Below are 144,179 nucleotides of genomic sequence, written 5' to 3' on the forward strand. Positions count from 1 at the left end.
CATCACAACATTACAATATCCCAAATCCCAGATGACATTTAGTCTCATATAACAATGGATGTGATATCGACATATTGCCCAGCCCAATGTGAATGACTCACACCTAATTCCACTGACTCACAATAACAATGCTACTGACAGGTGATGAGTCATGTGAGTGAGATCAGATTATTTGGAGAGGAGTGGTGTAAAGTAACTAAGTACATTTACTCAAGTACTGTACTTCAGTAGAATTTTGAGGTACTTTTACTTTACTTTTACTTTACGCGTGGCATCGCGACAACGTGTCGCGATGCCACGCGTTGTGAGCTTGTAGATCTGCTATTTTCAAACATTTTAGTACTTTTTACTGGGTACTAGTATATTTTGATGCCAATACTTTTGTACTTTTACTCAAGTAACATTTTGAACATTTAACTTGTAACTCAAGTAAAAAGATTGAGTACTTTTTCCACCACTGGTGGAGAGGAGAGGAGAGGAGAGGAGAGGAGAGGAGAGGAGAGGAGAGGAGAGGAGAGGAGAGGAGAGGGGAGGGGAGGGGAGGGGAGGGGAGGGGAGAGGTGGGGTCCCCAGCCTGCAGACAGTTGAACTGAGTTAAGCCCTGATGATGTCATTATACAGGAAACCCAGGGGACCAATCACAATCCTCACAGCAGCAGGCCGGGGTTCTCAGAATGACTCCACATACAAACAGCCTTTTTAACTCAACCTCATCCTTTCATCCCTTTCATCCTATCTCCCTTTCACACTTTCACACTTTCAGCACACTAAATCAGTCTACTGTACCTACATTATCCTCCTGCCAGCTATTGATTTCTGTGGCACTAGTAGAGATCTTTCAAATTCAAAGGGTAATATAACATGAATACAGCCTTTACTAAAAGCAAAAAAAAGGTACCATGACTTATCTTTATAGATTCTGCTTTGTTTGCATTAGTTTGTGTGCTAAAAAGTCTCATGTTTCTCCATACAATAAGTGAAAGGAAAAAAACAATTTGCGGTTTCTCTATCACAGAGCACACAAGTGACAGATAAAGATGATTTACAATAGTTTTGTTTATTATACTTGACTTATTATACCCAGATAGTTCAACATAGCTTTAACTCGTTTGATTGCTTCTGATCTTTATGTATGCTTATCTTTATAACTATAGACTTAAGCCCTACGTACGTTGTTGTACAATGAATAGCGAAAAACGCCTATCTACAAGCTCACAATGCGACACGATGCATTGTGAGCTTACTAACTATTATCGCCTATAATTGATTGATTGATTGAATACTTTATTAACAGTTTGCAAGGCAAAGACACGGTGGCACAGATTTATACAAACTAATGCTAAAAGGATAACCCAAATAAGCCCAGGGCTTGATTCCATCAAGGTCCTGTGTATTCAATTCATCGAGACATTTAAAGACAAACAACAATATACAGTAATATGCTAAAATCATCATATATACACGAGTAGTAATAAAAAAGAAAGATGTGTGCAGTAAAGTTGGGGGGTGGGGGGGGGGGGGGGGGGTCATTTCTGGTGATGAGCTTAGACTTTTTACTTTTTACAGGGGCCAGTTACAAATTGCAGCCACCATAGGTGCTCTTTTAGAGCGGTTTTGAAGGAGGGTAAGGAGTCACACTTTTTTATGCCTGTTGGTAGAGCATTCCACATTCTGGCGGCATAGCAGTAGAACGAATTTCACCCCATTTTTGTGCCGAAACTGGGTTCAGTGAGATCAATGGGGCTCCTTCTGGTGTTGTGCCTGCGTGTCTTTTATGCGATTGAAGTAGTCTGACAGGTACATGGCTATCCCTGTTTTCGCGCGTATCTTGACGACCAGGCCCAATGACAGTTGCTTAACTCTGTCCTCTACCCTGAGCCATCCCACCCTATAGCATAATGAGCAGGGGTTAGGTGAGTTCTGGGTGTGAGGCCTAGTCGTAACCTGACCAGTTTGTTTTGAGAGGTCTGCACTTTTGTTTTCAATGCCTTTGAGGTGCTAAAGTACCACGAGGTGCATGCATAGTCGAAATGACATTGGATGAGTGCTCCTGCTGCTAAGTGTCCTCAGTGTGTTCCTACTGACCACCGAGGAGATCCTGAATTGTTCTTAGGTTGACTTTTCTGATTACTTTTGTTGCTATTTTTTCACTTGAGACATTGCCCTCTAATGATATGCCTAAAATAAGGACACCAGCCTGAAAGTGGTTAATATATAAGTAAGTAGCACATGCGGCAGTTGGCCCAGTTTTTGTACTGTAGCATGACCCTGGACATGACGCCAGTATGTCACATAACGTGTTGGCTAACGTTACTTACTAACTCGTAACTCGTTACGTTACAGGATTACTGCCATTAAAAAGTATTCCGTTAGGTTACAGGATTACATTTTGAGAAAAGTAACTTGTTTGATTATTTTTGCGGTGCCGACGATTAAAACACACCTGCGAGGAAGATTGGTATAAACATAAAATCAAGAGTGCAGCTGCAGCTAGGACCGCATTGGAAAGTTTTTCATTACGCTTTAATGTGCTATCCCATGGGTAAAAATTATATTGCAATTGTACTTGTATATGCTTGACCAAATCAAACGCAAGACTACCGGAGTGACCAATGAATCCCAAAATACTAGTGTGAATACTTCCACGACTGTACTAACGGGCAACCTCTCTGTCTTCTCTCAATCTCTGCCATGTTGCACAGGTGCGACATATTGATGTAATAAAACAAGACCGGTAATACCGTCAGCCGGGTGTCACACCCAAAGTGGTGTCCCATTGAATAGAATGATTACGCAATCACCACAGACTGCAAGGCAGCGGCCACCGATTTGTGTGTAACATCTGTGCACGTCTCCGTGGACAGAGACAAGCTTGTTCATTCAGGAAACGGCGCAAATGCGTCGGATGGATTTTCCCTTTCCTTTGTGGCAACAGAAAGAACAGGGAAATATAGTTCTGAAATGTAACGCCATTATTTCGGCATACTCTAATTGCAAAACTAACGCGTTAGGTTACTCCGTTACCCCAAAAAGTATTCCGTTACAGTAACGGCGTTACTTGCAACGGCGATACCCCCAATACTGGTCACATGACGTACAAGCTCACCCCCTGAGCATGAGGCTAGCATGTCACATGACGTACAAGCACACCCCCTGAGCATGAGGCTAGCATGTCACATGACGTACAAGCACACCCCCTGAGCATGAGGCTAGCATGTCACATGACGTACAAGCACACCCCCTGAGCATGAGGCTAGCATGTCACATGACGTACAATCACACCCCCTGCACGCTAGCCTGTCGCAGGGACTTACACCCAATCCAACCCTTGATGCTGAATGCCAAGCAGGAAGGCATTGGGTCCCATTTGTATCGTCCTCGGTATGACCTGGCCGGAGAATCGAACCCCGACCTCCCAAACGCAGGGCGGACACTCTAACCACAAGGCCACTGAGCATTTCAGAAGTGACGTATTCACATTGAGATCTCAGTTTTGCCGAAATGCACTTGTTTTCCCTACTCTGGCCCTGACTGATTAAATAAAAAGTACTTTTCTCTGAGTGCTGGGGAGTCTCTTCTGAACCGTGCAGCCGGTAAAGCGATTACTAGAAGAAATTTGAGTTGGTGCGCGCTTGCAGGTTTTTTGCTTCTGCCCCGGCCAGGCGGATAAGACGCAGACTAAGCGGAGTTCCCCTCTTTTGACCTGTCTGCTCCGACATTTCATTATAGATACCAGTCAGTATGACGTCATGTGACTCGCTCTGTGGTCCGAATGGAGAAAATAACCTTGTCAAGCGGATAGGAGGAGATTCTGATCTACTGAGTCAGTTCTGACATTTCCATTTTGACCGCGGAGAGATTCAAAGTATTGTTTTTCCAAATGATGCCATTCGGAATTGGCCCTACATGGCTAAAGCTTTTGGTATGGATTCCAAAATGGTTTTGGATGAATAGCATCATCAATTTGTCCTATGTTGGCTTGTATATGTTTTTACAGTGTAAGAGATATTTATGCTTTTAGAGCAATAACAATACAATTTCTAGATGGCTTGCATTCTTGATCAAACCACACTTCCCTCAGATTTGTTCTAATGTGTTTATAGTAGTAGAGTATGTGCTATAAAACACTCAACTCTATAAACGTATTTGACCGGAGTCCCACAAGGCTCTATACTAGGCGCCTTCCTGCTATTTCCGCCGAATGTTTCGCTTAGGGACAAAAGTATTGAGAGTTCAAATCTCTCATAGGATTAGGGTTAAGTTTATAATATAGATGTGTACATGGGGCTTTGGTAAATGTCAAGTTGTGTTTCGATTTGGGGGGGTTGAAAATGTGCTCTCTAATAACCATTTCTATCCACTCTCTCTCTCTCTCTCTCTCTCTCTCTCTCTCTCTCTCTCTCTCTCTCTCTCTCTCTCTCTCTCTCTCTCTCTCTCTCTCTCTCTCTCTCTCTCTCTCTCTCTCTCTCTCTCTCTCTCTCTCTCTCTCTCTCTCTCTCTCTCTCTCTCTCTCTCTCTGTTTGCCTCTGACTCTTTCTCCCTGTGTCTCACTCTCCATCTCTCTCTGTCTGTCTATATCTGTCTCTCTGTGTGCGTGTGTGTGTGTGTGTGTGTGTGTGTGTGTGTGTGTGTGTGTGTGTGTGTGTGTGTGTGTGTGTGTGTGTGTGTGTGTGTGTGTGTGTGTGTGTGTGTGTGTGTGTGTGTGTGTGTGTGTGTGTGTGTGTGTGTGTGTGTGTGTCTGTGTGTGTGTGTGTGTGTGTGTGTGTGTGTGTGTGTGTGTGTGTGTGTGTGTGTGTGTGTGTCTCTCTCTCTCTCTTAGTGCAGACCACACAGTAAAAGTGAGCTACAACATGTTAATCACAAACATATTTCCTCTCATACCCCTCCCTTCTTTTTTCCTTTTCTCCAAAAACTCCCTCCATTCAACGTTCCGACCCTCTTCCTCCCCCCTCCCCCCTCCTCCTCCTCCTCCTCCTCTCTTGGTAACACAGATCTTTAGGAGAAAGGGTAAAACTTATTTTTGGAAGGGAGGCAGGGTGAATTCCTTGGCTTCCTCTCTGCAGTGAAGGAAAGCTTTTCATTGACCTCCATTGTAAATGTTCTTTTAATGTGAGCTGGAACACACCCACCGTCTGCCTGTCTGTCTGTCTGCCGGTCTTTCTGCCTGCCTGTCTGTCTGTCTGTCTGCCGGTCTTTCTGTCTGTCTGACGGTCTTTCTGTCTGTCTGCCTGCCTGCCTGTCTGTCTGTCTGCCTGTCCTCGTGGTAGCTCTGCATACAGACATTACTCAAATCAAGCCAACATGTGTTCCTCTCAACGCCTGCTGTTATGTAAGAGCAGGGAAACCACCCCCCAAAAAAAGAAAATAATAATAATAACGATAATACACAATTAAAGCTTTTTTTAAATAATAAAATGTAATTGTGTCCAATCTGTATGGTAGAGTATGTTAAAACAATATAACTTATACAATTGGGGTTTTGTCTCCCTGCTCTTCTATTGAGACATTTGGATCGTGTCAAAGGTCATCTTTTGACCCGATGGTCGAGATTCAATTCATCCCCTGAGCAAGCAGGCCGGCTCTATTCAGCTCAATGGTAAAACATTTCAGCACTTGCGCAGGAAAACAGGTTAAAATCCAGGGTAAGAGGACAGTTACATACATGGTGCAGCTTTAAGTGAACCAGTTGGCTTTACAGTGTGAGGAGGAAGACGTGAAAACACACAGAATCAGATAACGAGGTAGCAACTGTGAACCAGATGATATGAGACTAATGTCTCACATCCTGCATCCACCTGGACGACATACACACTCATTCTGCTGCCGCACACTGACCCACATACACACACACACACACACACACACACACACACACACACACACACACACACACACACACACACACACACACACACACACACCCACGCACTCACTCATACTGGGGGGTTTGTGAGGAGCAATATGAGTCAGAAGAGTTACCGTAAAAACACACACACAAACACACACACACACACACACACACACACACGCACGCACGCACGCACGCACACACACGCGCGCGCGCGCACACACACGAGCACGTCTCAGTGTCAAATGCACAATGTTACAATCGACAGCCCTAAAGACAGCTCTGCTTTTCCTCTGACAGGCTAAACGAAGGCTGAAATGATTCATTGAGTAACCGATTAGCCGATCGACAGAAAATAATTAAAGCTGTACTGTACTGTACTGTACTGTAGTCATTTAACAATGGGTTTAGTGCTGTGAGCTCTAACGCTTCTTATAATGTCCTATTTCTATCTTCAAAATGTAAACATGTAAAGTTTCTGTGTTTGTCTGCGCTGGGTGAACATGTTAACATGATTTCAAGATGTCTGTCTGGGTTCAGATGATTTGTGATTAACATCTATTGACTGATGTCACTGCAATTGTATGGTTTTAAATTCATAGATGAAAGAACAGAACACAAATCAATAGAACCTCAACTTTAACCACTTGAACGCCGGCATCCAGCTATTCTGGGGGGAACGTTAGCCAAAAATAGCCAATCTACATAAAGCCAAACGACCTCTTATTGGTCTTTTGGCGAAGAGATTTGTTGTAAACGTTAAAAAAAAAGTACTCTAGACAGTTGCACCTTCCGTCTGACCTCACGTACATACCTGACGCTTGTTATGCTATGTGTATATATGTAGATATTGTACTCCCTTGCTCTCTGTCTCTCTGTCCCCCCTTTTTTCTTTGCTGAAAACAATGAATGATGGTTGGATCATGCACAAAAACACATTTTCACCCACGTCTTTACACCTGTAAACCTGTGATGTGACAGTGAAGTTGACTCTTCATTCTTGAGTAAAGTAAGAATAGAACCAAACTCTGTAACTATATAGTAGGGTTGGGACTATTAACCACTTTTACTATTAACTATTAATCGTAGAGCTCAGCATAATCCTAATTACAGAATTATACTGTTATAATAATTCTCTACTCGGGTCCAGAAGAAATGTAGAACCGAACATATTATTTTGGAATACAGTTGCAGAGGCTCGCTAACAGAGGGCCTTCATGATGTTTATGTGGCTTTTATTTACTTCCTAAGAGATTTAGAGGATAAAGAGGTTTATTTGTATTCACTATTTTGTATGTATTATTTGGCTACTGCAATTATTTGTCTTTGGAATGGCAGCAACTGGTTGTGGGGAAAATATACTAGAATCTGTCATTTACAAATGCTTTGTGGAATAAATGAATGTGTAATAATCGTGATAATCGTGAAACCGTGGTTATTTCTCTCACTATAATCGTACCATCAAAATCCATAATCGTCCCACCCCTACTCTATAGTACAGTTACAATAGAACCAAACTCTGTAGCTACTGTATATAGTAAAGTTACAATAGAACCAAACTCTGTAGCTATATAGTAAAGTTACAATAGAACCAAACTCTGTAGCTATATAGTAAAGTTACAATAGAACCAAACTCTGTAGCTACTGTATATAGTAAAGTTACAATAGAACCAAACTCTGTAGCTATATAGTAAAGTTGCAATAGAACCTAACTCTGTAACTCTATAGTAAAGTTACAATAGAACCTCAACTTTGCCTCTATAACCGGCAATAGAACATCCAACTGTAATCCTATAACTCTAAATCAAAGTGACAATGAACATGGCCTTCCTCTGCCAACAGCAGGCGTTTAAAAGCTAAAAGGACCCACCCACCCAGCTCCTATCAGTAAAAAGCACAACGCTAATAACCCTGGTACAGTACCTCTAAAACCATAACTCAATATTATACCAGCATTACCAGCAGATATTACTCCCCTGCTGGCAGAGATGATGACTCGTCATGTCTGTCGAGGTGGATTTCACAGCATAAAGCAAAAGGATCAAATCACGGTAATAGTTTCTCTCGTTTCCATACTATCCAGCCATAACCAATGTCCGTCTCGGCCGGGTCAGCTGTAATGCGATGTTATAATGATTATGTCATGTAATGTAATGCACAGTAATGTTGGTGTTATATGTTGTTGTTAATCTTACAGTATACTGTACATAGTGTTGCTGTAGGGCAGAAACCTTGTAACTATTGGTGTTTTTTTTGTAATTTAGATGATATGTTTGCTATACGTTATGTTACATTGCGGTTTTATGCTGTGTTATTCAGAATCAGACGCTATTGTCAAATCACAGGTTTAAAGGTGTAAAACAGTGGGTGAACGTTTATTCGTGCAAGCTCAATCGTTTTTGTTGTTTCCAGAAAGAAGGAAAGAAGAGAGAGAGGGAGGGGGACAGGGGGGGGCAAGGAGGAAAAGAAAGAATCGAAAACAAAGTAGTACATTCACACACAAGCATATCCATCCATATACATGAGGTTATACGTAAGCTGCATGAGCATAGCAACTGGTATATACTGATCCTGGTATAGACACTAAGGCGTAATTGTGATATATATTATTCTAAGCTATGTTGTAATAAGATGACGTGAAATATGATGATGATATTATATGATGCGAGGATGGTGTATGATGCAATGGCAAGGCAAGGCCTTTGCTTGCTTTGGCCATTGCTTGCTTTGAAACAGCGCCTCTAAAAATATTGACCCACTGCTACTTTTTTGGCATCCTTGTGGCTTCACATTATGCACACACCTGTTTCTAAAAGAACATGCACACACACCTGCATAGGATGCTAATGTTTCTAAAAGCACATGTACACACACCTGCATAGGATGCTAATGTTTCTATAAGAACATGCACACACACCTGTATATGATGCTAATGTTTCTAAAAGCACATGTACACACCTGCATAGGATGCTAATGTTTCTAAAAGAACATGTACACACACCTGCATAGGATGCTAATGTTTCTAAAAGCACATATATACACACCTGCATAGGATGCTAATGCTAAGTACTGTACTTAAATACAATTTTGAGGTACTTTTACTATACTGGAGTATTTCCAATTGTCCATACTTTTACTTCTACTCCACTACATCTCAGAGGCAAAATTCTGTACTTTTAATCCACTACAATTATTTGAAAACTTTAGTTATTACTAGTTACTTTGCAGATATTAATGATTACATTATAAAACATACATCAACCACTTTAGCCTTATTTTATGTCTAGGCTATTTTCAAACACTTTAGTACTTTTACTTTTGGTACTTTAAGTACATTTTGATACCAATACTTTTGTACTTTTTCTCAAGTTGTTTTTTATTCCGGACTTCTACGTTGCAGTATTGATACTTTTACTTAAGTAAAACATTTGAGTACTTTTCCACCACTGCCTGCATATGATGCTAATGTTTCTAAAAGAACATGTACACACCTGCATATGATGCTGTTTCTAAAAGAACATGTACACACCTGCATAGGATGCTAATGTTTCTAAAAGAACATGTATACACACCTGCATAGGATGCTAATGTTTCTAAAACAACATATACACACCTGATGCTAATGGTCTAAATATCATGAATGGCCAGCTTTTAAATACAGTACGCTATCAATCTGTATCTTACTATCTTTATTTGTTCTATTTACCCTGTTTTCTATCTCTTTCACTTTACTCTCACTCTACCCTCTCTCTTCTAAACGGAACACAACAAAACGATGGAGCACACGAAAAAAAAGCATTACACCCACTGCGTTACACCTGTAAACTGTGATGTGACAAATAAAACTGATTCTGATTCTGAGGGCAAGGCAAATGTGTCTGCACAGCACATTTCAACAACAAGGCAATTCAAATGTGCTTTACGTAAAACATTAAGCAAAAATAATAATAAGGTTATAACAGGACAATTGAATTCAGAAAGCAATTAAGAAAGTTAAACACCTATCTCCTTAATAGGAAACACCTATTCAGGACACAGCAACTGATGATCTGTGAGTCACTACCTCACCTTGATAGGTGTCTGCACATGTATCCTACACACTGTGTTTTAATGTATTGTCCTATGCCTGTATGTATGCAGCTTACATCGTTGCTGTCGGGCAGAAATCTCCATATTCTAACTTTTTGTGTGTTTTCGTAAATGGACGCCCTACTTGATCACACTACAACGTCACACAAGAATAGCAGATCTACAAGCTCGAAACACGGCGCAAAGCAACGCATTTTGAGCTTGTTGATCTGCTACTCTTGCTATTTTTTAAATTTGAATCCTGAAAAGTAACAGTTTTGGACATATGAGGTTCCCACCCGACAGAGACGATAATAGTATATCACTCCGAGACACAATTCTCCCACGGGAGGCAAATAAAGTGAACCTTAACTGATCAAAATGCCATGATGCGATGCATTATGATACAACGCTGTGATGTGATGATGTGGTATGATGCAATGAATAATGCGATGATGCAATCATGTGATATGATGAAGATGATGTCAGGTGATGTGATGTTTGGGATGGCTCCTCTGAACACTGACTGTGTGATCTCCACATGGTACAAGGGTGGAAGTTTCTCACATAAGCATCTTGCTCTCTCATTCCACAGACAGACAGACAGACAGGCAGGCAGGCAGACAGACAGACAGACAAACAGACAGACACACACATACTCCCTCCTATAGCCAGGGTTAATGCATGAACTGGCTGGTCGTACATTGTGTACTCAGGTCACGGCTTTGACAGAGCTACTGTAGATACAGTATAATGGGTAGTGCATGTGTGTGTGTGTGTGTGTGTGTGTGTGTGTGTGTGTGTGTGTGTGTGTGTGTGTGTGTGTGTGTGTGTGTGTTTCTCAGAGCGGCCAATCAGTGATCCAGCCTGGCAAAGGCATGCACGTCAACAACCCGGAGCTCTCCCTTCTCCTTAATGACTTTGCGCACCTTTCAGAAAATAACGACTGCAAAGCATTACAAGACTGTTCGCATGACGCCCTGCCTGCGCACTTTGAAAACGGCCACGCACGCACACGCACGCACACACACACACACACACACACACACACACACACACACACACACACACACACACACACACACACACACACACACACACACACACACACACACACACACGTGCTGCTGTTGTTGTCATTCATTTATCCGTCATAAAAATACATGCTCCCCGTTTAGTTTGTCATGAAACAGGCAGCAACTATACAGCATGGAAGATGAAGGTGAAGATTATAGTTCAGAATCAGAATCTATTTTGAGTTTTTTTGGGGGGGGGTGAAGGTGAGCCGCTCTCCTCTCCCCCTCAATTTCTCTCCTCTCCTCTTCTTTCCTCTATTTCTCTCCTTTCCTTTCCTCTATTTCTCTCCTCTCCTCTCCTCTTCATTCCTCTATTTGTCTCCTCTCCTTTCCTCTATTTCTCTCCTCTCCTCTTCTTTCCTCTATTTCTCTCCTTTCCTCTATTTCTCTCCTCTCCTCTTCTTTCCTCTATTTCTCTCCTCTCCTCTTCTTTCCTCTATTTCTCTCCTCTCCTCTTCTTTCCTCTATTTCTCTCCTCTCCTCTCCTCTTCATTCCTCTATTTGTCTCCTCTCCTTTCCTCTATTTCTCTCCTCTCCTCTTCTTTCCTCTATTTCTCTCCTTTCCTCTATTTCTCTCCTCTCCTCTCCTTTCCTCTATTTCTCTCCTCTCCTCTTCTTTCCTCTATTTCTCTCCTTTCCTCTATTTCTCTCCTCTCCTCTTCTTTCCTCTATTTCTCTCCTCTCCTCTTCTTTCCTCTATTTCTCTCCTCTCCTTTCCTCTATTTCTCTCCTCTCCTCTCCTTTCCTCTATTTCTCTCCTCTTCTCTCCCCTATTTCTCTCCTCTCATCTCCTCTATTTCTCTCCTCTCCTCTATTTCTCTCATCTGGTCTCCCCTGCTCTATTTCTCTCCTCTCCTCTCCTGTATTTCTTTCCTCTCCTCTCCTCTCTCCAATCTGTCCTCTGCCACCGCTTAATGCTGCTGTCAGCAACATTTCCAAATCATAAATATTCCTCCATGCTTCTTCCCCCACAGAACGAACAGCGACACACGGGGAGAGAGAGAGAGAGAGAGAGAGAGAGAGAGAGAGAGAGAGAGAGAGAGAGAGAGAGAGAGAGAGAGAGAGAGAGCATAGAAGGAGAACCGTTTTCGAGGGAGAGAGAGACGCGGGGCTCTCCATTTCCTGACCACCGTCCGCCACCGTACCGTACCGTGCTGCTGGTGATGTCAGGGGCCTTGCAAAAAAAAACATTAATACCACTCTGATCTGCCATGACATTCTGTAATAAGGGCTACGTATAGCAGGCTACTTACCCCGAGAGAGGGCGAGAGACACCGACACACACTTGGAGAGAGAGAGAGAGAGCGAGAGAGGACCGAGAGCGCGAGCGCGTCCCACCGCAACAAACCCCAAAGTGCGTTGTTGTAGGCTCTTTTTGACATCTATGTCACGCGTTCTTGTTTTTTGGGAAACGCAAGAACGCTGCGTTTTTCACTGACTGTCCCGCTCCGGATCCCGCTTCCTTTCACGCTGATCCCCCCCCCTTGTTTAGTTTTTTTGGAGGTGATTACATAAGTGTGTAAGAACATCCACCTCCTGGAGATCCACACCACCACCACCACCACCACCACGCACGCACTCCTCCTCCTGCTCGTCGTCAGCCGGGGTCGCGCAACAACATTGGCGCGGCTATGTTTTCATAAGCGGGGGAGAGCGAGCATTATAACTCGATGGGAGAGAGAGACTGGAGTGTGGAGGCTCTCGCTCCAGCGTTGCCAGGTTTTGCGAGAGAAACAAGCAACCAGGTCTAGACTAGGAAAACAAGCCCAAAGGAAGCGACTAGGCCACGTCTGTTTCCCAAACAGTGGGTCTGGACCTAGCCCTGGTCCAGAGCGCTAGTGAGTTCACTAACTCTCTGGACCAGGGCTAGTCTGGACCCATGTTTAAAAAATATATATATATTTCAAAAGATTTAAAAAAAATCTTTCAACGAAGAAAATCACAACTTTTCATCAAATAAAAACAATTCCATTTTTTTTTTCAAAAGCAGTAAGTAAATGAAATTAAAAAGTCTAATAATTTCCATAAATACATTTTAAAAATCTTTAAGAAGTAGTGCAAATATCCAATCCATAAGCTTGCAATGCGAAGCCATGCGTTGTGAGCTTGTGGATCTGCTATTTTCACTAGTTTTGGTCCTGGGCAAATGTCAAATTTCTCTTTTGGGTCTTGAGCTTAAAAGTTTTGGAACCACTGGACTAGGCTATGGTGGCTATTTGAAAATAGAGTTGTGAGCTTGAAGATCTGCTTTCAACAAAGAAAAATGGGGATAAACCTTGGGGAGGAAAAAAGGTAATGAAAATGTTTGAGAAGGGAACCACATACATGGTTTAAACAACATTAGGAAACAAGCCCAAATAAAGGAACTATACACTTTAGAAACAAGCCCAAATAAAGCAACTACACTTCACAAACAAGCCCAAATAGCAACTACACTTTAGAAACAAGCCCATATAGCAACTATACTTTAGAAACAAGCCCATAGCAACTATACTTTAGAAACAAGCCCATATAGCAACTACACTTTAGAAACAAGCCCATATAGCAACTATACTTTAGAAACAAGCCCAAATAGCAACTACACTTTAGAAACAAGCCCATATAGAAACTATACTTAGAAACAAGCCCATATAGCAACTACACTTTAGAAACAAGCCCATATAGCAACTATACTTTAGAAGCAAGCCCATATAGCAACTTAGAAACAAGCCCATATCAACTATACTTTAGAAACAAGCCCATATAGCAACTACACTTTAGAAACAAGCCCATATAGCAACTATACTTTAGAAACAAGCCCATATAGCAACTACACTTTAGAAACAAGCCCATATAGCAACTATACTTTAGAAACAAGCCCATATAGCAACTATACTTTTGAAACAAGCCCAAATAAGTAACTACCCTTTAGAAACAAACAAGCCCAATAAGTAACTATACCCCTTAGAAACAACCCAAATAGTAACTAGCCTTTAGAAACAAGCCCAAATAAGTAACTAGCCTTTAGAAACAAGTCCAAATAAACAACTACATTTTAGAAACAAGCCCAAATAAACAACTACACTTTATAGAAACACGCCCAAATAAACAACAAACAAGCCCAAATAAACAACTACACTGTAGAAACAAGCCCAAATAAACAACAAACAAGCCCAAATAAACAACTACACTGTAGAAACAAGCCAAAATAAACAACTACACTTTAGAAACAAGGCAAAAAAACAAAAACAATATTTACAAGCAACTTTATAGAAAGACAAGCACAAGGTGCTTATAATAAGCAGACATGGCAACCCTGCTCTATTTGGGCGCTGCTACAGCTAGGTGGCGGAGTTGGTACAGTGAGGAGGAGGAGGAGGAGGAGGAGGAGGTCGTGGAGGAGGAATGAGGGGGAGGCGGACGGGTTTTGGGGAAACTGATGCTTTTTGTACACTATTTTTTTATTGCCATTGACACATTGCTGCTGTTTGTCCCAAAAAGTTGTATGCATACCAATTAAGTGACTGCAAAATCCTGAAAAACTGCTGCAATTTCTTTCAAAAAGCTTTACACCAAGCTACCCTAGCCTAAATAGAAAATGGATAATGGTAATAATAACAATAATAATAATGATGATGATGATGATGATAATAATAATAATGAAATAGATAGATAAATAAATAGACAGACAGACAGACAGACAGACAGACAGACAGACAGACAGACAGACAGACAGACAGCTATTTATAACAGCAAATGAACATTTGTGGTTTTAGAAGCCAGTTTTTCCCAAGTTGCAATGTGACATAAACACATTGCTGTATTCCCTTCAATTGTACCCTACATGCTTCTCTTAGTTTTTACTTGTTTTATATTTTGACACTTTGCTTTGGCAATGTAAACGTATGTTTTTCTCATGCCAATAAAGGTCCTTTGAATTGAATTTGGAGGAGGTGGAGGAGGTGTTATTTTGCTGCCTGCTGCTGCTCGCTACCAGTGTTGCCATGTCCGCTTATTATAAGTGACTTTGGGCTTGTTTTATGTAAATTTGCTTGAAAATAATTGGTAGTTGCGGGTTGCGTTTTTTTTGGGGGGTGTAGTTGCTAAAGTGTAGTTGCTTTATTTGGGCTTGTTTCCTAATGTTGTTTAAAACAGTGGTTCTCAAATATTTTCATGTCATGGACCCCCATATTAATACGTATTTGTTCATTCACATCGCAACAAGTTGTGAGTTTGTAGATAGGCTATTTTCAATGTATAGAGGTTTAAAGTGCTCATAATGGCCTAGTGCTTCTTTTGGGCTTGTTATCCTAGACCTGGTTGTTTTGCTTGTTTCTCTCGCAAAACCTGGCAACACTGGGTGAAAGTTATGTCGTCGTAGCCTCTCCGTGCGTGATGCGTCTTATTAATATGTCTCTCAAGTCGACCCACATGTCGTATGATACGATATTATGTATAATAATAATGATAACTCTTATTTATAATGATGTCTATGGTGAGTGCGCGTGTGTTAAACAGTGTGACATGCATATAAGGCTACAGAGAGGGGACAGGAGTTCATGTGCAGGAATGTTGTCTTTCTCCGTCGTGGCCATTTTTTTCCTCATGTTCCACAAACACACTACCAGTGTTGCCATATTTTGTGAGAGAAACCAGGTCTAGGAAAACAAGCCCAAAATTAGGGACCTGGCTACGGCGGTTTGAAAATATCCGATCTACAAGCTCACAACGTGTTGCGAAAAAATCTTGAAGATTTTAAAAAAAAATATGGATTATTCTTAAAACATTTTAACACAAATCTTGTAAGGGGGTCCCTTGGCATAAAATACTTTCTCAGATGGGTGTCTGCAGACAAACACATTAATTTGGGGGTCCTTGACATGAAAATGTTTGAGAACACTGGTTTAAACAACAGTAGGATTAGGAAACAAGCCAAAATAAGGAACTACACTTTAGAAACAAGCCCCAAAAAAACTGCAACCCGCAAATACCAATATTTACAAGTAACTTCACAGAAAGTCACTTATAATAAGCGGACATGGCAACACTGACTGCACACACTACCGCTTAAATTTATGCTCGGTCGCCGGACGGTGTCGCGCGGCAAAAAAGAGCGCAGTACTGGTTCTGTTTATGTTCTGGACTGGTTACATATAAAAATATTGTCAAAACTCACAGCAATTGATGTATTAGTTATTTATTAGCCTATTATTATTAGGCCTATTATTATTATGATTAGGCCTATTATTATTATTAGGCCTATTATTATTATTATTAGGCCTATTATTATTATTATTATTATTATTATTATTATTGTTGTTGTTACTACTACTACTTCTACTACTAGCCTACTACTACTACTACTATCTAGCAGTGCTACTACTTTATTACTTCTATTACTGTTACTGCAGCAGTAGCATAGCAATAATAAAGTAGAAGTAATGAAGTAATAAATTAGTAGTGCAGAAGAATAGAGGAAACACACATTTAAGACCTAATATGATGTAATTACAGGGATTATTACAGTTATTTAGGATCAACAGGACAATCTAATAGTCCTGTTATATTATATATTATTATTATTGTGCAACTATCTTCTCTTCAGTGCTTTAAAAGACACATTTCTCCCTGAATCAGCATATTACACTTTAAGCTTCATTCAAATGCTATAGTAATAACAATGTTATAGATATTATGCACATGGACAGGTGTACTGTGAACCATAGGTATTTCATTTGTATTGTAATAGGCTCTATGCACAGAAGCCATATTGGACAGAAATTGGGCCCCTTCCTTGCTTCCTTCACAGGTGTTACCAATGATACTAATGAAGGCTCCGTTCCATTTAGTGTAGCACAGTGGTTCTCAAACCTTTTTGATTTCAATGACCCCCATAACTCTCAGAGTTACACCCCCTCAAGGTACCACGAGGGTCCCTGGACCACACTTTGAGACCCACTAGTGTTCCCAATGAGCCAACATGCAATGTTTGACCAGAATGGAACAGAGCCTTCATTAGTATTATTGGCAACACCTGTGAAGGATGTAAGAAAGGGGCCCAATTCATTCCCAATATGGCTGTTGTGCATAGAGCCTATTTGTGACTAATCCAAAGTGTAGGCCATGCTTGAAAGAAAGCACTATTTTAGCAGGCTACAGTATGTTTTCCTTGGCCTGGGGTTCTGACTTAAATGTGTCAATGGAAAAGTAGACCACCTCCAATCAGTGGTGGAAAAATGACTCACATCTTTCTTGTAAAAGTATCAATACTGCAATGTAGAAATACTCCGTTACAAGTAAAAGTCCGGAATTCAAAATTTACTTGAGTAAAAAAAAATATTGGTATCAAAATGTACTCAAAGTACCAAAAGTAGAAAGTACTCATTATGCAGAAATCTTTTGAAAATAGCAGATCTTCAAGCTTAAGTACAGTACTTGAGTAAATGTACTTAGTTACTTTACACCACTGCCTCCAATCTACAGATGTACTAATTATATTGTAGTAACACAGCCATACACATACAGATTGGTTTAAATAACTTTTTATAAATTAAATTAAAATGAGTACTGATTTGCATCTTATAACAAATTGAACTGTGCATGGTGTTGCTACACAGAAACCAAAGAGTACATTGAAGAAGGAGATGTGAATATAATTCTAGATGGCACCGGCCGGAGGATGCTTTAATTCTTGCGAGCTTTGTCAAATAAATGGCCCAGGGAAATAAAATAAGTCATCCCCCCGATCTATTATTATTATTATTATTAATAATAATAATGATAATAATAATAATAATTATTATTATTATTGTTGTTTTGTTATTGTCGTTTTTATTGTTATTATCATTATTAATATTATTATTATTATTATTATTATTATTAATGAAATGTATGGTATTTATTTTTTATGGAACCTCTCCTTCTTCGACATACTCCTTGACACGGACAGACCTGGAAGTAAACACCACGTGACGTAACCCCTTCTTGATGTTGTTCGATAGATCCAAGATGGCGACCCCCATGGTGTCTGCTCCTCACTGACACTGTGTGACTTTCTGCCGTCCCTAGATCCACTGACACTGACAGCACCACTGATCACGCAAGGTGAGCACAACGACGCTGTCGCTTGCCGAAAATAGCCGATCTACAAGCTCATGACGATAGATTGGCTATTTTCGGGAGGTTGCCACCTTCAAATATGGAGAAATAAAGGGGACCCCCTCTCTCCTGTCGATTATATTGATTGATAGGGTTACATTTATTAATATCTGTTTTAGATTGTACTGTCAGTGTCTTAACCTTCAGCCCACAATCTGAAGGAATGGATGGAATATCAGCATGATCAATTTGCACGGATTGTTATTATAGGCTCTATGCACAGCAGCCATATTATCACTTCCTTCCCAGGTGTTACCAATGATACTAACGAAGGCTCTGTTCCATTTAGTGTAGCACAGTGGTTTCCACGAGCCCCATAACTCTGAGAGTGTACAAATGGAACCAAATGGACCCGTAATTTGTACACTCTCAGAGTTACACACATGTAAGGGGCCATTTGGAAGCCCATGAGGGTCCCTGGACCCCAACTGTAGACCCACTGGTGTAACAGAGTGTTTCCAGTGAGCCAACATGCACAATATCAGCACCCTGACTATGTTTGACCAGAATGGAACAGAGCCTTCATTAGTATCATTGGTAACTCCTGTGAATGTCTTCATAATATGGCTGCTGTGAATAGAGCCTATTGCCTATAGCCAGTGGTGGAAAAAGTACTCACATTTTTTTGCTTATGTAAAAGTATCAATGCTGCAATGTAGAAATACTCTGTTTCAAGTAAAAGTCCGGGATTCAACATTGACTTAAAAAAAAAAGTACAAAAGTATTGGCGTCAAAATGTACTTAAAGTACCAAAAGTAAGCCCACAATGCCTTGCGATGCAACACATTGTGAGCTTGTAGATTGGCTATTTTGAAATGGCCGAAATATAGGGCTGAAGTGCTTAATGTATGTTTTGTAATAATAATCAAAATCTACAAATTAACTAAAGTTTTCAAATAATTGTAGTTGTGTAAAAGTACAATATTTGCCTCTGAGATGTAGTGTAGTAGAAGTAACATACAATTGGAAATACTCCAGTAAAGTAAAATGCGAGAGCTGGCGAAAAGTTCTGGGAACTCAGATTAGCTCTTTAGCTGCTCAGACAATACACAGAAATCTCCACAAATATTTTTAAATATGAGATTTCTTTTTTTCTTCCCTGAACTATTAATTGCGCTATTAATCGAGTTGTATCGATGCATGCAAAATGCATTGTTTTCCACTTCACATGGGGACTATGTTTATTGTGTGTATTTTATTTTATTCAACTTAGGAAAAAAAAAAATCTAATAAACAAATCACATCATCATAGTGCATAGTACCTACATCAGGGGGCCAGGGGCCAAGATTGATAGGGCAGGTGGCAAGAATTGACATCTCTGCTAGTAAATACATACATCAGACAGGGATAAAGAAAGGCCTACCTGTGACACTGCTGCTTGGGTCAGGGTGTTCTTTGTTGTGACAATACAGGAAATGTTGCTCTCCTGAGGCATGCTGTGTGATGTCTGACAGGCCACTAGTCGCAAGCAACTCTTAAGATCCTATTTTGAATATCTGGAATCTAGAGTTGCAATACCAACCCTTGACAGCCCATACATCCAAATGGAAAAGTCCCATTTGATTGTATTAAACAACGTTAAACTCGCCAACATTGCAGCTGTACGGAAAGCTTGGATTATGCTCTTTGTACCTGTCAAGTTTTTGTTTAATAAAAATCCACCGTAGTATGAGCTTTCTGTCAATACATTCTGTGTAGGTGGTTATTTTTCTAAGTGGTGGAGTTTGGAAGCACTCGTTGGAAATCACTCTACGGTCCTGCGTAGTGCGTACCACCTGTTTCAAAATCGCACATAATGTAGGAGGCAGCATGACGTTGCGTTATTGAAAACCTTTTCTAAAACGTGTTTCTAAACACGAACACTTCGAAGAATAATCACCTGCACGGAATGTATTGACAGAAAGTAGCTCATGTATTCGCTTCCAATACATAACATGTCTACGGTGGATTTTCATGAAACAAAAACTTGACAGATACGTACAAAGAGGATAATCCCAGCTTTCCTTACAGCTGCAATATTGGTGAGTTTAACGTAGTTCAATCCAATCAGATAGGACTTCTCTGTTTCGATGAATGGGCTGTCAAGGGTTGGTATTGCAACTCTAGATGCCAGATCGCATCTGAGTTGATTGCGGGCTAGGGTGTTCTGTGTTGTGACAATACAGGAATCTTGCTCTCCTGAGGCATGCTGCTGTGTGATGTCTGACAGGCCACCATGCACCATGCGCCACAGAAAACATTCGCCAACATACCTTGCAGTTTCGCGCGTTATATTCATTCCCACTGAATTGTTTGATTCTTCCCAGTTCTCAATCACACCTGTACTTGTGCATGAGTTTTCTCTTCAGTTGTGGATGTGTGTCGGGGCCAGGTAGCAATGCCGGAGTCCGCAACTAGGGGCCTGAACACCTGACATTACAAGGGCAGGCACAGACAGGATTTGGCACAGAGATGTATGCACAGGAGCTCCTACCAGTGGGTCCGATGACAAATTTGCTGGCCTTTCTAATTAATTTTCTTGTGTTTTACAATTACTAAATAGTACAGCTCTCGTCGACAAGATTTAACAACAATACGTTGTTAGTTTGTAGATCACTTCTTGTTGGAGAGCGACAACAAAGCATAGCAGAGTATGAATTGAGCCTCAGAAGACAAGCTGTAGCCTGGTTATTCATTTATTGATAATATCAGATATGCCTTTATAGATTACATGATCCATAATAACTGATGATTGATGATCTGTGTTCCAGAACATGGCGTTACAGAAACTATTCTTCAGACTGAGACCAACGGTGAGTTAAAATACACCCCAGAACCATCTAATATCGATCGATTCATTGATTGTTGTTTTTATTGACAAAATGTTTCTCTTTTTTTTAATTTATTGGTGAAATGACATAACAAGACACAAGTGACATACTGTAGCCTCGATCTCCAGGCTTTTATTGTTTAGTTTTGCTAAAAAATAAAAGCCTGGACCAGCGCGTCGGTGTACCCGGTATAGGAAGTGTTTCATTTCCCCAACCAACCAGAGTGCAGTGGGCGTCGCTCGTAATGTTGTGTTGACGGGGCGGGGGCTGACGGACAGATCGCTGAACCAATGGGATCAGGCGCATTCTCTCCGCGCTGATTTTAAACCCGCCCCTCTATACACGAAAGCAGGAAGGCTAGTGCAGCCTACAAGTGACATAAATGACAATAAGAGGAAAAAAAATAGATAATACATACATTTTCAAAATCATACAGTAAGGAAAATCACTGGGTCATGAAATTACGATAATTTAGAAATCCGGACCAGATGGGGAGGGAATCTATCGTGTTAAGTGTCCAGAGATATGTGGTCTGTTATTAGGTTTTTCCAGTGAGCAATGTTTATATGTTTCCCTTTGATTTCCAGTTCATGAGGATAGTTTTTCTTGGTCACAGGTAGACAACTTTCTCAGATACATGATGTTTGTTGTGTTCTTGTATGTGCAGGCAGCACAGGTCCGGCTCATACACACCGGTCTGTGTGAGCAGCAAGGGGTTCTGGCTGTGGCGTCTGAGCACACACAGGAACCTCTGTCCGTATTCAGGACCCAGGAGTCTGACCCGGTAAGTAGTACAGCGTCCAGAGGCTCTGGTTCAGTGGACCCGCACTACTGAAGCCCCGATAGGGGGGTTCAGCACAAGCAGTGGTGGAAAGAAACTAAGTACATTTACTTAAGTACTGTACAAGTAAAATGTTGAGGTATTTGTACTGTACTTGAGTATTTCCAATTTCCAATACTTTTACGTCTACTCCACTGCATCTCAGAGGCAAATATTGTACTTTTTCTCCACGACAATTATTTGAAAACTTTAGTTACTTTTCAGATATAAATTATGATATTATAAAACATACATTAACCACTTTAGCCCTATTTTATACATACATATACACTATTTGAAAATAGCCGAGCTTGTAGATCTGCTATTTTCAAACATTTTAGTACTTTTACTTTTGGTACTTTAAGTATATTTTGATGCCAATACTTTTGTACTTTTACTCAAGTAAAGTTTGAATTCTGGACTTTTACTTGTAACGGAGTATTTCTATATTGCAGTATTGATACTTTTACTTAAGTTAAGAATTTGAGTACTTTTTCCACCACTGAGCACAAGTGACCAGAGGGGATTGTGAGATGCAAATCAGACAGAGTGTCCAACTAGAAAAATGGATCATGGACAATCTTGTGAACATTTTTTAAATAGGCTAAAATGTAGGTTTCTCTAGTGTTCTTTGGTGTCCTTGTATTTTAGGTCAAAACTAGGCCATTTTTATCATTAATGTTTTATTCTGTTTTGTTGATGGTTTTCTGTATGGAGACTACGGATTGAAACTAGCATTCTTGCTAAATTTGGTGTATTTACACTACATTCGCATGCAATGTTCATCAATATGCGCTGTCCCGTCCGAATGTATACATAACAAATATGATAAATGATGCACTTATTTAAAAGGACTGACTGACCATCAGGTCCCTGGTTCGAATCCTTGCGTTACCTTGAGCAAGGCATTACCTTAACCTGTACCTTAATCAGCTCGGTGTGAACTGTAGAAGACTTTGGGCATAAATATGTGACCGTGTGAATGTTAAAGACTCAAGAGCATGTGTAGTATGAAGTATGCACGTTTGAAATGAGATAGTTGATTAGTGATATTAGTCAAATGCACAGAAAAAATGCAACAGAGCAGCCATCCACTGCGTGACCTGTCCTTACATTTTAAATATGTAAATCCACACCAAGCACTACAACTATAACTACATCGTTCACCACTGTAGTCGTTACAATAGTGTGAGTTCCACTTGAGTTAGAATCTTTATAGTGATAGTTTTTTTTTTACTGTACAGTAAACTAAAGAAATGAATGAATGCTGTTGCAGCATAAGGGCCTGTGTCCACAAAAACGTGTTCAAAGTGTTCCCCATGCACATGAATATTTAAAATGTCTGTCAAACCATGTATTTGTGTGTTGGTCTTCTCAGGCGTGTCACTCAGAGAAACATGCAGGACAATACTACAGGTTGCCCCCCGCGCACCTCAAGACCCTGTTCCCCCACGGCCTGCCGCCTCGCTACCAACAGCAGGTGAGAGAGAGAGAGAAAAAAAGGGGGGTGAAAATCAGTTTGGCCTGTTTTGAGACCAATTTACAGAAAACCCCAGATATGCTGTGAAAGCCTGAGTGTTCAAACTGGGGTATTTTTTGGGATAGAAGAGAGGTAGGGGAGACCAAAAACACACAAAAAAGAAGGACAAGTAAAAATTCATGGTGTAGTCCCTTTAAGCTATATATAGCACCATAAGTTTTTCTGAAAGTTCTTTTTTTTTTTAGAAGGCATTTTTAGAATCGGCCTCAGGTCTAAATGGTTTAAGGTCTTTACGCAGTGGGGGCGTGGCAAGTAATAATACAAAAATGTGTCGCTTTATCGCTTGTGTTGTGTGTGGAGGTACTGATCATGACACAAACAAAAGTTCGGGAAAAAGTTTTTAACTAAAAAGTAATCATATTTGAACTTGGGACCCCACAGATAAATATTGTGAAAATAGCCCATCTACAAGCTCATAACACATCTCGTTGCAAGGCGTTGTGAGCTTGTAGATGTCTATTTTCAAAGAAATTGCCTCTTTCTTATATTATTTAGTCAGTGTTTGACCAGTTTTTATAGTATAGTTTGTTGATGACCTTTGATGCAGTAATGGTCTTTTCTTAGGTATTAAAAAGGTCTTAAAAGTCTTAAACTGCCATTCTTGGGGGACCCCACAGGTTGAGAACCACTGGTATAAAGGACCTGTCTCAATTGGGTTTACAGGTTAAAAGAGGAACCTGATTTACGCGAGTCACAATTGAACCACATTCCTAGTTGGTTTGAAATGCGAGTAAAATCTCATTTCTAAAGATGGCTCTCAGTCTGGACAGGACACTCACACACACTGAAGCCTGATTTATACTTTAGACTATTCTTCCGATGGTGTCGCTTGCACCGAGTGCCGCGCCATGAGCTTGTAGATCAGCCATTTTTGAAAAGAAAATTGTGAAAATGTGTGCAAATCTTTGAATATCCGGGGGGTCCGCGGACAAATGCATATCATTTTGGGGGTCCTTGACATGAAAGAAGTTTGAGAACCACTGATATTATAGCAACAGAAGTTTTTATTTTATTTTTTAAACCGTTTAGAAGACCCTAACCCCAGAAGCAAAGATTTGAAAGCAAATTTTCACGATTTTTCAAAAATTGCAGATGTACAAGCTTGTAGATCTGCTATTTTTGAATATCCCAAAAGAAATCTGAAAATGACACAGATGCGTTCCTGGTCTTAAAGGGTTTAGAAACAAGTCGTGCCGTGCCGGCCAAAGCTTAAGATTTAGCCATCAAATGTGTTCCTGTGTGTTTGTGTGCAGGTGAAGACATTCAATGAAGCCTGTGTGATGGTCAGACCGCCTGCCCTAGAGGTCATCTCCTACCTGAAGAGAGCCGACTACAGCAAACCTGCCCTCCGATACCTGCTGTGTATCCTTTGAATGCCATTATGACCCCTCAAGATCCTCATTTTAGCTAGTTCTGAGTAGTAGCTAGGCAATTAACCGAAAATGTATCGAAACCGATATTTAGAACCAACGACCGAATAATCGAGAAGCAAGGTGTTTTATTTTCTTGTATATGGACGAATACATAAAAATCGACATAAAGAAAATATTTTGTAGAATAGATTAACCAGTCTGATTGACCCTGTATTATACTTTGTTGTACAGTGCTGGCGTACAATAAAAAAAAATATCAGATCTACAAGCTCACAACATGAGCAAAATAATTCATTAATCGTAAATGAGGCAAAACTTTGAAATAATCGTGTCATAGTCTTAACAATGCATGCCTTTTTATACGTTATTACAAGTACTTACGGATGCAGTTTTGTATTTATTTTGGTATGAGTAAGGACATAGCATGTCCCCCACATTTAATTCAGATTTTTTGGTAATGTTTAGGTCATTAAGCCACGGTATGCATCGTTAAGCAACATTAAGTCAAATTAAGCAACATTAAGCAACATTAAGCCAAAGTAAACCTCATTAAAGCCACTTTCAGACATGCACTGTGTTATGGAAGTTTTCCAGAGTTCAAATGGAGGGGCAGTATGTATGAACGCAACATTCCCGTTGCATCAGTAGGATCGGACATACAACATATTTTATGCAGGCAGGACCCTTAACTTAAATCCGGGTAATGTCCGGTTTGGCTCAAGCTGCTTTATGTCTGAATGCACCCGGTGACAGTCTGGTGAATTTACATTCAGCGATTCATGTGTTGATGACGTCGACGAGTGGAGCCCCCCCCCTCCTCCTGGGGTGTTTGGAGAGAGATACAGTAGTTAACTGAAACCCAGTTTCATTCTGCTTTTTATTAGCGTTTGAGTTGGAAATATTCACCGATCGAACTTCCATGAAATGGCTCATAAGCTAAACAAAACATGAAAGTCTCTTTAGTAATTGTAGACGAGAGCTACACGTGCACTTGTTGTCTGTACATAAAGATCAGTGCCGTTTTTCCAGCTCGAAGGACGGACGGCTCGTTTTGATGAAAAGTAGTTTGTAGCGTAGCTCCGAGCTCGTTGTCTACGTTAGGCCTACCATGGTAGGAAAGATGTTTCGTAAGTAAAAAAAAAAAAGCATTTGATTTCTCGCATCAACCCCACGCTGTTATATTTAAGTGGGAGTAGCTAATGTGTGTCTACTACAGACACCACCCCTCACCTTATCAAACGGAGTATTTACGTTAATGTGTGAATGCATATGAAGTAAGTAAGTAAGTAAAAAAAATGTATAAAGCACATTTCAAAACAAGGTTACAAAGTGCTGTACAATGGAGCATGATTAAACAAAATTAACAAGATGATAACAAAGTATAAAGGTATATAAATAGAGTAATAACACAATACAACAAGGCTTAAAACAAAGCAAATTTGTCCATGAAAGTCAGGTAGAACTTCATGGGTAAAAATGCTTACGGAACAAATATGTTTTTAACATCCTCTTAAAACCTTCAACAGACTCTTTGTTTTGAGTTTGGACTTAGGTATTTTAAGAAGGCCTTTGTCAGAAGACCTGAGGGATCTCACATTGTCCTTAGGGGGTAGTAGGTCCGAAATATGAGGTGGGGCCAGCCCGTGTAATGCTTTATAAGTAGTTAAAATAATTTTAAAATCTATTCTGGACCTAATTGGTAGCCAGTGCAGTGCGGCTAACACCGGACTTATGTGTGCTCTGCGGTTGGTGTTTGTGAGGATTCTGGCTGCCGTATTCTGAACTAGTTGAAGTCGTGATAATGATGAACGGCTCAGGGTGGTATAGAGTCCGTTGCAATAGTCGAGACGGGAGGAGACAAAAGCGTGCATGATTTTTTCCAGGTCTTGAGAAGTGAGCATTGATTTTATTTTTGTAATATTGCGTAGATGGTAGAAGCATGACTGGGTAACCTTTTTAATATGGAACTCAAAGTTCATTTGATTGTCAAAGAAGACACCTAGGTTCTTTGCAGACTGTTTGACATTAGTTGCCGGGGGACCAAGGGACAGACGAATTGCATTTGAGCTAATCTCAGGGCCTATGATGAGGATTTCGGTTTTATCAGGGTTGAGTTGTAAAAAGTTTTGTGCCATCCAATTGTTGATACCGGTTAAACATTCATGCAAGACTGTGAGTTTAGTGAAACGGACATTCTCCGGCCAACACCGGACAATGTCCCGACCTGATTCTTCGGACATTTTCCAGTGTTTATGTCTGAAGGTGGCTTAAGCAACATGAATTAATGGTTGAAGTAAGATATCTATTTAGGGTTTTTTGACGTTAAGCCATATTTAGCCCTCATTACGTATATTTTGGCTTTTTTGAATTTCTAAAAATAATGTCTTTCTTGTACTTTTGACTGTTGTGAAGGCTGGTGTTGAATCAGTGGTTTAATTGTCAGATAGTTTCAAACCTCATTAAGCCTTTCCTGTTCTCCCAGAGTATTTATAGAGTGTGACCTTTGACCGCAGTTGTTTGTATCAGATGGATTGAAGGGCTCTGGAAAGACGATGTCCCTTTGTCACACTGTCCAATACTGTTCCACACAAGGATGGCTGGTACTACACATACCTGACGGTACGCACGCACGCGCACGCACACACACACACACACACACACACACACACACACACACACACACACACACACACACACACACACACACACACACACACACACACACATGGGCTTGGAATTTGTTACCATCTCACATTCATCTTATACAAAATAAATTATCCTTCAAAATGGCGTTAAAGACACACTTGTTGCAGCAGACCACATGACCGAAATCTTAATCTTGTGTTGTATTTAATTTTTGTATAATGTAATGTAATGTAATTATGTATTTTCCATGTTTTATTTTTGTATGCATCTTATATGGACCCCAGGAAGACTAGCTGTCGCTTTGGCGTCATCTAATGGGGATCCATTCAATAAACAATAAACACACACACTCTTCCTGAAAAGAAACAGTTTCCACCTGACAGCGACAGTGTTCATATGCACTGCAGTATATAGAAAATAGAAACATTTATGTTTACACTTCACTGCCCTGTTCAAGTCAATCAATGGCAATAATCAACAGCAGTCTAAAATCTGAAACAAAGTACCATTATAAAGCCTATTTTAGAAGGAAGAAGGAAAGACCTGAGGCCGATTCTACAAATGCTTTCTAAATCAGTAATTCTCACACTTTCAAGGTTTTTCAAAACATTTTCAAAAACAGATGTGCAAGCTTGTATATCTGCTATTTCTGAATATCCAACCCTAAAATCTAAAATGACACGGATGCTTTCACGATTTTAACCCATTCAATCCGGGAACTCATATACTGTGTCATTTTAGATGTTTAAAACCATTATTTAATACTTTGGGCTATCATCATCCAATAATTAAACAATGCTCTGTGCGTCTGTCTGTGCGTGCGTGTGTGCGTCCCCAAAATCTCTTCTGCCCGATTCTCCTCAGTGGCTGGAGCAATTGATCTGCATTTGCACACAGCCATTGACCATTATCATGTGCACGGAACACCTACGCCCGTTTTTCCACTTTCCCCAAATGTCAGCTGTTAATTAGCGTTTCCGAACCTCTGTTTAACTCTACGGCCGGAGTTTTCGACGTTACTGCGCATGCGTGGCCAAGTGCGCAATGCATGCATGCGCAACCACGTACGTGCGCATGCACGTTTGTGGTCGCTGACCGGGTCATACTTTGGGTGCTCTTATCCCTCGACGGGTATGGTCTAGTTAAAAAACAATTCTTCAACTCAACAAATCTTTGGCTATGTATAACATTTTTAACTCAAATCTTCGCTTCTACAAATGTCTTATAAATCCTAATAGTTTTTTTTTTCTTTTTTTTTAAGGACCACCCTAAATAATAATTTAGGAAGCCGGAAGCAAAGATTTGATTTAAAAATGTATGTATATACATAGGCGGCGGGTGAGCTTGACAATTGGGAAGGCTGGGGATCGGCCGCGCGCGGGCGCCGAAATCCGTGCGCGTTTCTGATTGGATTCTGTTAGTGTCTGTTGGGTTTTTGGTTACTTTATTTCGGTTATAGGGTTAGGGTTAGGGTTAGATTAGGGTTAGTTTTTTTTATTCATATTTTTGCCTGATTTTACTGATTTGTTATTAATTCCCAGAATTTCCCAGCATAACATTTGGGCAGGCTTAGCCTACCCTAGCCTTCATTACCCACCCATATATATACACCCATGTGTGTATATATATATATATATATATATATCAAAGATTTGCACACATTTTCACGTTTTAAAAAAATGTAAAAATAGCAGATCTACAAGCTCATAGCGCGGCACTCGGTGCCGCGCTATGAGCTTGTATATCTGCTATTTTTGAATAGCCCAAAGAAATCTAAAAATGACACGGATGCGTTCCCGGCTTAAATGGGGGTTAATGGTGGCAGTGGAGAGTTCATCTTGCTTCCTCTTGACTCTGCAGCTCACCTGTGGGTGAAGAACTGCAAGGAGCTGCTGGCGTCATCCTTCAACTTGTCACGCTTTGACCAGCCGCTGGAGGCCTCCACCTGGCTACGCAACTTCAAAACCACCAACGACCACTTCCTGTCCAAGGTAACCGTGGATACCAACCATTATCCAATCAAGGAGAGAGAACTCATGCAGCATACAAAAGATGAACAAGTGCAGTAATGACACTTAAGAAATGAGCTGACAAGATTGAAACTGGAACACTATCACATCGAAGCTGGTAAATGGCTTCTCTCTCCTATGACTGGCTGAAATTGGCAACCCCACCTGAAAATGTGTCTTCTGTTGATTAAAGAGAGCTGGAGAGATGGGAAGACCCCTGTTACTGAACAAGTACTCTATAGCAATAGAACGTTAGCTTTTTAAAGGAGAATTCCGGACTAGCCTTTTCCTTACCTTTCTATGATGTTATATCCTAGGATGAGTGGTACGGTAGAAACATTTCATAACTCTTAACTTTTCTATCGTAAACACTACGGCGGCCCATTTGGGACAAAAACACTGTGGCAGTGTTTCTCTCATTATGAACGTAAGATATAAAAAAAAAAAGGAAAAAGATTTGCGTGATAAAAATACGCGATCTAGCACATGGACCGTCCACTCTGGTTTTTAGCTGCGGTGGACTCGGGATGGAGTTATGAAAATGTACTGTACCACTCATCCTAGCATATAATAACATCATAGAAGTGTAAGGAAAAGGCTAGTCCGGAATTCTCCTTTAACAAAGCAAAACAAAACACGTTTTGTTTTTACCCCAAAATATCACTTACCCTACCTAAGACATGGAGTGAGCTTCACACGGTTCACGACTGTTTCCTCTTTGAGTAAAGTAATGAATTGTAGCATCAGCTTGTATATCGTCTCTTTTTCATGCGCAACACTGGCTTGTAACTAATTAACTCAGGCTTTAAGATTTCGGTTCAAAATGGGAATAAAAAAAAAATGGCATTCATAAAATTGCTGTCCAAAATGTTTTATGTCCTCACAAGTATAGTACTACAAACGTGTGTGTGTGTGTGTGTGTGTGTGTTTCTCTACATTGATGATACCTGCCTCTTCCTCAGCTGAAGACGACACATCGGTACGTGTGGACGAAGAGGGAGTTCACTGAAGAGGGACGCCCACTAGGGGAGCTGGTGGACCAGGTGAGTCCAGGTGGCTCTTTCTCCATACAAGGCACTGCTACATCACCTCTCTCACCCCAACAGTAAACCATCTGGTAGAAGAGAAAAGCACCAGAAGTCTTGGACACCCAAGAGACCACAGATGATACACTACTTATTGGGTCTACACCCCAAATTCCCCAAATGTTCACCTCTCCCACTTTTTTGCGTGCCCTTCACTGACTTCAGGTTGCTCCCCGCACCCCAGTACAAAACACTGGTGATGGCCCTACAAGGCAACCAAGGGCATGGTACCCCCATTCATTAAATATATGATCCAACACCACAACCCTTTACCACTCACTTAGATCACTGGTTCGCAAACCTTTTTGTGCCAAGGACCCCCAAATTGATATGTATTTGGCCACAAATTTATTTTGTGCCAGGGACCCCCAGAACAGAAGATTTATGTAAACATAATTTGCTTCAAAAATATGTATACTAACCCAATTTCCACCACGGTTTAAACTCACCTCTTCAGACTCCACCTCACCCTCTAGCACTCCTCTCTCCTTTAATCACTTCTTGTCTCCTTTATGTCGATGCATGGTAGTGTACTATGCAGCTATACTGTATTGTTGGCTATTTTGTTTGTTGTTTTGCTTGACCACAAACGTTAAGAATGTTATTTAGATAACCTTTTTTCTTCCAGGGTATATGTTATTGTTTATTAGCAGTAATGATGTATATATTAAATGTTTTCAGGGTATATCTCGTGTGAAGAGCAGTAATGATGTATATATCATATGTTTTCAGGGTATATCTCGTGTGAAGAGCAGTAATGATGTATATATCATATGTTTTCAGGGTATATCTCGTGTGAAGAGCAGTAGTGATGTCGTGGGAGCGTTGATGAAGGAACTCAGGCTGCAGAGCGGACAGCCGGACGCGGGCTTCCGATTGGCTGTTGCTGTGGACGGGGTCAACGCCCTCTGGGGTCGGACCAGCATCAAGAAAGAGGATAAGAGTGCTGTGAGAGACACACACACACACACACACACACACACACACACACACACACACACACACACACACACACACACACACACACTTCCATTAATTCTCTCCTCACCCCTCTCTTATCTTGAAGGCCATGATGATAATGATGATGATAATAGTATTAGGAAGAACAATATACACATTTGTGTTGCACCAACCAAAGCTCTCTCTCTCTCACTCTCTGTCTCTGTCTCTCGCTCTCTCTCAGGTATCTCCAGATGAGCTGACTCTGGTTCATAACCTCAGAAAACTGATGAATAATGACTGGGTAAAGGTTCATTAAAACTACTGCTAATATTATGTTAATGTAATTATTTCTTTTCATAATAATAACGTGAGTATTTTGTCTGTCTCTTCAGTGCGGGGGGGCTGTCATAGCCTCTCTCTCCCAGACGGGGTCTCTCTACAAGCCCAACACCGCCTACCTGCCCCAGGAGCTGCTGGGGGAGGTCAGTACGGTTGTTACCATCATTGACAATACATTTTCATTCAATTGTGATTAACGAATTAAGTGTGTTTTTGGCCTTGAACATCGGAACATATAAAAAAAAGCCTTTTAGGCTTTTTAAACAAAAAAATGCACAGTGTAGAATAAACAAATAACTTAAAAATACAAAGAAGTGACTGGTAGGTACCAATAATCAAAATAAATAATGTACTATGGCCAGAATAAGCCTAATTATTGTATAATAATGTTTTTGGAAATAGCTGATCTACAAGCTCACAACACGTGACATTGTGAGCTTGTAAATCTGCGTTCTCCAAAAGAAATGAAAATGATATGAACATTTCAACATGGAAACAATTATGGCGATTATACCAAATAATTGTGATGATCTCAAATAATTGCAATTAGCCGATTATTTAATAATTGTGACAGGTCTATCAGGGTTCATCTCTATTAAATGCATTTTTAAAAACGGCATTCATAAAATTGCCGTTATGAAATGTTGATGTACTCACAAGTATATTAATACTGTACGTGTTTGTCTCTCTCTTTCAGGAGGGTTTTGACTACATGGATCCCTTCATCCCGGTGTCTGTTTCGAACTACAGTGAGAAGGAGTTTGAGAGCTGTTACCTGTACTATGTGGACCGCTGCTGGCTACAGCACGCTCACAGTGAGTCACAATGACATCATCGCATGACATCACCAGCATCGTTATCACGTTGGATATATTTCACTGTTTTTCAATGTTGGGTCCGTGGACCACCAGAGTTCTATATTAACAAAATATTAGATTTGAAGAAATGCCAAAAATAGCAGATCTTCAGTACGAATAAATAAAATAGTGTTAAGGGATTCATCAGACAGATTTGGCTTTATAAAAAAATAAAATGGAATTGTTACATTGATATATGAAGAATTTATATGAAGAAACTTATATATAAAGAATCTCCGTAATTTGATTAAGTGTGTAGTGTTTGTGTGTGGACACATGTGTATGTAGATGTTTTTAGTCACGCTGAAACATTTTGTGTGTGTGTGTTTTTCAGGTCGAACAGAAGAAGGGAAGAAGGAACTCATCTTTCTGAGCAACAGAAACCCAGCTGCTCTGGAGAGACTGAGTGCATTTATCTGAACACACACACACACACACACACACACACACACACACACACACACACACACACACACACACACACACACTGTGTGAATGTGTCCTTCAAACGTAACTTATGATGGTTAATGATTATTGTCTCTTTCATAATAAAATGTCCTACAAAAGAATAATGTTTTCTGTTTTATTTAAATAATTAAGTTTATGAATGGATTACCATGTTAAAACAAATATTGCTTAGTTATTAGTGTACTGACTCACTGTAAGGTTCAATGATGTTCGTAGGATAAGCCTACAGTCCGATATTTACAATAAAACTCATTTCCACAGGAAGTTTTACTGTTATGTTTCTATTTTGATGCTATGGGCCTGTTCTGAGCTAAGCCCTTCAAGTTCAATACATTATTAATACGTACCTTGCTTTAATGTTATTTCAGTGTGTTTCACAGACACAAAACAACAGCAACATGCAAGTGGAAATAGAACCACATCAAATAAATAAAAATCCAAATCTAGTATAAAGATGGCAAAACAATCAAGTGAGTTAAACTAATTACAAACTTTAAGCAATAAGCTTTTATTCTTTTGTATCTTGTCCAACTGAGTAAATAACAGACTGCCAATTAATATTTGTGGTCCGGGTGTGTCATCATGCAAGGCTTACGGAGCCGGAGGCCTCGGTTGTCCCAGGTTTGATTCCAGGCCAGGCCAGCAATGTGTCGACGTGTCCCTGAGCAAGACCTTTATGAGCATAAATTCATGAAATTAGTAAACCGACACCAAGAAGGAGGTTTGAAGATCTGACTTGTACGCGAGTGGCCTCATATACACACCCTGGTGATGTCACTGATGTATCATCATCACTATGACTCACTCATCGATGTCAGAAGCTCATGGGGGTTGGGACTGTAACCATTGGCAAATAAATTAGAAATACCTTAAAACATACTCTGTTACAAATGAAAGGCCTGTATTAAATGTTTTAATTGAGTAAAAGTACACAAGTATTGGTATCAAACTTAAACTTTGAGCACCAAAGTACTTTAAAAATCTGTCAAACCTTTTTTTTTAATGCCGATCTACAAACCTACAGGGTGTGACTAAGTGACGCGTTATGAACTTGTGAGCTTGTACATCGGCTATTTTCGAATAGTATAAAATAGGGCTTAAGTGATTAACAATGTTTTGTAGAAGGGTCTGCCCTTGTGCAGCACTAATCTTCTGCCTGAACTGCAGAGTTTATTTTGACATTGTCATAACAATTTCTCTGTGCTTTATTTTAATATTTCTATATATTTATTATATTTGATATTGAGGCATTCTTTTATGAATTGATGTTGATTTTATACATTGTGTTGATCCACTGTCATTGTACATATTGTACTGAGTTACTTGATGTGTATTAACTGATTGTATACAGCATTGGTTCTCAAAGTGGGGTCTGGGGACCCCCAGGGGTCCTTGAGGGAGTTCCAGGGTGTCCCCAGCTAAATGATAAGATAGTTAGGAACCAAATGGACCCTTATGGGTCTGTAACTTTGAGAGTGTATAAATGGAACCAAATGGACCCGTTAGGGTCCATTTGGTTCCATTTATACACTCTCTGAGTTAAATGAACATTGATTTTACAATATAAATTGGGGTCCCAGAGATAGAAATGCCATTAAATGGGGGTCCGTAGCTTACTGCATGTCAAACTGGGGGTCCTTGAAATTAAAATGGTTGAGAATCACTGCTAGAGCCGTACAAATCTTCTCTTATGCGGGTCCTTGGCATATCTTTTCAAATGGGGGTCTGCGGGCTAATAAGTGTCAATTTGGGGGTCCTTGACATGAAAAAGTTTGAGAACCACTGTTATACAGACCACTTATTCAAATGGGATCACCATGGTGTATTATATATTTTGCATTACTACTACTGGTCAGAACTTTGTACAGACGGTAAAAGGCCAGGGGCTCAAGCTCCTCTGTATATCATGTATGCACGTGCCTGCCTGTAAGGGTCCATTTGGAACCCCTCAAGGAACCCTGAGGGTCCCTGGACCCCACTTTGAGAAACACTGTATATTTGAACATCTTCAATAAAGTTGTTCATAAAAAAGGGCGTTATGCAGTGGTGTAAAGTAACTAAGTACATTTACTCAAGTACTGTACCTCAGTACAATTGTGAGGTATGTTTTACTTTACTGGAGTATCTCAAATTTTCACTTCTACTCAACTATACATCTTAGAGGCAAATATTGTACTTTCACTCCACTACAATTATTTGAAAACTTGAGTTACTAGTTACTTTTTAGATTTTGATTATTATTACAAAACATACATTACCCACTTCAGCCCTATATACATTTTGCCATCTACAAGCTTTTACTCACTTACATTTTTAATTCCTGACTTTTACTTGTAACTGAGTATTTCTACATTGCAGTATCGATACTTTCACTCAAGTAAAAAAAAATGAGTACTTTTTCCACCACTGATATTGGAACATCTTCAATAAAGTTGTTCATAAAAAAGGGCATTAAATGTCCATGCCACATTATGCTACAGAGCTGCTGTTCCCTTCCTCCTGGCGCCATCTAGTGGCTAATGACACACTGCATGTTCATGTGACCTCCACACGCCTGCCCCCCTGCATGCTGGTCACGTGACCTCGACCTTCCACCCATATGCTGTTCACGTGGCCAGGTCACATGACCACAACACGTGACCACCATCCAGGTCACATGACATGACTGACTTGCAGCACAGCTGCTTCCTCTAAACTCAGCTCATAGAACTTTCCATCTAGAATATAACATTATAACTCTATGCTTTACAATACAAAACACATCAACTTATAACCATGTAAACCTGTGAATCTACTGCACATGACGACGTCATTGACAGAAGCTCATAAGGTAACGTTCTCACCCTGTTTTGTATTTTTTGTAAATGTGTCTGTCAGCAGAAGTGATGGACCTGTGTGTGTGTGTGTGTGTGTGTGTGTGTGTGTGTGTGTGTGTGTGTGTGTGCGCGCGCGCGTGCAGTGGTGTAAAGTAACTAAGTACATTTACTCAAGTGCTGTTGTACTTAAGTACAATTTGAAGGTATTTTTTACTTAATTCAGTGCTTCCAATTTTCAATACTTTTACTACTTCTCCACTACATCTCAGAGACAAATATTGTACTTTTACTCCACTGCAATCATTTGACAACTTTAGTTACTAGTTACTTTGCAGATTTAGATTATTGTTCCAAAAAATATATTAACCCCTTCTTCAGCCCTGTATAGATTTTGGCTATTTTTATATATTTCATATTTTTATATTTATATATATATTGATAACAATACTTTTACTCAAGTGTGTGTGTGTGTGTGTGTGTGTGTGTGTGTGTGTGTGTGTGTGTGTGTGTGTGTGTGTGTGTGTGTGTGTGTGTGTGTGTGTGTGTGTGTGTGTGTGGACAGGTCATTATTATTATTAATGTGGGTCATTATTCAAGTCAATCATCTTTATTGTGTGATATTTATTCACGTGAATCATTATTATTCATGTAATCATTGTTAATGTGGGGCATTAATTGATTCGTGCGAATCATCATTATTATTGTGTATCTGTATCCTTGTTGATGTGCATAATTTATTATTCATTTTGATCATCATTCATGTGAATAATATCAATGTAAATCATTCTAAATCTTGATCATTAATAATGTTGATTTATTCATGGGAATCATCATTGATCATGTCATCATTATCAGACAGAGGCTTTGTTGGAACTTTGCTGTAATGTTTAAAGGGTTATTTCACTTAATAACATTTTTGGGGTCATTTTAACGTCTACTTAGACTTTTGTGAGCACCCAAGACAGTTTTTAAGTTGCTTCATTCAATATTTAGATAGGCTATTTGAAATTATATTATATAGGGATAGTTCACCTCAGTCGCCATAACCAGGGACGTGTGTTTTCAATGAGTCTAAAATGGTTTTATGAATATAAATGTAAATACTGAATCAAGCAACTTAAAAGCTGTCTGGGGTGCACACAAAAGCCAGAGTAGACGTTAAAATGACCCCTGAAGTGTTTTAAAGTGAAATGCCCCTTTAAGACCAGGAATTAAGACTAAATGATTTTTATGAAAAATATGGCCAAAACCACAATCTCAGATGTTATATTACTATTAGACTTCAGTATACAGGTAGGGCTTTACTCATGAGTTCTTACTGCCCCCTGTAGAGAACATGATGTCATTACAAGCAGCAATCGTCTTGATCACTTTAACAACTGGACTGACCACAGGTAACCTACCAACATCACACACACACACGCACACGCACGCGCGCACACACACACACACACACACACACACACACACACACACACACACACACACACACACACACACACACACACACACACACACACACACACACACACACACACACACACACACACATTTCTCTATACTCACTCAGGCTCAGCATCTCATTGGTGGGATGTGGGTTGTCGCTACAGTAATAGCTTTGACATGGAAGCCATAGTTCTTGCATTAATAATAAAAATAGAGAAAGAAAATAAAGAAATGTATGTCACTGCAGGCAGGTTTCTGAACTGTCCACAGCCCTCCTCTGAGACACAGAGGAGGGCTGTGTACCAATATGTAATTAGTAGATGAGGTTGAGAAATGGGTGAAGTGCTCTGTTTAAAGTTAACAATGGAGAGAATTGACTCAAGGCTTGCAGTTAACCCATTCCACATACCTGCTGCAGAGTCTAAAAATGAGTCCTTTCCCATACAGCTTTTGAATCTGCATGGTACAAAGTCTGTGGAGCATCGCTAACCTTAGAAAAGTCATTTCAAGATAATCAACCTGTGTGTGCGTGTTTGTGTGTGTGTGTGTGTGTGTCCCTCAGATGCCCAGAAGTGTGTGCCTCTTGACTTCGGCCATGGTTCGGTGGTGTGCGAGTGTAACGGGACGTACTGCGACAGCGTCGGCTCGGTGCGTCTGCCCGCGGTGGGTCACTTCATGTCCTTCCTGACCAGTAAGGCTGGCCGCCGTCTGGAGGCGGAGCAACGCCCTGTCGACAGGAACGCCACCGGGGACAGTGAGTTCAAAACGACAACATCGTGTTAAAGGGGGCGTACGCAATATTTTTGGTTAACCCGTTTAAAATGATTATAAAACTGTCTTCTAAATCTGGCCCCATCTCAAAATATTTTGTTCCCGGGACCCCCCAGAAGCAAAGATTTGAGTTTAAAGGTTAAAAAAAATATTTATTGTCACTGCACGTAATCGTACGGGCTGGGGGCGGCACCTGTCAGTAGGGGGTGTTGGGCGGGAGGAGCAGGACGAAGGCTCTACATCCTCTCTGTGGGGGGTCCTCACTACTAGTCAGTAGAATACGACAGCAGTGACACAGAAACACAGAAATGTGTGTGGGGAGGAATCAATTGGCAAAAACGACAAAATTTGGGAGAAAAAAAGAGAGTTAAATTACTGTGTGTGTGTTCCAGAGTTGAGGTTGACAATAGTCCGGTACCAGAAGTACCAGAGGATCATGGGGTTCGGAGGAGCCATGACAGATGCAGCAGCAATGAACATCCTGTCTCTGTCTGCCGCAACCCAGAACCAGCTGCTCAAACAGTACTTCTCCTCTGAAGGTGAGTGTGTGTGTGTGTGTGTGTGTGTGTGTGCGATCCCAACCCTGACCCCAACCTCTTTTCAGGGGGCCAAGCCCGATCATATTTCGCATTTCTGGCGTAACCAACCAGTCAATTTTTACAAACCTTTGCGGAATAGTAGAGGGTCATGCCAAACGGGTGAGAAATCAATCTTACTCCGAATGGCCAAAGAGGAGTTATTCGATTGCTATAGCAATTGAAAACGCACATTTTGAACAGGCATAACTTATGCCCCGTTTGACCTGCAGTCGTCATGAAACTTCATTACACATAATGCGTCTCCTCATGAGGAACACATTTGTGTGTGTGTGTGTGTTTCAGGTATAGGCTACAGTGTGGTTCGTGTTCCCATGGCGAGCTGTGACTTCTCCACCCGTCTGTATACCTACGCCGACACACCAGAGGACTATGACCTCCACAACTTCACTCTGACCCCCGAGGACACACACATGAAGGTTGCGCACACACACACACACACACACACACACACACACACAGGATGGCTGCTGTGGTGTCTCCAGGGCAGGGGTGCACTGGTCGCTTCGCATGACTGCACAGCACTTTGGCAGGATCACGCACAAGCACGGATGTGCACGCACGTGCACGCTAGAACGCGTTCCCGGCGATTCATGAGCCAAGTACCCAAATGGCTACTTTGCATAACAGGTTGTGCAAATGCATCCTCGCATACACGCTATAAAAGCAACACAGCATTTTGGTTACAGTACTGCTGCTGCCAGTATATCTACACGCAACCGTCGAAGAAGAGAAAGGTACTAGTTCAAAGCAGAGCTTTTAGTTTTTGCTACTGCGATGTGCAGTGCGACGTGTGCGTTTGCACGACGTGTGCGTGACGTCATTAAAATAGCGTTCCGCCCGTAAATAAAATCACCATTACACCCCTGCTCCAGGGACGGTAGTTTGTTTAGTTATTTATGTTCAGTCTGTGTTTATATCGTTGCTGTCGGGCAGAAACCTCTTATCTCCATATTGTAACTTTTTGTGTTTTTTTGTAAATTAACGCCCTACTTGATCATAACCAAACAGCGTCACACAAATGCATCAAAAGTAGCAGATCCACAAGCTCTTGTGGATCTGCTACTTTTGCTATTTTTTTATTTGAATCCTGAAAAGTAACCGTTTTGGACATACTATGAGGTTTCCAACCGACAGAGACGGATATACAGTTATATGGAGTGCAAGCATATCGTACAGCCGACATGCCCTAATAGACTTCGGACAGAAAATCTGCAACCATGATTTGAAGGCAATGAACTTGTGGAAATGAATTGGACACTGAGCTGTTTATCAATTTATTGGACTGTTAACTGACTGCTGGTGTGGAGTGGAACTGCTGCAATATGGCCTGCACAGTGCACACTATTTATTTTATTTATTGTGTTGTGTAATCTCTTCACTAAAGAAATAGACGATCTACAAGCTCACAACGGCACTGCGAGCTTGTAGATCGGTTGGTTTCGCAAAAATGTTCACCTAGCCCAGACAGAATAGGGACGCTAGGGTTCATGTGGTGAATGAATGTAAATGTAATTGTGTCCAATCTGTATGGTAGAGTATGTTAATACAATATAACTTATACAATGGGGGTCTTGTCTCCCTGCTCTTCTATTGAGACATTTTGATCGTGTCAAAGTGTCTCACCTAGACACAGGATCTGACACGAATTATGACCTGAAAGTCAAGATTAGAATATTAAAGGAGGATAATTATAGAAGAAACTCTCAATGTTTGATTCTCCACTCTCTCTGTTTCTGTCTCTCTCGCTCTCTCTCTCAGATTCCTCTGTTACAGCGTATCCAGGCTCTGTCCCCTGGTCCTGTGTCTCTGCTGGCCAGTGCGTGGAGCGCCCCCGGCTGGCTGAAGACCAACGGTGCGCTGATAGGAAAGGGCTCTCTGAAGGGACAACCAGGGGGCAAGGAACACAAAACCTGGGCTCATTACTACATCAGGTCACACTTTAAACACTACAAACTCAGATAAACATACATTTTAGCAGTGTTATTATTATTTTTTAAGAATGATTAATTATAACTAAACTAAAACTGAGCTACAGTAAAGTACATAATATGTTTCTATTGTTTTATTGTTATATAATGTGATGATTCATTAGGGTTGGGATCCGTTTTAACGATTCCTGTTCCTTAGCGATTACCTCTCAATGGTCCGATTCCTTAATGGTTCCCTTTAACGATTCCTATAGGGGGTTCCAAAAGGAACCATAGAGGTCTGTAACTCTGAGAGTGTTCAAAGGGAACCAAATGGACCCTTACGGTTACGGGTCCATTTGGTTCCATTTGTACACTCTCAGAGTTAAGATGGTCTTTGAACTTTGAGAACCACCAGACCAGTATTGTAATTGTATATCAGACATGAAGTCCACATACCAGCTCTGACAGTGTGATTAAAAAAAGGTTCCGGAAACGGTTCCAAATGTGATGGAACCCATTCTGGTTTCCAGATCCCAACCCTAGTATTCATGTGATGTCAGGTTTTTAGATGAATACGCCAAACACAACCTGACCTTCTGGGCGCTGACCACAGGAAATGAGCCCTCTGCTGGACGCATGACTAACTACAGGTCAGAACTCGAACAGTAAAGGTGGGCTCACACTACAACATGATCTTTTGGGTGTCGGGGGAAGGCCCCATTCTAGCAATTATCTGGCAAGATCATCCTCTTGAGGTGTTCAAAGAGACAATTTTAAACCTCCCGACTTGCGTGGGTTGGCGCCCCAATAACTTTCAAACATGTTTAATATTTATCTGTTTGGTTTGTTTTAATCCATTAACTCATTCAGTGCCTGACTTATTTCTGGCAGTTTGGCTCTGAGTGCCAGAGCCAAAATTCATTGTAAAAAAAAAGTGCTTAAGAGCCGAGATACAGCCTTTTTCAGTAAGAAGTTAAACAAGAAGTGAACATTTTTTTAAAAATATTTTGGGGTCCTTGACATGAAAAGGTTTGAGAACCACTGATATAGCAACATACGCTTTTGTTTTTTTAAACTGTTTTTAAACGGTCTTAATGGATTAAGGAGTAGCGATAGAGTTATGCCTGATCTACAAGCTCAACAACGCGTGAGCTTGTATATCTGCTATTTTTCGGCTTTAGGCTTACAGTAAAAAATGGCAATAAATTGTAAATATGGCATTCATAAAATCGGAGTCCTAAATTCTTGATGTCCTCACAAGTATGGTAATACAAACGTGTGTGTGTGTAGTTTCCAGGCGCTGGGGTTCACCCCAGAGGAGCAGAGGGACTGGGTGGCTCTGGACCTGGGTCCGGCCCTCCACGCCTCCTCTCACCCCCGCACACACCTCCTCATCCTGGACGACAACCGGCTGCTCCTCCCACACTGGGCCAAAGTGGTGAGTGGTGACGGATTAGACTAGAGGGATGCATACATACACTGTAGATCACCACAGTATAGTTTCCCCAAACAGTGGGTTGGGTTGACTCATTTTTATGGGTCCCGAGTAAAATAGCCCCTTTTTTTGTTTCCTACATTTAAATATATATTATATTTAATATATCGTCGGTGTCCAGCCAGGACCAGCTAACTCCATTTTCTGTTTTTTTTTTTCATAAATCAAGGCTATTGAACACCCTTTAGGTCTGTGTAAAATATCAAAACATTTGAACCAAGGAAAAGTATTAAAAAGCGCCTCTGACGAAAACTCCCAACTCCATTGGATCCTCAAACTGTCCGTCAAAAACAAACAACTCCCCCCTCTCCTCTACAGCGCTGCTTTTCAACAGCATGAGTAGAGCGCGTTGCGCAGTGAACGAGGAGGAGGACCACGTAAACAAGCTCCCCGTAGTCTGTTAAAACTATGCAGTGTACCTGTTTATCAAACTTAGCACTGACGCTAATGTTATGAAAACAAGTAATTATATTTCTAAAATCTATTAAGTGTTTAATGAGGAGAGCAATGTGACAAGAAGAAAGGCGTTCATAGCATTTCTGTTGCGCTATTCAACTACCTCTTTGCAGAAGTTATTGTAATATTTAAAGTCCTGTTTATTATTGTAGGCCTATATAATAAGTGGCATGAAGCATCAGGGCATTAATTCACACGTTGTTGTGATGCATTGTGAGCTTGGAGATCCATTGTTAGCTTTTGAGAATTTGTACCCTTTTGAAACCTCTCCCTCAGCAGCGAGTGGAGCTACTGTTGTTTGGACACCTAACTCCACTTCAGCTTGATTTCTGCTCGTCTGAAACTGCTAACTCCACTTGCGCTGGGTAAAGTGTTGATTTACCCGCGATTTGGTTAAAGTGTTGATAATATAATGACACATGCAAGTATCTGACAATATATAAAGTCACTATACCAACTTTGATGAGGCAGTATTGCTTTGTTTTAAAAATATAAGGTTTTCTTCATTTCCTGAAAAACGTTTATTTTGTTTTTGCGTTTCCTGAACAATGAGCGTTTTGGAGTTAGCAGTTTCTGGCTGGACAGCAGAGATATATTAAAAAATGTGAATAAAAAAAATCATCAATTAAAAACTTTTTTTCCCCAAAAGTATTAATAAATCAGTAGTAATAAAAAGTATTAAAAAGTAGTAATAAATCCAATTTCCATTATTTTATTTTTTCTACGTTTAACTCATTCACTGCCTGAATTATTTCTGGCCGCGTTTGCCCACTGCCAAGATTTTTCATTGAAAAAAAAAGTACTCAGGAGCCGAGATACAGAATTTTTAGGTTTTAAGTTAACAAGGAAGTGAATGGGAGTTTAGATCTTCGAAAAATCATATCTCCTTGGTCTTTGGGTCAAATAAAATAAAATAAAAAGTTAAAAAATAAAAAAAAGTCGTTCTAGGCAGGCATGGCTTATGGGACAGAAGTCGTTTTAGTCGTTCTAGGCAGGAAATGAGTTAAGAAGTAGTGAAAATAGCAGATTTACAAGCTCACAATGCGGTGTGAAGCGATGCGCTGTGATCTTGTAAATCTGCTATTTTCACTAGTTTGAGTCCCGGGCAAACACAGCGAAGATAGATACACTAAATCAGTCATTCTCAAACAATTTCATGTCAAGAACCCCCAAGTCAATATGTATTTGGCAACGGTACCTCCCCCCATCTGAAAAATGTTCACAATTTAAAAACATGTTTCGAAATTGGTCGATCTGTAAGCGACACGCTGTGAGCTTGTAGATCGGCTATTTTGAAACAGCGGAAGTAAAAAATGGTGTTCTAGTGTTTAAGCCGTTCCGTTTTCAGACCAAGGACCCCTTAGTTGAGAGAGATGGTGATAGAGAGGGATCGAGAGAAAGACAGAGAGAGATAGAGCAATCCAGTCTCTGGTTGGACATGGCCTTTGACACAATCCTGTTACTGGCTTGGAAAACTAATTTGAATCAATTCCTCTGGTGCAAGCAGACAGGCTCTATTAGCTCAGTGGTATAAAAAAAACCTGTCAGCACTTGCGCAGGAGACCTGGGTTTCGAATCCAGGGTAAGCAAATTCAATTCAAAGAAGCTTTATTGGCATGAGAAAACATACGTTTACATTGCCGAAGCAAGTGACAAAACATAATAAAAACAATTTAAGGAAAAAATGGGAAAGCATGTACAGCTGCAGGGGTTACATTATTGTGTCCTTATAAAGATAGTCTAAAGCCTGAGGGCATAGTGGCGCAGTCGGTAGCGCTGTCGCCTCACAGCTAGAAGGTCCTGGGTTCGATTCCCGCCGGGGGCGCTGGGGGCGCATCTTCTCCTCCGCGTCATCAGCGCCCATACCCTAGGTGGGGTTGGCGAAAGGGCCCACTCTGTGTGGAGTTTTTATGTTCTCCCCGTGTCCCCTAGGGTAGTTAATACCCTCACAAAAACATGTAGTAATCCTGGTCACTATAACGCCTCCCCCATGACAGCCGGGGCGCCTGATGGAGGGGAAGGGAACTGGTTGGAATAACGTGTTCCTTCCACGCGCTACGTCCTACCGGGGGAAACTCCCCCCTGTCAGGTGACAAGAAGGTCAGTTGGCTCTCATGCATTGAAGGAGGCATGAGCTCGGCCCTGGCCTCCCTAGGCTGGTGAGGGGAGTGTAGTGCCCAGGATCACTTAGAAAATTGGCACCGGGTGAAAAATAAGGGCTACAAAATCGTGGGATAAAAAAATATATAGAAAAAGATAGTCTAAAGCAGGGGTCGGCAATAGGCGGCCCGCGGGCCGAAATTGGCCCCCCAGAAATCATATCTGGCCCGTGAGATAATTTTGAGAATTTAATTTTTTTGAATTTTTTTGAATTTTTTTTTTTGAAAAATATTTTTTGATTTTTTTGGGGGCGAGGGATTTTATTTGTATACAGTATCAGACCGATAGTCTCACATATAGGCCGCTATTATATCTATTATATCCAAATACAGAAACTATCCCCACCTAAATAATGACTATTACTCCATGTTGAGAGTGGGTACATCCACACATGTCCGTAAGCTAGCGTGCAACGGTACGCTGGCTACGCGACGGTAGCCCCGTCCACTCCCATGTTAAAAAAAAAACGGAACGGTACTTCCGGTTTTAAACTTAACATCAGTGATGTTGCTAGGTTTTCAATGTAATGGGTCCTGGGATGCAAGGGTGGTCTTTTAGATGGGTCCCAGGGACATTTTATGGGTCCCACAAAAATGCACAGCGTTTAACTCGTGTTTCATCTTATATGGTTATATTCATGTAGAACATGTATCTGAAAGAAAAGTACACAATTCCAAATCCGACAACTAGTACTTGTAGTACTTGTAGTACTTGATTTTTTTTTTACATTAACCACTTGAATCCTAGTATCCCTTTTCTGAGGAGAACTTTAGCCAAAAATAGCAGATCTACAAGCTCACACTTGTGAGCTTGTAGAGCGGCTATTTTTGGAGTTATAGGTGTGTAAAGGGAAAAAAGAGCAGCAAAAGCTTATCTGAAACACAATTTTATACAATATAGAGGGGGTCCCTGCTTCATCTCTCTCTCAAATAGGGGGTCCTTGGCCTGAAAACACTGAAGACCCCTGCTCTACAGGGAATTATTTGCTATCTGGCTGCACGGAAAGACACAAGAATCACAGCTGCCATTAATTAGTGGTGTTCAGTGTTGATTGCCTAGTGGTCAAATTGGGGCCAACGAGCCATGTTAACTTGCTTTGAAGTTGGGCTGTAAGTTGCGCAGCACTCTCACTCTCTCTCCCTCTAGCAGCAGCTCGCACTGCCCTGAGACAGAGAGAGAATACTTCTCCATACGGCGGTGTTTTACCGAGATTTTTCTTGTTTTCTGCACTATGCCTTGTAATCCGCGGACGGCTTTGAAATCCACGGATGGCCTTCAAATCCACGGTAATTTCCGCGATCGCGGAATCACGGATTCCTGGGGGGACTAAATTGTAGTGCGTCCCATGGACGCAACCACGGTGCCATGAATGCGTCCTTTTTCAATATGGTGCGTCAGAGACGCAGGACGCAGGCCTATGAGCATCTCTGTAACATGGGAGTGGATGGGACTTCCGGCGTCCGTACGGTAACTTGACGGAGATATGTGGATGCACCCAGAGAATGACAGCGGGGTATAACGTGGGCGGCGCTCGCTCAATGACATGAAAAAAAGTCAGTGGACACTGGACAGCACTTGGTGCTGAAATAGCAAACAAGCAGTAGTATGGTATGAAATAAAAACACAGTTCAGTAAATCATTCAAACTGTATCTTTACTAATAGAAACATAAATGTTGTTGTTTGTATCTCGCTCACTAGCAGCAGCTGAAATGTTTTCTGCAATCAAGCGACAGACTGAACAAATAACAGCGAGCGCCCCCCTATGTATTTTTTATTTAGTTAGTAAATGGCGCATTGTAATTATAACTAATGTAGCGCTCGTTTCAAGAGACTCTGAAATCAAGCACTCCATGATCAAATGGATTCATCTTTTATCTTGGTCTGATTTTAATTCGGTTTAATTATGTTAATGTTCACATTGTTGGTGCCATCAGTCACATATTAGTAAAGATACAGTATGAATGATTTACTGAAAAGTGTTATAAAAAAAGTATTAAAAATTAATGTTAAAATAATTATAAATACTTATTTCATAGAACCTGAACCCACTTTTGAAATCATGCACTCATAAACACGATGCATTTTAAAGGATTTATAACATTTTATAGCTAGATTAGAGGAAAATGGAGAAGAAAAAAAAAATCACCAGAAAAATCGCCTGTGCTGATATTTAAACCGGAAAAAATGTTGATTTATATTGGTCAAACAGAACCGAATTAGACCCAAATTAGACCCGAATTAGACCGAGTTAGACCCGAATTAGACCCGAAAAATTTTGCGCGGGCGCGTGTTGTGCACGCAGGGAGGGGGTGTGTGTTCGCGGGGAGGCCAAACAAATAGCAGCAAGTCACTTTTGGGACAATTAGCAGCATTTTCCCCCAAACTATTTAAATAGTATAAAAGCCTCAGATTTTAAATGTGTTTAAAGGTAAGCAGCTCCGTTTTATATGTGCAGTAGGTCTATTCGGTACAGATACAATGCAGGAAACACAATGTCACATAGTGCGTCTTTAACTACAATAATCCTGGTTCCTGTGTTCTCTCAGGTCCTCAGTGACGTGGAGGCGGGCCGCTACATCCACGGCGTGGCGGTCCACTGGTACCTGGACGGCCTGGTGCCGGCGGAGCTCAGCCTGGGGACCACCCACCACCTGTACCCCGAGTACTACCTGTTTGGCACGGAGGCCTGCGCCGGCTGGCAGCCCGGAGACCGAGGGGTGAAGCTGGGCAGCTGGGAGAGGGCCGAGCAGTACGCCCACGACATCATAACGGTACCTAGGCCTGTCACAATGATTACATAATCGCTTAATCACAATTATTATCATCATAATCATTTCCATGTTTTGAAAAATACTGCAAATAGTGGAAATAGCCCATCTATGAGCTCAAGCTATTTCCAACTTTTGTTTTAACCAAAACAATCACGTATCCTACCTTTTTTAAATGTGATTTCCTGAGGCCTTAACGTGTTTCTGTAATCCTGGTGTCCCTTACAGGACCTGAACCACTACGTGGTTGGCTGGACGGACTGGAACCTGGCTTTGGACCAGGGAGGAGGTCCCAACTGGGTCCGGAACTTCGTGGACAGTCCTGTCATAGTGGACGCCAAGAGAGACGTCTTCTACAAGCAGCCCACCTTCTACAGCATGGCACACTTTAGGTACAACGCTGGTCTAAATGGCTGTTCACACAAAGCACTATAACGATAACTATAACTATCGTTCACTAGCCTGGAATCCAGACTGATTCACAGGTGAATTTTTTTCTCTCACTTCGCTACTCAGTCTGGCCAGGGTTCTATTTGACTCGTATTTCTGAACGTCAACAATTACGTAGACAGGTCAGGAAGTGACTCGAGTTTTACGTTGGAAAACACTGGTCCCCCCCAGACCAATCAGAAGCCGTGGGCCGTTTTCTCCTGTTTGTGCACGTCCCGACCCTTGACAATAGGAGGCTTACCAGACTGAGTAGCGAAGTGAGAAAAAAGAAATCAGCGGAACTTAGTGAATCAGTCTGGACTCCAGGCTAATCGTTCATCACTGTCGTCTTTATAGATGTGGTGAGGACTCTGCCATCCTCTTGTGTTAAAACAATTTTTAACACAATATCATTATAGTCAGGGTTCGATTTGTATTAACCACAGAGGGGACATTTTCTTAACCGACTATATACTTCATCGTACAACATCAAATACATTTTGTTTTTCAGTAAGTTCTTGTGGGAGGGGTCTCGGAGAGTGGGCGTGTCCATGAGTCAGGAAACCTCTCTAGAAGTCTCCGCCTTCATCAGACCAGATGACTCAGTGGCACTCATCATACTCAACAGGTACTGTAGTGTGTGTGCGTGTGTGTGTGTGTGTGTGTGTGCGTGCATGAGTGCGCTTCTGAACTTCCTAGTGAGAACCAAGACTATGTAAAAAAATAAAGGACACGTTCGGCACTTTATTGGTCCGGCAATTCCAACTGGCAGCTTCAATGCACTGGGAGATACGGAGCTGAACGTTCGATGGAATGCATTGAAGTCAATGAGAGCCGCAAGGATAACACTGTGGTCCTATGTATTCAATGGGCTCTATGCACAGCAGCCATATTGGAAATAAACTGGGCCTCTTCTTACTTCCTTCTCAGGTGTTCCCAATGATACTAATGAAGGCTCTGTTCCATTCTGGTCAAACAGAGTCAGGGTGCTGATATTATGCATGTTGGCTCACTGGAAACACTCTCAGGGTTCCTTGAGGGGTTTCCAAATGGCCCCTTATGGGTGTGTAACCAACGGGTCCATTTGGTTCCATTTGTACACTCTCAGAGTTATCGGGGTCCTTGAAATTAAGTTTTGAGAACCACTAAATGGAACGGAGCCTTCATTAGTACCATTGGTAAAACCTGTGAAGGAACTAAGGAAGGGGCCCAATTTCTATCCAATATGGCTGCTGTGCATAGAGCCTATTCATCAACATAGCATAAAAAATTAACACAATAATTCATGTCATCAACAAAAACGAACACTATGTACAAAGGAGAAAAATGAAAAACGGCGACAGTGAAGGACACCTCCTTTCGATGGGAATTTACATTTACCTCCCCTTGTGGTCTCCTTTTTTCAGACCAATTTAGAAAGAAACCAGTGATACACATCCTTTAATGGATGGTGTCAGGGGATTCCACATTTTGGTGGCAGAGTAGTAGAATGAGAATTTCCCCATGTTTGTTCTAAATTTGGGTGGTAGCAGAAGTAGTTAGACAGGTATGAGGGTATTGAGGGCACTGTCCCTTTGACTATCCCAGCGTATATATGTCTATTTCTTTTAATGAGTGCAACTTTTATGAAAATAATTGGTTGGAAAAAAAGGAAGACATTGCATACAATATTGTTTCCTGCTGTCTTGTTTATTATTGTACAGACTATAATTTGTATTGAGCTATCTAAAAAGCCCAGAGTACGTTTCTGACTTACTGCTGTCTTCACAAGATTGTCAGTTAGTGACAGCCTGTCGACCTGAACCGATTAATCTGACAAAGGCCGCAATCATTAAAAACAATTAATTCATAAGCTTGTCCACCTGACTCTCTTTGACTTCCATGTAATTCCATCAAGCTACCGGCAACTGTTTGCCTCCCAGGTACGTCAATGGTGCATACCACGACGCAACGTTTCCTTTGCTTCTTTTCATCATTGGTTCTCAGAGCGACCCGCCAGGCGACCGGCAGGGGTCCCAGGGTAACTCTGAGTGTACAAATGAAACGGGCAGAAAGGGAAATTTGAACTAGGCGATGATGATGACGATGATGAGAATCCTGCAAACTGAGAACATTTGTGGTTCAAGTGTTCCAAGTGCCTGTTAATTAAGTAATATGTATGTGTGGGTGTGTGTGTTAAATGTGTGCACGCGGGTGTGTGTTGTGTTGCAGGTCTTCGTCAGAGGTGCAGTTTGAGGTGTGGGATCCCGCTGTGGGCTACATCCCCTCTACAGCTCCACCTCATTCCCTGATCACACTGGCATGGAACACACACTGACGCACACGCGCACGCATGCACACACACACACGCACACATAAAATACCAGCAGGATTTCAATCTGAATACACATTTCCAGGGACCACAGACGGGAAACTATGACATCACTGTGTGATGTCATCACTGTCTGATGGACCCCCCACTGAGTTCTCATTCCGTTATTAACTACTAGATGCATTTATGATGGAAACTCCAGTTGAAAATTAAGTGCACCGAGCTTTAATCAAATTGATCAGTTTCATTGATTCATTCATTTGATTTCAGCTGTAACCATGCAGCCATATTGTTTCATTAAAAAAAAAGTGTGATTAAATGTGCTGCTTGTTAAGTGACCTCATCAACACTCCGTTAAAGAAATGTCAGTCTTGTCAACTAATAATGTACAGAATAATTTGTTAATGGTTTGCTTTTTTGTTGAATAAAATAAACAAATGGTGCAGTGTGATCATGTATGGTACATATTATTGTAGAATGACTAGTGTCATCATAAATATATGTGATACATACATGTAGCACAATGTTAAAAACATGTTTTGACGACAGTATGGTGTTTTTTTGCGCCACAAGTGGTGGAGCAACAGTTCAAAACAACAATGTAGGCCTATCCGGATGGTAGGCCTTCTGTAGCCTTTTTACATAATCTTTCTATATTAAAAGAAAGATCCCACATTGTCCTGCAAAAGCGATTCCTGCACTGACAATATCAGACATACAAGCTCACAGAGTTGTAAGCTTGTAGATATGTTACTTTCAATACGTGACTCCATGTGATGGAGCATAAATTACGCACAAGTCATTGTGGATTTGGTTTGTGGTTTGACAATGGTAAAATCTTTCAGTGTTAAATTTGACCTTTGTCCGTAGACAAGTGTATCTTAGCACTGTGACTCCTCTCCTTTGCTGTACTCCTTAGTTCAGGGGTATTCAACTAGATTAGTTGTATTTTTATTTATTTTTTTGGAATATGGCCAAGGGCCACAAGGAAGCTCCTCGCGGGCCGCACGTGGCCCGCGGGCCGCCAGTTGAATATCTATGCCTTTAGTTGGTTTGTTTTGGTAAACTTTGTATCATTACATGGTTTGTCAGAATGAGCATGATTTTTCAAACATTACTTTCAAGTGGGTCATTTTTGCATTGTGTTTATAGTTTGATTAAATCTTTACCAGTCGAAAGTAACGTAACACAACGTGACTGTTTTGACAGGAATATTTGGCCACAGTTGTTTTCTGTTTATTTTTCATTCAGCTGTTGTGCCATTTTAAGTCAGTAGATGGCATAGGTGTACTGCCAAGTTCCCAAGAGGGACTAAGGCAGGATATTGCAACACATCCTCAGTTGTTACCATTTTATGTTGCCATCACTCATGGAAATGTGTTATTCTGAATTTCAGAGCAATTTACAGTCATGTGCTGTACATGTCTACATGTTCTACATGTTTATAGTCTATCAATGAATATATAAATTAATATAAGTACAGTCAAGTCAATACTAGAATAATAACCTTAGAGGCCTGTGTTGAACGCCAACTCGCCAAGGATACTGTACTGGGCACTTTACAGTTTTTACATACAGTACGTAAATAGTTTACAACACAGGACTTCCAAAAGGGGGTCATCAGTTACTACAGGGGGGCCGGCAAACCGTTATATCATAGGAACTTTTTTTTTCTTTTTCCCACATTAACCACTTGAACCCTATTCCCCATTCTGCTGGGAACTCACCGAAAATAGACGATCTACACGCTCACAATGTCACACGCTGCGAGCTTGTAGATCGGCTATTTTCGGCGAAGAGGTTTGGTTTTAAAGGAAAAAACAGCAGACAAGTAACAGCCCAATTTGATACAATATGGTGTAGCGGTCCCTTCATCTCTCTATCAGCTATGGGCTCCTTGGCCTGAAAAGCGTTGAAGACCCCTGGTTAATAACCTACTGAGTCAGAACCTTGCCCACTGTACCTTACTGTGCTAGGATACAGGATAAACAAGTATTTGTAAGTAAAGAAACATTGAGCAGATTGGAGCTGGAACACTATAAAACAGAAGCTGGTGAACGATATTTGTGGGGTTCTCTCCTGATTGGTTTCAAATTGGTATCCCGACCTGAGCATTTATTTTTTATTAAAGAGCTGGAGAGACCATTACTGAACGAACACTGTATTAGCAATGACTCCTAATTAATGACTGGAGTATAAAGCTTTAAATGTATAACAAAACAAAACCAAATTATTTTAACCACAAAAATATCACTTACACCACCTTTAAAAGGTATTTAGATCAAGCAACGCAGTTAGTACAACTAGCTACTGATCAATGAACCACAAGATTCTCTTTTTTCCCCAATTTATTAATACATCATACAGATTTGCTTATATATATAATATACAGTTTGATAACAAGGGATTTCACATTTCTCCATTCTCAATTCGTTCCATGTTTTATTCTCAAACCAGAAGTTTGTTGAACTTAACGTATTTACATAAAAAAGTGATTAAAAATGCAAAAAGAAAAAAAAAAGACAGTCCTTATCAGAGGAATAAAATGACAGAGGGATGCCTTCTGTTCAGAATATATACATCAGAGAGAGAGAGAGATGGAAAGCAATAAGACAAAAACAATTGGCTGGGTTCCATTTTGAGGCCTCGCTCCCTTCATTACATCCTCTGCAGGACACATTAACCTCCATTTAATCAGAAAATCAAATCCTTAACGTGATTTGAGGTCTCAGTTCATGTTTCTTTACCTAATTTTGCATTCCAATACCTCCTGTGCACTTATTTTGCATCCTCCTTTGGTAAATACTTGGTTTCATCTGCATCCTGACCGTGCACTTGCGTCGCATCCTATGTTTTAGGGATGCAAAAACGACTGAAGGAAAAGCATGTGCCAGTATGTACGTCGCATCCTACGTTTTAGGGATGCAAAATTGACTGAAGGTAAAGCGTGTGCTGGTATGTATGCCACATCCTACGCTTTAGGGATGCAAAACGACTGAAGGAAAAGCGTGTGCCAGTATGTACGTTGCATCCTATGTTTTAGGGATGCAAAACGACTGAAGGGAAAGCATGTACCAGTATGTACTTCACATCCTACGTATTAGGGATGCAGAACGACTGAAGGGAAAGCATGTGCCAGAACGTGAAAGGACCAGTGTCCCCATATTGTCTCTGGCGGGTGGAAACCTCTTGTGTCCAAAACCGTTACTTTTCAGGAAATGGAAACAAGAACCTGTGTTCCGATGGATCCTATGTCATTACTTAATCACAAGCTCTTGTTAATCTTCCCATTGGTTCAATATTTATGAAACCCACAGACAAACTTAACCACGTCCGCTTTCAACAATTCTTAAAAAAAAAAAAAAACTAAAATAGCTGATCTACAAGCTCACAACGCATTGTAGATTGGCTATTTCCGGAACCTTTGCACGACAATGTCGCACACCAAAGTAGGGCATGAATTTACACCCCCAAAAACTAGAACAATGGACCAGTATGTGAATGGAGTTGTGGACTAGAGCTCTGCCTATGCCGATCCTGATTTTGGAACAGTCCCACACAGATCACCAATCACCGATGTTTTGGCCCGATTCAACATTTTATATACAAATTGGCTCAGGGGAGGACCGGCGGGCCCATTTAAAAGTTCATGACGCATTGTGAGCTTGTAAATCTGCCATTTTCCAAAATGTCTGAAAAAAGGTTTTCGGCTATAATGAAAATGACCTAAATAGCCAGGTTGAAAGTGGTTGAAACATCGGCTGCATAATCGCCGACGTCAATTAATGGTGGGTATATCGGCCAGACTGATATGTGGTTCAGACAGTGAAGGGCTGATGCATCAGGGTTGCACGCTAATAGCTCCCTTTGCAGACCTTTTAATGCACAGTTATAGAGAGTGACGTTTCCAGCCTATCGGTCTTCTTCAGACACTGTAATACATCCATTACAATTCTGCCATGAAAAGGTTGGCAAACGGAGCTAATCAGGGATGGGACGATATGAACATTACACGTCGCGATTAACGATAGTATCCACAGCCCACCAATGGTACTCATTGGTTTTGGTGGATAATCATTTAAGTTTTAACCAATTAAGACCTGAGGCGATTCTACAAAATGTCTTCTAAATCCTAACTGTTTTTTGAAAAAACTTCTGTTACTATATCAGCGGTTCTCAAACCTTTTCATGTCAAGGACCCCCAACATGATATGTATTTGGCTGCGGACCCCCATCTCAAAATATTTTGTTCCAGGGACCCCCCCAGAAGCAAAGATTTGAGTTAAAAATGTTTGCTTTAAAGGAATATAAATATATTCATTTGCACCCATTTTTTTCTCGATTTTTCAAAAATAGCAGATCTACAAGCTCGTAGCGCTATGAAACTTAAAATGGCACTTTCGTTAACCATTTGAACCCCCCAGCATCCCTATTCTGGGGGGGGGACGTTCGCCAAAAATAGTCGATCTACAAGCTCACAGCGCAACACATCGATTTGTGTAGAGTGAAATAAGAGCGTTCCAAATGCGCTCTGTACAGGTCTGTTTTTATCAAGTATAGTGGGTTGAAGTGGTACTGAATTTGCAGCTCAACAAAAGCTAATTCATCCTAGTGTATGACGGAGGACAATTTGACGAAAAATTATAATCTCTGCGATACGATTACTGTGAGCGTTTTTTTTTATCACGACAAACGATAATAACGATTATCGTCACCATCCCTGGACCTATTCTGAACCCCGGCGTCCATATTCTTGCGAGAACATCTTGCTATAAAATGAAGGAACCTCTGTCTGTTCTGCATTTTTCTCCCACAGTGGGTTGAGCAATTGATCTGAACTTCCACACGGTGCATTAACCATTTAGCACATGAGGACCCGTGACGGAGCCCATTGTTCAATTTCCCCAAATTTAAGCTGTTTGTTGGCGAGTCCCACAGCCCGGATGGACGGTGGGTGGAAATGGCGGGTGTATGGACTAGTTCTGCAAAGAAATAACAGATCTACAACAACGCGTCACTTGTAGATCGGCTATTTTCAGGGAAGAGATTTGATGTGGATGGAAAAAAGTACAGTTGCGTTTCAGGTCCGTTTCACTAAGGATAGAGGGTTTAAGTGGTTAATGTGCGCTACTACTCTTTGATTCTGATTTAAGGGGTTGACAAGATGGCTGGTGTGTGTGTGTGTGTGTGTGTGTGTGTGTGTGTGTGTGTGTGTGTATGTGTTAACGATCAGTGTTGCTACAGCAGTGCATTTGAACGTGATGTGATGATGAGGAGGAGGAGGAGGATGTCTGGTAATGAAGGACGAGATCTCAACTCAGAGACACAATCGGTCTAAATGGTTGTAAAAAAAATCCTTTAAACAAGTTAAAACATGAGGCTGCATGAATGAGGAGATGTGATTTGTGTGCGTGTGTGTGTGTGTGTGTGTGTGTGTGTGTGTGTGTGTGTGTGTGTGTGCGTGTGTGTGTGGGGGGGGGTCTCAGAAGGACCATCTCTCCTGTGTTCGGGGGTCGGTAGAGGGGGACGGCTCTGACGGAAGCTGACTGCTGCTGTCCTCCCCGTTTAAACCCTTCCTGCACACTGGACACGTGTCGTGCTGAGAGAGAGAGACAGACAGACAGACAGAGAGAGTCACAGAGAGAGAGGGAGATTGAGTCAAAGGGAGAGAGAATTTAAATGAATTCTCCATAATGCTGCGTTCTTACTGTCAGATACAAAGCTATAGGCTACCATTCATTTTCAATGGAAGCTAGCGACGTGAAGATCCAAAGTGACGCCCAACGTTTGTAGCGCTAAAAAAAAATCTACAATCCAAGTTGAGCTGAGTTCAACTGCAGCTACAAAGCTACAAAACGAACACGTATCTTTGTGGCTGCCAGTGTGAACGCACCATAAGTCATGTGCTGTGTCATGTGATATGTGTTGTCCAAAATATTTAAGAAATGAAAATTCATAATATACTCTGGCTTCAAATTGCAGAAAACACACATGACTAATATTGCTATATTACTGTCGACCGATTAATACATTGTTACACCCACCGTATGGCTCGCGTGGCCAGCCCTCCAACCTCACTCCACTCTGAATGGAGGTGTGGAGAAACTCATTTGAAACAAGGAGAGATGCTCACTCGCTGGGGGAGTGGCTAAACTGTGACTGAATGGTGACAGGACCAGAGTCTGTCTGTGTTTTTCCGACTAGTTGTTAGATCAGCAAAATGTGCAATTATTTGTGGGAAAATGAATTCTCAAGTAAAACGACATGCCAATATGGAGCGTCTCCTGCCCACACTGTCAGTGGCCCCGCTCCCTTCTAACCACCTCTCACTTCAATATTCCCCAGACTTTCTTTCTGACAAATCAAGCCTGAGGTCCGAGGCTAGATATATGCGTGACATGCCAAATGTAAGCCTTGGAGAAACGTTGTACAAATACTTATCACATAAAAAACACGCAGATATTAATAATTAAAAAAAAAAAGTCTACTCACCATTTCCAGCCAGGGCACTATACAGTCTGAGTGGAAGAAGTGATTACAAGGCAACTGTCTGACTGCCTCTCCCAGCATGAAGTCCTCCTTACACACAGGACACTCCATACTGCAGTCTGCACACGCACACACACACACACACACACACACACACACACACACACACACACACACACACACACACACACACACACACACACACACACACACACACACACACACACACACACACACACACACACACACACACACACACATATTTTTATTATACTTCTGAGGACATCAGAATTTTAGGACAGCATTGAAAACAACAGAAAGATAGTCGAAAAACTGCCGTAAAAAAACCAAGATATTGCAGAGCTCGTAGATTGGCAACGTATTGCTGTGTGCTTTTTCCAATTGTAAGTCTAACTTTTTAAACCATTTCTAACACTGTCTATTTCTCAAATTCTACTATACTTGTGGAGACATTTGGCCTTCACAAGTATAGTCTCTCACACACTTACACACGCGATATGTTGACTTTCAAAGTAATGCAGAGTGTGTGCAAGCCAAGGCATTTATTTCTAAAGTCTAGTTTTTAATTTTATTTCCGTTCACAAATTTTCTTTTTCATAACTAGTTTTAGTTTTAAGTTTAGTTTTAATTAACAATGCCATGAGATGATGAAGGTGAATGTGAAGATGAGACGGACCTGCTTGTTCCTGAGAGATGTTGACTGTTGGGAGCGACGAGATCTTGTCCTTCTCTGCTGGAGGAGGACCAGTGTTCTCAAACTGTCCTAGCAACTGTGCACACACACACACACACACACATTAATATACTGTACTGTCACGCATGCACACACGCATACAAAAAATATTCATACAATCTAGGGATGTAAAGTTGCATCACAAGACAGTCAATCGATACAAACGTGCAACGATTCAAATAGGCTCTATGCACAGCAGCCATATTGTGAAGACATTCACAGGTGTTACCAATGATACTAATGAAGGCTCTGTTCCATTCTGGTCAAACAGAGTCAGGGTGCTGGTATTGTGCATGGTGGCTCACTGGAAACACTCTGCTACACCAGTGGGTCTAAAATGTGGGGTCCAGGGACCCTCATGGACACCTTAAGGAGTTTCCAAATGGCCCCATGCGGGGCGTGTAACTCTGAGTGTACAAACCCCATTTGTACACTCTCAGAGTTATGGGGTCGTGGAAAAATCAGAGAACCACTGTGCTACACTAAATGGAACAGAGCCTTCATTAGTATCATTGGTAACACCTGTGAAGGAAGTGAAAATATGGCTGCTGTGCATAGAGCCTATCGGTCAATTGTAAAATAAAGCACAATGCTCTAAGTGTGTAATCTAGTTTAGAATGTGCTTGTTCCCCATACGGACTCGTTTTTGTGGCATGCAACGGTCGTACTACAGAGTATAAATCAGGCTTTAGTTGTGAACGCAGTGTATTATTTGTCATACTGCTGAGATTGTTATGATGTAGACTCCAACAGAGCCCTGAAGCTCAAATCATGCTGCCTTTGCTTTAGGGCGCTGCATCCAGCGAGACTAAGTTCCCTTTCGAACGCACATCTGGGAATTGTAGTTAGATTGCTGTAATGACCAGATAGCTACTACTGGTGTGACCAAAAAGACGACAAAAATGAATCACTGGGCCTGAAAAGAGCAGATCTACAAGCTGACCATAACATTGTGAGCTTAGAGATCTGCCATTTTCGATTCGATATATAGACAAGATAAATAAAATGTTCTAGTTTTTGCCAGAGAAATAATTGAAATGATCATAATAATAATAATTTGTCTGCTATCTCATTTTGTTGAACAAATCGTAAGAATGGCATCATGAATCCAGAATTGTGAGTTGAGTGAATCGTTACATGCCTATTACACACAATGAATACACATACACAAAGATGAATACACACATGCACACACAGATTAATACACGTGTGTATAGATGGATAGATAGATATGTCATGTGTTTATGGGATGTACCTGTGTTATGACAGCATCTAAACCTCCCTGTCCCCACGCATAGTCCCCTGGATTAGAGTGCAACATCCCCGTCCTGAAAACACACACACACACACACACACACACACACACACACACACACACACACACTTTCTTATTAGACAGACAGTAGGACAGCTGAGGGGGGATAGTATAAGAGAGGCAGGACAGCTGAGAGACAGACAGTGTATGAAAGACAGACAGTAGGACAGGTAAGAGGGAGACAATTCAGGCATTTGGCATACAATCTTATCCTGAGCGACTAACAAAGTGCGGGATCAGAAAAAATATCATGAACTCTCGTCAACAAACAATGCAAATAGTCAATTAAGTAGAGTATAAAGACAACAATGTAGGGATACAAAGAAACTAAGATGCCAGGTAAACATCACACCTAGCACCTGTCTAACCAATATGCTATATAAATAACAGATTATTATATTATAATAACCATCTTACCATGAGAGGGGAGGGGAACCAGGGACTCCAGAGTTGGCAAACAGACCAGCAAGAAACTGTTGTACAATCCTGAGAGAGAGAGACAGACAAAACACACCGTATAAATATACTATCTACACTTTATAGCTTGATTACTGGGAATAATCAGGTTTTAGCAACAAATTGACTCAAGTACTACATGATTATGGCAAAAACCTGGCTTAACACTCAAAATACTCCCTATACCAGGTGAAGTTGTATTCAGTCATATTGCGGCGTGCTGTGAGCATGTAGATCTGCTATTTTCACTATTTTGGAGATTCTTGGCTTTGCGGCCTGAAAATCTAGTAGTGCTTGATCAGAGTTAGGTCAATCAAATAGTCAGGATGTCGCAAATTTGACAGAGCAACTTTCCCTTGTAGTTGAGTAATATTTGACGAGCAGAGCGGGGCGATTTTAAAAGTAACGAGGAGCGGGTTTATAAAAAGGTCGGAGCGGAACTCCACATGTTTGAGCATCCCCGGTCGCACGGATGGTGAGACACAAAGAAATCCTCAACACTGCAACTGAAGTGCACAGCGCATTTCCCTGATATCTTAAGATTGCAATCAAATGTCTCCGTAATCCAAACATTCTGTTCATAAATTCCTTGTGTCAGTTATGTTTATATCACCAGCCAATCAAAGGGTATAATAGGCTCTATGCACGGCAGCCATATTGGAAAGAAATTGGGCCTCTTCCTTACTTCCTTCACAGGTTTTACCAATGATACTGATGAAGGCTCTGTTCCATTTCATGTAGCACAGTGGTTCTCAAACCTTTTACTTTTAAGGACCCCATAACTCTGAGTGTACACATGGAACCAAATAGACCCTTATGGGTCCATTTGGTTCCATTTGTACACTCTCAGAGTTACACATCTTTTAAGGGGCCATTAGGAACCCCCTCAAAGAACCATGCGGGTCCCTGGACCACACTTTGAGACCCACTGGTGTAGCAGAATTTTTCTAGTGAGCCAACATGCACAATATCAGCACCCTGACTCTGTTTGACCAGAATCAATCTGGGAACAGAATCTGTTCTTGAGAGATTAGACCAGAATGGAACAGAGCCTCATTATTTTCATTGGTAACACCTGTGAAGTAAGGAAGAAGAGGCCCAATTTCTCTCCAAAATGGCTGCTGAGTATAGAGCCTATTTGAAATGCAAGTTTTGGCCGAACAACACTTGCTTTGCGAGTGCCTTTCTCTCTCCCTCACGAATCTGGTGATTAACCCACAGGATTTAATATCGTCTGTCTTATTAAAAGAGTGACAATGCCTACGTAAATGGCGTGTTTTGCATCATAGTTGCTGTCCATCTAGGCTCTCTACACTGATGGGAACGCATTTGTGCTAAAAGATAAAGTGTTTAAGACAGGCAGAAAATAGGCTACGAGATGGGGTTTTTTTTGGCTGCTGAGCAGCCAGGCCTGAGCGGATTGCAGAGCAAGCGGTGCGCAAATCAACATGAGCGGAGAGCGGACGTGACAACAGCCCCCTGGAGGGTGGATCGGCATTCCCCCCCCTCTCATATGCTCTGTCCACCACTGAATATCGCTATACTGCCCAGCCCTAGTGCGTACTAGAAGTATGTTGTTTGTATGTTGTATGTTGTTTCGTCAACAAATAAAAACTAGACTGAAATGTTAGTAAGGGACGAGTGGAGAAGAGATCCAGCAGAACTAAAGACAAGTTGGTCGCGCTCAGGCGTTGCGCTCTGAAAATATCAGATCTACAAGCTCACAACGTGTCGCAGGCCGACGCGTTGTGAGCTTGCAGTTCCGCTATTTTCGGCATGCAAGCAAGTGTAAAATCAGCCATCACGACGTCATCAAGGCACCGCCAACATACATTTTAGTCGACTAAATCAACTGTGGATTTAGACGACTAAAATCGTACGATATTTAGTCGACTAAAACTAGACAAAAACTAAAACATTTCAGATGACAAAAATATGACTAAAACGAAATGGAATTTTATGCAAAAGACAACTAGAACAACTAGAACTAAATCAAATTTTGCTGTCAAAATCAACACTGGTGAGTGCGCATGAGCAGGAAGATGGTGTAGACGCACATTTCGCCGGCTCCCACTAAACAAACTTTAAAGTCCAACTTTAGCCCTGTTTAATCGTCTACAAAGTCACTTTTTTTTGTGTGTGTTAAATAATTGTTGAAACCATTTATCAACCTACACAATGCCGACGGCAAAGAAGTCCAAACAACCCGGTGCTAGCAAAGAATCGGAGGACGACGACAACAACGTGGTCCCGGTAACAATGGCGGATATTTCTACTTTACTTGACCAACTCAAAATCAACACTGGTAGGGGGCGTGGCTGGGGTTATACGTGCGGGTGCACAAGGGGGCGTGGGCTCACTCACCCCTCCACGGCCGGCGAGCGGTCCGGTCTGCTGCTGCCGCGGGATCGATACCTCCTCTGGGTGTTGAGGCGAGGGGGGCGACCGGGCCCCCAGTGCTCGCCTCCTCCGGCGCCTCCCAGCTGCAGGCCGCCCAGCGGTGACCCCAGACCAGCTGGGACCGAGCCCCCGAAGGGCCCTCCTCCTCCTCCTCCTAGAACTCCTACTCCTCCTCCTCCTCCTAGACCCAGACCCCCCACTGAGCCCAGCCCGCTCAGACCCCCCAGACCCCCGGCTCCTCCTAGGCCACCTCCTCCTCCTCCTCCTCCTATCACGCCGGGGACCCGCGGCTCCGAGTCGGGACTGTCGGCGTCCACTGTGAACGGACGCTCCACGAACAGGAGGTGCCAGAGCTGGAGGAGAGAGGAGGAGACATTAATTAACCCATTAAGACCGGGAACGCATCTCTGGCATTTTAGATTTATTTTGAAAAAACTCGTGAAAATGTGTCTTTCAATATAGGCTATACATATTTTTCATGGGGGTCCCTGGAACAAAATGTTTTTAGATGGGGGGTCCGCGGCCAAATACATATAATTTTGGGGGTCCTTGACATGAAGAAGTTTGAGCACCACTGATATAGAAACATACGTTTTTTTCAGAATACTGTTGGGATTTAGAAGACATTTTGTAGAAGCCTCAGGTCTTAAAAAGGTAGGGTAAGTGATATTTTTTGGTTAAAACAAAAAGTATTTTGTTAAAAGGTTAAAGCACTATATTCTGATAGTAATCACTGCTATAGAGTGTTTGTTCAGTAACAGGAGTCTCCCCGTCTCTCCAGCTCTTTAATAAACATAAAATACATTTTACACAGTAAGTGTAAAAATCTCAGCCAATCAGGAGAAAGTACCCATTTTTAAGCTTTATTTTTATAGTGTTCCAGTTCCAATTTTGCCTGCTCATTTCTTAGTGTCATCACTTCCAATTTCACTTGTTTAATCTATATCCTGATTGAGTTCTCTATCCTGATTGGATAACATTGGAAATGAAACTGAAACTAAAACAAAAATGCATTTTCTGTTTAATAAAGAGCTGGAGAGACAAGGAGACTCCTTTTACTGAACAAACACTCTATAGCAATGAGTACTATCAGAATATAGAGCTATTTAACACTTATTTTAACCAAAGAAAATCACTTACCCTACCTTTAATGGGTTAATCTAAGAACCGAAAATAGCGAATCTACAAGCTTGTAGATAGGCTATCTTCGGTGCATGACATGATCCCATGGAAGACATGCTGATTTCTATGGAATCCAAATGACTGAAATCAGAGCACTTCAATCCATGAGGAGACAGGATGAAGAGATGATGATGATGAGAGGATGAAGAGAAATGAGTAGAAAGGATGAAGGAGAAAGGATTGGGGTGAAGATGGAAAGGGGGGGCACAGAGAAGAGAGCTTATTTTACCCCCCCCCCCCCCCCAACAGTGTGACTCGTACCTCTGCAAACTGTGTAGCTGTGTCATCTAATCCGTTGGCGCCGCCGTCCAGGAGACTGAGGGCAACAAGCACACAAAGGGTGACAAAACATTAGCATCCACCAGACCATTGGTTCTCAAAGTGGGGTCCGGGGACCCCCAGGGGTCCTTGAGGGAGTTCCAGGGGGTCCCCAGCTAAATGATGGACAGTTAGGAACCAAATGGACCCTTATGGGTCTGTAACTCTGAGAGTGTACAAATGGGACCCTAACGGGTCCATTTGGTTCCATTTGTGCACTCTCATAGTTAAATTAACATTTGCAACATAAATTGGGGTCCCAGAGATAGAAATGCCATTAAAAGGGGGTCCGTAGCCTAATGCATGTCAAACTGGGGGTCCTTGAAATGAAAATGGTTGAGAATTACTGCTAGAGCCGTAATAATCTTCTCTTAACTTGTCCCTGGCATATCTTTTCATATGTGGGTCCGTGGGCTAATAAGTGTCGATTTGGGAGTCCTTGACATGAAAAAGTTTGAGAACCACACAAAAATATAAACTAATAAAAAACTAGCAAATCCGCTCTAGAATCTAATCAGAACTAACTGAATTAGGAAAAAAAAGTCAAAACCACCTAAAACTAAACTAAACTGAAAAATTCTAAACTATTATAACCTTGCTGCCAAGTCCTTACTATTGTGCGAAGATTCAGTTCAGTCCTACCAGTTGGTCGATGGAAAGTTTTGCTTTCGTTTTCTGTTCCGTTATCTGTTAAAGGAATCAGAGATCAGTTCTCACCTGGAGTCTTCCGTCACTTCCTCTATGAAGCCTGAATCACATCTGGGACAAACGTATTCCTGTGAAGAGAGGAGGTTGCTGATATTAGGCAGGTCTGAACAGGAAACGCGTATGAATGAAGGTGTCATTATGTGTTTCCGGTTCAAATATGCAGCCGAGCCAATCACAAGAAGCTATGGGAAACTGAACGGGAACAGGAAACAAAATTAACACCCCGCCAACAGCAAATGGCGAGTAGATTTCCTCTTTTGGCTGGTGAATTATGGAGAGGGTTGGGATCCTTCACGATTCCCTCTTAACGGTCCGATTCTCTCCATTAAAACCGGGAACGCATCTGTATAACCACTTTAACCATTATTTTTATACTTTGGCTAATCAAAAATAGCAGATCTACAAGCTCATAGAGTGCCGCGCTATGAGCTTGTAGATCTGCTATTTTTGAAAAATCGTGAAAATGTGTGCAAATATATACGATTTTTAATTCAAACCCCGGCTTCTGGGGGTTCCTGGAACAACATATTTAGAGTTGGGGGTCGCGGCCAAATACATATCATTTTGAGGGCCCTTGAAATGAAAACGTTTGAGAACCACTGATTATAGCAACATACGTTTTTATTTTTAAACTGTAGGATTTAGAAGACATTTGTAGAATCCCCAGAAGCAAAGATTGAGTTACAAATGTTCTCTTTAAAAAATATATATTCAAAGATGCGAACATTTTCATGATTTTTCAAAAAAATAGCAATGGTATAAAATAATGGTTAAAGTGGTTAAAATCTAAAATGACAGATGATTTCCCGGTCTTAAATGGGGTAACGAGTCCTATATACTGTATATGAAACCGGTTCCAGAAATGGTTCCAAATGTGATGGAACCTAATCCGGTTCCTCAATGTTGGATCCGGTTCTGGATCCCAACCCTATCTGGCGTGCAAAAAAATATGAAGAGCCATCTTTCTGGGTTTTTACATTGTCATACAAGAAATAGCTTCAGTTGTACTAAACAGCTATTTATCATTTTTGGCAGGTAAATTTGCCTGGCTTACAAAAAAAAAAAAATATTACCAGCCACTTTGGCAAGTGAGCCAAAACGTTAGGTTTGTTTCCTGGAAACGTTAAGGAAGGTATGCCACCTTCTGGAAACAGTACTGGGATTACAGTTATGTGATTAGCTCAAGTATTTGCGATCAGGTTTTCATGTGATAATTGTGACAGGCCTGGTGACACAAAGAGGTGACAGATTTAAACTGAAGAGTTGCATTCACGGGACATGAGAGCCATGCCTCAGCACTGATACCAGGGAGAGCAGGCAGGCAGGTTTAACTACAATAGCTGAACAGCCTGGCTGACCTACTGAGTCTGACACACACGTGCGTCTCTCTCACACACAGTCCAACATACATACACTTTCTCTCTCCCTCTCTCACTCACACACACACACACACACACACACACACACACACACACACACACACACACACACACACACACACACACACACACACACACACACACACACACACACACACACACACACACACACACACACACACACACACACACACAATTGCAGAGGTCAGAAATAGGGATACATCACTGTCTAGCTAAGCAACACCAAACTATCTATTCTACACAGACAAGATGAAACTTGAATGATAGCTAAGTGAAACAGGAAGAGGGGAACTTTAACACAGAAAGTACCACCATCACCTCACTTCCAATCTAAGAACGAAACTAAAACCGATTACTGTTGGTAGATTGTATAGTTATGTTACGAATTGTGAAACAGACTACAGCTAAATGTTGTTATGATGATATTGTAATATGTTATGTTATGTTATTGTGTTGTGTACTGTCTAGGGTTGCCAAATACCTGAAATTCAAGTAAGGGACACCCGACTGGTTGTCCCTTATTTCCAAGAGGAATAAGGTACGCCCAGAAAAAGATAAAATCTCACTGTAATTACAGGTTTTATATTGTTGCTGTCGGACAGAAATCTCCCATCTCCGTATTTTAACTTTTTTCGTAAATTAATGCCCTACTACTTGACCATACTACAGCGTCACACAAAAGCGACGCATTTTGAGCTTGTGGATCTGCTACTTTTGAATTTGAATCCTGAAAAGTAATAGTTTTGGACATATGAGGTTTCCACCAGAGACAATATGAACCACTTCAACCAGAGCCATTCAAGGAGAGTTGCGTCACTTTCTCCGGGCCAGGTCTTCTGTGAATAGTGACAAAGCCCTAAAGCGGAAGTTTACGGAATGCACTGAAGTCTATGAGCATTTGTAACTGTTTACATGAACCACGTGACCGGCACTTTTTCTGCCCCCTCATTGGCGGAACTGTCTAATACAAGGCACTGACTTGAACCCCATGGCATCCAATGCTGGTTGAACCACAACATCCATATGCTGGGCTAGGCAAAAAATAGCAGAACTACAAGCTTGCAACAGCACAATGCGTTGTGAGCTTGTAGATCAGAGATTTTTGGCAAAGACATTTGGTGTAGTAGACAGAGTAGTCCAAGTACAGACAATTCAGGTCCAGCTTACCACGTCTGGAGTCTGATTAACAACCTGTATTAATGTTTATATGATCTTTTGCATAGTAGTGTATGTTTGTCTGTCATTAATGTTTCGATCAATTAAGTCCAATGGAAACAAACCATAGGCCTTCTTGGGTTTAAAATCCTCCTAGCAGACCTTATATTGAACTGTACTTTCCTGTGATTTTTTTGAGGGGCAAACTGCTAATAAAGTTTTCAATTAATCAATCAATGTATATGAACCATCTGAACTTGTAAGATGTGATGTCATAATTGATTGATTCCCCAAAAACAAGGAACTAAAGTGTGTCCCTCATCAGTTCAATAAAAGGGACACGTCTGTTAAGTTCCCAAACAAGGGACGATTCTGTATTTCAAAAGGGACTGTTGGCAACTAGCCTTGGATCAAGACTTATCATAGATGTGTTTCATCGATGTGTTGATTGATTTGCATATCTATGATAGATGCGAAAGTAAAAATCAAGCCTCCATTAAAAAAAACACATCTATGAGTCCTGATCCAAGGCTATGGTTGGCAACCCTGTTGGAACACTCACATCAGCAACGATGAAGAAAGAGAAAGGCGCTCATGTTCGATCAGAGATTCTTTAAATGGGGTCCAGGGGACTCTCAGGGTTCCTGAATTGGCCCTTAAAAAGTCTGTAACTCTGACAGTGTACAAATGGAACCAACGGGTGCATTTGGTTCCATTTGTACACTGTCAGAGTTAAGGGGGGTCCTTGGAATGTCAAAGTGTGAGAAACACTGCGTTAGACGCATCGTTGTGTCACTAGTATGTACGTATGTTTACATACAGTACGACGCAGCTGGCTGTCAAAACGACAACTTTCAAAAACGCACCGCAGCAAAAGACAGGCTGCACTAACACAACCCCAAAACTCATTTTATACCACGTTCTAGCGAACAATTCAACAACATTATGCTGTTGGAACTGCTTGTCCTTAATTGTTAACTACATAACAAGCGGACAAGCCTTAATGTCGAAGCCCCTGAGATATAAACAAAACAAAAACAAAACAGCAGTCTGAGCAGACAGGCCCCTGTAATAGCTGGACAGCCCCCCAGCTAGCTTTAGCCTAAGCTAGCGTCTAAGCTAGCGACAGAAACGGGTGTATTTCTCACGCCAGGCGGAACTGGCAACCCCGACAACGACGACAGAACCACCACCGAAACAACATGGAACGGGACGGGCTAGACTGACCGGCAGCTTGGGGTTGACTTCTCCCTTGCAGCAGTGGCAGAAGAAGCGATGCGGGGAAACCGCTGCAGCCTCCGCCATCTTGGATTCTCCTCAACCAACCCCCCTCTCTAAACTGACTGACTGTCTGCTGCTTGCTTCACGAACACTGACTGACTGACTGACGTCACGTGATCCCATCCCAGCCTTTGCCTGAACGTCCACTGACTGCCAGCGTTGCCAGGTTTTGTGAGAGAAATATAAGCGAGCAGGTTCTATGAAAAACAAGCCCAAAAGAAGACACTATTAAAGCTATGAAAACCAGAAGAATTTGTGATGAATCTAGTCTATAATAGCTTCTTCATTTTATTTTTCCAGTATTGTAACTGCATTTTGTCCTGTTATTTGTAAAAAAAAAAAAATGTTTTGTAAAATTGTCCACGATTTTGTAACCCATTTTTCACCCAGTGAAAATTGCCTAAGCAAGTTGTAATCCTGGGTGCTACTCTCCCTCTGCCAGCCTGGGGAGAGCCCCGAACTGAGCTCATGCTTCCTTCAACACATGAGGAGTGAGGCCGCTCCTTTATCACCTGACAGGGGGGAGTTTCCCCGGTTGGACGTAGCGCGCGGAAGGAACATTCAACCAGTTCCTTTCCCCTCCATCAGGCGCCCCGGCTGACCAGGTGGAGGCAGCATAGAGACCAGGATTACTGCATGTTTTTGTGAGGGTATCTATCCTAGGGGACATGGGGAGAACATGCAAACTCCACACAGAAAGGCCCTTTCACCAACCCCACCTTAGGGTATGGGCACTGATGAAGCGGTGGAGAGAAACACACCCAGCGTCCCCGGTGGGAATCGAACTCAGGTGACAGCGCTACCAACTGCGCCATCGGCTCTTTAGCATCTCATTCCACTGACAAACGCCTGCTCTATTTGAACTCCCACATCAAACATGAGGTAATCTCTCAAGAACAGATTCTGCTCTGCGTTTTAATCTGTCGGTAGCCGTGTTGACAACCCGTGCGCATTGGTTTCAAGTGGGTGTGCCTTCAGATCAGGAAGCAGGCCGCGCTTTACCCAATCAAATGTAGTGGGCTGGATTCACGTGTCCGTCGATCCTTCCCTACTAGAAACGAACCGAAACTAATTTAACAATAGCGTCCGCGGAGCAGACAAAACCACAGAAAGATATTCACAATTTAACTTACTCTTTCATCATAGAAACAAGTGGGCTTATAACCAAAACGATCCATGTTCTCTGGGAGAAGTGGTGTTAGTGTTCCGTGTAGAAATATTGTTAGTGGGAATGAAAACATAGTCGCACCACCCGGAAGTGATGCGCTGAAGGCAGACCAAAACCCCGGTTTCCTTGCGCACGTGTGTTCCGTTTTCTTCCTCCCAGAGCTAACTGACATAGTGTCAAACAGCAGAGGTCGCTGTTTTTCCTTATCAGTTGGCGAGGGGTTCCTAGATTGAACATGAGGTGGACGTGGACACTGGCAAATACTGCGGCATGGTCATGCTGGACCATAGACAGTAAAAGAATATGGACAGCGTTACGCCCACAGACTCTACAGACTGTAATTGAAGCCTATTTTTCAGCAATTTCAAATCCGCTATCTTTCTATATCCGGTCTGAAAAATGCACTCGGAAATTAATGCTATTGGTTGAGAGTGGACCAGAGCGGGGGTGGGGAGTTAATGCTACTGGTTGTGTAGCTTGTCAATCAAATCAACACAAGGTAGCCACGCCCCTCCTACAGCATACCCTACTTTATCATCAATTTTAAATTAAATGGGATGATCATTTACCGAAATGCATATCATGGTGATTGAGTAATCAAAAATGGTGACTAGCTAGAGTAATCAAAAGTCAACCAAAGAACAAGATTTTTGTACAGGATCTCCTCTCTGGTCTGTAAGAATACTTTGAGGACTCTAACAGGAGCACTCATCCAAGGTTACTTCGACTATGCATGCACCTCATGGTACCATAACACCACAAAGGCCTTAAAAACAAGGCTCCAGACATCCCAAAACAAACTGGTAAGGCTACTTCTTGGCCTCACATGATCACATCTACAACTCGTTTAACACCTGCTCCCTTTGCTAGGGTCGGAAGGTTCAGGGTCGAGTACAGCAACTTGCAATGGGCCTGGTCTACAATTATACACTACACCAGACACGCATGTACCTGTCAAACTACTTCACAAACGTCAATCAAGTCCACAATCACAGCAACAGAGGGAGCCCCAATGAAAACAAGCCATAGTGCTTTCTTGGGTTCAATCCTTTCAGCATTGCACTTGTACTAAACTGTACTTTCTGTGCTTTATTTGCAAACTGTTAATAGGCCTATAAGTAAGTATTCAATCAATCAATCAATCAATCAATCAAACAAAGAAACATGGGGGTCCATGGACACACATATCAATGGGGGACCTTGACAAGAACATATCTGAGAACCATTGGTTTGACTTTGAACAACATTAGGAAACAAGCCCCAAAAAAACAAGCGACTTTACAGAAACACAAGCCCAAAGTCGCTTGTGATAAGCGGACATGGCAACACTGGACGTCACGTGATCCTCCTGCCTCAGTTGCCCACTGCCGGCGTGCGTCATGACGTCATGATGCCGCCCCGGCATGCAGCGCGCGGTGTGTTGTGTTCGTCGCTTGTGTGATGATGATGATGATGAGCGGATGAGACGCACGTGTAGTTAAACGCTCATTAATTACATACTACGTAAAGGTTGGTTCACTTATAGTTGTATTACCTAACTGACTGTTTAGTTAACTGTCTAGTTAGTTAACTGTCTGGTCTGTTAACTGACTGTTTAGTTAACTGTCGGGTTAGTTAACTGTCTGGTCTGATAACTGACTGGTTATGTATAGTTAACTGTCTGGTCTGATAACTGACTGGTTATGTATAGTTAACTATCTGGTTATGTTTATTTAACTGTCTGGTTTTGTTTAGTTAACTGTCTTGTTACGTAACTGTCTGTTTATGTTTAGTTAACTGACTGTTTAGTTAACTGTCTGGTTAGTTAACTGTCTGGTCTTATAACTGGTTATGTATAGTTAACTGTCTGTTTATGTTTATTTAACTAACTGTCTGTTTATGTTTAGTTAACTGTCTGTTTAGTTAACTTTTTGGTCTGATAACTGACTGGTTATGTACTGTTAACTCACTGGTTGTGTATAGTTAACTGTCTGGTTATGTTTAGTTAACTGTCTGGTTACTTAACTGTCTGGTTATGTTTAGTTAACTGTCTGGTTATGTTTAGTTAACTGTCTGGGTATATTTAGTTAACTGTCTAGTTATGTTTAGTTAACTGTCTGGTTTGTACAGTAGTTAAACGACTATTTAGTTATCTGATGGTCAGTCAACTGTCTGTTTAGTGAACTGCCTATTTAACTGTCTGGTCAGTTAACTGCCTATGTAGTTAACTGTCTTGTCAGTTAATTAGCAGTCTGGTTAGTTAACTGTGTGTTTACTGTTTAGTTTACTGTCTGGTCTGTTAACAATCTGCTTAGTTAACTGTCTGCTTAGCAATTAAGTAAAATGCAGTCATTATAGGCTGGGCATGATGCAACCTTAGATTATTTAAACATGCTGCAACGTTACATTGTTGTAAAGGAAGGGTTTGGTCAATGCTTCTCAACTTTTTTGGTCAGAGTTTGGTTCACTTACTTACTCATAAAGTAATGTATGTTTTTTTTTATCATATCTGCCCTGTGCAACGTTTGTTTACGAAGCCTAAAAGCCAAACAGAAATGTCATTTTTATTCATAATGTTCCAATGTTCAATGATAGAAAGAAACACAATTAAATAGTTTATCGCAATTAGTTGAGTGATAATTAATCGTCAAGTAAAATGTAATAATCGTGACAACCCTACTGATGATGCATCTTTATTTATGTTAGTGGTTCTCAAACATGTCAAGGACCCCAAAATTGATATGTACTTTTTTGCGGACCCCCCGGAAATGTCTTGTGCCAGGGACCCCCAGAAGAGAAGATTTGTGTGGGAAAAAAAGTAATCGATATAGATATTTGTATATCTACTTTCGATATACAGGAGCTTGCAGCGTGGCACAAAGTGACGCGCTGTGAGCTTGTAGATCTGCTATTTTTGAAAAATCGTGAAATTTTATTTTTTTCGATTTCTTTCCAAAAACTGTTAGGATTTTGTTTTTTTTTAAGAATGGCCTCAGATCTTAATGGGTTAAAATGATTGTGATGCTATATTAACTGCTTTTGCTGGGGACCCCCTGGAACCCCTCCAAGGACCCCTGGGGGTCCCAGGACCCCACTCTGAGAACCACTGGTTTATGTTTCCCCGTTCTGAAATGTGCTATGGAAATCCACTTGTGTCCACGTGTACAGATGACGGTCCAGGAGGCGCGGCTGTGTGGCCTGCTCCTCCAGGAGCACTTTGGGGAGGTGGTGGAGAAGGTGGGCACTCACCTGCTGAGGAGCGGAGCGCAGAACCTCCGCACCATCGTCCATGAGACCGGAACCCCTCTGGACCTGGTACTGTCTTTACAAACTGTTCATACCACACACACACACACACACACACACACACACACACACACACACACACACACACACACACACACACACACACACACACACACACACACACACACACACACACACACACACACACACACACACACAGTAACCCCTTCCATATAGAGCAGTGGTTCTCATAACGTTTTCATGTGAAGGACCCCCAAATTAATATGTATTTGGGTGCGGAGCCCCATCTTAAAATATTTTGTACCATACAAGATTTGAAAATCTTACAACGCATGGATTAAAGTTGTTAAACTGATTTTTTTATGCTGAAGTATTAACTAATTTTGCTTGAGTCGCCCTGGAACACACTCAAGGATCCCATGAGAACCACTGATCTAGAAAACCTAAATTATTGTGATAGAATTTGCCACAGTAACGTTGGTAAACTTCTTAGATCCATTCTCCATTCAAATAGTGTGTCAAAACGTCTCCTCACGAGGAACAACATTGCCACTTTTACCGTTGACCTCTAACCTTTAGATTTCCCACCATTTTGAATTACATGAAAAACTTCAAACTTCTTGAGGGTTTTGAGCAATCTGCACAAAACTTTCTAACACACAAACTTTGCACCAATATCTAAAGAAAAGTGTGTACGTGGAAAAAATAATTCCACGTACACGTAAAAGAAATCGCCTCTATGAGCCGATGAATATCGCAGTTTTATGAAAAGTCTGTGTGTGTGTCAGTGCTAATTTTGACTTTAAATTTTGATTTAGTTTTAGTCGTAGTCTTTTGAATAAAATTTCATTTAGTTTCAGTCATATTTTAGTCATCTGAACTAGTTTTAGTTGACTAAATATCATAAGATTTTAGTCCACTAAATCTACAGTTGATTTTATGGCGTCGTAATGCCTGATTTTACACCTGGTTGCATGCTGAAAAGAGCCGATCTACAAGCTCACTGGGCTTGTAGATCTAGCTATTTTCAGAGCGCAACACCCGAGCGCAACCAAGCGTAAAATAACTTGTCTTTTAGTTCTACTGGATCTCTTCTCCTCTAGTCCCTACCTCACATTTTAGTCTAGTTTTCATTTGTTGACGAAATTGTCAATATATTTAGTCTTAGTTTTAGTCATCATAGCTTAGTTTTTATGTCGTTTTTGTTTAGTCTTCCTCAGTGAAAAAAGGTAGTTGGTAGATTTTTCTTCATAGTTTAAGTCGACGAAATGAACACTGGTGTGTGTGTGTGTGTGTGTGTGTGTGTGTGTGTGTGTGTGTGTGTGTGTGTGTGTGTCCAGGTGAAGAAGTCCCTTTGCGTGCTGATGCAGCACGGCACGTGCCGGTTCAGCACGGGCCGCAGGGGCCCCGGGGGTCCCGTGGAGTACCAGGCGGCCGGCGAGCGCGTCCTCCGAATCCTGCGCTACCCCCGCTACATCTACACGGCCAAGACCCTGTACGGCGACACGGGGGAGCTGATCATAGAGGAGCTGCTGCAGAGAGGCCACATGACCATGAGCAGCACCGTCAAGACGGTGGCCGACCGCCTCACGCTCAACATGGAGGGTAAGAAAAGACCGTGGGGCATAAATAATAAGGTTTTATTTATAAACACGCTTTTTTTTTTTCAAATGCGGTTACAAAGGGCTTTACAGAAAGGATAAAAGTAACAAGATAACACTTAGAAAGATAATTTAAATAAAGTAAATTAAAAACAAACAATAAAATTGCCTAAACATCAAACACTTAGCATCATATATTATGTTATATATATTCTATAATATATACAACGGCATATATTATCGATGCTGTCAGGCAGAAACCGTGTATCTCCTTATTTAATTTTATCCCTTTTCGGTAACACTTTACTTAAAGGTCGGGTCTATAATGCATTATAATGTGTTTATAAAGCATTATAAGACTCATTATAAATGCTTATAATTATGCATAATAACTTATAACAATGTTTATAACGTATTATACGTTATTTATAATTTTTGAAGGAAAAAAAATAACGGAAAGTGTTTATATCTATCTGTGTAAATATTGAACCAAAGAAAGGCATTAACAAGAGCTTGTAACTAAATAATAATTACATTGGATCCATTGGAACACAGGTTCTCCCCCCCTCCCCCATTTCCTGAAAATAACGGTTTTGGACAAAAGACGACAGTAAAGATATGCCACAGTGTGTAGAATGAAAACGTCGTCCTTTTTCTTTCCAGAGGGGAAGAGTATGGAATACAGCGAGGTGACCACGGCCTTCTCCAAGCTGGTGGAGACACATTTCCTGCAGCGCTGCCCTCCGGTGTCGGAGAAGGAACCTGCGGCCTCCAGCGAGTCCTCCAACACCCCGGCCATCCCCGGTGCTCCCGCCGCTCCGGCCAGCACCGCCCCAGCCACCCCGGAGAGCTTCCCCGACTGCTACAATGTGCCCACGGTCAGGCTGATCGGTCGGGGGAAGCGGCGGCGGTCCAGCGACGACGGGGACGAGCAGAGGAACGGGAAGAAGGCCAGGGTGGAGACGGAGGTGGGTGTGGAGCTGTGTTTTTCCCAACCCGGGGGGTCCGGGCATGTTGCACGAAATCATAACTTGCTTTCATCCACCATCTATGTTCTCAATGTGAACATACAGATCCAACTTCTCATACAGAAAAAAAAAAATCACCCCCGCCCCCACCCACACGTTGTGTGCTTGTAGATCCTCCTCTATTCTTTGTAAGAGAAATATGTAGGGCTTAAGTTGTTAGCATTTTTACTTATTGGAGCCCGACCAATGGCAGAGTTTTGGGGCAAAACATAGATTTTATTAAACTTTCTGTGTGGGGAGTAGCCATTGAAAAAGTAATCCATTGAACAATAGTGATTGATTGAACAATAGCTAAGAAATGATTCAATAGTTGCATTCCTAATCGGAAAACATTTCTGTCTGTCTGTCTGTCTGTCTGTGTGTGTCAGACTCATGGAGATGAGGGAATCTACTGGCAGGTGAACTTCGAGCGTTTCCATCTGCACTTCAGAGATCAGGCTATCATCAGCGCTGTGGCCAGCAAGCTGGACCAGGTCTCTTTCACTCACTCACTCACTCACTCACTCACTCACTCACTGGCCCAATTCCAAACCACCCCCTCACTGACTCATTGACTTGGGTGCGCGTTCATGTGAGCTCCGTAAGGGCTTGAGGGTTGTTCCAAATGAAATCGGAAAGTCAGCCTGAAGTCAGCGAGGGCTCGGGAACGCCCCTTTCTGCACCCTTTCCGTAAGTCAGTACCTTTGGAGACTTTGGCAAAGAAATTGCCCACAATACATTGCTGCTCCGTTCCATGAGCAGAAATAGGACATCCGGTTTTCGAGCTAGCAGAAATAAGGTTTCCTGTTGCCTTCAAAATAAGATTGAGATTTTGTAATGTTTTTTAAAAGACACAAATCTATTTTAAAAATACATTTATGATATGTCTTTTTAAATGGCTTGTACTAGATCACACCTAAGTGCTAGGTTGTTCCTGATTTAAACTGGCTATTAATCCCCATTAAATGTGCACTTAGCACAGTTTCTGATCCTGTTTTGAACTTTAACTGGATATTCATTTGTGTTTGTTACATATGTATTGTTTTTGTATTGTTTGTCCATTGTTGTAATAATGCTGCCTCTAGGCCAGGTCACTCTTGGAAAATTATCACGATATAATATTGTTTATTGCAGAAGAAAATAAACAATGATAAAAGCAACAACAAAATATGATCCAAATAATAATAGTAGATAGTGCAGGTGAGCAACGTTGTCATCTGTCGTCAAGGTAACGTGGGACGTCACAAAGGGCTGTTCCATTTCTTTTGTACCCTTTTGGAGCCCTTAAACCCTCCCACACTTAGGCACTTACCAGCTGACTTACCTTAAGCTAATGATGGTGCAGGGCTTGAGGGCTTAGGGCGGAGTTTGGAATTGGGCCACTCACTCACTCACTCACTCACTCACTCACTCACTCACTCACTCACTCACTCACTCACTCACTCACTCACTCACTCACTCACTCACTCACTCACTCACCCACCCACACACACACAGGTTTGCATTACTTTACTTGTGAGGCCATCAACATTTTAGGACGGTGATTTTTTTAATGACATTTTTACAATTATTTGCCATTTACTAATAAGCCTAAAGCCAGAATATAGCCGATCTACAGGCTCACAAAGCATCGTGCTGCAACGCTTTGTGAGCTTGTTGATCGGCTATTTTTCGGTGCATGACACCAGCACGTAACTAAGTGTAAATCCGGCACTCAAATCCCTAAATCTAACTTTGAAATGTCTAATCCTAATCCCAACCTGAATCTTTTTCTTATTGTTAACCTACAGTATCTCGTAAATCTAGTACATTTTTCTTTGTAATGTTAAAACAACATTCTTTCTTGTTAGGACCAGGAAAATTGTCCTCACAATGTCTATTTCTCAAATTCTACTATACTTGGTCCTCAAAAGTATAGTAATACAAACACACACACACACACACACACACACACACACACACACACACACACACACACACACACACACACACACACACACACACACACACACACACTGTAAAAGTAATGAATGACGCCACCTTCCTTCCAGTCTGTTGGGCCATTATTGAGTGTTTCAGTTAGGGCTGTCAAAAAAATCGATTCATGAATAAATCGCGATTCTTAATGCCACGATTTTAAAAATCGATTCAAAATATTAAAATCGATTTTTTAATTTTTTTTTTAATTTTTTTTTTTTTTTTTTTTTATATAAAATCGCAATAAATCGCAGAATCGAATATCAATTAATCGCAGAATCGCAATTTTAATCGAATCGGCACCCTAGAAAATCGCAATAAATCGCAGAATCGCAATTTTAATCGAATCGGCACCCTAGAAAATCGCAATAAATCGCAGAATCGAATCGAATATCAATTAATCGCAGAATCGCAATTTTAATCGAATCGGCACCCTAGGAATCGATTTTGAATCGAATCGTGAGGTAAGTGAATCGTGACACCCCTAGTTTCAGTGTGTGTGTGTGTGTGTGTGTGTGTGTTTGCCTCCTGCCTTCAGACCACCAGTGAGATCGTCAGAACCATGTTGAGAATGAGCGAGGTCACCACCCCGCCCGGCGCCGTCTGCACACAGGCTCTCTCAGCCAATGAGATCTTCCGGTCCCTGCCGCCAAACTACAGCATCAGCAGACCCATCCTGGACCAGTACCTCACGCTGCTGGTGGACGACCCAGTAAGACCACTTGACCTTTAGGAAGATATAAGATACAGTCAGACTGTTGGTTGCAATGGTAACGACATAGTAACGAGTAACGCTTAACTCAACTGTTTCCCAAACAATGGGTTGGGACCCATTTTTATGGGTTGTGAGTAAATATCCCTTTTATTTAAAGTTTTTAGGTTTTCTACAATTATTTTAAATTATTATTTCAAAACATTTGAAAAAATTAAATAAAATACAGAATCTGAAATAAAACAAATCGGACTCTTTCTCTAAAATGGAGCTTGTAGATCTGCTATTTTAATTATGGCTTTAATGATTTATGTAAGTCTGGGTCCCCGGGAGATATCAAATGTATCTTTTTGGAAAACACTGGCTTAACTTAGTCTGTTATATGACGGCGTCGCTCACTGAAAATAGATCTACAAGCTCACAACGCGCCGCATCACAACAGAATATTAGTTAACATTATTCATTATTAATGCGTCATTACCACAGCCACCAGGTCCGATAGGCCGGCGATGTTGCTTTAATATAAAAGTAGTCCATATATCCAATTCAAATAATTACTTAAGTAAGATTAAGAAAATATCTAGTGAAAAGACTGGACAGTTACTTATCTGCTTATTTACAATCTGATTTATGGTTAAAATAATCAGATTTTGGTATACTTTTTATCTAGTAAAAGTGAATGTATGTTGCAATAAAACTACTCTTAGAAGTACAATGTCTTCAAAAAGTTTCATGGATAAGTGTAACTGAGTAAATGTAACTCATTAATGTTGTGTGTTTTAACAGATGGAGTTTGTGGGGAAGTCAGGTGACAGTGGAGGAGGAATGTACGTCGTCAGTATCCTTTATGTCTGACACATAAACACTGTGATTTTATTTATTGTTGGTTGTTTACATTAGAACCCAAGAACAAAACTGTGGCCTGTGGCTGATGCCACATGTCTTGGTCCGATACCCATGGTTGGAGAGTCCTAGACCACCAATGATTGTTTTTGTTTTTATTCATATATTGTCAAAAAGTGCAAAATCTTCAAGTGAATTTGAAGAACAAGTAAATATAAAATACATTTTGTTGATGCATTGTGAGCTTGTAGTGGTTAACACATTGTGTGCCAAAAACGGTCCGGACCGTTTTTGAGAATCCATGCGGGGAATGCCGAAAACGGTCCGGACCGTTTTTGACCCAATTTCATTTTTATACGTGGGGCCCACGTGGGGCGCTCTAACGAAACTTTGGGATCATCCAAGGAGTCTCTGAGAAGGAGAGGCCGGGTGTGTATCCATGTCAAAAATCCTTCCGGTCGGCCGCTCCAATGTTAACTCCTTGACTAAAAGCTTAATATCTCCATTTCTTTTTAACGTGGTGGAAGTGAGCCGTTTTCGATCGGCGATCACTCTGCAATGGAGAATCGTGTTAGAAATATTATTGTTCCAGGCGTTAGTCGGGACCCTCCGCCGTCTCGCACGCACGCTTCGTTTACATGCACTTCCGCGTCAGGGCTTCTACAGCACGAAACGTATCAACGGCACTGAACGTATAATATTTTAAGAAACCTCTGGCACCCGATGTGTTAAAAATCAGGATACATAGCTCGATAATTGCCAATACTGATGTAGTTTAAAAAACTATTATGACATGCCCAGAATATTCATGAATTCAAAATCCAAATGGTAAATTGTCCGTGGATCATTTAGGACGCATTTCAATGTCAAGGACCATGTAGCAATTTGTGGGCCTACCATTTCTGCAGTGTCCTCACCAGGGGCGCAATGATCTGTTGTTTATGATGTTACGTATCTGTAAAATACTATATGTGGTGAGTGTTTGTTTTTCCTCATGACCCCATTGATCAGACCTTCACAGAGCACTGGCCAACCTGGCGAGAGCAACACTGGAGTCAGTTGTACAGGAGAGGTAGGGATGTGTGTATGTGCGTGCGTGTGCGCACGTGAGTGAGTGAGTGAAGGAATACATTTTTTTGATTGTGTCTTCTTGTCCCAACACCCATCCCTTACAGGATTATAAGACACCAAATAAATAAAATAATACCAAGATACAAGTTATTTGCTCGATGTACTAGGCACGATTTTACATGAAGGGAAAATGTAAACAATTATGTATTAACATAAGAGCTCAATTAAAAATGGCCTATGTTCTCCGTGCTTTTGTGTGTTTGCGTGTGTCAGCTAGCCGTATTAAATCGTCTCAGAGAAAGAAAAAACAACCTGTCGGTCTCAAAGTCACGTACCGTACTATGGGAACATTATTGTTTCCAGCAGGGTTTCCACGTTAAACAATGAATCACTTGCACTTTAATCATTAACTTCAATCAATCAATCAATCAATCAATATGCCCTCAGGTTTGGTTCCAGATCTGCGCGAATCTTCCGCCTGTTGCTACGGAAGCGTCACCTGGAGCAGAAGCAGGTGGAAGACTTTGCGATGATTCCGGCGAAGGAGGCCAAAGACATGCTGTACACGCTGCTGTCTGAGAACCTGGTCCAACTGCAGGTACAGTACTGTCCCTGTCCCTCTGTCTGTCTGTCTGTCCCGCTGTCTGTCCCTCTGGCTGTCTGTCTGCATCACTTTCACTCTGCTGCCGTTGTGTTTCTCAGGAGATTCCCAAGACTCCAGACCACGCCCCCTCTCGAACCTTCTACCTGTACACTGTCAACCAGCTGTCTACAGCCAGGATGCTGCTGCAACAATGTTACAAGGTACAACACCTCTACTGCAATGGATGTGTGTATTGGGTGTAGGGAGGTAGACATTGATAGAGGGATGGGTGGGTGGCTGAGTGGATTCAAAGATTGTTTTTTTCACTTAGTTGAATTATAATAACAGACTCCTAAAAGTCGATCCAACAGCTCTACTGTAAAGTATGAGTGTCCTCTGTGAGTAACATTTTCCTCCCGTACAGACGGTGGCCAACCTCATAGATCGACGCCTGTTTGAAACCAAAGAGAACAAGTGAGTGAAAATGTAATGGAACAGGTTCCTCATGTGGGCTGTGTTTATTTGGACTGTGTGTCAATTATTGCAGCTTCATTAGCATTTCCAAGGATTAGTATAGTTCTTCCTGGTCTGCCTTTTCAAAAAACAGATCTTCTGGGGGAAGTTGACTGAGCAGCAGCTGCAGATTAGGGCTGTCAGTTGTACTGTATAATGCCATTCGAATTTTAAAGCTGTATTATTTTTAATATTTGAATATATTTGAATATTTACATTATACATTTTTGCTTATTTATGTAGCCTATACAGTACACAAAACATCGAGTGGTTAATTATGCACGTTTTGTCCACTAGGCGGCGCCCCATCCAAACGCTAAAGCTATTTTTTCAACACAACACTGATGTCACTTGCATGTAATAAGGGTAGGCAGGCACAAAATGAATAACGTTGGATACGTTGTATTTTATTGAGCACAGCAGACATTGCTATCTAATGCACTTCACTAGTGCACTCGGTAGACTCAATATGAAACTTAGGAACAGTCTATAACAGGACAAGTCCAGTTTCTCTCTCTCGACTTTTTTTAACAATGAATCATGAACAGTCCCAATAAGTTACTGCCAGTCGCCTCGTGGCTATGAAGCCACTTGCCAAGTGGCATCATTTGAAACGATCTGCGGTTGGGATGGCTAGGATCTTTGATAGGCCTGTGAGCTTTGCTGACACCATGTCCGTTGTAGTATATGTTCTGGATGAAAGGAAGCTCACATCCATTGATACCGTACAACCCTCTGCATTTCTTTGCGGTTGAGGTCTGTACAGTATAATAGTATATAGAGGCGGTGCCTCTATAGAAGGCTTGTATACAGTAGGTCCTGGGGCAACGTGCCGAACATTTTCAGTGGCAGAGGTAAAATTGCGTTGCTGTGCCTTCCTCACCACTTGGTCAGTGTGTAGTGTACCCTAACCCATCCCAAGTGAGTCTCAGTGATGTAGATGCCGGGTACAAAAATGGCTGGCCCTCTCCACTGTGGGAGAGCCCTCCTTATATACGTCGCTATCGGGTGGAAACCCTGGTCCAAAACTGTTCCTTATTTGGATTATTAAAACTATTTTAAAATAGTGAAAGTGTTGTGAGCTTGTAGATTAGAAGTTAAAGTTAAAGTGGTTAGGTGTGTCTGTGTGTTTTATAAATATTGAATCAATGAAAATATTTAACAAGCTTGTCGATCTTCTATTTTCACTACGTTTGTGCGAGTCAGTGCGACACTTTTGTATGATGAAGTAGGGCATTGATTTACAAATGTATGTGTCATGAGGGCAGAAGTTTTGAAGCCCAATCTCACCATTTGGTGGCTGATTACTGGTACACTGGCATAAGTGTGAGAGAGAGGGGTGTTTTCTTTTTTTAAATTAAAAAGTGTTTTTAAAAAAAGTGTAGTAAATAAAAAAAAAACTCACATCTGTATGCAAATTACATCCTGCACATAATTCTGATGACCATTACAATGTCCTGATGTGAAAGAAAATATGACAAAATAAGGTAAGGTAAGGTAAGGTAAACTTTTATTGTCCCGAAGGAAATTTGTTTTGGGCTTTAACCCCAGCTGCAGCCACACGTAAAACAATGACAATACAAAATACAAAATACATAACAGGGGGGGGAGGGGGACAACATTACACAAGTGCACAGATAGTGATCGGTCTACTCTTAATGGTCACTGCAGGGCCTCATTTAGCATTTTAGTTGCCACAGGAACAAACGATTTTTTGAATCGTACATAATTCCATCTAGGTTCGCTATACCTTCTCCCAGAGGGCAGCATTACAAACTGTCCATGTAAAACATGGGTAGCATCACTGACTATTTTCTGAGCTTGTCTTAGCGTGGCCTGCTCGTAAATAGACTGCAGAGAGGGGAGTTGTCTTACTCCTATGATTTTCCCTGCAGTCTGCACCAATCGGAGCAATTTGGACCTCAGTTGCACTGAGAGGTTGCCAAACCAAACTGTGATGCCAAATCTGACCAGACTTTCCAAGACCGCTCGGTAGAACACTAACATAAACTTTTGGTCAACACCATGAACCCTGAGACGGCGGAGGAAATGCAGTCTTTGCTGAACTTTACTACAGAGACTGTCCACATGTGTATTCCACGTTAGCGTGTTGTCAATGCTAATGCCCAAGTATTTATATGAGGAGACCTGTGAGATGGTCGAGTCATGGATGACCACAGGCCTGTGGTCACCTATACTCCTAGGGTCAGACACCATCTCCTGTGTCTTCCTCACATTGAGAACAAGGTGGTTGTCATTGCACCATGCTACAAACCTCTGAACCTCTGAAAAATAGGTAGCTAAATCTCTATCTTTACCCAGTAGGGATAGGATGGCAGTGTCGTCCGAGAATTTAATAATGTAATTATTCGGGTTACAAACATGCAAACATCTTCTGGACTTCATGTAGATCCACAGTAATTCCCAGATCACTGTGTGTGGGTACAGACTCAAGGGCAGCTATTTTCTCCTGCAGGAAATCAGCTGTTTCAAATCTTGCATAAAAGTTGTTTAGTTCATTGGCCTTTTCCTTTTCATTCGAAACGCTAAGGCCCTTCTTTGCTGGAGCCATGTTGGTCATGGCTTTCATAGATTCCCACATTTTTTTGGAATTAGAAGAGGAGCAGTATGCCTCAAACTTCTCCTTCTCTTTCCGTTTAGCATCCCCAATCTTTTGATTGATCTCTTTCTGGATATTCCTCATAGTTACCAGGTCTCCACTTTTAAACGCTCTATGTCAACACGTTATCTTTACAGAATTTAATGTATTCTAAGAAGAAAAATAAAATATAGATTATGTATGTGGGACAATCAAAATCAGTTGGAAATGTTTTAGTTTTGATGTGGTGTCATAATCAAACTTAATGTTGACATGGCACACTGACTGTCAAGAAAATAAAAACATGGCACTTTCATGTAAAAAAACAAAAAGGTTGCTGACCCCTGCTGTACTCTGATTGGCTGCGTTTGATTTTACAGGCGTCTGCTGGAGAAGTCTCAGCGAATCGAGGCCATCCTGGCGTCTCTGCAGGCCAGCGGGGCGGACGATGAACAGCTGCAGGAGGTGAAGGAAATGATCACGGCACCGGAGGAACAACAACTGGAAGCTCTGAGACATCACATCAACAAGTATACAATACTACATTACTATACAACATAATAGACTCTACGCACAGCACCCATATTGGAAAGGAATTTCTCTTCCTTCCTTCACAGGTCTCACCAATTATACTAATGAAGGCTCTGTTCCATTTAGTGTAGCACAGTGGTTCTCGACCTTTTTAGTTTCAAGGACCCTCATAACTCGCAAGGGGCCATTTTGGAACCCCCTCAAGGAAAGACCCACTCGTGTAACAGAGTGTTTTCAGTGAGCCAACATGCACAATATCAGCACCCTGACTCTGTTGGACCAGAATGAAACAGAGACTTCATTTGTATCATTGGTAACACCTGTGAAGGAAGTAAGTAGGAGGGCCCAATTTCTTTCCGATATGGCTGCTGTGCATAGAGCCTGTACTACTCAGTATTACCATAATACAACAGCTAGAAGCTCTGAGAGATCATAACAAGTATACATACAGTACTATACTACAACTATAACACTATACTACAAAACACACAATACTATACAACATTTATTAGTATTTATTTATTTAGATTGTCATAGAATTGTTTTGCACTATTCATTTATGAATTTATGCTGTCTTTTTAGGAGAAATATATTTTTTCCTGATGCTGCTTGCAGAAGTGAACAAAATGACAAATAAAGCCATCTTGAATCTTACTAGACAATACTATACAACACAACACAATACAAGACTACACAATATTACACCACACAGTACTACAAAGACCTCCGTCTCTCACCTCCTCCTTGTCCTGTCTGTCTGTCTCACCTCTGTGTCTCACCCCCTCCCTGTCCTCCGTGTCTGTCTGTCTCACCTCCTCTGTGTCTCACCCCCTCCCTGTCCTCCGTGTCTGTCTGTCTCACCTTCTGTGTGTGTGTGTGTGTGTGTGTGTGTGTGTGTGTGTGTGTGTCTCTCTCTCTCAGGTTGGATTCAACAGAAAACCAGGTGGATGAAACCATTTTCCTACTGGAGTCCTACGTCAACTCTACAGCTACAGCCGCACGCTGAGAGACATCACAGCTACAACAACACAACAGCTACAACACAGCATCAACACAACTTCAGCCGTGCGCTGAGAGACAACAACACCATAACACAACACAACACAACACAACACAACACACGGAAATATAGTCTTCAACTCCCAGCCTGTCGGTCTGCTGAAGACAACAACACAACTACACAACTATAGCCGCACACTGATGTTATTATTATTCCTGTACTTAAATATGACACCGTTACACCTGTTAAAGTGCATTGAAGCACTGTAGCTTTGGAAAGGCTTGTTTTTTTTTCCAATTAATTGAAGAGGAGAAAACTTAAACAAAATGTATTGTTGATATCATAATGTATCTCTTTATTATGTTGCTTATAATGGAAGATTTCAAACTTGTGTTAAAAATTCAGTTATCAAGACAAACGTTTGGTATCTTTTGTACTGCAAAGTTTCATAAACAGCGACTGTGCCGTTATACCTTAACTGCAAAGAAATGGCAGAAGAAAAATAAGAAATAACAAGAAGCAATTAGGCCGGGGATAAGAATCCCACTCATGGACACCTCAACCCAAGACAGGAATCGAACCGCTGATCTTCAGACACGCAGGTTGCCACTCTACCCATTGAGCTATGTCCACCCTGCTGGTGTGTGTTGATGAGCATAAAGTCCATCAAGGCAGAGTGAGATGTTTGTGCCCAGCAGAAATGTTTGTACCCAGCAACAACAGAAAACAGAAAACACACAGAAAATCCCCTACTTCTGGTCAGACGAAGGAGGAGCCAGGCTTGGAGGCAACCCACAGTGCCTAGAGCCTCCTAGTGTCATCACCAGCTGCAACATCTTAACTAACATGGCGTGGCATCAGCCGAACTGATGGCGTGGATACAGGCGGTAGTAGGCTTTAGCTGTAGCAGGCTTTAGCTGTAGCATGCGTGGATCTGCGTGGTCAGTCTGGCTAGTGCCAGGCTAACCTTAGCCCCTAATTAGCACTGTTCTCTAACTACCCCCAAGAGACAGTGGGGGCAGTAGCATGCCACTTGGACACTATTTCATGATATGGCTTTTTGTGTTTAAACAGCTAATGAATGACCATTTAAAACAGTGTAATTTTAAAAAAAGAGTTTAAGAAGCAGGAGCAGATTTAATTTTACCATGTCATTTACTTTATTACATTTTTCAAACAGTGTCCATATGGTGTATTGATTACAAAACAAAGATAAAAGTCAGAGTATAAAAACTACAATGAAAAATATAAAGATTTAAAAAAAAAAATCTATGTACAAAGAATGGTTATATGAACCTTGAGGATGCTGATTTCACCATATCATTGTGTATTTTATTTCATACCAAACAGGGTTATTTTATTTATTATTTATACAAATTACAAGAAAGTGCTTAATAGTAAGTGAGTATCATACAGGAGAAATTCAATTAATCTTATAATAGCAATTTTCTGGCACACACTCTGTATGATTATTTGTAGTCCCACTGTCCACTGGTTCACACTGCTAGCTTGTCCCCTGATGATCACAAGGCAAAAAGAGAGGGGAAAAAACAATAATTTTGTTAAACTCTAACATGAAACATATCAGTATTTCAGATCCTTGTATCAGATTAATACTCACATGTGATTGGCCCGATGGTGATGGGTTTGATGGGGACAGATCTGGAAACGGAGCGACGACGCCTCCCTGAGCAAACCTGTGAATGGTGAAGGAATAGCAGTAAGCACACTAAGCGAATAGGAATCACAACAGATCTCTACAGTATATTCACAGCCCATCCTGACCATCTGCAGTGCCAGTATCAGTGGTGGAAAGTAATTTCTAATTTAGTACAATTTTGAGTACTTTTACTTTACTGGAGTATTTCCAATTTTCAATGCTTTTACTTCTACTCCACGACATCTCGGAGGAAAATATTATACTTTTACTCCACTACAATTATTTGAAAACTTTAGTTACTTTGTAGATTTTGATTATTATTACAAAACATACATTAACCACTGCAGCCCTATTTGAACTTTGGCTATTTGAAAATAGCTGATCTACTGTACAAGCTCACAACGCTGAACGCTGTGAGCTTGTAGATCTGCTATTTTCAAACGATTTTTGCTACATTTCATAACTTGTGAAACAGGATATTCTGCAAAATAAGTACTTTTACTTTTGGTACTTTAAGTATATTTTGATGCAAATACTTTGGCACTTTTACTCAAGTAAATTTTGATTACCAGAGTCTTTCTACATTGCGGTATTGATACTTTTACTTAAGTAAAAACACTGTTGAGTATACTTTTTCCACAACTGGGTGCTATACTGACATATTGTAGCTGTCTGGTGGAGTGTGAAACTTACAGGAGAACATGAGGAGGCTCTCTGGTCACACAGGTGGAGGCTGCAGTGAAGGTAGATCTCTCCGTTATCTGCCTGGAACAGGGAGAGCAGGGCAGAGAAACGAGCCTGGAGCGATGAGCCGTTCTCAACCACTGACACGTGACGATGGTCACCAGCACACCTGGAGAAAAGAAGTAGAGATGTATACCGATACCATTTTTTCCTTCCCGATGCCGATGCCCATAACTTGCGTATCGGTCGATACAGATTACAGATCCGTGTCATTTAAACAAATCTAGGACAGTGGTTCTCAGAGTGGGGTCCAGGGACCCTCAGGGGTCCAAATTGACCTTTGCAGGTCTGTAACTCTGAGAGTGTACAAATGGAACCAAATGGACCCATACGGGTCCATTTGGTTCCATTTGTACACTCTCAGAGTTATAGCAGGCAGAGTCGGCATGTTAGCCGACAACGGTGGGGGGTGGTGGGTGCGTAAGTAGGAGGGGGGGGCTTTAAAATATATATATATTCATTTTTACCCACAGAAATTGAAGTCCTTGTCATGTCTGTCTGTCTATCAGTCCCTCCCGGTACACACAACACCACTGACCACTTTCTTAACACGCTGAGGAAGGCTTGACGGCAAAACGCTATTAATTAAAAAATACCAGAAAGGTGTTTTTTTTTTTATTGCAGTCTTGACTGAGGGGGGCGAGAAACATGGTCCGTTTAAGGGGGCGATGTCCCCCCCCCAGACTGCAGTCACGCTGGCCGCTCTTCAGAAAGACAGTCCCCCCAGTTACGCCGGCCCTGTATGCGGGTCCTTGAAATTAAAAGGTTTGATCTAAGAATAAATACAAATTCCATATTTTTTTTAAAGTAGTACTAGTATTAAATAGTACTGTAAGAGTATAAAACAGTCATGCAACATCAACTGAAGCAATCAAAATATGACTGTAAATGAAATATCATCATGTGATAAATTACGTGGCGTCGGAACGGCATAGACTGTCATACTCGCCAATACCGAATACCAGCATTTTAGGCAGTATCGGCAGCTTTCCCGATACTGGTATCGGGGTATCAGAACAACTGTAAAAAGAAGTGTCAGATTGTAGGCCTATCACTATTTTATCCCTTATTATTTACTTAATTAAAGGATTTCACATTCATACTGTACAGAGACTTTGAACTAATGTAATGATTAACTGAGCCTTCACATTATAGTTGCTACCCCACACCCCCAAACCCAAACCTAACCCTCTCTGTCATTTCTTGTTTATTGTGGACACAAACCATCTGCTGAGGCTGAAGAATGAAACATACCTGTTTTGAATGAGGAAGTGTCGGGTGGGGTCATCAGGGCTGGAGGAGTGAGTGGCGTAGCAGTCGTCCAGAACGACCACGAACCCTGAATCTGTTAACCCTACAAACACTCCTATATGCAGCGCAGAGCCCACTGGCAGAGAGACCGGGCCTGCTGGGTAAGGCTCTGTGTAGTTGGAGTTGTGGTACAAGGACACGGAGACGCTGGCTTGGAAACCCACACCTGGAATGTCACCTTTAATCCTAACACCTTCAGTCCTGTCAAGGAAACATGGAATATTTACTGTTCTGCACCAATATTCTTCAATTGTTTGAAAACATTGTATTTACCTTAAATCCTCTAATAGTGACCTCTATTCAATTAAAAAAGCGGGTCTCTATTAATGACCGGGGGCGTTGTTGAAACAAGCGATTAAAAGCCTCTCTTACATTTTTTTTTTCATATATATATATATTTTTCTTTAAATAAGAATAGAAATATAGGCCTCTCTCTTATATATGCCTCCTTTCAATAAAAACCTGGTACCCCCTACAGTTGAAACAAATAAAAACTTGGGTCACTATTAGAGGATTTACGGTAGTTTGTTTGTATCTCTATTTGTGCCATAGTATGTTAGTCATCTTGGATTCAATCTTGGATTTTAAGACAAATTGAAGCCAAATGTATACTAGTCTCTTCATAAGCTATTACAAGAAAGCCATTACAACAATGGTAGATTAACAAAAATGTGAGTGACTCAATTCTTATAACTTATTTCCAAGTATTTTTAACTGTCTGGTGTCTGTCATTACTCAATCTGTACTGTGGATTCGGTGCTGATGCAATGTAGTGCAGTGATCTGCTTTTAGATAGCAGAACAGCAGTATAGGCATATTGAAAGTAGGTTGCTTACTGAAGTTGTGTTCTCATAGACTGGTTTAATTTGGTCTGGTATTCCGTAGTCATAGGATAGGCGCAGGAGAAGTGAACAGTTATAGGAACACCAACATTGAGCTTATTTGCAGGGTAGACTGTTAAACTGTTGGAGTAGATGGCATGGATGCTGCTGGTCTGAAAGACAGAGGTTAACCCATTAATATCTGATCAGATGTTGCTATATCAGTGGTTTTCAATCTTTTTCATGTCAAGGACCCCCAAGATTATATGTATTTGGCCACGGACCCCCATCTCAAAATATTTTGTTCCAGGGACCTCCAGAAGAAAAATAATTAATTAAAAATGTTCACTTAAAATAGTCAAAGATTTTCAAAAAAAAAATATATATATATTTTTTTAAATAGCAGATCTACAAGCTCGCAGCATGGCACGAAGTGACACAATGTGAGCTTGTATATATCTGCTATTTTTGAATAGTCAGTCCAGTCAATGATCTAGCCTGCTGGACAGTGAACACAAAGTACCAGTATCCATCCACCACACAATTATTAACAGAAGGATTGAAATGTGAAGGTAATAAAATAACAATAATGCTTTTTTACATTTTTAAATTCATGATTTTACGTGGTAATTTCTTTGTCCAACCACAAAATACGCTTAGATTCCAACTTGATAGTGTAATGTGGCCTACAGAATCACTTTGGTAGCCAACTATAATTAGAAACATAATTCATATTACACTAAAGGGTTGTCTCTGCTATTGTTGCAACAACAGTGATGCGATTAGCATACAGTCAGCATCACTGTCAATAGCAGGATGTATTTATATTGTTTTTCCACATTGTTTTTACCAGAGACTTAAAGGAGTACTTCACCCAAAATAATTTTCTATCAATTACACAGCCCATGAAGCCTTGAATTCATGGAGATTTTTTTTTTTTTTTGTCGCATTGCTGAGCCAATAATTTGTACCAAAATTTCGACCAATGCAAATGCTTGAGTGGCTTCACAGCCAATAAAGTCATCAAGTAAGTAGCAGACAAATCCTCACCGTAGGCGTTAGGAACAGTACGTTCCCACAGCTGCCAGCCACATGTTCCGCTTGGTACCACACCGTCCCATCGCGCACGCTGGAAGACGAACACCGCGGGTCGGCCAGGTGACCAGAGGATCCATTAAAACCAGAGGATTCCAGGCTAGCCACTCGCAGGCCTATTTGCATGTGAGTGTGGCCACATGCAACTTCAGAAACTAGAGGAGTGGTGGAAAAATGATTTTACTTGAGTAAAAGTAGCAATACTGCAATGTAGAAGTAAAAGTCCAGTAATCAAAATTTACTCGAGTAAAAGTACAAAAGTATTGGCATCACATATAAAGTACCAAAAGTAAAAGTACTCATTATGCAGAATGTCCCGTTTCAGAAGGTAGCATGTATAAAATCTATTAAAATGTGTGTGAGCTTGTAGATCTGCTGTTTTCAAAGTTTAAATGGGGCTGATGTGGTTAATGTATGTTTGGTAATAATTATTCAAATCTACAAAGTAACTAGTAACTAAAGTTTTCAAATAATTGTAGTGGAGTAAAAGTATAATATTTGCCTCTGAGATGTAATGGAGTAGAAGTAAAAGTATAGAAGAATGGAAATACATAGGAATATAGAAGGTAATGGGGCAATAGAAGAAAAACAAACAAACAGAGTAAGTCAGTAGAGGAAAATAAATTCAGTATTTAACAGTAGATGCGAGCAAGGTGGAAGAATTTTGACAGCATATAGCGAGGAAAAAAAGAAGAGAATAAAACAATAATTACATTCACAAACAACGCCAGCATCTTCATTGTGGCCACAGTTGTGGGTCCCGAACCCTGGATGTCTGCAGTCTGTTAAAAGGTTCTCGGTTCCTGCGCAGTTCACATCATCCAACCAGATCGTTCCGCTGCCCTGTCCAAAGAATGCTGAAGACTTTGCTGACACGGCCCTCCCACAACCCAGTTGTCTACACACCGCCTGGGCATCGCTCAGGCCCCAGGAATCGTCACACACTGTCCCCCACTGTCCACCGTGGTAGATCTCTACTCTGCCAGAACAGGGGTTGTCGTAGTAGCCATTGACCAGTCTCAATGGGGAATGAGCTGAGAGAGAGAGAGAGAGAGAGAGAGAGAGAGAGAGAGAGAGAGAGAGATAACATAGTGTTGTTAATACATACATAGGAGGAGATGACGGCACAATCTAATCTTAACACATAGAGCAGGGGTCAACGTTTTTCAGGCCAAGGACCCCCTAGCTGAGAGAGAGTAGCAGGGACCCTTGACAACAATAGATTCTGTTGTAAAGAAAATGGGCAGGTCATTAGCAGTGGTAAGGCGATGCAGAACATATTGTACACCTAATCTAATTAAACTTACTAAACACACTTGTTATTTTACAGCCTAATTACTTCCAAATAATATGGTTGAATGCCACAAAGAAAGATTTAAGCAAACTCCAATTAGTGCAGAAAAAGGCAGCACTACTTGCTTTCCAATGTCCATTTAGAACTAACAGCAAGTCCATGCACTTCCATTTAGAATGGCTAAAAGTTAAAGACAAAATGTTGCACTACTACAACATGGAAGGTTTTACAATCCAAAACCTTATCATTTCAGTACAGTCAGCTGAAACACAATTTAGAGTCATATACATATATGCCACCAGACAGGCAACACAAGGCCGGTTTTCACTTCCCAAGACAAACACAAATTATTTGAAGCGCACAGTAGAATACAGAGAAATGGAAACATGGAATTCTTTACCACTGTTAATGACCAAACTGACACAGAAATCACTATTCAAAAACTAATAAAGAAACACCTGGGTAAATATTTGTTGTAGGATGTATTAGATTGTTTTTAATGCATTTGAATTAGTCTTATATGTGTTCATAAAATGATTTTGTATATGGACTTTAAAGTACTTATGTATGTATGGATGTACTTTTTCTTTTTTCTTTATGTTTTGTTTTTCATATGTATGTTTTTAAATGTATGTATTGTTTTTATAATTTAACATTTTTGGCGGACCCCCTTTAGTCTGAGGACCCCCTAGGAGTCCCAGACCCCCTGTTGAAGACCCTGACATAGAGGCATGGCAGCTCATAATGTTTCGTGTATTCATATTTACCTGCACAGACAACACCAGCATCTTCACTGTGACTGCAGTCGTGGGTTCCCAGCGCTCTATGTCTGCAATGTGCAAGCTCTGATTCACTGCCTGTGCAGGCGACATCGTCCAACCAGATGCGCCCACTGCCCTGTCCGAAATGAGCACTGCTCGTAGCTGACTGTGCCCTCCCACATCCTAACTGTCTACACACCACCTGGGCATCGTTCGTGTCCCAGGAATCGTCACACACTGTCCCCCACTGTCCACTGAAGTAGACCTCCACTCTGCCAGCACAGCTGTTCCGTCCATTTGCCAGGCGAATCTCCCCCTCTGCTGTGCGCCTGCTAGAGACCAGAGGCAGGATGGCCTCTGTTGCTGTAGGTTTTGCAAGGTTCTCGACTGTAGAAAGTGGAAAACAGCACTCAGATCTCCAAAGCCACCAAAGAGGCTTTATTATAATTCTATATCATGTATTAATAATAGCTTTTTTTAAATGTAATAATATACTCTATTGAAAAGAAAGTACTGGCACATACATTTAGTATATTTTAAGTCTTGCATGTTACAATATCTAGTATTTGCATTTGTAAATACACAACAAAGCAAAGATTGAGAGCAAGGAGATAAATGTGGCACAGGTCATGAGACAGACTTGAATCCTTGTCATCACAATAAAGTCTATGTAGTAGCCGTAGCAACAGGACATCCATCTAATATTATTGTTAAGCTTATCTATATTTAAATAAATTCTCTCAGAACAATAATTGTCTGATACTCCAACATTTAGTTTCACAATGGCAGTGACAGCATTTTTGATCACCAAAGGGGATCTTTGTCTTATCTGATAAAGAAAGATAAACAAACATGGCAGCATCTGACAGGCGTTGAGAGCCGTCTTTATGGTTTGACCATTGTTTGACTAGAGAAGGAATAGCCACAGACAAGCATCAGATGTATCTCAATAAGAGGCAGTTTACCTGGGCTGTTTCCAGTAACATTCTGTATGAACAGAACCAACAGAACAGCTGACACTCTCACCGCGGTCCACATCCTGGAAATCTGACACAAACCTGTTGAAAATGTAAAAACAATATTTTTAGACAGACTACAACCTCGTAACGAAATCACTGGCCCAATGCAAATGCCCAGTTCAATGCAGAGGTAGGAACATTTTACTCAATTGTACCACACCTGAAAATCACTACACCTGAAAATCACCTCTTAATTTTTAGGGCCAGAAAATAGAAAACTTCATTGACTGATGGTTCTCTCCTACCTTGCAGTGGTGGTGTTAGAGAATTTATAAGTCTCTGTTGGGGCCATATAACACGTGACTTTCCGTAAAACAAGGAAATGTTCAATCGATGGCAGTGATTACTTGCCAATAATAATAAACTATCATAATAATAAACTTCATTTGGATAGCGCTTTTCAAAACAAGGTCAGAAAGTGCTGTAGAGAAAACAGCAAGACACAGATAAAAAAAGATTATGGTGCTATAAAAGAGATTGTGGAGAATCAGTTACTTATTGAATTAGATCAAAAACCAGTCCTTAGCTAATAAAGTTCAAACAGCATTCGTACACAAAACATATAGCTTTATCTCATTTCAATACATACATACAATACATTAAACATATTATGTGTAATGTGTCGAGGCTGAGTGTATTAATTTAATTATTTACCCTGCCCCGTACCAAGGCAATACTGTGAGGTACAGTATCAAACTTCCTTTTATTTTAGGTGATTTTGTGATAGAAAAGACAATGTTGGAGACATAGATCTGCAATTTTTTAAGAGCATTTTTAACATTTTTATGTCCTTGACATGAAAATGTTTGAGAACCACTGCCCCAGGAAATTAGGAAATGAGGTAAGGTATCTGGTTTGTCAAACCAGAAGAGATCATGACCAGGGATGCATTGGTCATGGGATGCGGTAACACGCCGTGCAACCCCCTTTTTTAAGCAGGAGCACGCGCACGCACATTCATAGATTTAACAACCCTTAAATTCACACATCAACAAAGTTTACAAAGGCTGGCTTCTGCCAGGTGTCACGCCATGCAGCACGAATTAACATAGGAATGAGCCTAGATGCATATCAGTTGTCCATTGTGTGACCTGTAGCATGTGACGTGCACGTGACATCATTAAAAGAGTCCCACCACTAACAAAATCACCAATACACTAACACTGATCATGACTGACCATTGGTGAACAGTGCACCTATATAATGTCTGCAACATCTTCATCTATGATGAATCAACCTGCCTTGCTGTTTGGTTCCTGTATTATTGACAGGGTTGCATTGCTCATGGGACGGCCTAACACTACGTGCAAGAACAGGAGCACGCGCAGGCACATGCATAGATTTAAAACAACTTTAAATTCACACCTAAACAAAGTTAACAAAGGCTGCCGACCACCGGTTGTCACACCAGCATGAATTAACATAGGAATGATTAACATAGGAATATTGAACAAATAAATAACGCTAAGAAGTGTCTGCTGAAGCTCCGGGTTCTTCAAATAGTTTTTAGATGATAGTTAACCACCCAGTTGTCAGGAGGGGCTAATAGTTATTTCAGTTTTTGCTCTACAATGAGTTTATCTTCGCTGAAAATAGCCGATCTACAAGCTCACAACATGTCACATTGTGGCGCTATTTTCTGCGAGAGTTTTCCCCAGAATTCAGATGCTTGGCTTTAAGTGGTCAAGTTTTTACATTCACCCCACTACAAATAATGGTATAACAGTCAGTGTAAGCCTATAGTGTCTCTTGAACTCAAAGAGCCAAACCCTGGTCTCTAAGATTTCAACTCTATTTTATGTAGGGTTTGTTCATTTCAACAGCTTGCTCCTTGCTCCTTCCTGAGGTCAATTTACATTTGAAAGCCGGTCTCTTTGCAGATATCTCTCTGCATTGTGCTTAACATTAAAGGGGTACTGTATTTCACTTCAAAGCACTTCTAGGGTCATTTTAGTCAAATATTCCTTTTGTGTGCACCCCTCACAGCTTTTAAGTTGCTTGATAAATATTTAGATTTAGATATATTCTTTTAATCAGACACACCCCTCTTCCCATATACATTTGCAACTTTTTTACTTTTTACTTTTACTTAAAAAAAAGTTTATATTATGATCAAATGAATATCAAATATCGAAGCAACTTAAAAACCTGTCTGGGGTGCACACGAAAGCACACATACAGTGTACCTTAAAATGACCCCAGACATGTTTTAAAGAGAAATACCCCTTCAAGTCATTAACAAAGCGCAAATCGCTATTGTTATACGCTTTCATTGTAAAGATTTTGAAATTTAATGAAAGGTGAAAGAACTAGTCAGTCTCAAACCTGGAAATAAGGTGCCCCCCATAAAGCTGACAGAGGTGATTAAATGTGATTGAGAGATCTAACACGTCTAATCTTGATTTATTGCTTTATTACAAACATTGGGCTCATTCTGTTAGTAAACAGTAATAAAGACCCATTTTTCTTACCTGTCATATTCATCTTTAAATGAGGAAGTTGGCACGTAAGAAAAATGGGTCAAATTTTGTTCTTTGGAACTTGGTAAGTTTATTGACAAAACACAAATGTGGACAAAGTGCATTCACTTGCGTAGCCTACTGTACCTAAATACATATCTCACACAATAGGTTGTGATGCAACACGTTGTGAGCTAGATCGAGCTAGATCTGTGACAATATCAGATTTTTAAAAATTTGTTCTTTTCTAAATGTCAATATAGCAATGCATTGATAAACACATAAATGTACTTTGTAATTTGCATTTTGAATACTAAAAGGAACACTTCACCCATTTTCAACGCACGCACGCACGCACGCACGCACGCACGCACGCACGCACGCACGCACGCACGCACGCACACACTAACACACACACACACACACACACACACACACACACACACACACACACACACACACACACACACACACACACACACACACACACATACTCAAAAAATACTGTGGTTCATGAATACCCCATTAGATTGTTATCCACCCTTGAGCCCCTCAGCCATATAGCATCATAAGGTATATAACATCCTATAACACCTGACTGTGTGCTCCTATATGGGTTTGTGACATTGGTTTCAACTTGACCATCTGTACTCCATCTTTTTGCAGCCATCTCTCTGCTTTGTGCTTCAGGCATTTACATATTATACTGTATGAATTCAGTACAATGGAAATGGTTATCATTATAGTATAAGCTTTGACTGTACTACCTGTACTGTATCTCGTTAATAAAGTATTCAAACAATGATTTTTGAAATGAATCAAAAACACGGATGCTCCAACATCAAAGAGAACTCATGGAACTGTAGCGGTCTGGAGCGACAAACTTATATAGTTAGGGGTAAGCAGAATGATTTGATCCAGCTGTGTGAGCCATAAATTAATGCTATGGAGACTGAGACCATTACTTTAAGAAGAAAGGAAACTGAAAACAATATACCGGTAATCCATATGGTAAAGAAATTGTAAACAATGTGTTTTGTTTTTCGTTTAATGCTTATTTTATTTTATTATTATTATTATTTTTAACTAGGCAAGTGCAGGGTATACTTATGTGTGCAGGTGAAGGTGTGTAAATGTGTGTGATATCGTGTGTAATGTACAAAAAACTAATGTGAAAAATGGCAATAAACATATTGGAGAAAAAATGTTACAAACCAAACAAGGTCACTCCTGTAATGCTGACAGAGGTGATTTAATGACACGAGAGATCTGCCTGTATTCTAATCTTGATTTATTGGGGAAATTGGTCTCATCCTACACTAAAACTCATTTTCTTATGTGCCAACTTCCTCATAGCTCTTTGTTACTTGGCACAAGTTTATCAACAAAACACATTCACGGTGAATGTGTTTCCGTCACAGGTGAATGATTTACCAGGCACTGAAAGACTGCGCTGGAATGGAGAATGTCCTTTGCAAATGTTTCTTACCAGAATAATCACCCTGTGATGCAATTCAAATACTGCATTCAAACAGAACCTGGTGTCTGTGAACATGTGAGAGAGTCATGATAAATACAGAAGGAGTGAGCGCAACAGTCCAAGGAAAAGATGAAAAGCTCTGACTGACACTCAGTGTTAATTTAACACCCTTGTAATAATGTATGAATCCTTTCTCATGAAAATATTATAGCTACACTAATACTGCAGATGTTGTTGTGTACTGGCTGTGGTGTCCTTGACAACAGGGGTTGATGTTGCACTGTGGCTCTAGAACAATGTAGTGGATTAGCCTGAGATCCAGACTGATTCGCTCTGTTCGGCTGATTTCATTTGGAGAGATTTAATTTGGCAACTAATTGATGGCGTTTTAATGTTTAAAACACCATCAATTAGTTACCAAATTAAATATAATCTCTCTCTCTCTCTCCCCCCCCCCCCCCTCTCTCTCTCTCTCTCTCTCTCTCTCTCTCTCGTGTATGTGTGTGAGTGGCATGTGTGGATAAAAGGATAAGAGGTTGTGGTGTGTCACGATCTTGGCCTATGCCCCTGCCATGTGTGTACTTGCCCCCGGTCTGCTCACCCCCTCCCCTATCGGGGTGGCCTTGATTGAGAGACCAGTTCCACCTGGGCACCCAGCTGTGGTGCATCTGAGTTTATACAGTCAGAGTATATAGTAATAATAATAATAATAATAATAATAATAACAATAGAAGTGGTGTACACGGCAGGCAGTTCTAATGGAAAAAACTATGACCCGTGTACGGACTAGTGCCGGTGAACACGGCAGCGATCATCTCCCATAGTTGCTATGGAGCGTGAACACTCACGACTGCTATTCGTGTACACTGTCTGTGCCAACTACATTTTCTCAATGGGGGGCAGCAGAGAGCCTTAGTCAGTCATTCAATCAATCAATCAATCAATCTATCAATCAATCAATCAATGCCAACAAGTAGAAATGTGCTCTGTGTACACGGCGTGTACACCTCCCACATTATGCTATGGGAAACGCCGTTTCTGATCATGTGACCTCCCGGGACGCTGTTTCTGGGCGGGGTCTCGCCAAATTCGTCCCACGTACCCCCCCCGCCCCCCCCGATAGACCCTCTTGAGTCTAGGCTAGCCTCAATCAATCTATCAATCAATCAATCAATGCCAACAAGTAGAAATGTGCTCTGTGTACACGGCGTGTACACCTCCCACATTATGCTATGGGAAACGCCGTTTCTGATCATGTGACCTCCCGGGACGCTGTTTCTGGGCGGGGTCGCGCCAAATTCGTCCCACGTACCCCCCCCCGCCCCCCCCGATAGACCCTCTTGAGTCTAGGCTAGCCTCAATCAATCTATCAATCATCAAATCAATGCCAACAAGTAGAAATGTGCTCTGTGTACACGGCGTGTACACCTCCCACATTATGCTATGGGAAACGCCGTTTCTGATCATGTGACCTCCCGGGACGCTGTTTCTGGGCGGGGTCTCGCCAAATTCGTCCCACGTACCCCCCCCCCGCCCCCCCCGATAGACCCTCTTGAGTCTAGGCTAGCCTCAATCAATCTATCAATCAATCAATCAATGCCAACAAGTAGAAATGTGCTCTGTGTACACGGCGTGTACACCTCCCACATTATGCTATGGGAAACGCCGTTTCTGATCATGTGACCTCCCGGGACGCTGTTTCTGGGCGGGGTCTCGCCAAATTCGTCCCACGTACCCCCCCCCGCCCCCCCCGATAGACCCTCTTGAGTCTAGGCTAGCCTCAATCAATCTATCAATCAATCAATCAATGCCAACAAGTAGAAATGTGCTCTGTGTACACGGCGTGTACACCTCCCACATTATGCTATGGGAAACGCCGTTTCTGATCATGTGACCTCCCGGGACGCTGTTTCTGGGCGGGGTCTCGCCAAATTCGTCCCACGTACCCCCACCCGCCCCCCCCCGATAGACCCTCTTGAGTCTAGGCTAGCCTCAATCAATCTATCAATCAATCAATCAATGCCAACAAGTAGAAATGTGCTCTGTGTACACGGCGTGTACACCTCCCACATTATGCTATGGGAAATGCCGTTTCTGATCATGTGACCTCCCGGGACGCTGTTTCTGGGCGGGGTCTTGCCAAATTCGTCCCACGTACCCCCCCCCGCCCCCCCCGATAGACCCTCTTGAGTCTAGGCTAGCCTCAATCAATCTATCAATCAATCAATCAATGCCAACAAGTAGAAATGTGCTCTGTGTACACGGCGTGTACACCTCCCACATTATGCTATGGGAAACGTTGTTTCTGATCATGTGACCTCCCGGGACGCTGTTTCTGGGCGGGGTCTCGCCAAATTCGTCCCACGTACCCCCACCCGCCCCCCCCGATAGACCCTCTTGAGTCTAGGCTAGCCTCAATCAATCTATCAATCAATCAATCAATGCCAACAAGTAGAAATGTGCTCTGTGTACACGGCGTGTACACCTCCCACATTATGCTATGGGAAATGCCGTTTCTGATCATGTGACCTCCCGGGACGCTGTTTCTGGGCGGGGTCTTGCCAAATTCGTCCCACGTACCCCCCCCCGCCCCCCCCGATAGACCCTCTTGAGTCTAGGCTAGCCTCAATCAATCTATCAATCAATCAATCAATGCCAACAAGTAGAAATGTGCTCTGTGTACACGGCGTGTACACCTCCCACATTATGCTATGGGAAACGTTGTTTCTGATCATGTGACCTCCCGGGACGCTGTTTCTGGGCGGGGTCTCGCCAAATTCGTCCCACGTACCCCCACCCGCCCCCCCCGATAGACCCTCTTGAGTCTAGGCTAGCCTCAATCAATCTATCAATCAATCAATCAATGCCAACAAGTAGAAATGTGCTCTGTGTACACTGCGTGTACACCTCCCACATTATGCTATGGGAAACGCCGTTTCTGATCATGTGACCTCCCGGGACGCTGTTTCTGGGCGGGGTCTCGCCAAATTCGTCCCACGTACCCCCCCCCCGCCCCCCCCCCCGATAGACCCTCTTGAGTCTAGGCTAGCCTCAATCAATCTATCAATCAATCAATCAATGCCAACAAGTAGAAATGTGCTCTGTGTACACGGCGTGTACACCTCCCACATTATGCTATGGGAAACGCCGTTTCTGATCATGTGACCTCCCGGGACGCTGTTTCTGGGCGGGGTCTCGCCAAATTCGTCCCACGTACCCCCCCCCCGCCCCCCCCCCGATAGACCCTCTTGAGTCTAGGCTAGCCTCAATCAATCTATCAATCAATCAATCAATGCCAACAAGTAGAAATGTGCTCTGTGTACACGGCGTGTACACCTCCCACATTATGCTATGGGAAACGCCGTTTCTGATCATGTGACCTCCCGGGACGCTGTTTCTGGGCGGGGTCTCGCCAAATTCGTCCCACGTACCCCCCCCGCCCCCCCCCCGATAGACCCTCTTGAGTCTAGGCTAGCCTCAATCAATCTATCAATCAATCAATCAATGCCAACAAGTAGAAATGTGCTCTGTGTACACGGCGTGTACACCTCCCACATTATGCTATGGGAAACGCCGTTTCTGATCATGTGACCTCCCGGGACGCTGTTTCTGGGCGGGGTCTCGCCAAATTCGTCCCACGTACCCCCCCCGCCCCCCCCCCGATAGACCCTCTTGAGTCTAGGCTAGCCTCAATCAATCTATCAATCAATCAATCAATGCCAACAAGTACAAATGTGCTCTGTGTACACGGCGTGTACACCTCCCACATTATGCTATGGGAAACGCCGTTTCTGATCATGTGACCTCCCGGGACGCTGTTTCTGGGCGGGGTCTCGCCAAATTCGTCCTACGTACCCCCCCCCCGCCCCCCCCCGATAGACCCTCTTGAGTCTAGGCTAGCCTCAATCAATCTATCAATCAATCAATCAATGCCAACAAGTAGAAATGTGCTCTGTGTACACGGCGTGTACACCTCCCACATTATGCTATGGGAAACGCCGTTTCTGATCATGTGACCTCCCGGGACGCTGTTTCTGGGCGGGGTCTCGCCAAATTCGTCCCACGTACCCCCCCGACAGACCCTCTTGAGTCTAGGCTAGCCTCAATCAATCTATCAATCAATCAATCAATGCCAACAAGTAGAAATGTGCTCTGTGTACACGGCGTGTACACCTCCCACATTATGCTATGGGAAACGCCGTTTCTGATCATGTGACCTCCCGGGACGCTGTTTCTGGGCGGGGTCTCGCCAAATTCGTCCCACGTACCCCCCCCCGCCCCCCCCGATAGACCCTCTTGAGTCTAGGCTAGCCTCAATCAATCTATCAATCAATCAATCAATGCCAACAAGTAGAAATGTGCTCTGTGTACACGGCGTGTACACCTCCCACATTATGCTATGGGAAACGCCGTTTCTGATCATGTGACCTCCCGGGACGCTGTTTCTGGGCGGGGTCTCGCCAAATTCGTCCCACGTACCCCCCCCCCCCCGCCCCCCCCGATAGACCCTCTTGAGTCTAGGCTAGCCTCAATCAATCTATCAATCAATCAATCAATGCCAACAAGTAGAAATGTGCTCTGTGTACACGGCGTGTACACCTCCCACATTATGCTATGGGAAACGCCGTTTCTGATCATGTGACCTCCCGGGACGCTGTTTCTGGGCGGGGTCTCGCCAAATTCGTCCCACGTACCCCCCCGACAGACCCTCTTGAGTGTAGGCTAGCCTCAATCAATCTATCAATCAATCAATCAATGCCAACAAGTAGAAATGTGCTCTGTGTACACGGCGTGTACACCTCCCACATTATGCTATGGGAAACGCCGTTTCTGATCATATGACCTCCCGGGACGCTGTTTCTGGGCGGGGTCTCGCCAAATTCGTCCCACGTACCCCCCCCCCCCGCCCCCCCCCGATAGACCCTCTTGAGTCTAGGCTAGCCTCAATCAATCTATCAATCAATCAATCAATGCCAACAAGTAGAAATGTGCTATAACATATACGTATATGTATATGTATATGTACATGTGACACTGATAAAGCTCAAAGGTCAGCAAAAAGACTGCAAAGGTCAACCCTGGTTATGTCGAATGGTGGGTTACATCAATAGTCTACAACTTTTCAATAAGAAGTTATAGATTTTTGAAATAGTTCAAAGTTAAGCTTTTCTCACATTTTTCAAAAATATTTTTTTTTAATTAAAAAACACGTTTTCAGACTCAGAAGAGGACGCTGAATCGAATGGGCTAGGTCTCGATTTTTTCTGACCCTTAGAAAGTGGTTTAAACAAGCAATAACGTTTAGTAAACTTGAAGCTTTTTTCACAAACATATTATTATTTTATTTTGACCCTTCCACCCTCTTATTTATATGATATTGAGTCGAATGGTAGGTCACATCAATAGTCTAGAATTGTTTAATAAGAAGTTATAGATTTTTGAAATAGTTCAAAGTTTAGCTTTTCTCACATTTTTTTAAAATATTTTATTTTTAAATTAAAAAACATCTTTTCAGACTCAAAAAAAGACGCTGAATTGAATGGGATAGGTCTCGATTTTCTAGGACCTTGGGAAATACAAACGGTCACCAAAAAGATAGGACGTTGACTTTTGTATAAAAAACGGATTTTGTTGAGCACAAAATCTGTAACTAATCACTCCAGATATTTTTTTTAAATCCGAAACTTCTCTCAATCCATATTGAGAGTAAGCCGGATTTTTTGGCACCGGCCCTGATTTTTTCTGACACTGATAAAGCTCAAAGTTCAGCGAAAAGACTGCAAAGGTCAACCCTCGTTACATTTTTAGAAATTGTATTTTTCTTCGAGACTCTGGCTTTAGACTAATGTGATGGCGCTGATTCCAAATATGCAAGTTTCTTTTTTCTCGGACAACAGGAAGTGCCTCAAAAGGCCACTTCCTGGTTGGTTTTAGGGTGTTCCAAGCCTGTGATTTCTCCGATATATTTTTTTTCCAAATCTACACGTAAAGTAATGATAAAATTTGAAATAATCAAACCCTAATATCAAATCATGATTTAATTATCCCTTAATTGGCTATGGTTACGGCTTTGCTATCTCGCTCAATATCTCAAACACGATAAGGACTTAGGGTCCACTTTTTGGATATGTTGTAGAGCTGGCTGAGACGCACATTTGGATGTCTTGTTTGTCCCGTTACGACACATTTCTATTTCTGACTTTGTCCTTTGATATGGTCTTAAGATATAAGACTCTATGTGCCTTCTGAAAGTGTAGGAGGTCAACTTAGGAGTGTCGTACCGGGACAAACAAGACATCCACGCGTGCGCCTTGGCGAGCTGTACAACATATCCGAAAGGTGGATTCTAAAAATGCATCAATTTTGAGATATATCGTTTTATTGCGCGTAATAACTTGACATTTGACCCTAGCCAATTAAGGAGAATGGTAAGGCCGTGTGCGAGGAGAGTTATATGGGCGCGTTCGGGGCGACGCGCTGACCCAGAAACAGGTGTCTAATTTTGTTTTTACTCCTTTCAAACAGTTTTTCACTATTATCTCGGCCCCTAGGCTCTATGAGGCTATAAAAGACAGTACGTTACTGTGGCTCATGCAAAACTATGGCTCGTGAACACACAAGCTATGGCCGGTGTACACAGTGGTTACTCCCTATGGTCTGAGTATCTACAGGGCTGACAAGGGACTAGTAAAGTCTAATAGAGAGTATTAGAGTCTGCTAAAGCCTAGTACACTCTAGTCTAGCCTAGTCCAGCCTGTTCCATGCTAGTATGACCTATACCACCCTCCCCATGTCTGTTCTCCCAACAGGCTAACTTTACTAGTCTCGGGTGCACTGTACTGTACTGTACTGTACTGTACTGTACTGTACTGTACTGTACTGTACTAGACTCTACTGGTCTCTAATAGGCTGTTTTAAGCTCTAGTAGGCTTTGCTAGGCTTTGCTGGGCTCTATGAGGGTATAAAAGATAGTACTTTACTGTGGCTCATGCAAAACTATGGCTCGTGAACACACAAGCTATGGCCCGTGTACACAGTGGTTACTCCCTATGGTCTGAGTATCTACAGGGCTGACAAGGGACTTGTAAAGTCTAATAGAGAGTATTAGAGTCTGCTAAAGCCTAGTACACTCTAGTCTAGCCTAGTCCAGCCTGTTCCATGCTAGTATGACCTATACCACCCTCCCCATGTCTGTTCTCCCAACAGGCTAACTTTACTAGTCTCGGGTGCACTGTACTGTACTGTACTGTACTGTACTGTACTGTACTGTACTGTACTAGACTCTACTGGTCTCTAATAGGCTGTTTTAAGCTCTAGTAGGCTTTGCTGGGCTCTATGAGGCTATAAAAGACAGTACTTTACTGTGGCTCATGCAAAACTATGGCTCGTGAACACACAAGCTATGGCCCGTGTACACAGTGGTTACTCCCTATGGTCTGAGTATCTACAGGGCTAACAAGGGACTTGTAAAGTCTAATAGAGAGTATTAGAGTCTGCTAAAGCCTGGTACACTCTAGTCTAGCCTAGTCCAGCCTGTTCCATGCTAGTATGACCTATACCACCCTCCCCATGTCTGTTCTCCCAACAGGCTGGACTTTACTAGTCTCGGGTGCACTGTACTGTACTGTACTGTACTGTACTGTACTGTACTGTACTGTACTGTACTGTACTGTACTGTACTCTACTAGACTCTACTGGTCTCTAATAGGCTGTTTTAAGCTCTAGTAGGCTTTGCTAGGCTTTGCTGGGCTCTATGAGGCTATAAAAGACAGTACTTTACTGTGGCTCATGCAAAACTATGGCTCGTGAACACACAAGCTATGGCCCGTGTACACAGTGGTTACTCCCTATGGTCTGAGTATCTACAGGGCTGACAAGGGACTTGTAAAGTCTAATAGAGAGTATTAGAGTCTGCTAAAGCCTAGTACACTCTAGTCTAGCCTAGTCCAGCCTGTTCCATGCTAGTATGACCTATACCACCCTCCCCATGTCTGTTCTCCCAACAGGCTAACTTTACTAGTCTCGGGTGCACTGTACTGTACTGTACTGTACTGTACTGTACTGTACTGTACTGTACTGTACTGTACTGTACTAGACTCTACTGGTCTCTAATAGGCTGTTTTAAGCTCTAGTAGGCTTTGCTAGGCTTTGCTGGGCTCTATGAGGGTATAAAAGATAGTACTTTACTGTGGCTCATGCAAAACTATGGCTCGTGAACACACAAGCTATGGCCCGTGTACACAGTGGTTACTCCCTATGGTCTGAGTATCTACAGGGCTGACAAGGGACTTGTAAAGTCTAATAGAGAGTATTAGAGTCTGCTAAAGCCTAGTACACTCTAGTCTAGCCTAGTCCAGCCTGTTCCATGCTAGTATGACCTATACCACCCTCCCCATGTCTGTTCTCCCAACAGGCTAACTTTACTAGTCTCGGGTGCACTGTACTGTACTGTACTGTACTGTACTGTACTGTACTGTACTGTACTGTACTGTACTAGACTCTACTGGTCTCTAATAGGCTGTTTTAAGCTCTAGTAGGCTTTGCTGGGCTCTATGAGGCTATAAAAGACAGTACTTTACTGTGGCTCATGCAAAACTATGGCTCGTGAACACACAAGCTATGGCCCGTGTACACAGTGGTTACTCCCTATGGTCTGAGTATCTACAGGGCTGACAAGGGACTTGTAAAGTCTAATAGAGAGTATTAGAGTCTGCTAAAGCCTGGTACACTCTAGTCTAGCCTAGTCCAGCCTGTTCCATGCTAGTATGACCTATACCACCCTCCCCATGTCTGTTCTCCCAACAGGCTGGACTTTACTAGTCTCGGGTGCACTGTACTGTACTGTACTGTACTGTACTGTACTGTACTGTACTGTACTGTACTGTACTGTACTGTACTCTACTAGACTCTACTGGTCTCTAATAGGCTGTTTTAAGCTCTAGTAGGCTTTGCTAGGCTTTGCTGGGCTCTATGAGGCTATAAAAGACAGTACTTTACTGTGGCTCATGCAAAACTATGGCTCGTGAACACACAAGCTATGGCCCGTGTACACAGTGGTTACTCCCTATGGTCTGAGTATCTACAGGGCTGACAAGGGACTTGTAAAGTCTAATAGAGAGTATTAGAGTCTGCTAAAGCCTAGTACACTCTAGTCTAGCCTAGTCCAGCCTGTTCCATGCTAGTATGACCTATACCACCCTCCCCATGTCTGTTCTCCCAACAGGCTGGACTTTACTAGTCTCGGGTGCACTGTACTGTACTGTACTGTACTGTACTGTACTGTACTGTACTGTACTGTACTGTACTGTACTGTACTGTACTGTACTGTACTAGACTCTACTGGTCTCTAATAGGCTGTTTTAAGCTCTAGTAGGCTTTGCTAGGCTTTGCTGGGCTCTATGAGGGTATAAAAGATAGTACTTTACTGTGGCTCATGCAAAACTATGGCTCGTGAACACACAAGCTATGGCCCGTGTACACAGTGGTTACTCCCTATGGTCTGAGTATCTACAGGGCTGACAAGGGACTTGTAAAGTCTAATAGAGAGTATTAGAGTCTGCTAAAGCCTAGTACACTCTAGTCTAGCCTAGTCCAGCCTGTTCCATGCTAGTATGACCTATACCACCCTCCCCATGTCTGTTCTCCCAACAGGCTAACTTTACTAGTCTCGGGTGCACTGTACTGTACTGTACTGTACTGTACTGTACTGTACTGTACTGTACTAGACTCTACTGGTCTCTAATAGGCTGTTTTAAGCTCTAGTAGGCTTTGCTGGGCTCTATGAGGCTATAAAAGACAGTACTTTACTGTGGCTCATGCAAAACTATGGCTCGTGAACACACAAGCTATGGCCCGTGTACACAGTGGTTACTCCCTATGGTCTGAGTATCTACAGGGCTGACAAGGGACTTGTAAAGTCTAATAGAGAGTATTAGAGTCTGCTAAAGCCTGGTACACTCTAGTCTAGCCTAGTCCAGCCTGTTCCATGCTAGTATGACCTATACCACCCTCCCCATGTCTGTTCTCCCAACAGGCTGGACTTTACTAGTCTCGGGTGCACTGTACTGTACTGTACTGTACTGTACTGTACTGTACTGTACTGTACTGTACTGTACTGTACTGTACTAGACTCTACTGGTCTCTAATAGGCTGTTTTAAGCTCTAGTAGGCTTTGCTAGGCTTTGCTGGGCTCTATGAGGGTATAAAAGATAGTACTTTACTGTGGCTCATGCAAAACTATGGCTCGTGAACACACAAGCTATGGCCCGTGTACACAGTGGTTACTCCCTATGGTCTGAGTATCTACAGGGCTGACAAGGGACTTGTAAAGTCTAATAGAGAGTATTAGAGTCTGCTAAAGCCTAGTACACTCTAGTCTAGCCTAGTCCAGCCTGTTCCATGCTAGTATGACCTATACCACCCTCCCCATGTCTGTTCTCCCAACAGGCTAACTTTACTAGTCTCGGGTGCACTGTACTGTACTGTACTGTACTGTACTGTACTGTACTGTACTGTACTGTACTGTACTAGACTCTACTGGTCTCTAATAGGCTGTTTTAAGCTCTAGTAGGCTTTGCTGGGCTCTATGAGGCTATAAAAGACAGTACTTTACTGTGGCTCATGCAAAACTATGGCTCGTGAACACACAAGCTATGGCCCGTGTACACAGTGGTTACTCCCTATGGTCTGAGTATCTACAGGGCTGACAAGGGACTTGTAAAGTCTAATAGAGAGTATTAGAGTCTGCTAAAGCCTGGTACACTCTAGTCTAGCCTAGTCCAGCCTGTTCCATGCTAGTATGACCTATACCACCCTCCCCATGTCTGTTCTCCCAACAGGCTGGACTTTACTAGTCTCGGGTGCACTGTACTGTACTGTACTGTACTGTACTGTACTGTACTGTACTGTACTAGACTCTACTGGTCTCTAATAGGCTGTTTTAAGCTCTAGTAGGCTTTGCTAGGCTTTGCTGGGCTCTATGAGGGTATAAAAGATAGTACTTTACTGTGGCTCATGCAAAACTATGGCTCGTGAACACACAAGCTATGGCCCGTGTACACAGTGGTTACTCCCTATGGTCTGAGTATCTACAGGGCTGACAAGGGACTTGTAAAGTCTAATAGAGAGTATTAGAGTCTGCTAAAGCCTAGTACACTCTAGTCTAGCCTAGTCCAGCCTGTTCCATGCTAGTATGACCTATACCACCCTCCCCATGTCTGTTCTCCCAACAGGCTAACTTTACTAGTCTCGGGTGCACTGTACTGTACTGTACTGTACTGTACTGTACTGTACTGTACTGTACTAGACTCTACTGGTCTCTAATAGGCTGTTTTAAGCTCTAGTAGGCTTTGCTGGGCTCTATGAGGCTATAAAAGACAGTACTTTACTGTGGCTCATGCAAAACTATGGCTCGTGAACACACAAGCTATGGCCCGTGTACACAGTGGTTACTCCCTATGGTCTGAGTATCTACAGGGCTGACAAGGGACTTGTAAAGTCTAATAGAGAGTATTAGAGTCTGCTAAAGCCTGGTACACTCTAGTCTAGCCTAGTCCAGCCTGTTCCATGCTAGTATGACCTATACCACCCTCCCCATGTCTGTTCTCCCAACAGGCTGGACTTTACTAGTCTCGGGTGTACTGTACTGTACTGTACTGTACTGTACTGTACTGTACTGTACTGTACTGTACTGTACTGTACTGTACTGTACTGTACTCTACTAGACTCTACTGGTCTCTAATAGGCTGTTTTAAGCTCTAGTAGGCTTTGCTAGGCTTTGCTGGGCTCTATGAGGCTATAAAAGACAATACTTTACTGTGGCTCATGCAAAACTATGGCTCGTGAACACACAAGCTATGGCCCGTGTACACAGTGGTTACTCCCTATGGTCTGAGTATCTACAGGGCTGACAAGGGACTTGTAAAGTCTAATAGAGAGTATTAGAGTCTGCTAAAGCCTAGTACACTCTAGTCTAGCCTAGTCCAGCCTGTTCCATGCTAGTATGACCTATACCACCCTCCCCATGTCTGTTCTCCCAACAGGCTGGACTTTACTAGTCTCGGGTGCACTGTACTGTACTGTACTGTACTGTACTGTACTGTACTGTACTGTACTAGACTCTACTGGTCTCTAATAGGCTGTTTTAAGCTCTAGTAGGCTTTGCTAGGCTTTGCTGGGCTCTATGAGGGTATAAAAGATAGTACTTTACTGTGGCTCATGCAAAACTATGGCTCGTGAACACACAAGCTATGGCCCGTGTACACAGTGGTTACTCCCTATGGTCTGAGTATCTACAGGGCTGACAAGGGACTTGTAAAGTCTAATAGAGAGTATTAGAGTCTGCTAAAGCCTAGTACACTCTAGTCTAGCCTAGTCCAGCCTGTTCCATGCTAGTATGACCTATACCACCCTCCCCATGTCTGTTCTCCCAACAGGCTAACTTTACTAGTCTCGGGTGCACTGTACTGTACTGTACTGTACTGTACTGTACTGTACTGTACTGTACTAGACTCTACTGGTCTCTAATAGGCTGTTTTAAGCTCTAGTAGGCTTTGCTGGGCTCTATGAGGCTATAAAAGACAGTACTTTACTGTGGCTCATGCAAAACTATGGCTCGTGAACACACAAGCTATGGCCCGTGTACACAGTGGTTACTCCCTATGGTCTGAGTATCTACAGGGCTGACAAGGGACTTGTAAAGTCTAATAGAGAGTATTAGAGTCTGCTAAAGCCTGGTACACTCTAGTCTAGCCTAGTCCAGCCTGTTCCATGCTAGTATGACCTATACCACCCTCCCCATGTCTGTTCTCCCAACAGGCTGGACTTTACTAGTCTCGGGTGCACTGTACTGTACTGTACTGTACTGTACTGTACTGTACTGTACTGTACTGTACTGTACTGTACTGTACTGTACTGTACTGTACTGTACTAGACTCTACTGGTCTCTAATAGGCTGTTTTAAGCTCTAGTAGGCTTTGCTAGGCTTTGCTGGGCTCTATGAGGGTATAAAAGATAGTACTTTACTGTGGCTCATGCAAAACTATGGCTCGTGAACACACAAGCTATGGCCCGTGTACACAGTGGTTACTCCCTATGGTCTGAGTATCTACAGGGCTGACAAGGGACTTGTAAAGTCTAATAGAGAGTATTAGAGTCTGCTAAAGCCTAGTACACTCTAGTCTAGCCTAGTCCAGCCTGTTCCATGCTAGTATGACCTATACCACCCTCCCCATGTCTGTTCTCCCAACAGGCTAACTTTACTAGTCTCGGGTGCACTGTACTGTACTGTACTGTACTGTACTGTACTGTACTGTACTAGACTCTACTGGTCTCTAATAGGCTGTTTTAAGCTCTAGTAGGCTTTGCTGGGCTCTATGAGGCTATAAAAGACAGTACTTTACTGTGGCTCATGCAAAACTATGGCTCGTGAACACACAAGCTATGGCCCGTGTACACAGTGGTTACTCCCTATGGTCTGAGTATCTACAGGGCTGACAAGGGACTTGTAAAGTCTAATAGAGAGTATTAGAGTCTGCTAAAGCCTGGTACACTCTAGTCTAGCCTAGTCCAGCCTGTTCCATGCTAGTATGACCTATACCACCCTCCCCATGTCTGTTCTCCCAACAGGCTGGACTTTACTAGTCTCGGGTGCACTGTACTGTACTGTACTGTACTGTACTGTACTGTACTGTACTCTACTAGACTCTACTGGTCTCTAATAGGCTGTTTTAAGCTCTAGTAGGCTTTGCTAGGCTTTGCTGGGCTCTATGAGGCTATAAAAGACAGTACTTTACTGTGGCTCATGCAAAACTATGGCTCGTGAACACACAAGCTATGGCCCGTGTACACAGTGGTTACTCCCTATGGTCTGAGTATCTACAGGGCTGACAAGGGACTTGTAAAGTCTAATAGAGAGTATTAGAGTCTGCTAAAGCCTAGTACACTCTAGTCTAGCCTAGTCCAGCCTGTTCCATGCTAGTATGACCTATACCACCCTCCCCATGTCTGTTCTCCCAACAGGCTAACTTTACTAGTCTCGGGTGCACTGTACTGTACTGTACTGTACTGTACTGTACTGTACTGTACTGTACTGTACTGTACTGTACTAGACTCTACTGGTCTCTAATAGGCTGTTTTAAGCTCTAGTAGGCTTTGCTGGGCTCTATGAGGCTATAAAAGACAGTACTTTACTGTGGCTCATGCAAAACTATGGCTCGTGAACACACAAGCTATGGCCCGTGTACACAGTGGTTACTCCCTATGGTCTGAGTATCTACAGGGCTGACAAGGGACTAGTAAAGTCTAATAGAGAGTATTAGAGTCTCTAGTCTAGCCTAGTCCAGCCTGTTCCATGCTAGTATGACCTATACCACCCTCCCCATGTCTGTTCTCCCAACAGGCTGGACTATACTAGTCTTGGGTGCACTGTACAGAACACAGAGAAAAAAAAACTAAAACAGTAACTTCCGGGTGGTTTAACCACTTTCCCAAGGTTTTAGAAGGTCAAGATTGCCGTCATTCGATCCGGCGTCATCTAAATGGGGGGGGGGGGGGGGGGGGGCAAGATTGCCATCATTCGATCCAGCGTCTTCAAAACGGGGGGGGGGGGGGGGGGGGGTAATATATATTAGGTCACTTAAAAAATAAAAAAAAATATGCCCACCCCTGGAACAGGTAGTGAAATAAACCTAACTATTATCCCCCAACAGGGATTCAAACACCCCTAACCCTAACCCTAACCCTACAGCATTTTCTAACGCTGGTCTCTCATCAGAAGTTGGAAAAAAACAAAACAATCAAGCCCCCTTTGATGTCTGTGTCACATGTGCACGTGCCTGCAACAGATCAGAGGGTGGCAATTATAAGACACAGGTGTGTTAAAATGATGCAATCAAGGCTTTGACCAGCAGTGCAGACAGAGCTGTTGAAGGGTGAAGATCTTGAAGAGAAGCACAACTTAGAGTCTAGTACAGTACAGTACAGTACAGTACAGTACAATACAGTACAGTACAGTACAGTACAGTACAGTACAGTGCACCCGCGACTAGTAAAGTTAGCCTGTTGGGAGAACAGACATGGGGAGGGTGGTATAGGTCATACTAGCATGGAACAGGCTGGACTAGGCTAGACTAGAGTGCACTAGGCTTTAGCAGACTCTAATACTCTCTATTAGACTTTACTAGTCCCTTGTCAGCCCTGTAGATACTCAGACCATAGGGAGTAACCACTGTGTACACGGGCCATAGCTTGTGTGTTCACGAGCCATAGTTTTGCATGAGCCACAGTAAAGTACTGTCTTTTATACCCTCATAGAGCCCAGCAAAGCCTAGCAAAGCCTACTAGAGCTTAAAACAGCCTATTAGAGACCAGTAGAGTCTAGTACAGTACAGTACAGTACAGTGCACCCGAGACTAGTAAAGTCCAGCCTGTTGGGAGAACAGACATGGGGAGGGTGGTATAGGTCATACTAGCATGGAACAGGCTGGACTAGGCTAGACTAGAGTGCACTAGGCTTTAGCAGACTCTAATACTCTCTATTAGACTTTACTAGTCCCTTGTCAGCCCTGTAGATACTCAGACCATAGGGAGTAACCACTGTGTACACGGGCCATAGCTTGTGTGTTCACGAGCCATAGTTTTGCATGAGCCACAGTAAAGTACTGTCTTTTATAGCCTCATAGAGCCCAGCAAAGCCTACTAGAGCGTAAAACAGCCTATTAGAGACCAGTAGAGTCTAGTACAGTACAGTACAGTACAGTACAGTACAGTACAGTACAGTACAGTACAGTATAGTACAGTACAGTACAGTACAGTACAGTACAGTACAGTACAGTGCACCCGAGACTAGTAAAGTTAGCCTGTTGTGAGAACAGACATGGGGAGGGTGGTATAGGTCATACTAGCATGGAACAGGCTGGACTAGGCTAGACTAGAGTGCACTAGGCTTTAGCAGACTCTAATACTCTCTATTAGACTTTACTAGTCCCTTGTCAGCCCTATAGATACTCAGACCATAGGGAGTAACCACTGTGTACACGGGCCATAGCTTGTGTGTTCACGAGCCATAGTTTTGCATGAGCCACAGTAAAGTACTATCTTTTATACCCTCATAGAGCCCAGCAAAGCCTAGCAAAGCCTACTAGAGCTTAAAACAGCCTATTAGAGACCAGTAGAGTCTAGTACAGTCTAGTACAGTACAGTACAGTACAGTACAGTACAGTACAGTACAGTACAGTACAGTACAGTGCACCCGAGACTAGTAAAGTCCAGCCTGTTGGGAGAACAGACATGGGGAGGGTGGTATAGGTCATACTAGCATGGAACAGGCTGGACTAGGCTAGACTAGAGTGCACTAGGCTTTAGCAGACTCTAATACTCTCTATTAGACTTTACTAGTCCCTTGTCAGCCCTGTAGATACTCAGACCATAGGGAGTAACCACTGTGTACACGGGCCATAGCTTGTGTGTTCACGAGCCATAGTTTTGCATGAGCCACAGTAAAGTACTGTCTTTTATACCCTCATAGAGCCCAGCAAAGCCTAGCAAAGCCTACTAGAGCTTAAAACAGCCTATTAGAGACCAGTAGAGTCTAGTACAGTACAGTACAGTACAGTACAGTACAGTGCACCCGAGACTAGTAAAGTCCAGCCTGTTGGGAGAACAGACATGGGGAGGGTGGTATAGGTCATACTAGCATGGAACAGGCTGGACTAGGCTAGACTAGAGTGCACTAGGCTTTAGCAGACTCTAATACTCTCTATTAGACTTTACTAGTCCCTTGTCAGCCCTGTAGATACTCAGACCATAGGGAGTAACCACTGTGTACACGGGCCATAGCTTGTGTGTTCACGAGCCATAGTTTTGCATGAGCCACAGTAAAGTACTGTCTTTTATACCCTCATAGAGCCCAGCAAAGCCTAGCAAAACCTACTAGAGCTTAAAACAGCCTATTAGAGACCAGTAGAGTCTAGTAGAGTACAGTACAGTACAGTACAGTACAGTACAGTACAGTGCACCCGAGACTAGTAAAGTCCAGCCTGTTGGGAGAACAGACATGGGGAGGGTGGTATAGGTCATACTAGCATGGAACAGGCTGGACTAGGCTAGACTAGAGTGCACTAGGCTTTAGCAGACTCTAATACTCTCTATTAGACTTTACTAGTCCCTTGTCAGCCCTATAGATACTCAGACCATAGTGAGTAACCACTGTGTACACGGGCCATAGCTTGTGTGTTCACGAGCCATAGTTTTGCATGAGCCACAGTAAAGTACTATCTTTTATACCCTCATAGAGCCCAGCAAAGCCTAACAAAGCCTACTAGAGCTTAAAACAGCCTATTAGAGACCAGTAGAGTCTAGTACAGTACAGTACAGTACAGTACAGTACAGTACAGTACAGTGCACCCGAGACTAGTAAAGTCCAGCCTGTTGGGAGAACAGACATGGGGAGGGTGGTATAGGTCATACTAGCATGGAACAGGCTACTAGGCTAGACTAGAGTGCACTAGGCTTTAGCAGACTCTAATACTCTCTATTAGACTTTACTAGTCCCTTGTCAGCCCTATAGATACTCAGACCATAGGGAGTAACCACTGTGTACACGGGCCATAGCTTGTGTGTTCACGAGCCATAGTTTTGCATGAGCCACAGTAAAGTACTGTCTTTGATACCCTCATAGAGCCCAGCAAAGCCTAGCAAAGCCTGCTAGAGCTTAAAACAGCCTATTAGAGACCAGTAGAGTCTAGTACAGTACAGTACAGTACAGTACAGTACAGTACAGTACAGTACAGTGCACCCAAGACTAGTATAGTCCAGCCTGTTGGGAGAACAGACATGGGGAGGGTGGTATAGGTCATACTAGCATGGAACAGGCTGGACTAGGCTAGACTAGAGTGCACTAGGCTTTAGCAGACTCTAATACTCTCTATTAGACTTTACAAGTCCCTTGTCAGCCCTATAGATACTCAGACCATAGTGAGTAACCACTGTGTACACGGGCCATAGCTTGTGTGTTCACGAGCCATAGTTTTGCATGAGCCACAGTAAAGTACTATCTTTTATACCCTCATAGAGCCCAGCAAAGCCTAGCAAAGCCTACTAGAGCTTAAAACAGCCTATTAGAGACCAGTAGAGTCTAGTACAGTACAGTACAGTACAGTAAGCACCCGAGACTAGTAAAGTCCAGCCTGTTGGGAGAACAGACATGGGGAGGGTGGTATAGGTCATACTAGCATGGAACAGGCTGGACTAGGCTAGACTAGAGTGCACTAGGCTTCAGCAGACTCTAATACTCTCTATTAGACTTTACTAGTCCCTTGTCAGCCCTGTAGATACTCAGACCATAGGGAGTAACCACTGTGTACACAGGCCATAGCTTGTGTGTTCACGAGCCATAGTTTTGCATGAGCCACAGTAAAGTACTATCTTTTATACCCTCATAGAGCCCAGCAAAGCCTAGCAAAGCCTACTAGAGCTTAAAACAGCCTTTTAGAGACCAGTAGAGTCTAGTACAGTACAGTACAGTACAGTACAGTACAGTACAGTACAGTGCACCCGAGACTAGTAAAGTCCAGCCTGTTGGGAGAACAGACATGGGGAGGGTGGTATAGGTCATACTAGCATGGAACAGGCTGGACTAGGCTAGACTAGAGTGCACTAGGCTTTAGCAGACTCTAATACTCTCTATTAGACTTTACTAGTCCCTTGTCAGCCCTATAAATACTCAGACCATAGGGGGTAACCACTGTGTACACGGGCCATAGCTTGTGTGTTCACGAGCCATAGTTTTTTATGAGCCACAGTAAAGTACTGTCTTTTATACCCTCATAGAGCCCAGCAAAGCCTAGCAAAGCCTACTAGAGCTTAAAACAGCCTATTAGAGACCAGTAGAGTCTAGTACAGTACAGTACAGTACAGTACAGTACAGTACAGTACAGTACAGTGCACCCGAGACTAGTAAAGTCCAGCCTGTTGGGAGAACAGACATGGGGAGGGTGGTATAGGTCATACTAGCATGGAACAGGCTGGACTAGGCTAGACTAGAGTGCACTAGGCTTTAGCAGACTCTAATACTCTCTATTAGACTTTACTAGTCCCTTGTCAGCCCTATAAATACTCAGACCATAGGGGGTAACCACTGTGTACACGGGCCATAGCTTGTGTGTTCACGAGCCATAGTTTTTTATGAGCCACAGTAAAGTACTGTCTTTTATACCCTCATAGAGCCCAGCAAAGCCTAGCAAAGCCTACTAGAGCTTAAAACAGCCTATTAGAGACCAGTAGAGTCTAGTACAGTACAGTACAGTACAGTACAGTACAGTACAGTACAGTACAGTGCACCCGAGACTAGTAAAGTCCAGCCTGTTGGGAGAACAGACATGGGGAGGGTGGTATAGGTCATACTAGCATGGAACAGGCTGGACTAGGCTAGACTAGAGTGCACTAGGCTTTAGCAGACTCTAATACTCTCTATTAGACTTTACTAGTCCCTTGTCAGCCCTGTAGATACTCAGACCATAGGGAGTAACCACTGTGTACACGGGCCATAGCTTGTGTGTTCACGAGCCATAGTTTTGCATGAGCCACAGTAAAGTACTGTCTTTTATAGCCTCATAGAGCCCAGCAAAGCCTACTAGAGCTTAAAACAGCCTATTAGAGACCAGTAGAGTCTAGTACAGTACAGTAGAGTACAGTACAGTACAGTACAGTACAGTACAGTGCACCCGAGACTAGTAAAGTTAGCCTGTTGGGAGAACAGACATGGGGAGGGTGGTATAGGTCATACTAGCATGGAACAGGCTGGACTAGGCTAGACTAGACTGTACTAGGCTTTAGCAGACTCTAATACTCTCTATTAGACTTTACAAGTCCCTTGTCAGCCCTGTAGATACTCAGACCATAGGGAGTAACCACTGTGTACACGGGCCATAGCTTGTGTTCACGAGCCATAGTTTTGCATGAGCCACAGTAAAATACTATCTTTTATACCCTCATAGAGCCCAGCAAAGCCTAGCAAAGCCTACTAGAGCTTAAAACAGCCTATTAGAGACCAGTAGAGTCTAGTACAGTACAGTACAGTACAGTACAGTACAGTACAGTACAGTGCACCCGAGACTAGTAAAGTCCAGCCTGTTGGGAGAACAGACATGGGGAGGGTGGTATAGGTCATACTAGCATGGAACAGGCTGGACTAGGCTAGACTAGAGTGCACTAGGCTTTAGCAGACTCTAATACTCTCTATTAGACTTTACTAGTCCCTTGTCAGCCCTATAGATACTCAGACCATAGGGAGTAACCACTGTGTACACGGGCCATAGCTTGTGTGTTCACGAGCCATAGTTTTGCATGAGCCACAGTAAAGTACTGTCTTTTATACCCTCATAGAGCCCAGCAAAGCCTAGCAAAGCCTACTAGAGCTTAAAACAGCCTATTAGAGACCAGTAGAGTCTAGTACAGTACAGTACAGTACAGTGCACCCAAGACTAGTATAGTCCAGCCTGTTGGGAGAACAGACATGGGGAGGGTGGTATAGGTCATACTAGCATGGAACAGGCTGGACTAGGCTAGACTAGAGTGCACTAGGCTTTAGCAGACTCTAATACTCTCTATTAGACTTTACTAGTCCCTTGTCAGCCCTATAGATACTCAGACCATAGGGAGTAACCACTGTGTACACGGGCCATAGCTTGTGTGTTCACGAGCCATAGTTTTGCATGAGCCACAGTAAAGTACTATCTTTTATACCCTCATAGAGCCCAGCAAAGCCTAGCAAAGCCTACTAGAGCTTAAAACAGCCTATTAGAGACCAGTAGAGTCTAGTACAGTACAGTACAGTACAGTACAGTACAGTACAGTACAGTACAGTACAGTACAGTACAGTACAGTACACCCGAGACTAGTAAAGTCCAGCCTGTTGGGAGAACAGACATGGGGAGGGTGGTATAGGTCATACTAGCATGGAACAGGCTGGACTAGGCTAGACTAGAGTGCACTAGGCTTTAGCAGACTCTAATACTCTCTATTAGACTTTACTAGTCCCTTGTCAGCCCTGTAGATACTCAGACCATAGGGAGTAACCACTGTGTACACGAGCCATAGCTTGTGTTCACGAGCCATAGTTTTGCATGAGCCACAGTAAAGTACTGTCTTTTATAGCCTCATAGAGCCCAGCAAAGCTTAGCAAAGCCTACTAGAGCTTAAAACAGCCTATTAGAGACCAGTAGAGTCTAGTACAGTACAGTACAGTACAGTACAGTACAGTACAGTGCACCCAAGACTAGTATAGTCCAGCCTGTTGGGAGAACAGACATGGGGAGGGTGGTGTAGGTCATACTAGCATGGAACAGGCTGGACTAGGCGGGAATTGGCGATAAACAGCGTCCCGGGAGGTCACACGATGGTAAACGCCATTTACCATAGCATAGTATGGGAGGTGTACACAATGTACACAGCCCATAGTTCTAATAGTAGGCTGTTTCCCATAGTATAGTGTGGGAGGTGTACACTGTTCACTTCTAATAGTTGTGGCTCATAGCCTGGCACCCTGTGGAATTATGATTGAACTGCAAGATAGGACCCTAAAATGTAAACAAAGGGAAAAACATCCGTGTGGGTAATCCGTAAAACCGATGGTCGAACAAGTGGTGTTCACGCGCAGAGGGGGGCCCACAGGACATTTAGAGTCCGCCCCCTGAATTTTCACGGCCCCACAGGCCGCACAGTGGGGCCTGGAAATTTGGACTGTTCACCGGCCATAGCCGCTATGGATGGTGAACACAAAAACCTATAAATGTAATAATAATAATAATAATAATAATAATAAGGATAATAATGAAACTAACAACAAATGCCTATACGCACTGCATGCTTGCCCCCCTAATAGTGATAAAACTAACCAATTGAATAGGGTGCCTACACACTGCGTGCTTGGCAACCTAATAAAAGCAGGTAAAACGGTTGACCAATAGTACAAAATCTACAAATGTATCAGTATTTTAAAATAGACTCACAGTGATCAGCTCTGATCATTTCAGGGCCTGTAAATCATTCCAGGATGAAGGGGCGGCTAAACATATTGTCCCTGTCAGGCAGAAACCTCATATCTCCATATTCCAACTTTTCGTCTTTTTTTGTAAATGAATGCCCTCCTTCATATTACAGTGTGACACTAAAGTAGCAAAAATGGTCGATCTACAAGCTCACAACGCGTTGCTTGTAGATCATCTTTTCATTTTTTAAAGTTGATGTTTAAGTGGTTAAGTCTTTCTAAATATTGAATCAAAAGGTATTAACTATAGCTTGTGACTAAATAATATCCATTGGATCCACAGTTTCTTTTTTACGTTTCCTGAAAGGTAATAGTTTTGGACATACAAGGTTTCCATCTGACAGCAACGATATAAACATAGATAAAATGGAGCCAGCCGCAAGAGGGAGGGGTGATCTCACTGCTCCAGTAACTACTTTTTATGCAGATAGTGCTGATCTTACCATCATTATTATTATTATCATCAGTGGCGTTAGAAGTATTTGTCTTTTACTGAATTAAAAGTAGTAATACCACAATGTAAAAATATAAATGCAACCTTTAGTCCAGGGGCCAAGCCATATTTTGGTACCACCTAAGGTGACCGTAAAGTTTTTGTATTTTTGTCTTCCTACATGTCTCTAGTTTATATTTTGGTATGATAACCCTTCCAATCTTGTAGCTTAATGGCAGTTACTGTATCACTACCTACCGGCTAATGTATCCGGTAGGAGACACAAAGTAGAATCTTTGTGTCTCCTACACCCAGGCATCAAATTATTGCGACAAAAAACTAAATATATCCATGTATTCAAGGCTTCATGGGGTGTGCAATTGATAGAAAATAAATATTTTTTTGGGTGAACTCCTCTTTAGGTTTCCCAGGGGGACTCTCTAGTCTCTACCCATTCAGCTATGACCACCCTGGACCGAAGGAGGGTAAACTTTTACAAGCTTATGGAAAGCAGTCTTTTTGCAAACACCAAAAATCTGAGAGAAGTTATCAATTGCACACCCCATGAAGCCTTGAATACATGGATATATTTTGTTTTTTGTCGCAATAATTTGATGCCCGGCTGTAGGAGACACAAAGATTCTACTTTGTGTCTCCTACCGGATACATTAGCCAGTAGGTAGTGATAACTGCCATTAAGCTACAAGATTGGAAGGGTTATCATACCAAAATATAAACTAAAGACATGTAGGAAGACAAAAATACAAAAACTTTACGGTCACCTTAGGTGGTACCAATTTGTGAAAATATCAGTGTTGGCCCCTGGACTACTTGCAAACTTTGACTGAGCATATATTCCTCAGACACATCTATATATATAAAATCTATACTGTAATAATGAATTGATAGCCCCAAAATTGTATTTATAAATGAATGAAAATACATGAACAATTTTGATGCTTAAGCTACTTGTTTTATTAGAGTCATTACAGAGAAGGGAATAACATAGAGTTAATCAGTTTAACTCATGATATGATCACATTTTACAATCAAAAACAGTCTATAATATGTTTTGTAACTATGAAATGAATCCAAGAACGTAATCCAGAATACAGGCAAGAGTCATAACCAGGTGAAACTAACTTAACAGACAGGGATCTGACACATATTCAGAACCAGGTAATCAGGAGTTCAAACAGGAAGGTTCAGGAGTCGTTTTTATAATTGCTGGCAGTCTTAGCTTGTAAATCAGCTATTTTTGACAAAGACCTTTGGTGCAGAGGGAAAAAAGGATCTGACCAAGTATAGAGCCTGGGGAGACACCGGTCTCTGATGTATAAAGGGTTTATTTGGGTAAGGGTTTGTTCTGGAACCATTAAAATGAATGGTTCTTTAAAGAACCTTGGTCTGAAATGTACTTTGACTTAAACGTTTTCTGTGTGTACGACAAATAGAGAAAATAGACGATCTACAAGTAGACATTGCACATCACTTGTAGATCTTTTATTTTCACTATTGTGGACTATTTTTGACAATACAATGACTTGATGAAAATGGGGACGCCAGGTAGAAAGAGGTTTAAGTGATCTTTCTGTATTATAATGTTCTCTAATGGATAATGTATTACTTATTTTGGTAAGTGATATGACCAGTGGTGGAATAAGTAACTCAGATGCTTTACTGAAGTAAAAGTAGCAATACCACAGTGTAGAAAATAAATACTATGTTACAAGTAAAAGCCCTGTAATCACATTTTTACTTGAGTAAAAGTACATAAGTATTGGCATCATACTTAAAAGTAAAACTCATTATGATTGGCCTATTTATTTATATTTTTCAAAATGTTTAAAAATGTGTCAAGCTTTTTCAAAAATAGCAGATCTACAAGCTGCTATTTTTGAAAAGGTGAAATATAATATAGGGCACATTTGCTTAATGTATATTTTGTATTATTAATCTAAATCGACAAAGTAACTTGTAACTAAATATTTAAAATAATTAGTCTAAAAATAAAATATTTTCTTCTGAGATGTAGTAAAGTAGTAGATGCATAAAGTATTGTAAATACTCAAAGTAAAGTAAACATATCTAAAAATGGCATAATACTCAAGTAAATGTACTTAGTTACTTTCCACCACTGCATATGACAGTCTATGAACTGGGTTTAACTCATTAGAGTCCTGACCTGTGTTTGAAGAGTCAGACAATGAATCTATTCATCTGTCTGTTCATCCTGCTCTTCTCTTCTGTGTACAGGTCTGACCTTCATACTGATGGACTTCAGGGAATAGGTGTCACCTGTCCAATCCCACCACGAAACACCAATACCATTAGGTGTGCCACCATAATCTCCCCACAGATAAAGTCCATTGGGATTTGAATGCCCAGAATTGCCGTACCAGAACCCCCCCACATATCGTCTAGCAATATGTCCCCCGCCACTGCTATCCTGGTCTCGGTCTAGAGTGGAAAATTTCTGTCCATTGTGCCAGCGCAGTGAGTCTCCTGTGTGGAAAGAGTTAAAAAGGGAAAGTAAGTGCAATACAACACTGACCACATCATCATCATCATCATCATCAATTAGTACTGGTCTAACTTTAGTGTCCTTTTTGAGTGGTGCCAAAGGCGACCACTCCTATACGTGGCTTTGTCTGTGTGTCCGTATGTATGTATGTATGTCTGTATGTCCGTGTGTCCACCAAGCTAACATTGGTCAAGCATCACGTGACAATATGTTAAAAGGGTATGCTTTGATTGGCTAGCGAGACGCATGACGAAATAGAAACCTATAAATAGGTGTGTCACTTTGAAACATTGACACACCTATTTATAGGGCTTTTTACATGTTTCAAAGTGACATCAGTGCCATCAGCCAAGCTAACATTGGACATGTTAGCTTGGCTGATTGAACATGTTAGCCAAGCTAAGCAAGGCACCACTCACTTCACACAGGGTGTGATTTTTTGTGTGTTCATGCCTCATGTTTATTACACCCAAATAATTGTTCAGTTTTTACAATGAAAATAATTGCATGTGTATGGATTTTAGCTACAGTTTTGTGATTTGCTGGATTAAGAAGATGAGGTTTGAAAGATAATAGTTTGCATTTATTTAAACTATTTTAAATGGCAGATCCACTAGTTGTGACCTTGTAGATCTGCTATTTTCGTCATTTTAGTTTGACACCGTTGTGCAACCAAGTATAACTAAACACTTACGTCTTTAAGTGATTCGTTGATAACCACACACGCACGCGCGCACGCACGCACGCACGCACGCACGCACGCACACACACACACACACACACACACGCATATATATATACTGTATATAATGCACTTCTCTAAAATAATCGCTAGTTGTATTCCTACATTTATTTACATACCAGATGACAGAAGTAGAGCTACTGTATCGCCTACAATGTTACATCCAAAACAGACTACAATCCCCCCCCCTCTGTTTTTCTTATTCTCCCGGAAACAACAACAAATTATGTAGCTTAAGCATTCAATTTCATCCACTACTTTACACCCGTAAACCAGTGATGAAAATAAAGTTGATTGTGATCCCTGAACATACTTGCTCCTCCATCCGTGAAAAGATCAATATTTAGCATGTAGCCATTGTCCTCTGAGCCGATGTAGAAGTTGCTGTACTGAGCAAATACAGTCCTCCTACTGAAGTCCTCCATGTCCACTCTCAACTCACTTCTCTTGTCGGTCAGATAGAAGATGTTCTCCAGTCCTAAAGGACATGAAGACCAGTGGTGGAAGAAGTACTTGGAATCTATTTTTTTTTTACTTAATGTGATAGTTCACCCACAATCTATTCTATCAATTAGTCACCCCATGGAGACTTAAATTCATGGATATTTTTTAGTTTTTGTCGTATTCCTAAGCCAATAATTTGATGACCAGCGGAGCGGTAGGCAGCGGTTCCGGTAGGAGACCGGAACAGCTGCCGGTCATCAAATTATTGGATTAGGAATGCGACAAAAACAACAAAATATTCATTAATTAAAGTCTCCTTGTGGTGACTAATTGATAGAAAACTAGATAAAGTGCTCCTCGGAGCACAGGTCTCCGCCAGGTCAGATACGTTATTGTGGCCTCCTGGTGGCGCTATAATAGGCCAATGTGAAAAGGGTGCCATTTATTCTTAGGTCGTTCACGGCAATCGGACACTGCATTCATGATTTGAAGCATTTTGTTCCAAAAATGTGTTTTGCTAAATTAGACCTGCTGGTGGCGCTATAACAGGCCAATGTGAAAAGGGTGGCATTTCTTCCTCGGCCTAGTGGGAATGTGCGTGTGAAATTTCATGGAAATCGCACGCTGCGTTCATGGTTTGAGGCAGTTTGTTCAAAACGGACCAATCCTGCAAACTTTGGATGGCAACCTTAACCAATAAGGATGGAATATGGGAAATCGGACAGATCAGGGTTGATCACATGACTATAGAGATACTGTGTACCGATTTGCATGACGTTTGGTTAAAAACTGTAGGAATAATGTGAAAAAATGGGTTTTGCACAAATCGGCCTCCTGGTGGCGCTATAACAGGCCCATGTGAAAAATTGTGGTAACACACGGACACACGGACACACGGACGGACGGACACACGGACGGACACACGGACGGAGGGTAAAACATACTCTCTCGCCATGCCTTACGGCCTGGCGGAGACAAAAAGTCATTTTGGGGGTGAACTATCCCTTTATAGGACCACTTCGCCCATTGTCAACCTATCTTCATATTTTTGGTCCTCACTAATGCTCATTATAATATGGTACTATTTCTGTCTACTCACCTAGCCAGTATTCTCCATCAGCATTGCCAAAACCTCTCTTGTATTGGTCCCAGGGTCTGGTGAATCCCACTGTGCCATCCATCCGTCTTTGAAAAACCTTATCAGTAAAACACAGGGTGTGGAAGTGAAAAACAGAGAGAGAGGCAGAAAGAGGGAAATAGAGGCGAAAGAAATATGACTGAATGACAAAAGCTCTACTCCAATATAACCAATATCCAATGTCCAATATAACTTAATATTATTGTTGAGCGCTTAACAACAATGTTATACAAATCATGCATATATTATATTATATTATTATTATTATTATTATTATTATTATTATTATTATTGTATATGTGTATATAAAATGGTGTGTACATTGAAGCAGTTAAACTGACAGTTAAAGGTCATATCAGTGAGTTTTAAGCTGGCAGCCCCAGATCTTCCAGACACCAAAAAAAAAAAGATGGGAGTAAGAACTAAACTCTTTAGTTTTCTGCAAAATGTCCCATATTGTCACTTTTTGAGAAAGCTAGTTAAAGCTGCACTAAGGGATATTCATATTCTATATCATGATAGTAATCATTGCTGTAGACTATTGTGTTTGTTCAGTAACAAGGGTCTCCCTGTCTCTACAGCTCTTTAGTAAACATAAAATTCAGGTCAGGATACCAATTTGATCCAATCAGGAGAGAGAACTCGTAAAGGCTGCAGGATAAGCAAGTGAAATTGGAGGTGATGACACAAAGAAGTGAGCAACTGGAACACTATAAATTTTAAGCTGATAAATGGGCAGTCTATCCTTATTGGTAGTACCTTTCGGAACCCTGTATACGTTTTTTGTATTTGGGATGATCCCAAATACAAAAAAGGTATACAGGGTTCAGAAAGGGGCTATCCTTATTGGCTGAAATTGGCAACCCACCTGAAAATGTATTTCCTGTTTGTTAAACATCTGGAGGGACGGGGAGACCGTTACTGAACAAACACTTTAAATTATTATTATCTGAATACAGATTAGATTTTAACACAAAAAAACATGTTTTAACCAAACTACAACCACTTACACTACCGTTAACTACCGTGCCACTCGTGGATATAACCAGTGATGTGTTCTACCGTGCCTACGCTGTATACGCCGTATGGCCAGGAGTTTTTTTCCGTCGCCACGTATACATTCAAAAACAGTTCGAAGCGGTGTATCTGATACGTTGATACACATCTGATACGCTGCACCCAGGAGTGGCTGGGCTGGGGGGCAGCAATACAAACAGCAAGAATGTGGTCTGACCGTCTGACTAGTCTAACTCTGAGGTGAAGGCTTATCATGTGTTACTGCCGACTAGCCTACTGCCGAAGGAATTCACACATTTCAACGACCTGCCATTCACTTAATTGAACGGGTCACTGAATTGAGAAATTGGCGTCATTGCAAAATCTTGAATCTTCAATACAGTTTGTGTCTTCAATGCCAAGTTAATACTATTCTGTAATAGATACAGGAAGACTCGCTGCTAACACTGATATTATATCTGATAAGCCTAACCATCATTTATTTATAACAATCCTTGCACTTGGTAATATATAAAAAACAAAAGGCTAAAAGCAGCTCCAAAGTGGAGTTACAGGGTGATTAACATTAGAAACAGTAGAAAATCAGTACAAAGCATATTGTAAGTGTACTCAGTGTTACTGTGAAACTGCCTGAGTGGGCCTGGCCGAGTTTGTGCGGGGCAGAAACGTGTGCGGAGCGCGCATTTTTTTACATTAATTAATTATACGCGCGTGCGTGCCGTGCGTGTGGGAGGAACTGGGGGGGAATTGTTATAGTATACCCTCCAAAGAATATAGAACACACCACTGGATATAACATATAACACGCTTTCAATGCATTCATTAAACATTTTCTGCATAATGTAGTAAGATGACATAACAGTGAAATAAAGATACAAGCATCCTGTAGGACATTGAAATATTCTTACGGTCCATCTTCCTCCATCAGTGTCCATGTCACAGTAGGCCTTTACAGCAGTATCACCAACAGGATAGATGTTGTAGACTCCACTGGGAGCTTTGTTGTTCAGGTTGTAGACTTCATCACAGTCCTTTGGCAGGGAACTCACAACCACCGGGGTCAGGAGACACAGGACCAACAGTACTTCATGCAATGGCTATGAAAATAGAACGAAATTGGACAAAAACAAAATGTGTTACTATTTATTTATTATAACAACATTTATGCCATAACACAGTGGTTCTCAAACCTTTTCATGTCAAGGACCCCAAAATTGATGATTGTGTTTGGCTGCAGATTCCCTTCTGAAAATATTTTCTGCTAAGGACCCCCATACAAGATTGGTATACAGTATGTAATTTATAGTTGTTTTTTTTATATAGACAAGCTCAAAACGCGTCGAATTGTGAGCTTGTAGTTTTTTTTGTAAATGAATGCCCTACATGATCATACTACAGCATCACACAAAAGCATCAAAGCGACTATTTTTTTCTTGTAGATCTGCTACCTTTGCTAATTTTGAATTTGAAATGTTTTGGACATACAGTGAGGTTTCTATCCAAACGATATTCAAATATGGCCCCCTTTGAAAAACGTTTGGACACCCCAGTCCCTGCACTAGTCAAATATACAAATCCCTCTTCAGGTCAGTGAAATACTTACCATCCTGGGTCAGAGAGTCCAGACAGCAGGCTGAGTATCCTTGGTGAGGGTCCTTTATATACAGTATGTGGTGGTTACCTTACACATCATCCAAACGTGTTCAATGTCAACATGTTTGTGTGGAACTTCTATCACTGACTGACTGGAAAAATGTGTTCATGCCAAATGCTGGGAAATAAACACGTGGGAACTTTGCACCTGTGTATCAGGAGCAAGGTTATTAATAGTTTAGCCTTTTTTCATTATTTTTCATTGTTATCTCGTTTTGACTTTGTGTTTAAAATGTTAGTTTTAATACATTTTAATGTGGGTTTGTTGGTTTAGTTTAGTTTGTATCTTTTTAAAAGGCTTAGTTTTAGTGTAGGTGTAGGAATTGCAAGAAGGAACGCAACTTCTCTCTTTGGGCACGCAGAACAACGTGTCCCATTTATTTCACACACTCACTCATACTGACAACACAACAACACACACCTGTTCAGTATTGTCTCTAATCAGACCCCCCCACTCTCTTAAATAATTATGCCCCAAGACAGTCACTACACAGGCCCCCCCAGAATTCACCATAACAGAAAAAGGACCACCACGACTCCGCCGGACGGGCGCAGGGGCCGGCGTGTGGAGGCGAGGGGCGCGGGAGGTGGGCTGGGAGGCCTTGCCTGGCCTGTTGTGGGGAGGGGAAGGGGCGGGAGGGCGTCCCCGCCGTGGGGGCTGTGCCAGGCACAGAGGCCGGCCCAAATCCAGATGGGCAGGCTTAAGGCGATCCACGGAAATGTGCTCTGACCTGCCGCCGACCTCGACGACAAAGGCCTTGTCCCCGACCTTCAGGACCCGGAAAGGGCCATCGCAAGGGGGCCTCAGGGGCCCGCGGTGAGCGTCATGGCGGATGAAAACGAACTCCGCCGACCGCAGGGACGTGAGACTGAGGCAGGCCGTGGTGTGCAGTGGGGACAGGGGCAAAGGTCGCGGCCTGATCCAGTTTCATATAACAGCCATACTAGTGGCACTTTCACTTGACATTAGATCCCTTGCCCTTTGATTTAAATTTTAGCTTTAATCAGCTTTAATCAGAATCAAGCATTCAAACAAAAAGCTGTGTAATAGTTGCCTTTAATGCATGGGCACATTGGGCAGCAGAATGGTACAAATGAACAGAATAGCGCAAACAGATGTGTTTCCGTACACAGCCGTCGTCAGCTTTCTACAGAGAGACATTGGGAGTTTCTTTTACCCTTTCTATCTATTGTGTTGCCTGACTCTCTCGCTCGCTCTCGCTCTCGCTCCCTCTCTCTCGTGTATGCATGCATGCATGGATAAAAGTATAAGAGGTTTGGGCGTGTTTATCACAACCTTGCCCTCTGCCCCTGCGCTGTGTGCCCTAATGCGATTTTAGCCCTGCCCCGTGTGTACTTGCCCTGTTCTGCTCACACCCTCCTCTCTCTGTGTGACCTTGATTGAGAAACATGTTCCACCTGGGCACCCAGCTGTGGTGCATCATTATTTAAAAAAATATTGTACAGTGAGTATATCATATAACATCCAATCTGAGGCTTGTGATCATCACATGTTTCCATTTTAATTTAATAAACACTTATGTCAGAATACTAGTGATATGTTCAGGAATACATTTTAAATCTACGCTAGGTCTTGATAATGAGAATGTGGTTAAATTAAATCCACTTTGAAGTCAGGTCTTTATAGGCAAGAAGGTAAATCAGAAGGTAAATCAGTCCATCATAAAGTACAGTTACACACTATTATATATGACTGAGCATTCAATTAGGTTTTGGAAGCTGATTTTGATCATAATCCGCTATTAATTCAGTAGGTAGTAGCTCTATCAATGAATGACTACATTTGCGAATAAATCTTCATCAGTATTTTAAACCTCCTCTATAAGCTAAATCAAAGGGCAAGGGATCTAATGTCAAGTGAAAGTGCCACTAGTATGGCTGTTATATGAAACTTTACAATATGCAAGATGAAGATGGAGACGAGAGAGGGGGAGAGGGAGAGGGGGAGAGAGAGAGGGAGAGAGAGAGAGAGAGAGAGAGAGAGAGAGGGAGGGAGAGAGAGAGAGAGAGAGAGAGAGAGAGAGAGAGAGAGAGAGAGAGAGAGAGAGAGAGAGAGAGTGAGTGAGAGAGAGGGAGAGAGAAAGAGAGAGAGAGAGAGGGAGAGAGAGAGAGAGAGAGGGAGGGAAGGAGATCATGCAGGGTTCCATTAATTCTTATTGGATAGTGCACTTTATTTAATGTGTGTGTGTGTGTGTGTGTGTGTGTGTGTGTGTGTGTGTGTGTGTGTGTGTGTGTGTGTGTGTGTGTGTGTGTGTGTGTGTGTGTGTGTGTGTGTGTGTGTGTGTGTGTATACTGTATACTGTATACACATTACACAGTATAATGTCCAAATGTATCCCCACCCCTCAAAATAAAGCATCACATGTACTGTAAAGCTTGGATTGTGAATCATCAGACCTGCTTCCCAGACAGCACAGTGAAGAGAACAATTTTAGGTTAACAAAAATGTTCAAAGATCGCAGATGTGCAGCTTGTATGTAAGCTTGTGAGCTTGTATATCTGCTATTTTTGAATAGCCACCGCAAAAATCTAAAATCACACAGGATGCTTTCCCGGTTTTAATGGGTTAAGTGCTGAGGTTAAAACTATACATTTGGCAAGTCAAGTTTGATACTCCAACAACCTACAGAGCACTGCAGTCCATTTTCTACAAAAGTTAAGTTGTTAAACTTAAATAGTGTGACTTAAAGCTAGTTTAGTTATTTACCGTAAGTTCTATGAAGTCCTTTAATCATAATCCGAGGTCAATGATAAGTTGGACAGAGCAAACGAGGCCATGAGAGCAGTTGGTGCACTCAAAGAATTCCCACTAAGTTGGCACACTCGTGGCGTGTGTGTGTGTGTGTGTGTGTGTGTGTGTGTGTGTGTGTGTGTGTGTGTGTGTGTGTGTGTGTGTGTGTGTGTGTGTGTGTGTGTGTGTGTGTGTGAGTGTGTGTGTGTGTGTGTGTGTGTGCGCGAGTGCGAGTGCGTGTGCGTGTGCGTGTGCGCGTGTCTGTGTCTGTGTGTGTGTGTGTGTGTGTGTGTGTGTGTGTGTGTGTGTGTGTGTGTGTGTGTGTGTGTGTATGTGTGGGGGGGGGGGGGGCAATGACTTCATCTACTTGTATCTGTTGCTGACCTGGGGATCATGAAATCTGTTTAATAGAAAATGTTCTTAATTGGTCTGCAATCTGCATGTGGTTGATAGATTGAATATTGACATCTAGTCAAATGACGATGAAAATAAATACATGTGAAAATATGCAGTTAAAACATGTCCGTATCCAAAGCGCCTTATAATGTGTATTTTATATTCACACATTCACATTCACGTTCAATGACAGCAGAGACAACTATGCAAGCTACATACAGTATTAACAAAATAACTACAACTAGAATTAACAAAACATTTTAGTTAAATGACATAATTCATTTAAATGAGGCTTTAAGAAAAAATTACTAAGCTAAACCTTATTGTCTGTTTACTAAACTAACTAAAATCCTAGAGACAATGGCCTTACTTAATAAGAATAAGATAGTCAATAAGATTAATATTTTGGGTGGGTATTAAATCTGCTGCGGCAGTTTTTAGCTCTATCTCAAAAATAGAGAAAATATCTGATCTGCAAGCTCACAAGGTGTTGCAATGTAATGTGAGCTTGTATTTCAGCTTTTTTCTTTATTTCTCACCCCTGACTACCCCTTATTTCAATAAAAAGAAAAAGTAAAACTAATAAAAACTAAACTAAAACTAAGCTTTTTCACAAATTAAAAACTATCAAAACCCCTAAACTGAAAGTGAGGCCAAATTAAATAAAAACATAAAAACTAATGAAAAATGAAAAACTATAATAACCTTGCAGGGTACCAACCTGCTCATCAGAACAGTTAGGGGTTCAGTGTCTTGCTCAAGGACACTTTGTCACAGGAGGAGCCGGGATTGAACCAGGGACCTTTCTGAGTTCAGTACTGAATAAAACCAACATGATTGACCTGCAGACCACATCAGTACAAACTGAACATACTACAAGGAAAGCATTGTATTTTATCAGTGAGCAGAATGTATTTTCACCACTACAATGTATTCTATTTATATTAGTATTTTTTTTCCTCTGTAGAGTCAATGGCCGCGTTTCCCAAAGAGATTCGTAGAGATGCTGCGTAGAGATGCTGCGCAGGTCCTACGACGGGTCTTACGTGCGTCCACACAGGCTGCGCAGTACCTTAGCAGGCACGTAGATTTCAGGTCATGCGTAGCCTACGCAGCTTGCGTAAGAGCCTCCTACACAGCTGGGACTCGGCGAAACCTACGCTCTACCCTCATTAGTAGCATCTGGTTGTGCCCTACGTGCCATCTAAACTGGCTTCGGGAGACACCATCGTCGTAGGTTCTCAAGTGCACGGCGGTACGTCTGTGCTAAAACTACATTCGGGAAACAGCATGCACTGTTTGTGGGTCCGGCACAGTAGGACAGCACTCAGGCGTAGCCCTGAGTGCTGTCCTACGCAGCAGTTTGTTGAAAAGACCGACCACACACACACACAAACCTAAAACTTAAAACCTTGACCACGTTACATTCACAGTTAATAATACCTAATCTTGATCCTCATACAGGAGCTTGAATCTATAAACCAGGGGTCCTTGGGGTTGTTCTAGGGGTCCCCAGAAAATAAATATAAATATTGTGAGCTACATCTGCTATAAAAAAATATATAATCATGAAATCATTTGGAAATGTATGGAATATTTATTAAACATTTTAACAACACAAATCTTGTATGGGGTCCCTGGCACAAAATATGTTCAGATGGGGGTCCGTGGCCAAAAACATGTTAATTTGGAGGTCCTCGACATGAAAATGTTTGAGAACCACTATAAACAATGTAAAGGTCAAATCTCTGGACCAGGATAAAAAGGAAACTGTGATTAGGGTTAGATGTCAGGTTGTGTTAAAGCTGTTAGTATTAAAGCTATTTAAATTTCCTCTTCTACCGTGGATTTGAACCCGGTTTCCTGTGCAAGTGCTGACATTTTTACCATTGAGCTAATAGAGCCTGCCTGCTTGCTCAGGGCATAAATTGAATCTTGACCAACAGGTCAAACTTCATGTCAGATCCTGTGTCTAGGTGAGACATGACCTTTGACACCATCTAAATGTCTCAATAGAAGAGTATGGAGACAAAATACAACCACCTCAAACAATTGCACAAGTTACAGTATATTGTATTAACATACTTTACCATACAGATTGGACTAAATTACATAAAAAGGTTACATAGTGCCGCTTTAAAAGAAAGCTACACTAAATCTAAGCCTTTTAATAAGATAAAAACTAAATTAAACTAAACCCACATTAAAAACGAACTAAAACTAAACTGAAATTGAAAACACAGGTCAAAACAAAATAAAAATAAAGAATAATGAACAAAGGCTAAACTATTAATAACCTTGCTCCTGATGCACAGGTGCAAAGTTCCCACATGTTTATTTCCCAGCATTTGGCATGAACACATTTTTCCAGTCAGTCAGTGATAGAAGTTCCACACAAACATGTTGACATTGAACACGTTTGGATGATGTGTACGGTAACCATCACATACTGTATATAAAGGATCCTCACCAAGGATACTCAGCCTGCTGTCTGGACTCTCTGACCCAGGATGGTAAGTATTTCACTGACCTGAAGAGGGATTTGTATATTTGACTAGTGCTGGGACTGGGGTGTCCAAATGTTTTTCAAAGGGGGCATATACTGTCGGGTAGAAACCGCATATGTCCAAAACTTTTCAAATTCAAAATTAGCAAAGGTATTAGATCTACAAGAAAAAATGTGTCGCTTTGATGCTTTTGTGTGATGCTGTATGATCATGTAGGGCATTCATTTATAAAAAAAAAAAGTTAAAATAAGCAGATATTAAGAGGTTTCTGCCCGACAGTGACGATATTATAAAATATGAAAATAACCTCTTACTGTACTTTTGGACCATACAAAAAGTTACAATCAAAAGCAATGCATTACAACTATTGTATTCAATACAGTACAGTGCAATAGTCTTTTGTTGGCAGTGTATAGCCAAATGAAAGTGTGTTGTTCTTTTTTTAATTTGTATTCTTCCACATGCGTGCACTGCATTACTATTATATTTATGGAAAATTAAATTGTCTTTTGTTTATTTAGCAGTGTAGCCAAATGTAAACCAGGTCTAAAAAGGTCTCTATGAAAATGTAAATTAATTTACAATTTAGTGGCCCTTGTGCCACGAATGGCCCCCGGGCCACACTTTGAACATGTTGGGGACTTGAGATTTGATATTTCTTTATGAAGGCTAGTATAACTGAATTTCATATAATTGCATACATAGAATGTTAATTTATTTCAATGTGAAGAGCTGTTTTAGTTTTGGTCGAGACAGTTTTTTATGCAGTTTTTTATTGTTATAATGTAGGCCTCATGTATGTTGTGGCAGTGGTTCTCAAAGTGGGGTCCTGGGAACCCCCAGGGGTCCTTGAGGGGGTTCCAGGGGGTCCCCAGCAAAATATGTTTATATAGCATAAAAATGGGTTTAACCATTTTAACCAATACATAAATATAGCTGATCTACAAGCTCACAATTCGACGCGTTGTGAGCTTGTAGATGGGCTATTTAAAAAAACAACAACTATAAATTACATACTGTATACCAATCCTGTATGGGGGTCCTTAGCAGAAAATATTTTCAGATGGGAATCTGCAGCCAAATACAATCATCAATTTTGGGGTCCTTAACATGAAAAGGTTTGAGAACCACTGTGTTATGGCATAATTGTTGTTATAATAAATAAATAGTAACACATTTTGTTTTTGTCCAATTTCGTTCTATTTTCATAGCCATTGCATGAAGTAGTGTTGGTCCTGTGTCTCCTGACCCCGGTGGTTGTGAGTTCCCTGCCAAAGGACTGTGATGAAGTCTACAACCTGAACAACAAAGCTCCCAGTGGAGTCTACAACATCTATCCTGTTGGTGATACTGCTGTAAAGGCCTACTGTGACATGGACACTGATGGAGGAAGATGGACCGTAAGAATATTTCAATGTCCTACAGGATACTTGTATCTTTATTTCACTGTTATGTCATCTTACTACATTATGCAGAAAGTGTTTACTGAATGCATTGAAAGCGTGTTATATGTTATATATCCATGAGTGGCACGGTAGTTAACGGTAGTGTAAGTGGTTGTAGTTTGGTTAAAACATGTTTTTTGTGTTAAAATCTAATCTATATTCAGATAATAATAATTTAAAGTGTTTGTTCAGTAACAGGGGTCTCCCCATCCCTCCAGATGTTTAACAAACAGGAAATACATCAGGTGGGTTGCCAATTCCAGCCAATAAGGATAGCCCCTTTCTGAACCCTGTATACCTTTTTTGTATTTGGGATCATCCCAAATACAAAAAAGGTATACAGGGTTCCAAAAGGTACCACCAATAAGGATAGACTGCCCATTTATCAGCTTAACATTTATAGTGTTCCAGTTGCTCACTTCTTTGTGTCATCACCTCCAATTTCACTTGCTTATCCTGCAGCCTCTACGAGTTCTCTCTCCTGATTGGATCAAACTGAATTTTATGTTTACTAAAGAGCTGTAGAGACGGGGAGACCCATGTTACTGAATAAACACAATAGTCTACAGCAATGATTACTATCATGATATAGAATATCACTTACTGCATCTTTAACTAGCTTTCTCAAAAAGTGACAATATGGGACATTTTGCAGAAAACTAAAGAGTTTAGTTCTTACTCCCATCTTTTGTTTTTGGTGTCTGGAAGATCTGGGGCTGCCAGCTTAAAACTCACTGATATGACCTTTAAGTGTCAGTTTAACTGCTTCAATGTACACACCATTTTATATACACATAGAAAATAATAATAATAATATAATAATATAATATAATATATGCATGATTTGTATAACATTGTTGTTAAGCGCTCAACAATAATATTAAGTTATATTGGACAAGCAGAGCTTTTGTCATTCAGTCATATTTCTTTCGCCTCTATTTCCCTCTTTCTGCCTCTCTCTCTGTTTTTCACTTCCACACCCTGTTTTTTACTGCTAAGGTTTTTCAAAGACGGATGGATGGCACAGTGGGATTCATCAGACCCTGGGACCAATACAAGAGAGGTTTTGGCAATGCTGATGGAGAATACTGGCTGGGTGAGTAGACAGAAATAGTACCATATTATGATGAGCATTAGTGAGGACCGAATATACGAAGATAGGTTGAAAATGGGTGAAGTGGTCCTATAAAGGGATAGTTCACCCCCAAAATGACTGTTTTTCTATCAATTAGTCACCCCAAGGAGACTTTAATTAAGAATATTTTGTTGTTTTTGTCGCATTCCTAAGCCAATAATTTGATGACCCGCAGCTGTTCTGGTCTCCTACCGGAACCGCTGCCTACCGGTCCGCTGGTCATCAAATTATTGGCTTAGGAATGCGACAAAAACTAAAACACATTCTCGAATTCAAGTCTCGGGTGACTAATTGATAGAAAAAAAGTCTTTTTTTTGGGTGAACTATCACTTTAAGTAAAAAAAAATATTCCAAGTACTTCTTCCACCACTGGTCTTCATGTCCTTTAGGACTGGAGAACATCTTCTATCTGACCCACAAGAGAAGTGAGTTGAGAGTGGACATGGAGGACTTCAGTAGGAGGACTGTATTTGCTCAGTACAGCAACTTCTACATCGGCTCAGAGGACAACGGCTACATGCTAAATATTGATCTTTTCACGGATGGAGGAGCAAGTATGTTCAGGGATCACAATCAACTTTATTTTCATCACTGGTTTACGGGTGTAAAGTAGTGGATGAAATTGAATGCATAAGCTACATCATTGGTTGTTGTTTTCCGGGGAATAAGAAAAAGAGAGAGAGGGGGGGGGGGGGGGGGGGGGGCGGGGATTGTCTCATCCAAAACAGGATTAGTCTGTTTTGGATGTAACATTGTAGGCTATACAGTAGCTCTACTTCTGTCATCTGGTATGTAAATAAATGTAGGACTGCAACTAGCGATTATTTTAGAGAAGTGCATTATATACAGTATATATATGCGTGTGCGTGTGCGTGTGCGTGTGCGTGTGCGTGGGTGCGTGCGTGCGTGCGTGGTTATCAACGAATCGCTTAAAGGGTCTACACCATGAATTTTAACTTTTTCTTCTTTTTTGTGTGTTTTTGGTCTCCCCTACCTCTCTTCTATCCTCAAAAATACCCCAGTTTGAACACTCAGGCTTTCACAGCAAATCTGGGGTTTTCTGGTCTAAAAACAGGCCAAACTGATTTGGTCCTGCAAGTGATGTCACTAGCGCGAACAATTCCTCCCGTTTTTCAGTTCCAACAAAAAAAAAACATTTTTTTTTTACAAAAGAAATATTTTTCTTCTTTTTTTTTTTTTTTTTACCTTTTCCACACAGAACCAGGAGATAACATGCATACAAACTGGCTCAATAGCCCCCGTGCCAAACAGGACAATGTGGTATTGCAGGTGAAAGTGCTTTATAAGCCAGAGAGAAGTTAGTTGGAATGAGTATCTGAGGCTTGATTTAGGCTCAAGCCTTTTGAAAAACGTTTGAGGGACATAAACAATATGATATTAAATATTATTATTATTTTTTTAATTCATGGTGTAGACCCTTTAAAGACATAAGTGTTTAGTTATACTTGGTTGCACAGCAGTGTCAAGCTAAAATGATGAAAATAGCAGATCTACAAGGTCACAACTAGTGGATCTGCTATTTAAAATAATTTAAATAAATGCAAACTATTATCTTTCAAACATCATTTCTTAATCCAGAAAATCACAAAACTGTAGCTAAAATACATACACATGCAATTATTTGGGTGTAATAAACATGAGGCATGTACACACAAAAAATGACACTAAAGTTAGACCAGTACTAATTGATGATGATGATGATGATGATGATGATGATGATGATGATGATGATGATGATGTGTTGTACTGCACTTACTATCCCTTTATAACTCTTTCCACACAGGAGACGGACTGAGCGTTAACAATGGAAAGAAATTCTCCACTCTAGACCAGGATAGCAGTGGACAATCTTGTGGCAAACGATTTGTGGGGGGGTACTGGTACGGCGATTGTGGCTATTCAAATCCCAATGGAGTTTATCTGTGGGGAGATTATGCTGGCACACCTAATACTGGTATACCTGGTATTGGTGTTACGTGGTATCATTGGCAAGGTCCCATGTATTCCCTGAAGTCCATTAGCATGAAGGTCAGACCTGTACACAGAAGAGAAGAGCAGGATGAACAGACAGATGAGTAGATTCATTGTCTGACACTTCAAACACAGTTCAGGACTCTAATGAGTTAAACCCAGTTCATAGACTGTCATAATGCAGTGGTGGAAAGTAACTAGTTGTAGTAGTAGTAGTAAGTATTATGCCATTTTTGTTTACTTTACTTTGAGTATTTACAATACTTTATGCATCTACTACTTTACTACATCTCAGAAGCAAATATTTTACTTTTAGACTAATTATTTGAAATATTTAGTTACAAGTTACTTTGTCGATTTAGATTAATAATACAAAATATACATTAAGCAAATATGCCCTATATTATATTTCACCTTTTCCAAAATAGCACCTTGTAGATCTGCTATTTTTGAAAAAGTTTGACAAATTTTGAAACATGAAAAAATATATAAATAAATAGGCCAATCATAATGAGTTTTACTTTTAAGTATGTTGCCAATACTTATGTACGTTTACTCAAGTAAAAATGTGATTACAGGGCTTTTACTACAGAGTATTTCTACACTGTGGTATTGCTACTTTTACTTCAGTAAAGCATCTGAGTTACTTCTTCCACCACTGGTCATATGACTTACCAAAATAAGTAATAAATGATCCATTAGTGAACATTATAATACAGAAACCTCTTTCAACCTGGCGTCCCCATTTTGGTCAAGTCAAAAATAGTCCACTGAAAATAAAAGATCTATAAGTGATGTGCAATGGCTGCTTGTAGATCTTCTATTTTTTATTTATCAGACAGAAAAATAAAAGTCAAAGTACTTTTCATATCAAGGCTATTTAAAGAACCTTTTATTTTAATGGTTATAGAAAGAACCGTAACCACTTAAATGTTATACGTCATCGACCGGTGTCTCCTAGGGCTCTATTTTAGCTTATTTTGCCCCCTAAATCTCTTTGTCTAAAATAGCCGATCTACAAGCTAAAACTTCTAGCAATTCTTACATGACTCCTGAACCTTCCTGTCTGAACTCCTGCCTGATTACCTGGCTCTGAATATGTGTCTGATCCCTGTGTGTTAAGTTAGTTTGATCTCCTGGTTATGACTCTTGCCTGTATACTGGATTACGTTCTTGGATTTATTTCATATTTCACATGTTTATGAAATATAATATAGACAGTTTTTAATTGTAAAATGTGATCATGAGTTAAACTGATTAACTCCATGTTATTCCCTTCTCTGTAATGACTCTAATAAAACAAGTAAGCATCATTATTTTTCATTTTCATTCATTTATAGATACCATTTTGGGGTTATCAATTCATTATTACAGTATAGATTTTCTATGTGTCTGAGGAAAATACTCTCAGTCAAATTCCTTGTAAGTGAACATACTTTGCCAATAAACAGATTCAGTTTAAAATGTTCCCTATATCCTACTCTTGTGGGACAGGGTGTTAGTTGGTTTTTTAAACATTACATTACATTACAGTCATTTAGCAGACACTTTTATCCAAAGCGACTTACAATAAGTGCATTCAACATAGGTAGGGAACGAAACTACTAATCACCAGAAGTGCATTTCCTGCTAAAACAAGCAACCAAGAGTATACCTAGCGCTAAGGTAAAAGTGCTATATATCAGCTACCTACTTTCTTAAACAGATGAGACAAAATAGCAAAATCAAATGAGCATGAGCTAATACAAAATGTGTATCGACTAAACAAGATCCAATAAAACAGTACAACAGTAAAACAAGAGTTCGTACAACTAGTTAACAACAAGTAAGCCAGACAAAGAGGAAGGGTAGTGTTTCCTGAAAAGGTGGGTTTTCAGCCTGCGGCGAAAGATGGGCAGTGACTCTGCTGTCCTGACATCAGTGGGAAGTCCATTCCACCACTGTGGGGCCAGAACAGAAAAAAGTCGTGACCGCGTCGATCGACCAGAAGGACCCTTGAGTGACGAGGCAATCAGTCGCCCCGAGGTGGCAGACCTAATTGGTCGGGCAGGGGTGTAGGCATCTGTGTTGGGTTAAACACACAAACAGTATCAGGTAGAGACTCAATGACTGTGAAATGTGAAATGTTATTATGCAAAATCTTTAGCAGGATCGGCTATTTTTGGTATTCTACAAAACTTGAAATATATATATTTTGTATTTGATTCTGTTCCAAAGATAGATATGGTGCAAATAGCCGATCTGCATGCTCAGCATCGGCTATTTTCACACTTATTGCTTAATTCTTGGGTAATATTTGATTAATTGTTGATTGTAATGGTTCTATTTATTATTATAAGTATTAAAATGTCTTATAAGTCATTAAATCGCCACATTAGAAAGGTACATATACTCTGTACGCTTATAGCCTGCCCTACTGGTTTGTTTACCGTTGAGTGAGACAACAATGTTGGTTGCATACTTGTAACAGAGTAGTTTTTATATTGTGGTATTGCTACTTTTCTTAAGTAAAATATCTTCTTCCACTGATCATCAGTAATGATGAATCAATCAATGAGCAGAGTCTGAACTGTCACAAGATGCTTCTGGACAACTCAAGCACCCATTGAATGATCTGGCTGAAGTCCACAGCAACGTCTGCAGCTCTTTGTTCCTTTGGTTCCAAAGTCCTTCTGCACCACTAAATTAAGACCAGCTGGCAGCTACACTATACACAACACTCTGTTTTCTTCCTCTTCTTCAAGGTCTACATGTTGGAGAAGATGAGGAGACTTACTGTGTCCTCCTTGTTCCTGACGGCTGTGCTCTGCCTGGCGACAGCACAGCAACCCTACTGGCCCGATAGTTTCGTAAAGACGTTTCTGGATATGGCCATTAGTAAAGCAAATCAAGAACTTAATTTCAAATCAAGCCATCTGAATTTTGAAGCCATCAGTGGAAAAGCACAGGTAACGTTGTTGCATGTATCCTATTATCGCTGTATTAAAGTGTCTTGAATCATTATTCATACGCATGGTGTATATCAGGGGTGATGCAACTTTGATGATGGAGAGGGCCACTATATTTCCACACTCACTCCAGAGGGCCACATTGCATATACTGTCGGGCAGACATCTCCGTATTTTAACTTTTTTCGTAAATGAATGCCGTACTTCGACCATTCTGTGTCACACAAAAGTAGCAAACATAGCCGATCTACAAGCTCAAAACCGTCGGCATCTGCTATTTTTGCTATTTTTTAATTGGAATCCAGATTTTTTTTGTTGTTGCTATTTTTAATTGGAATCCTGAAAAGTAACATTTTTATTTAATTTCAACAAAATGGACATAAAAAAGACAATAGCATTTTTATACTAGTCATTATTACATTATTGTTATTAGTCATTACTATAATATAGACTGAAGTAATTAAAGCGAGTCATGTTTGCATGTTTGGAATTTGTAGCAGCTGAAATCAATAATAAGTCAGTATTCCCATATTAACCTGTGGGCTACATTAAGTGAAGGTGAGCGCCGCATATGGCCCCCGGGCCAACAGTTGCCCATGCATGGTGTACAGTATATAATTGTTGTCATGGATGTAGCTTCATGTGACGACAATGAGTATGTTTTCTTCTGAAGCTGATCAGAGCTGTTATTATATATATAGATATATATATATAGTGTTTCAGCTGTTATATCAGAAATATGGAAAAAGACTAAATGTTTATTATGCAATTAAATGACAGTGTTGTGATGGTCTCATATATTAAAAACGTGGTTCATATCTATTATTAGGCCTTATATACATAAATATAGAACACTATCATTTACATCATGTTCCATCTCACAGCGGTTTGAAAAGAGAGAAGAAAATGAAAACCACATGATAAAATGTGTTGTTTATGTGTGATTCATTTCTTGTTCTCTTGCAGTTGTCTCCTACTCTGAAAATAGATGTGCGTTTGAGGGCAACAGCCTGCAAAAAGAAGGCACCGTACAGACACCGCCCTGAGTGTCCATTCAAAAAGGTTTGTGAGATACATTCTGTATGGAGCTCTGACCATGGCAAAACACAATGACATGTTATGCATTAAAAACTGGCAGTGGTGGAAAAAGTACTAAAATGTTTTACTTTTAAAAGTGCCAATACTGCAATGTAAAAATACTCTGTTACAAGTAAGTCCGGAATTCAAAATTGACATGAGTAAAAGTACAAAAGTGAAAGTATTCATCATGCAGAATGTCCCATTTCACAAGTTTTCAAATGTATACAAATCTTTTGAAAAAACTTGTAGATGGGCTATATTCAAATGGTCAAAATGTATACAGGGCTGAAGTGGTTAATGTATGTTTAATTTGTAATAATAATCAAAATATACAACGTAACAAACTAAAGTTTTCAAATAATTGTAGTGCAGTAAAAGTACAATATTTGCCTCTGAGATGTTGTGGAGTAGAAGTAAAAGTACTGACAATTGGAAGTACTCAAGTAAAAATACCTCAAAATTGTACTTAAGTACAGTACTTGAGTAAATTTACTTAGTTACTTTTCACCACTGATGACATGTTACGCATTAATAACTGGAGGGCCAATTCACTGCACTAAGTGGGCTGTTCCATTTGTACACTCCACTTGGTTTCTCACTATCAATCATTTAGCCCCTCAAGGACCCCTCGGGGTCCCCCGACCACACATTGAGAACCACTGAACTATAGCGGTTTGGCCTACGTCTACTCCAATCAGAGTCATAGTGACGGGCCGGCGGTTAAGCCAATTTAAATGGAGGTATTCCGTGGCGCCGGCCGGCTGGTGTCGAGGCACCAACTTTGAGAAACCTTGGTCTAAACCAGGGGTGATGCAACTTTGATGATGGAGAGGGCCACAATATTTCCACACTCACTCCATACTGTCGGGCAGACACCTCTTATCTACGTATTTTAACTTTTCTTGTAAATTAATGCCATACATCGCCATTCTATGTCACACAAAAGTATAGCAAAAATAGCCAATCTACAAGCTCAAAACGCATCGCAGTGCGACGCGTTTTGAGCTTGTAGATCTGCTATTTTTGCTATTTTTTAATTGGAATCCTGATTTATTTTTTTTGCAATTGTTTAATTGGAATCCTGAAAAGTAACATTTTTATTTAATTTCAAATGCATTTAGTTATACATACTTAGTCAATTTTATGAACTTAAATGCAAATACATTGGACATAAAAAAGACAATAGAATTTTAATACTAGTCATTAAGCTACTAATTTAGACTGAAGTAATTAAAGCGGGTCATGTTTGCACGTTTGGAATGGTAACAGCTGAAATCAATAATATAACAGTATTCTGATATTAACCCGCGGGCCGCATTAAGTGAGGGTGGGGGCCGCATGTGGCCCCCGGGCCGCCAGTTGCCCATGTATGCTCTAAAATGAAAATATTCCAATCTGTCTGTGTTTTCTCCTGTCTGTCTGTCAGATCCAGGTTCGATGTGCTGTTTGTAGCCTGGATCCATACACCAGACATCCTTACATCGACTGTGTTCGCAGAAGACACGAGGGAACGGTAAAACAAATCTTCAAATGTATCTATAATGTATGTACAGTATCTGCCTACATTTACAACGTTCTTTACTAAGCTGTGTATAATAAAGAAAGGAACAAGAACAACATGTGGTTGCCTCTAATATGCACCTGTTTTACCCTAGCAGCAATCTAATAAACCCCATCAACCACCTGTTAGATCACAGCAACACCCCAGAAACCATTTGTTAGACCCTAGCACCTACTTTATACACCCTAGCAACCGCCTGGTTAACCACCTCCTACACACACACACACACACACACACACACACACACACACACACACACACACACACACACACACACACACACACACACACACACACACACACACACACACACACACACATATTTATATATACGTATATATGAACTGCCTTTAAATGCATTATTATCAGTATTATTATTATTATTATTATTGTTATTGTTGATGTTGTTATTGTTCTAATTGCATACTTCAAACTACACACCTCTTGTTTTCCTTCAGCGTCTTGCTGTGTGGGCTAAAAACTGTCAACCTGAACCACCACGCCACCTCTCAGGGAAGTTCATATTATCTTATTCACCACCAAGACCACCGCTAAGACCACCACCACGCTTCTTTGACTGTAATTATTATTCATTCAATTGGGGAACCTAAACCTAATTATTGTGATTTAGTTTGTTTTTTTTACAAACAGAATGTTGTTGAAATATAAACACATACATAACATTGTATGACTGGAGATACATTATGAACATGTAAGCCTCATGCAGCTGAACTAACAGTACACTGTGAGGCGCTGTTAGAGCGGTCAGTCGTTCTCAGACATGTCAAGGACGCCTGCTTTCGAATCACACCGCACTCTAGCCGAAGGGCCTTTTAGATCGCCTTTTAAAACAGCATTCTGTTTGCTGCAGGCTATCTATCTATAGCGATTACAACGCAATTATTATATTTCATAATATTAGTTAGCTATTTCCCCCCTTTCTCTTCTAGTTGATTTTCCTATGAATGGAAGTTTAATCGAACTGTTTACTGTAACATATTTGTATTTTCGATTTCTACTCGTTTATTTGCATAGTATTGTATATATAGCACTATGGCTTGTTTCCATTGGGGTCCTTTAAATAAACGAGTAGAATAAAAAATAAATCTAATATTATTAAATATAGGCGTTTTAAAAGGCGATCAGAAAGGGGGAAAAAATAACTGTTGAAAGCAGCAGCAAACAGAATGGTGTTTTAAAAGGCGATCTAAAAGGCACTTCGGATAGAGTGCG

General features: G+C 41.5%; 5 protein-coding genes across 5 annotated transcripts in view; 3 read left to right on the forward strand and 2 right to left on the reverse strand.

Moving 5' to 3' along the window:
* The window catches only part of LOC311038862 (uncharacterized protein), a 59,416-nt gene extending 46,771 nt beyond the window's left edge, over window positions 1–12,645 (reverse strand). Inside the window, exon 1 of the mRNA XM_084048478.1 lies at window positions 12,246–12,645. The gene's annotated coding sequence lies outside the window, so the exon portion shown is untranslated. The remainder of the gene's footprint in view (window positions 1–12,245) is intronic.
* A 5,322-nt stretch (window positions 12,646–17,967) lies between these two features.
* Window positions 17,968–33,043, forward strand: dap3 (death associated protein 3). Its single transcript, XM_084051642.1, has 13 exons — window positions 17,968–18,075; window positions 20,881–20,922; window positions 21,608–21,724; window positions 23,139–23,240; window positions 24,554–24,662; window positions 27,200–27,292; window positions 29,180–29,310; window positions 30,291–30,371; window positions 31,197–31,361; window positions 31,597–31,656; window positions 31,748–31,837; window positions 32,392–32,509; window positions 32,886–33,043. The coding sequence occupies exons 2-13, from the start codon at window positions 20,884–20,886 to the stop codon at window positions 32,969–32,971; spliced, it is 1,191 nt and encodes a 396-aa protein (XP_083907768.1). The 5' UTR covers window positions 17,968–18,075; window positions 20,881–20,883; the 3' UTR covers window positions 32,972–33,043.
* Window positions 33,044–35,692: 2,649 nt separating this feature from the next.
* Window positions 35,693–50,632, forward strand: gba1 (glucosylceramidase beta 1). The gene is made up of 12 exons (XM_084053416.1): window positions 35,693–35,849; window positions 37,167–37,229; window positions 37,844–38,035; window positions 38,445–38,591; window positions 38,934–39,067; window positions 40,410–40,582; window positions 41,122–41,211; window positions 41,852–41,999; window positions 47,220–47,444; window positions 47,670–47,833; window positions 48,382–48,498; window positions 50,082–50,632. Exons 2-12 carry the CDS (start codon window positions 37,172–37,174, stop codon window positions 50,185–50,187), a joined length of 1,554 nt encoding a protein of 517 aa, XP_083909542.1. The 5' UTR covers window positions 35,693–35,849; window positions 37,167–37,171; the 3' UTR covers window positions 50,188–50,632.
* A 1,885-nt stretch (window positions 50,633–52,517) lies between these two features.
* Window positions 52,518–67,724, reverse strand: rnf115a (ring finger protein 115a). Its single transcript, XM_084053651.1, has 9 exons — window positions 67,586–67,724; window positions 63,813–63,871; window positions 63,039–63,093; window positions 61,560–61,948; window positions 59,157–59,225; window positions 58,680–58,752; window positions 57,368–57,461; window positions 56,674–56,789; window positions 52,518–55,780 (listed from the first exon to the last, which is right to left on the reverse strand). Exons 1-9 carry the CDS (start codon window positions 67,661–67,663, stop codon window positions 55,664–55,666), a joined length of 1,050 nt encoding a protein of 349 aa, XP_083909777.1. The 5' UTR covers window positions 67,664–67,724; the 3' UTR covers window positions 52,518–55,663.
* A 2,481-nt stretch (window positions 67,725–70,205) lies between these two features.
* polr3c (polymerase (RNA) III (DNA directed) polypeptide C) lies at window positions 70,206–85,260 on the forward strand. Its single transcript, XM_084052604.1, has 13 exons — window positions 70,206–70,316; window positions 71,955–72,101; window positions 73,394–73,658; window positions 74,318–74,622; window positions 75,051–75,155; window positions 77,177–77,350; window positions 78,137–78,188; window positions 79,205–79,265; window positions 79,712–79,862; window positions 79,967–80,068; window positions 80,272–80,321; window positions 83,340–83,489; window positions 84,412–85,260. Exons 2-13 carry the CDS (start codon window positions 71,955–71,957, stop codon window positions 84,494–84,496), a joined length of 1,647 nt encoding a protein of 548 aa, XP_083908730.1. The 5' UTR covers window positions 70,206–70,316; the 3' UTR covers window positions 84,497–85,260.
* The last annotated feature ends 58,919 nt before the right edge of the window (window positions 85,261–144,179 follow it).

Source organism: Gymnoscopelus microlampas, assembly GCF_963454915.1.
Source record: "Gymnoscopelus microlampas genome assembly, chromosome: 3".
Lineage (NCBI taxonomy): Eukaryota > Metazoa > Chordata > Actinopteri > Myctophiformes > Myctophidae > Gymnoscopelus > Gymnoscopelus microlampas.

What these genes read in the sequence shown, in the direction of transcription:
- rnf115a (XM_084053651.1), bottom strand. Translation starts at nt 67,663, where the DNA reads ATGGCGGAGGCTGCAGCGGTTTCCCCGCATCGCTTCTTCTGCCACTGC. An exon ending in AAGTCAACCCCAAGCTGCCG is followed by an intron (nt 63,872 to 67,585) that starts GTCAGTCTAGCC and finishes CTCTCTTCACAG; the next exon opens with GAATACGTTTGTCCCAGATG. An exon ending in TAGTGCCCTGGCTGGAAATG is followed by an intron (nt 55,781 to 56,673) that starts GTGAGTAGACTT and finishes TCTCTCTCTCAG; the next exon opens with CACGACACGTGTCCAGTGTG.
- polr3c (XM_084052604.1), top strand. Translation starts at nt 71,955, where the DNA reads ATGACGGTCCAGGAGGCGCGGCTGTGTGGCCTGCTCCTCCAGGAGCAC. An exon ending in AGGCCAGGGTGGAGACGGAG is followed by an intron (nt 74,623 to 75,050) that starts GTGGGTGTGGAG and finishes TGTGTGTGTCAG; the next exon opens with ACTCATGGAGATGAGGGAAT. An exon ending in CTGAGACATCACATCAACAA is followed by an intron (nt 83,490 to 84,411) that starts GTATACAATACT and finishes TCTCTCTCTCAG; the next exon opens with GTTGGATTCAACAGAAAACC.
- dap3 (XM_084051642.1), top strand. Translation starts at nt 20,884, where the DNA reads ATGGCGTTACAGAAACTATTCTTCAGACTGAGACCAACG. An exon ending in GGTACTACACATACCTGACG is followed by an intron (nt 27,293 to 29,179) that starts GTACGCACGCAC and finishes TTGACTCTGCAG; the next exon opens with CTCACCTGTGGGTGAAGAAC. An exon ending in CTGGCTACAGCACGCTCACA is followed by an intron (nt 32,510 to 32,885) that starts GTGAGTCACAAT and finishes TGTGTTTTTCAG; the next exon opens with GTCGAACAGAAGAAGGGAAG.
- gba1 (XM_084053416.1), top strand. Translation starts at nt 37,172, where the DNA reads ATGATGTCATTACAAGCAGCAATCGTCTTGATCACTTTAACAACTGGA. An exon ending in GGACGCATGACTAACTACAG is followed by an intron (nt 41,212 to 41,851) that starts GTCAGAACTCGA and finishes GTGTGTGTGTAG; the next exon opens with TTTCCAGGCGCTGGGGTTCA. An exon ending in TCCCACACTGGGCCAAAGTG is followed by an intron (nt 42,000 to 47,219) that starts GTGAGTGGTGAC and finishes GTGTTCTCTCAG; the next exon opens with GTCCTCAGTGACGTGGAGGC.